General features: G+C 38.6%; 2 protein-coding genes across 3 annotated transcripts; one reads left to right on the forward strand and one right to left on the reverse strand.

Moving 5' to 3' along the window:
• Positions 1–6,757: 6,757 nt before the first annotated feature.
• IL23R (interleukin 23 receptor) lies at positions 6,758–18,804 on the reverse strand. The gene is made up of 4 exons (XM_051996846.1): positions 18,690–18,804; positions 12,637–12,797; positions 9,400–9,545; positions 6,758–6,871 (listed from the first exon to the last, which is right to left on the reverse strand). The coding sequence occupies exons 1-4, from the start codon at positions 18,755–18,757 to the stop codon at positions 6,758–6,760; spliced, it is 489 nt and encodes a 162-aa protein (XP_051852806.1). The 5' UTR covers positions 18,758–18,804.
• Positions 18,805–47,420: 28,616 nt separating this feature from the next.
• Positions 47,421–106,046, forward strand: C4H1orf141 (chromosome 4 C1orf141 homolog). 2 transcript variants are annotated; one of them, XM_051999471.1, is made up of 9 exons: positions 47,421–47,620; positions 79,629–79,724; positions 80,055–80,230; positions 85,178–85,299; positions 90,760–90,845; positions 92,235–92,364; positions 97,225–97,306; positions 102,875–103,067; positions 104,605–104,960. In XM_051999471.1, the coding sequence occupies exons 2-9, from the start codon at positions 79,650–79,652 to the stop codon at positions 104,701–104,703; spliced, it is 963 nt and encodes a 320-aa protein (XP_051855431.1). In that variant the 5' UTR covers positions 47,421–47,620; positions 79,629–79,649; the 3' UTR covers positions 104,704–104,960. The 2 variants fall into 2 exon arrangements, with proteins under 2 accessions (XP_051855431.1, XP_051855430.1); XM_051999470.1 differs by lacking the exon at positions 104,605–104,960 and adding an exon at positions 104,974–106,046 and having other exon boundaries at positions 47,423–47,620.
• Positions 106,047–121,896: the final 15,850 nt, after the last annotated feature.

A 121,896-nucleotide genomic window follows, 5' to 3' on the forward strand; every position in this document is an offset into this window, starting at 1 on the left:
CCCTTCCCTGGAATGGATTCCTTCCTTTTGCTGCCTCCCAGAATCCTTATCTGTTTTCAAAGCTTAGTTCTCCATGACTAAAAAGCTACTTTCTCCATTGTGAAGTTACCTTGTATGTATTTATAAACTTAGAGCCATATATTGTTTTTTGACCTTCATTCTCAAAGAGGACCAGGACATCATGGAGGTGATATCATGACTCGCAGGTGAATGGGATTGAAGTGAGAAGGGCTGGGCACTTTCTCCTCCAGAGCCATCTGGATCCCATGGCAAGACATAGGACATTGGATATCATCTCCTTCCTCTGACCCAGCGGGTATTTGCAGAAGCAGCCCAGAGTGGGAAGCGATTTGCCTGTGAGGAAAGGTGCCCTTTCCCCTGTGCCATGGGGGTCTTATATCATTCTTCAGTGGGACAAATGCCAGTTCTTTGAATCAGGGACTATTGTGAGTTTTTCTTTGTATGTCCAGCATCGAGACTCACAAGTAGGTGATGCTTAATAAAGGGAGTTTGCTAGTTTAGTTTAGTTTGTTTTAAATTCCAAATCTAGTGTGCTCTATCCATTAAGCAACACTGTCTCAATAAGGAAGAAGAATGATAGTCAGAAAGGTGGGCTGGAGTTACATTGTGGGCGACTTTAAATGCCAGGCTGAGAAGTTTGTGCTTCATCCTGGAGGCAATGGGGAGCCACTGAAGAATAGGGGAGTGCAGCGTTCAGATCGTGGAATTGTAAGTTCTTAAGAGTCGTGTTTGATAGAAGATGGGGAAATATACTGTGTAATAGGGATTCCTAAACTGGGGGCCATAAATTTTTTAAAAAATTGTTTTTGATAACAGTTTCAGGATAATTGGCTAATAATCCTCTCTTTTATTTATCTGTTTAAAGATATTATTCTGACATTCACTGAATTGCCAAAGAGTTGGGTGCATGATCCTCCAAAGACACATGACCCCCTGGAAAAAGACACATTACCTGAATGGGGAGATACGGTGTTAGAGTGTTCTTGAGGGACAAGAAGGGATTTAGAAAGGAAGCTCTTGTGAAGAGATCCTTATAATATTGCCCAGTGCCAGATATGGGTGTCTACACCCGATGAAAAATGAAATTGAACCTGCCCAGGAATAAGAACTAAGTTTGTCTCGAAGCCCAGCTGGAAAAACATGTTTCTCTCTCTTCAGGGGATCTGGATGTGCAGAATGTTGCCTACACTGTCAAGTGTATTGATTGAATTTACTCAACTCTGTGTGTATTTTCATTTTAAATCCTTATTAAAAGGGAAGTCTTTCTGGGTGTGTAAGGAAAATATTTGGAATTGAATGTCATAAAAAGGCATCGACCATAAAAGAAAAAAATATTCCTAAACAAGAGATCCTCAATTTAATTGTTCTGGGGAAGACTTCCCTATTTCCTTGCCAGAGTTTCTTTATAAATGAGCTAGCTCTTGGTAGACTTCACTAGCTCTTTGTCTAAAATTGTGAGATGTTGCACAGAGTGGCTTTGGGTGCAGTGGGAGGCCATGGATAGGCTGTGTGGTACGGCTGAGCCACCAGCTTGCCCAGTGCAAGGGACAGTGCAGGGAGTGCTCCCCACTGGTGCTGTTCGCCAGCCTACTGCTGTTCTCCTGTGCTTTCAGGAACAGCTCCTTCTTCTTTGGCTCCCAGCTCTCTCTTTCCTTCAGGACCAACTTAAATCCCTCCATTTCTCACCTTATTTCCCTCCCTGCACTTCCAGGTCCAGCCATACTAGTTTGCTCACTCAGGAGTTAGCCTGTTACCTGCACAGGGAGCTGAGTCTGGAGTCAGCCCCAGCTCCTTGTTCCCAGGATGACTGACCGAGAAAGCTTCTTCATTTTCTTAGACTAGCTGACCTCAGAGGTCCTTCCCGGCTCTAAACATAGGGAGCTGGGATCATACAGAAATATAGCTAAAATTGCTGAACATCAAAAGGGAAATAAAGACCCAGGGAATCAGAACCATGGAAAGGACCAGAACCATGGACTGATTTATACTGAAAACATTGGCTTCAGCTACAATCAGAGGCGATTGTGTTATGGGATATAGACACACAGAGAAAACCATCAAGGCTGTGAGAGTCAGTGACTTATGAAATATGACTTAGATATTATACTGGACATTCTTCAATATTAAAAGTATCTAAAATGTGTGTGTGTGTGAGAGAGAGAGACACACAGAGAGAAGGATATAGAGACATAGACCAAGTGAGAGAAACAGAGACAGAGGGACATAGAGAGAGACAAATAGAGACAGAAAGACACACAGAGACAACAGAAAGAGAGACAGAGAGAGGGAAATATTAAGAGAGAGAGAGAGAGAGAAATTCTCCTAAATAACTAGTTAAACTGATCAAGTCGAGCCAAACCAACACAGATGTGCCTATGAGCTAGGTGCTCTGCACACTGTAATCGAATGAATAGAATGATCATTATCTATTATTGTGCTATATATAGTATTATATTATTTTATTATCTATTTGAATCTTTTCACATCCAGACTATTCCCCAGAATATACGCATGAGATTTTTTTTCAAAAATAATATATATTCTATTCTATCGTGCCATTTTGCACCATTAATCAATAAAAAACTTAAAATACTGATGATCTTTATATCCCCTTTTAAATGTTTGTTTTTTGTAGCTTTTATAATAGGCATAAAGAAATCACGTAAAGATAATAGAACCCATATAATTTGTAGGGAAACATACATATATTTATTGAAGGTGCAAGCAGAATTTTAAAAATTAGGTTAAAAAAGGTGTGATTGTCACTGGCCTAAACCATGGCCATTCCAAGACAGCATTTTCATTCTTGAGGTTTGGGAGAATGGCTCTGAATGGGATAAACTGACTGAAGACCTCTCTTAAGAATGTGACCTTGATCTATGCCCTGAGACTGCAATAACTAGTTGAGTTATAGGTCAAAGCTGCAGATGTCTGATGATCTTAGATAAACAAGCATTTCCCTCCTGTCCCTCTTTTCATTAGCATTTAAGTACCTAATAGGTAAAGTGTATTCTGGGGTCAATATTTAGTTTCTGGGTAAATTAGACCAGCCAAAGGGAGAAAAGGTCAGAAGGGGGTGGGGGCTTCTGGTTAGGAGGTACATAATCTTGTATTTTGCATTTTGCACTTTGCACTCCTCCACTGACACCTTGTCTGTTAGGAGTTGCCCTTTCATAAGAGAGTAATAAATCCCTTTTTGCTTTTTTACCTTGAGAGTCTCTGACTTTAGGGGCAGCTAGGTGGTACAGTGGGTAGAGCACCAGCCCTGAAGTCAGAAGGACCTGAGTTCAAATGTGCCCTCAAACACTTAACACCTAGCTGTGTGACCCTGGGCAAGTCACTTAACAGAGAGAGAGAGAGAGAGAGAGAGAGAGAGAGAGAGAGAGAGAGAGAGAGAGAGAGAGAGAGAGAGAGAGTGAAAGAGAGAGAGAGAGAGAAAGAGAGAGAGAGAGAGAGAGAGAGAGAGAGAGAGAGAGAGAGAGAGAGAGAGAGAGAGAAAGAGAGAGTGTCAAAGAGTCTCTGAAAACTGTTCATTAAGCACCTTATACAAATCACTGTGCAGGTCTCTGTAGACACAAAGACCAAAGCAAAACAGTCTGCCCTCAAAGGCTTTACCTTCCACTGGGTGTGGAACATAAACCGAGGCAAGAAAATACAAAAGAAAAAATGTGAAAGAATTTTCAGGGGAGCGAATACTAATAGCTGAGGGGAACAGGAAAGGACTCAAGTGGGAGCTACCTTTGGGCTGTGCTTTAATGGGGTCTCAGAGACGGAAGTGCAGAGGGAACGCCTTCCAAGCATGGAGGAGGACACCGGGAGGTGGGAAATGTTGTCTTGGATGCTGCAGGGCTAGCAGGCCGGCCTGATTGGACCAGAATGGGGCTGACAGTTATAGGAAAAAAGATTGAAAGGTGAGATGATAATTTCATGCTAGAAAAAACATCCTGCCATTACATTTTGTCTCCAAGACTGCTTTCCTACAATGTGGACGGCAGAGGTCGCTCAAGACATTTCAAGTAGTCCTAGTTTTTTTTTCCAAAAACATTGAGATTCCTTAGAGCTGAGAGGGAACCTTAGAGATCATCCTGTCCACTTCCTCATCTTACAAAAAAAGAAACTGAGCCTCAGAGAGGCAACTATGGTAATATCCATGCAGTTGAATACGAGGCAATCCACCTGCTCAGGAGGGGCAGGGATCCAGGCATCCATAAATGAACCCATCATCGTGATCTATTTCTTGCTCCCCAACTGGGCAGAATGACCCGATGTCATAAATAACTAAACATATCTATTGTGGTTGGCGTGGATAAAACTTTTGGACAGGGGGGTTATTGTTTGTTTGTTTGTTTTTTCAAATCTATGGCAATGCTCTTGTGATCGGTAAAACACAAATTCATCTAAAGCATTACAGTTTTCATAGGCGCTTTTGGCCATCATGTATTGCCTTGCTCAACAAAAGATCTGGTCTTGGAAGGTGAGGGATCTGAGTTCCAATTCCATTCTTTCACTTAATATCTGTGTGAAAATCCCTTGATCTCTCTTAACCTTAGTTTTCTTCACTATAAAAAGAGAGGAATTAAACTAATTCATGTTGTCTAAGGGCCCTTTGCTCTAACACATGATTCGACTATTTTACTAATAGTCATGTGAAAGAGCAATTTTTTTTTTAATTTTCAAGAGGAATCCTTATACATTAATAACAGATAGAATGGGGACATAGTGCTGTAGAGTCAGATGCTGTGGATTCAAAACCTGCCTTTAATGTTATTATCTCTGGAACCTTGGGCAATCCACCCAGTTTCCTTGGCTTCAGCTTTCTCATCTGTAAAAAAAGGAGCTAGATTGTCCAGCTATTAAGGACATATCTACGTCCAGGTCCTGATATTTATATAGTGAGTTTATAAAATGTATGTAATTTAATTTGGTCCTCCCTACAACTTTGTAAAATTCATCTCCATTTTGCCAATGAGGAAACTGAGGCTGAAAGGGACTTATCTAGGGTGAATCTAGGTATCTAGGTTAATATCTGAGGTAAAGTTCTAAGCCCTCGGCTACCTGGATCCAAGCCCGGCACTCCATCTCCCACGGAATTCTGGGAATCTGAAGTATTTTAGGCAAAGATTATTAATCTGAAAAGTGAAAAGTCGAAAACTCACCCTGTGACTAAAGAAAACAAGGGGGACATAAGGAGACTGGAAAGAGAAGGAGCTGAATGAAATCTCCCAAGGGCTCACCTGCTTCTGGGATCCTGTGGACAAAGGGCTGGCTCCATTCCTGCCCGTACTTGCTCCCGGTCCGTCGGCATCTGGCTTGAAACACGTACTCGGTGCCGGGCTGCAGGTGGTACTCTACGCGCCCCATCCGGGCCAAACCGGCTTCCAGCTCTGTAACCTGAAATCGGACCGGGATGGCTGAGCTTTGGGGAGAGCTTCCCAGAAAAGAGCGGCCCGAGCTAGAGTGGGGGTGTCCCTCCGCGCGGCTCTGGGGACCATTTGCCTGGGGTGTGATAGAAGGGGTCCTTGCTCGGGCCTAGAAAACTCCGAGGGCCCTTTTAGCCTTGAAATTCATTAATTTTTAAAACCCATACCAAGCATCAATCAATAAGCCCTTATTATTATTATAACCTTGAGGGGAGGCTCGAGCTATAAGGGAGGCCAGAAAGGTCTCCAGCAGGAAGAGGGATGTGGGCAGAGCCCTTTAGGGAACCATGAAGAGCAGGAGGCAGCAAGGAGGAAGAACATTCCAAGCATTGGAGACAAGAGGAAAAAAGTTACTAAAAACCCCCAGGAGCGCAGCTAGGGGGCGCAGTGGAGAGAGCACCAGCCCTGAAGTCATCAGGACCCGAGTTCAAATCTGTCCTCAGACACTTAACACTTGGAGCTGTGTGATCCAGGGTAAATCACTTAACCCCAATTGCCTCAGCGAAAAGCAAAACCAAAAAACTTCCAGGGATGGGAAAGCGCAAAGTATACTCCACATGATTGTGCTTCAAGCTTTCAAGTGGTGAAAAAACAAAATATTTTATACCCTGAGCTTTGAAATAACAATAATAATAGCTAGTGAATAATAATGATAATAATTGCTAGCATAGAGAGAGAGAGAGCTTTAAGGTTTGCGATGAGCTTTTCCAGATATCTCATTTAATCCTCACAACAACTTGGGAGGTATTGTGCTCATTTGACAGATGAAGAAACTGAGGTAGGCAGAGACGAAATGATCTGCCCAGGCTCACACAGCTGGGAAATGTCTGAGGTGGGATTCGAACTCAGGGCTTCCTGATTTTAAGTCCAGTACTCTACCTACCTAGTCTCCACAAAGCCACTCTACTAGAGATAGGACTTGAACCCAAATTTTGCTGAGGATGACTTTCTATCTACTATGCTAAACTGCCTTGCATATACCAGGAACTTAATTAATGTTTATTGATTGAACTAATGAGTCATCCCTCCTAAGGTCACTTTATGAACAGAATAAACAAAAAACAACCCTCCTTTTTTGACAGAGGATAATATTAATTTCAACCAATAGGCAAGGACCAAACTTCAGCATTTGATGTTTATTAAAGCTTTTTTATAAAAGTGTGCACAGAATAGGAACAGGGAAACGTCAGTCATAGCCCTAACATCATTATAACTCCCTGTGTGATCTGAGCTCAGTCACGGCATTGATTGGAACTTGGGTTTTTTCTTTTATAAAAGAAGGTGGAAGATGGGTGACCTCCAGGTCCCTTGGAGCACTATCCATCCAGAGTGAGCAGTTTTCTAAGCTTCTCATAGAAGCGCAGGCTACAGAAAGGTTTGCAGACCACTAGGTGGAGATAATGCACAAGAACCACTTCACATTCTCCTCCCTGGAAGGATTGGTAGAAGAAAGCTTTTTATTCTAATTCAATCTCGAGAATTCAAATGACTGGAACCTCCCCACATGTCCTACTTTGTAGCTCTATAAACCAGAGGTCCCTGCTAAAGAACAGACAAGATACCTGGGAATCTTGATAAAAGCTAGTTCCCAGTTTCTATGGTGACCCTTTTGAGGGTGAATAAAAAATGTTGTGTGCCCTCAAATCCTAAGATTCTAAGATTTAGATCTGGAAGGGACTTTAGAGGTCCAGGGATTCACATGAGTTTTCCAAGGTCATAGTTAGTAAGAGGTAGGAGAAGGGTTGAACCTATGTTGCCCGTCTACAGATCTCCACTCCAGTATCTTTGCCAAGGGAACCCCAAAAATGGGGTCAGGAAGAGTCGGGTGTGACAACCTGACAACAAAGCGGAGAGGACTTGGGATTAACGAGAAGCAGCGGGCAGATGGATGCATCTCTCCCTCACCCTCCACTGAGCTCTGGCCCTGGGCTCCTGGACACAGCCACAAACATTCATGTCTTAGCAGATGCTTACACCCCAGGGGTACCTTTTCCCCTCCATAAAAGGCTGCCTGCCCTCCCAAACCGAGAGCTCATTTCATACAACCATCTTGGGGTAGTCTGAGATGGTTGCCCAGGGTGCAAAAAAAAGGCACCGTAATGTGAGGGGACTCCACTTGTACTTTGCTAGTTATTATTTTCTCATCTGTAAAATGGGATTAATAAGTGCCTTCAGTATCTCCCTCAAAGGGTATCTGATATAATGGGCAAAAGGCATTGTGAACACGAGGGCGATATTTAAATGCCATCCGTTCTTAGTCGAAAACTGCCATGAACGTGGCTAGGATAATCCTGATTTCAAGAAAAGAAATCACACCTTTGAGAAGGTTTTGCTAAAGAAATCGACCCTTTCCATCACATCTCCTTGGTCTCGCTGTTTCAGTGTTTCGCTCTGCTCACCTGCACTTGCAGTCACTTGACAAAGGCTTCAGGGAGAAGGAAACCATAGACTCTGGGAGAAAAGATGGAAGGAACCTCTGAGTCCACCGTCCAGACCTCTCATTTTATAGATAAAGAAACTGGACAGTTTGTGATTCCCTGAAGGCCACAAGGACCCTGCCAAAGGCTGATCAGGACACAGACTCTCAGGTTTGCCTCCTAGTACACACCCCCTGATAAAACTTTACTAAGAACGAGGTACCCCAGACATAAACTGAAATGAACTTTACATTCTGAGATCAGCGATTCAATTAGAGAGAACAGGGTCCAGAAACAAGGGCCTTTTCAGAACACAAATGCAGTTTTTCTGGCAGTGGACATATTTAAATACATTCAGAGGGGACATCAGAGGGGATGGGGGACCTGAGGCTCAGAGTCAGGAAGACCCGGGTCCAGCTCTAACCCCTTTATTCTTTCTCACTGTGAGGTACTTGTCACTGAAAGCCCTGGGCCTCCTCTTCCTCACCTATAAACTAGTGATAATAAAGGACTTCCTTTATGGAATTGTGAAGCTCAAATGTACATCATAGAAGCAAAGTGCTTCATAACATTTAAAGTGAAGAGGGGACCATAAACTTATTTTTTTTAATAATTGCATTTCAACATAATTGTCTTTCTTTGTAATCTTGTGTATTATATATGATACATTTTAAAACATTATTCTGGGAAGAGGTCCATAGGATTCACCAGGACAAAAAGATGGAGTAGGATGGGAAAGGGGAGCATGATCAAAAAATAGTTAAAGTAGTTTTAAAAAATCTATCGTTGTTATTATTACTATCACAGTTGTAGAGTCTACCATCTTGGGCCTTCCCTTACACAGGGAGACATTTAAGTCAGTAGAGGGAGCACAGGAACAAATTCAAAACCTAATTTTGTCAACACCTATGTGACCATTGCCCTAGACACTCAAAAAACCTTAGTTTCCTCATCTGAAAAGAGAAAGGGTTGGACCAAAATGGCCTTTTCCAGTTCTAAATTTGTGAGTCTGCCATCAATAAATTGAGGGGGCTTGGACTAACTGAACTTCAAGGTCCCTTCATGCTTTCACTCTACACAACTGTCTTCTTCTACTGAGGAGTTACTGCTCTTATACTGCATTGACTCTGAATTAAAAAGTGTCATCCCTGGTTATCATGGCAAGAGAATGTCGGTGAATTCTTCTGGTGCTCATCTGATAGATATTCATGGACCAGAATCCAGCACCAACGTTCTTCTCCTTCGGGCCCCTTTGGCACCCGGGGGAAGCCCACCGGCCTCTTGTTGGAATAAGATTTTTAGACACATGTAATAAAATGTGTAGGATTATAAAGGAAGCCAATCAAACTGAAATAAATGTTATTTTTTTTTATCCACATTCCTAGTCTCTTGAAATCTATACAAGATCCCACCCTTTGGGAATCTGTGGGCCTGGGGTGAAGAACCCCTGATTGAAATGACTATACTGCTAGTATTTCTTTCAGCCAATCTGTTTTCTTTAAATTGATCACATAGTGAAAGAAAACCAAAGTTTGGCTCACATTCCAAGATGTCCTTGTGGTTGCTTTGTGTCTCATCTCACAGAAAACTCCATCCATCGATGTTTGGATTCTCCAGTGGATAACTGTTGTGGGCACGGATGTATTTCTATCCTCAGCTCCTGTAATGACTGGGAGGGCGGGAATCACTGGAAAATAAGACAAAATAGGCAAAGATTAGACTCAGCCAGAAAAGGAGTGTATGTGAATGAATGGGGGAAAACGTTTACTAAGTATTATTAGGATATAAAGAAAGACAAAAACACAGTCTCTGCTTCAAAAACCGACATTCTGGAAAACATGTTCAAAGGAGAGGTGGTCCAAAGGCCTGTTCAAGCTTGGAACATCCTCCATGACCGGAGTTAGAGGGGAGTAGGTTGATGCACCTTTTCCAGAAGTAATGGTGTGACTGATTCAATTATAATTTCAGAATTAGAAAAAGGAGTGAGTAGTAAGTGTCAGAGGATGAAAGCTTGAATCTCTGCTGGTCCTCTCTCCCTCAGTCATGGTGGAGGATCTCATGAGAAATGTATGCACTTAGCTCATCTTAAACTCTTATCTGACAATAATCATGCCAACAGCAATAACTAACATTGATATAGTACTTGAAGGTTTGCAAAGCGCTTTAGTACATATATCTATAGTCTATTTATATGTCATCTATAGTTTTTATTTTAGAATTCGTTTTAGAATTTGGTAGGTTTTAGTTCTGGCTTTCATATAATTCTTTTTCTAAATGAAATCAGAGAACAAAAGGTAGTGTCTCAGTTAATTGGATGTATAGTTTCTAACATCTCTTTGAGAAGGCTAAATAAAGGAGTTGTTGGAGTAGATTTTATGACATGTCCAATAGAAAAAAGCAACACAATTTCATGAGATATTTGATCATCCCACACTTCAATACTCATGATAAATGTTTGCCAAAAGGCCACCATGAAAATAAAACCAGTTTATATGCCAACATCTCTTTCAGAGGAGGGATAGAAAAAGACTTGGAAGAATTCCATAAGAACCTCCAAATGGAATTGACATATATCCAGAAACTTTAATGTGAAGATGGATATAGATGTGGAAAACCAAGAAATAGGTTGGAAAACATAGCTTAAAAGTATGATCCAGGGAGTAGGAGAAAGCTTCCAAAAATAAAGCTCAACAGAAATTTAATGCTTCTACATATTAATACATTCTTCAAAAAAAAAAAAACTATCTGAAGATACTGGACAAGGGGAACTCTAAATAACATTATGAAAATGAAATTGATTTTGTTTTAATAGATAGAAAATAACTGATGAATGGTATAGGAGACATTCCTGGATCAGCTAAATGTGTATAGACAAGTCACCAACTTGTTAGAAGATGGAAATGAATAAAAAAGAATAGAAATGAGAAAAGATACCATATGTAATTAAAAAAAACTGAAGCTAACTCAAACAAGCAACTGAAGCACACACAAATATAGAAAATGGAAGAAGGAAAGGGACAATGATATTCATCACAATAATTTCATAACACAATTTAACCAAATATCAATCAATTGCTATAACAAGGATGCTAAGAGAACTTAAAAAAAACACCTTAATCATTAACATGATTGGTCAAATAAAGAAATATAGTGGCCCTGGGTAAAGTCAATTTAAAATTTAAATGGCTTTGTGTAATATTCTTCTCTAAAATGTAATATTCTCTTGTTGGGGTTTCCTTGGGGTCTCTGGAGGCAGCCTTCATTTAAGTTCTGTGTAATAATCACCCCAAATGCAGCCAGGAGTTAAAGTCCAAATCCTTTATTGTCTCCTTCCAAGTTTTGTCTCCTTCCCTGCAGCCTGGTTAGCTTTCTTAGAGACCTTCTGTAGTCTTGGTTCCAAGAGCTTGAGCTCTGGCTTCTGAATCTCCCCGACTGAATATTGATTGAGGCTCCTGAAGCTTATATATGCTCTCTTAAGAGTGTGAATCTTGTGGAACTATAATAAGTACTAAGTACATGGACTGAACTAGAGAATTGTTAAGCACTGTGCTAAATTAGATCAATTCCACTGATTTAGCACCATGTTTCAAGTTCTGGCCCATAACACCTTTGTATATTCTTATGTAGAAATAGGGTGCAAGATTGAGCAGTATCACTTCATAGAACACAAACAGTGGAAGGAACAAGTCAAAGAAAGCTTATGAAGAGACCCAATTAAATTATTATCATAGTGACATTTAAGGATGAAACTGGAGAGAGCAAAAAAACAGATGAAGAATGGAAAAGATGTGCAGATTTTTAAAAACTAATTCTTTTTACCATCAAGAACAGCAGAGTCAAGACATTGGATTCTAATCTGGAGGAAGTGGAAAAGTTCTGATGAAAAGAAAAATGGGAAAAACAACTGGACTAGTCCAAGTGGCTAAAGGGAAAAGGCACAGATATGGAATCATAAGAACTGGAATATCTCTGTCTTTCTGTCTCTGTCTCTCCCTGTTTCTATCACTTTCTGTCTATGTGTCTCTCTCCCTTCCTCCCTCCCTCTTTCTCTTTGTGTTTGTGTGTCTTTATCTTTGTTTTTCTCTCTGTCTTTGTCTTTTATCTCTGTGTTTCTATCTTTGTGTCTGTCTTTGCCTCTCTGTCTTTCTGTCTTTCTCTATGTATGTGTCTGTCTGTCTCTATCTCTCAATTTACTTCCTTGAGCCTCAGTTTCCTCATCTGTATAGTGAAGAGGTTTGACTCAATAACCTCTAATGTCTCTTTTTAGCATCCCATAACACTCTAAAAGGGCAATCACTTTTAACAACCACTATTAAGACATTGAGAAGAAAAGGTGGGAAAATGCAGTGACCAGAGAGTTCTGCAGAACAATTCAATAAAGACATTCTAACTCTGTCTTCCTCCTTGAGTGTCTCTACCTTTAACAGAAATGAAAGCAAACCCTAAAAGGTTTTTATGTAGGCTGGAGTGAGTTAACTTAGACTTATGCTTCCATGTTGTGCTTGTATTGCTACAAGTGAGTGCTAAGAAGCTTCACTGACTTTTTTGGTGAGCCTTCTTCCAAACACACATGTTATTCAACACTCAGCCTTCAACTCAGCCAGTCTATCTCAGGTGATACTTGCACAGGTTGGCTCAGAGGCTCCTTCAAGGCTGCTCTGTACTTGTCTTTGTATTTCCAGTGTCTTGCACCAGCAACCAGCACATCCTAAGTGTGTAATAAATATTTGTTGAGTTGTGTTTTTACCAATGCCGTGATCAAAATTTGAATTCTTTACCTATGTCATCCAGGTTAAGTTGCAGGTGCTCTGACTCTTGCACCCCTAGAGCATTTGCTGCTTGCACCCAAACAGAATACGTTTTGCCACCACGTAGTGTGTTGGTCGAAATGCTGATATGCCTTGAAGTGAGATAGAGCTGTTCTTGTCCTGTCTGCAAACTGAAACGACACAATGAACTCAATAAATAGAATTAGAATTGTGACTTTTGGTTGCTTCTGACTCCTAGTCCTTATTGGGTTCTTCCAGCTCTATAACCATTATATGGCCAGTGGGGCTCAGTTCCAAAGTCTCAGCATGGGTGGGAGATGCACAGAGGATCTAAAAAAAATAGCATCCCTGTGAAGAGAAAGAGGGCTGAATCTGGAGGCAGAGGTCCTGCCAAATGTCACTTACCACTAGTGTGACCTTGGTCAAATTATTTAACCCATTTGGGTTTCAATTTCCTCATCCTAAATGAGGAAGCTTGACTAGCTGCCTTCAAAGAAGCGCTTCCTTCTCTAATCTATGACCCTCTGATCTCTCAATTCTGGTCATCCTGCAGTCACCCCTCCTTTATCCCAGACTCTTCGTCTCCCATCTGTCTGTCCCAATACTTCTCATTTCCATTTCCCCATTCTCTGCCCAGATTGGATTTGGTACCAGCAGTTTTCAGCAGTGATAATATGATAGATGCCTTTTTTCCTCTCGGAAACATTATATGGCATATTTTCTTAAAATTAAAATTAATTTTGCATTGAGAGTGTTTTGATTATTTTTAGAATCCTCCTACACTATTCAAGAAAATTAGAAACATTCTCAGTCATCTCAAATCTAGTCTGATTATTGTTAATTATATGTATGTGTGCCCAAAGAGTTGCTGTTCCTGTCTTGAGTATTATTTTAAAATTCTGTACTGTACAAGTTGGCCCAGCTTCTTACTAGAGGGAAGAGATAGGGTTACCTGACCCTGTTAGGGTAAGATAGCTTTGCCAATTTTGTATCTTTCTAAAAATGATTAAATTTAAAATTATTAGGACATGTGACATTTGTTGACACTTAGAGTTGTTGGGATTAAGAAGAAAACTTGAATTTAAAAAAAATTCTTAAATATGAAAAGAATATGGGGCAGCTGGGTGGTGCAGTGGGTAGAGCACCAGTTCTGAAGTCAGAAGGACCTGAGTTCAAATCTGTCCTCAGACACTTAACACTTCCTAGCTGTGTGAGCCAAGGCAAGCCACTTAACCCAATTGCCTCAGAAAAAAAGAGAAAGAAAGAAAGAAAGAAAGAAAGAAAGAAAGAAAAGAAAAGAAAAAGAAAAGAAAAGAAAGAAAAGAAAAGAAAAGAAAAGAAAAGAAAGAAAGAAAGAAAGAAAGAAAGAAAGAAAGAAAGAAAGAAAAGAAAAAAAAGAAAGAAAAGAAGGAAGAAAAGAACCTGAAAAGAACCGTGTGCCCTTATTTATAAGATCAATCAGATCTGTTATGGGAAAAGATCTCTTTGAATTTCCCTAAAAGTTTACCCTTTCCTTGACCCTATTACCACTACATTTCATAATTCAACTTTTGAATGAAAACTTATCCTCACCACCCCCTTTTCTTACCACCCACTATTCCCCGAAACCCTTGAGAGCTTTCCATTTTACACAATCATTCAAAAGTTGCCAAAAACTTTCTCTCACCTAAAATCAGGGAGGGGCCTTAGGTCCCATCTCTTTCCTGAGTTGTGCCCATTTCTCAGTTGTGTTTTGCACAGTTGGCCATGCCCCTCTTGGAATTTTCCCTTCTGCTGTCTGAATTCTAAGACTATATCATTCTTATTCTGGTAATACCAGCTGCCCACAGCTTCTCCCTTCCTCTTACCTGACCTTTCTTAACCTGGCTAGCTGAAAAAGAGCTTCCCCACTTCTACTCTTCCTCTTCTCTCTCCTGTGCCCTTCCCCACCAACATCCATGAGAGGTCTGTTCTGATTCAGGTCAATCCTGAATCAGAACTACTTGTTATTGACCAAGCATCTACTATGCGCTGTGCACTGTATTAGGAACTTGGCAATGCAATAGCCCAAAATAAACTATCCCTACCCTCAAAAAGCTTGTATTCTACTTGGGGTAGGGATAAAAGGTATAATATGTATGTAAATTCATGCAAAATGCATATGAATAAAGACAAACTAATTTCTATGATCAGGGGAACACTAACTACTGAGGGACACAGAGAAGGCTTCTTGAACTAAGGATCAAAGGGAACAAGGTTTTCTAAGAATTAGATTCCCACTAGCTGTTAATCCTTACTCCTTCTTTAATATTACTTTGTAGATGCTTTTAAAAAATCTATCTCTGTATATGTTGTGTCTCCCTCCCCTGTCCCTGGAAGTCCCTTGAGGGTCGGCAGAGATTGCTTTTCATTTGTCTTTGTAACCCCAGTTTTTAGCACAGTGCCTTCCAACCATCTGGTACTTAATAAGTGCATGCCTATTGATCAATTTTGATAACAGGCAGCATTGCTGTTTTGGGTAGCTCTATTCTTTCACATGGAATTTATTTTTAATCATATTCACTTTAAAGCCCAAAGGTTGCCTTTCTAATCTAATAGACTTTGACTCTTTGTTGCGAACTCTTTGAGGCTCGGTGAAATTTCTTACATGAGGAACATGGCGGACCACGTGGTGAGCAAAGTAGGGCACCTTTGAACATTTCCCCTGTTCACACAAAGTAGAGCAAAGGCATGTCCTGAATTGGTTTGTGGCTTGTACTTCTTTGACCACATATACTGAGACCACAAGACAGAACTGAAACGGGCTTCTAGCACGGTTGTGTTAACCATAACCACCAATTAAAGAGTTCTGTTTCTTAAAAAAGCCACCCTTCCCCTCTATTAGCACCTCAGCCACATCTAATAATGGACCATGTACATGAGCAGCAAGTGATTAGAAAACAAGACTTATCCTCACTTTTCCACCCCAGAATTAAATGTTCAAGGCTCTCTCTCTCTCTCTCTCTCTCTCTCTCTCTCTCTCTCTCTCTCTCTCTCATAGAAGAGAAATGACACTGCAGAAAGCAGGGCATGAGGCCCAAGGAAGTAAGAATATCCCAAGTGCATTTCAATATGAAACTGGAAGAAGAAAAAACAAACAGATGAAAAATGAATCCGCTATCTCAGCATTTCTATAATGAGCTGTTCTTACCATCAATGATGATGGAATGAACGTATTTGGACACAATAATCTGCTCCCAGATATGCTAAAGAGGAAGAGGAAACAGTGCTGAAGAAGATGAAGAGGGGGAAACGGTGCTGAAGAAGATGAAGAGGGGGAAACGGTGCTGAAGAAGATGAAGAGGGGGAAACGGTGCTGAAGAAGATGAAGAGGGGAAAAACAAAGCACAGGGACTGAAAGTGGCCTACTCTTGCAGACACTGAACAACTGGTTCTCACAACACTGGAAAAATGGGGAAAATATTGAACTAATAGGACCAGTAGGTAGTACAATTGATGGAGCCTGGGCCTGGAATCAGAAAGACCTGAGTTCAAATGCAGCTTCAGATATTCACTAGCTGTACAATGTTGAATGAGTCACTTAAGTCTTGCCTGCCTCAGTTTTCTCAACTATAAATAGCAGCTACCTTCTAGGATCATTGTAAGAATCAAGTGAGATAAATATTATGTTGACAATATTTATTTAAAATATTTAGCACTCAGTAGGTACTTAATAGCAGATACTTGTTTCCTATTATATTACCTACAGTAGAAGATAGTATGATGATGATATATCTTAAGTGGAAACAAAAATAGACCAAGTTTCTTTTAATTGTTGTGGGGATCAAGGGAAATGACATGAAAAGTGCCTTCAAATACAGGCTTTTGTATCGAATGGACTCATCACCACTCATCGTCACATGATAGAGCCCTGAATTCAGTACATTTTGACAGAAAGAGAACAGTGGTAGTTCACAATTGGGCAGGGTCAACTCTGAATTAATGGGGACAATGAGAAGTCAGCCAGATCTTAAGGAGGGACAAGGGGAAGAAGAATTCCAAAAATGACCACGAATTCATTTTGTAGGTATCAGCCAAGTAGAGGAGGGCCAGCCTGGAAACCAGGAAGAGCTGACCTCGAATCCTTACTCTGACACATACCTGGCTGTGTGACCCTGACAATTCAAGGTTCCTCACTACCCTTCTAAGTCACCGTCAGAATCAGAGGCATTTAGGGTTAGGGTTAGAAAGTTGTCAAGAAGGTGCTGACATGCATGGGGTGGGGGGACTTTCTCTACCCAGTTAGTTATACCATATTGATATATTATATACATTATATTAATGAAATTTCAGGTTCAGTCCCTACCTCTATCTCCCTGTATGGAGATATTCATGATATATGTGTTTTTTCCTCTATTAGAATGTAAGCATCTTCCCATTCTCCAGACAATGCAGTAACAAAGACATTTTCATCCCATTCACAGTTTCAGCAGAGAGCTTGCTCTGAGCTAGCCCAGGAGGACACACACAGCAGGTATAGACAGAACCCTGCTTTTCTGTGTCACCAGTGAAACCTTGGGCGTGAGCTAATGGCAGAAGGCAACCGAAAGGCACGCATGAGGGCTTTTACTGGAAACCTGAACCACAGAAATGAAACCCACTTCACTCATGCCAGCTCGAATCTGAACCAGCCCCAGGAAGGGAGAAAGCTGGAGAAGTCCAAGGTTCTGAAATCATGATCTAAGCCACTCCTGCAAAACCTACTGGCTCCCAGTGATAGAGGCTCCTGAGCGCAATCCCTTTGCTGTGTTCCTGAGGAAAATGGAAGGGCCCTAGGCATAGAAAAATCACTTGTTCAAGGACATGACCCTCACCTAAATTAGACCCAGGGCCCATGCCTAAAATCCACTGTTTCCGCACAGTCCCCCAGTGTTTCCATGTGTAATGTTCCAGGATCTGTGAATTCATTAGTGAGGGTTTCTTTCCACCAGTGCTGGTCACAACTCCCTCTCTGTCTTAGCAGACAGTTTTTGAGGGGCCTGAGGAAGAAAAGTCACCATAGATGAATGCTGGTAAATTTGACTAAGGTTCTTCTTGAATAACAGAAAGCCAAGGGGCTCCACCTTTCAATTTGGTGACTCCTGCCTTGGGCCACCTCGAAACTGCCAGAAGGCCTTGGAAGGATCTGAGCAGGTAATCAGTCTAGGACACATAAAAAGTGGGAAAGTAGAAATCCAGATCCAAGATTTCTTCAATGTGGGGAACTCTTGGTACAGAGATTCTTGCCACAGATCTGGCACAGCGGATATAATTATAATATAGTATAACAATGTAATGTTATATGTATATGCATGTAATCATGTAACATAATGTCATGTGAACATATAGGTTTAATGTACATGTTATAGTTATATTTCTATAATAAATACATGCACATGTAATTATACATATAAACCATGTATATATTATAATGTTATATGCCTCTACATATACATATAATTATGTATGTCATATATATATTATGATAACATAATGCATATGAGTGTTATAATGTAATTAGAATTTCAGAGAATTGCCTAGAAGTATCAAACATGGACCCCCTACTACCTTCAGTAAGTGTGATCAAATTAGATTAAAATGAAATTGGGAGATATTTAACAAAATAAATAAAAATACAATACAACATAAATAATGTTAGAAGATGGCTTCCTAAGTTCCTATGTGACTCCCATGGTTTGGTAGTCATGTCTCTATTTGAGTTTGACACTCAGGACAAGTCCAGTCCCAGGTGCATATGAAGGCCCGGCAAAAACTTGAAGACAGCTTTCACATCCAACTGGAGTTTTCTCTTTTCCTGGCTAAACTTCCCCAGTTTCTTCAAAAGGTTATCATCTCTCATGAACCCCAGATCCTATCCTGTCCTGCTTGCCTTTCATTGGACATCACCAGCTCATTAGTTTCCTTCCTAAACAATGGTGCACAAAACTGAACTCAACATGCTGAGGGCCTTCGTGGCCAGGTTCAGGATAGCAGCTCGCATCTGCTAAGTGTTCATTGACTGAATGAGGGAGTGACTCAGGAAGTGATATGGAGGTAGGACTGACCTCTTCACATGCACGGTGTATTTGGTGTCCAGATAGGTGGGTGATCCTGTATCCCAAGTACACGTCATGTTACCGGAATGTTCATAGATGAGGCATGTTAAATTAGCAGGAACACTTGGAGGATCTGCAATAGGACACATGCGTGGGACATTTCAGGGTCAGAATCAAGAACCTAATAGGCAGCTATTGGAAAATATGAAAATGTAATTTTTTTTCAGTCTTGTCAAAGTCAACTAATATTTGCAGTCCCATTGCATATACCCCAAACTCCAGTTTACTTCTAAGCGTGAGGTATGGAGGCAAGGACCTTGATATGGATATTGGGGAAATCTAGGTAGTGAGATGAGCCTTGCTCTGCACAAACCAGCTAATCATTCACTCCAGTCTCAGTCTCCTCATCTGTAGAATAAAAGAGTTTGACTGATTCCTGACTGAATTCAGAGGAATGGCAGCTCTCAGTGCCCTGGCCCCCTCGGCACAGATCGAACATCTCCACTATGGCTTCGGTGGGAAAGGGGGCTCTCCAGTATAGAAGGTCCCTTTTGCAATCAGAAGTTTGGTTCTTTACCTTCATATAAATTTATGTTCATCTCTAGCTGGCTTCGGGTCAAGGGACTGGGAATATTAGGGCAAAGAAACAAGGAAAACGCATCCTTGCTCCTGGTAAGGAACCCTGATGCAGGAAGAGGAAGGAGGAGGAATCCACAGGTAGGTTCAGAGTGCCTTCTACCTGCCAGCTCTTCTGAGATGCTGACCAGAGCACAGGGCCGTTCTGGACATCTCCTTTCTCAACTATGGCTTGGTCCTAGTTTAGGTTTCTCCATTTGCCTGTTGCCCCCAGTGCTGATGAGCTTCTCTCTGTCTGTCTGTCTCTGCCCCCCTTCTGTTTCATCTCCCTCTCTTTCTCTCTCTCTCCTCTTCCCTCCTCCTGTTAGGAAATAGAATTTACTGTAAGGGCAGGATTACATATCATTTGTTTGTGAAACAGTAGGGAGGAGAAAGTAAAGAAGTCCTGGGTTGCTTAACACCCTAGAATATAAATCTGCTGAGTAGCGACCTCATGTACAAAATGAAGAAAAGTACTGAGAACTCTAAGCCAATGTAAAGTACCTGACTCTGTCCTGGTGGGTCAGGTGCATGCTGAAGTTCCCTCCCCTCCAGCCCTTGCCGAGGGGCAGGGAAGCACATTGGGCAAAGGACTGGCCTCCGAGGCAGGAAAACTTACAAACTTCTTTGGACATTAGATGTGGGATTCTGGGGAAGTCACAAACCGGTCTGAGTCTAGCTTCCTCAATTGTAAAATTGGCTCATGGGATCATAGATCTGGAAAGGACTTCGGTGGCCATTGAATCCAAACTCCCTACTTATAGATGAGCAAATTGAGGCTCAGGGATATCAGGTGACTTGCTCAAGATCATGTAGACATTAAGTAGCAGAGCCAAGATTTGAATCCAGGTCTTTAGACTTTAAATTCAGCATTCTTCCCATTATGCCACAGGGTCTTCTCCTGTGACTGAAACAATCTACGACAACACATCCATTCTTATTTCCAACAAATTCAGGCCAGTGTTTCATGTTGTGACCAAAAAAATGAAAAATGTGAAAACATAATCTAAAAATACATAATAATTTATATATTAAAATAAACCCCAGTCTCTTTATAATTATATCCTCAACCAATCATCAATCAATATTCATTAAGGACTTAGTGTACGTCAAGTCTGCTATTAGTTATTGGGAGGCAAAAGTGACTTTGCATTCAAGGATTTTACATTCTACCAGACCCTAGAAGTAAGAGGATACAACATGTTCACAGATGGAATTTGTACAAAATAAATGCATGGTGAATTGAGAAGGGGAGTATTAACAACTGGGGGAATTAAATGATTTTAATAATGACAATGACTGATTCAATTTCCCCTTCTCATCCTTATTAAACACACACACACACACACACACATTTTACTATAATAATATTCTGTTCAGATACTTCCTAATCACATGAACAACAAGATGGGAGACTAGATACTTTCTCTAATCCTCATGATCTCATAAATCTCTCCAAAATAGGAATTATGCACAAGAGATAAAGTAATTTCAACTGTCTTCATGGGATAAGATACTAAGAATCCTAATGAAGTAGCAATCTGATAAACTAAAAGCACAGAAGGCTAATTCTTAAACCTTAACATAACTCAGGACTCCTTTCCCCACTAGTCACTAGTAGAATTCAACTCCCTCTCGCATCTTTATCATGCTAAGGAAAACTAAAAGGTAGAAATTTACTTGGACTGCGATAGTAGGTAGACAGAAAACTGAGAGCAAAAAAGGATACTGGGGCAAGATAGTAGAGTCTAAATTTGTCCATTAGACCTGAGGAAAAGAGAATGGTGGCCAACTGGGGCCAGTTTTGTTTCCTCAAGAAGTCATTAAGAGAAGAGATGGAGGCTGGTGAAATAGAAATTTCCCAGGATGGGAGGAAGCTGAGACAGTTTTGAGGTTTCAGTCCACTGGGAAACAATATTTAATGGGGAAAGTCAGACAATGAGCACTAAAGACTTACGAGCAAAAGATCAAAATTACCAAAGCTATCAGGAGGAAGAAAACTTGATTAAAAACCTTGTGCATAAGTAGATAAATCAACATGGAAGATATTAATAACAGAAGGGAACATTGCTTCTACATCACCTAAATGTGTCCAGACATCTATGAATAAATATAGCAAGACAAAAAATAATGAATCAACATTTAGCGAACAAAAGATCATGTAGATTCCCAAGAGAAATTGGAACTATAGCAAGATGGTCCTTATTGCTTTAAATAGAAATAAGAATTGTGAATAAATTTTCAAAATGGTGTTATCAGGTTGGCATGGCAATGAATATCTGGTCATATAACCAGCATAGTATATAGAAAAGCCTTGGAATTTCCAGGAATATACTTAAAAATTATTCTTCCTTGAACTACTAAAAGTATTGCTTATTTATTAAGTCCAGATCTATGAATTACAGTGTGAAAACTTATAGAAACTTGCAGATTTTATAACTTAACAATTAGCTAACTGAGGCTCAAGGTCACCAGCCCTGTACTAGAGCTCTGGCCAGAGGTATGCTCATGGTCATATTGCCCAAACCCAAACTACGATCAGAAACTTATAAAGGTCAGTCTAAGAGGGCAACGATTATACAATACCCAAATCAGGTGCAACAGTAAGACAACACACCCCAAATTTTAAGATGCAGATAAAAAAGTTCTTAGAAAAATTTGATATCTCTAAATACTTTTCTCGGGAACCGAAAGAGCAAATAAATGACACCTACAACAAACTGAAAAACCAATAAAGAAACATGAAAATAGACATTCTGGGGTAGCTAGGTGCCTCACTGGATGGAGCTGTCAGCCTGGAGTCAGAACACTTGAGTTCAAATCTGGATTAACTATCTTTGTGAAAATAGGCAACTTACTTAATCAGTATCTACCCCAGTTTCTTCTACTGTAAAATTGGAACAATTATATTTACCTCTCAGAGCTGTTGTGAGGATCAAATAAGATAATATTTGTAAAAAGTGGCTTAGCATTGTACCTGGCACATACTAAGTACTATGTAAATGCCAGCTATTGTTATTATTAATCATTATTAGTATTATTAAAATGAAATATTAGATTAACAACATTGAAAGAACATTGAATTGAAGTTAAATTGTGAAGTAGTTTTGGAAAAAATATAAAACAGATTAAATATTTAGCTAATTCAACTTTTAAAAAAGGGAAAGCAAATTAGCAAAAACAAAAATGAAAAAAATTTTCAAGAAATGGAGTTAAAAAAGGAAATTATTAGAAACTATTTTACTTAATTCTATGCTAGTAAAACCCCAACTTAAGTTAAATAAATAAATACTTACAAAAATGTAAAATTTCTAGACTGATACGAAACAAAGAATATAAATGGCTCGACATTAGGGGAAAATATTGAATGTCATGAAAGAGTTCACAACTTAAAACAAGATAGATTTGCAAGAAAATTCTAGCATTCGAAGAACAATTAATTTCGATAATATAAATTTTTCCTTAAGTTTCCCTTAACTACCTTAAGGTACTGTTGCATCTGATTTAGGTATTGTATAATCATTGCCCTCTTAGATATCATCCAAACCCCTAATTTTATAGAAGAGGACACTGAGACCCAGAGAGATTATGTGCAGGGCCCAGATTCTAATAGTGACATTTGAACCCAAGTCTTCATAATTCCAAATCTAGCACTATCGAATGGGGAACAAAAACACTTCTTTTGCCACATATTCAGTTCTGTCCTAATTTAAAAAATAAATTCAGGTTTGTTTTATGCCTCAATAGAATCATCTTGATCTTTTCAAAGGAAAATGGACCCAATCTTTTCTCTACAAGACAAATAGTGGATACTATTTATTTTTTTCATTTTTACAGAGGCCTATGTAATCTTATGCTTCCTGAGGATGTGGAAAAGCTAAATGATTTTGCACAGACCTCAGTCATCCACCTGCTTTGTGATACCTCTCTGTGGTTTCCATTTTTAAAATTCAGAGCAATTCTAGAATATTCATACTTAGCAGATTTGTTCAAATCATATGTGAGAACCTGCTTTGCTCCTCTTGATATTGCTAATTAAATGAGAAAGTTGGTCAAAGGGAACAGGTATCATCTTCACCTTTTGCACCTAAAACTTAGGGCCTTCTTCTCCTTCCCACACTTTTCAAGGTACATACACAAGGGCCAAGTTAGGTGGAGGCAGAGAATAGAGCCTCAGTTTCCTTGTTAGTAAAATGCTAATCTGAGAACAGATGATCTGGTACTATAAAACTTGATATAACCCTGACACTTATCCAGGCCAGTTTTCTCATTCTATAGAGCAGGAAACCGGTAGCCAGAGATGTTCAGTGATTTCCTCAGTGTCACAAAAATAGGATAGAGCCAGGGTTGTCCCTTCTCAACAGGAAGAGCAGCAGGTTGTCAAAGTTGTTCCTCTAGGGCACCATGGCTGGATCTTGGAAATGAGCACTGATCACTCTGGTGATCCATGGATGCCAGTAGGGTGTGTATGATGTGTGTAAGAGTGTGTGTGTGTGTGTGTGAGAGAGAGAGAGAGAGAGAGAGTGTGTGTGTGTGTGTGAGAGAGAGAGAGAGAGAGAGAGAGAGAGAGAGAGAGAGAGAGAGAGAAAGAGAGAGAGAGAGAGAGAGAGAGAGAGAGAGAGAGAGAGAGAGAGAGAAAGTGTATGGGTGGGTTGAGATCAGCACAGGAGGAGGAGCTACCTCCACCTGAGAGGTCTCAGATCCACGAGAGTAGAATTTTTAGAACTCACAGAAGCTGTTAAGTAAACTCCAATGAGCCTTGCATGCTCCTATCTAGAGTTTTCAAGAATGATAAAGGCAATGAAGGGATGTAGTGGACAGAGTGGACTTGGTGCCAGGAAGATCTGATTTCAAATTCTTACCCAGACACTAGCTGTGAGGTCCTGGGCAAGTGACTTAATGTCACTCAGACTCATTTTCCTTTTCTAAATAGAACTAATTGTAATAACCTTTCCTGCTATATCATTATTTATATATATATATATATATTGAATATACATATATGTGTATATGTATATTCATATATATATATAATTTCCCCCAATATCAGGGAGACTTCAAAGAGATGGTCTTTATAAGATGCTTTGCCAACCTTCAAAGCCTTTACAAATGCTAGCTCTTATTATTATTATTTTGTCCCTTCTCTCTATTTCCGACCACGACGGTTCTCCCGATGCCTCTGGGCGCCGGCTAACCTCCGGTACTTACAGCCAGAAGCGATGTCTGTCCCACAGATCAGCCTGTCCCCGCTGTGCCGGAGGCAGTCCGCCCTGCAGATGATGTGCGCTCGCGGCTCACGGAAGGCGCTCAGCTGGAGCCGAGCCACGGTCTGGTTGATTTTCGCCATCCGGAGCTTGTCCTGGCCACCTTGGCTGTATTTGTAGAGATAGAACTTCCTTGGCTGGCAGTTGCGGAGAGTCGACTGGCAAATGATGGAGATGTTCAGTCCCATCTCGAAGACCGGAGCCGGCTCCACCCGGACCCGGCCCGAGCAGGTGATGGTTGTGATTCCTGAGAAGAGACAAAGAGCGGGCGCTGAGAGGGGAGAGCCTGGGAGTGCGGCTGAGCCGCCGACTCCTGCTATGGAATTGTGAAAGTCGTATTGGGAGTCTAAAATGGTAGCAGACGCGTTAACTACCTCCCTGTGGCTCGATAATAATTCTTTGCCGTGTTTCCATCATGCTTTAGGACAATATTTCAGGAGATATTACGTTGCAGGTAATTTCTATTTGTGTACAGAAAATAGAATGGATAGCAAGGTGGTGATTTTAGGAGAACTGAGTTCAAATCTGGCATCAGACTCTTACTAGCTGTGTGATGGTGGTCAAGTCACTCAACCCTATCTGCTTCAGTTTCCTTATCTGTGAAATGAACTGGAAAAGGAAAGAAGGAGCTAGAAGGGATCCCAGAGAACATCTAATCCATCCATCCCATTTTACAGATGAGGAAACTGAGTTCCCAGGTGGAATGAAGTGATTTTCTTCAGGTTATACAGATAGTAAATATCAAAAGCAGGATTTGATCCCAAGTCCTCTAGGTCCAGAGCCAGTAGTTTTGCCATTGGACCACACTGTCTGAAAGCCGTTAGGCAAAGACTAGAAATCCATTTTTCAGCATTGCAGCAGGGATTCCTAGCTTTGACAGTGGGCAGGGTAGATGATTGGCTTTAACTTTTGGGTTCCAAACTGCTCCTTTCACCCCTTAATAAAGACCGAAAGCTGAAGCACCATACCTCCAGAACTCCAATGGAAGAGGGTGCAAAGTGCCATCAAGACTTCCCATTGGCCGAGGGCTTTTCTCATGTCGGAAAGTGGGAAGACGCCATGAATTGTCCCCTGAAAAAGAGATGGAAGCTTTTATATTCTCCAAAGCATAATAATTTAATCAATCATTCTGAGTCAGAGCATTTATTAAGTATCTGCTGTATTCCAGACACACTGAAGACCCAAAGAAAGGCTTCAGACAGACCTAATCCTCAGGGGCTCCCTGTCAAATAAAAATCACCAATGAAAAGATGCTGAAAGCAGGTGGAGGAGTGGACAGCAAGGGAAGCCTATGCAAGAGTGGGATGGGATCCTACAGCTCTTTCTTCAGCTCCATCAGTAAATCAGTGAGCAAGCTTTAAATGCCTGTTGTATACCATATAGCACATCTTCACTGATGGAGATACAAAGGCAAAACCAAAATCGGTCCTGCCCTCAAGGAGTTTACATTCTATCGACACAATAAAATCTATATAAGTTCAGCTCAGGTGCTCTGTCCTAGATGAGGCATTTTTGGTCCCCTCCATGTTCTGGAGTTCCTCTCTCCACAATTGCTTTTTTATTTAATAAGAATAGCTGGCATGCAGAGAGAGTTTTACAATTTGTCAAGTGCCTTGAACATCTTGTCTCATTTGATCATCACAGAAGCCTTGAGTGGTGGGTGCTAGTATTAGCCCCATTGGTCAGAGGAGGAAACTGAGATTAGAGGATATTATTAAATGACTCCCCCAAAGTCACCAGTTAGTAAATGCCATGAGGCAGGATTTGTTCTAGGTAGAGTGAATCCCAGATCAAGCACTCTCTCTTCTGCACCACTCAGCTCATCCTTTTTGAATTTTGCATTTGCTCACAGGCTTCCCCACCATAGAACGTAAGCTCCTGAGAACAGAGACCGTCTCCACCTTGCCTCTATGGCTCCAGTGCCAAGGATCCCACTTGATATCTATATGTTAATTATGGAGGTTAGTAAATTCCCATCTATCCGTTAGTTAGATAAGAAAGAGGAAAAGTGGAGAAGGACCCAAGCAGAGTGACCCAAATTAGGAGGAAGTCCAGAAACCCAGAGCTGGAAGGGCCATCTGTCCAAGCCTGCCTGAGCAGGTCTCTCCAGCACATGGCGCAGTCACTGGGGCAGCTCGAGGCTCTGAAGTTGTGAGGGGATCCCCAAAAGAGGAGCCATCTTTTGGGAGCTGGGGCAAAATTCTTATTCAAACTGGATGACTTTGGGGCGGCAGTTTGAGGTTAACAAATCACTTCCCACACCCATGATCTCAGTGGATTCTGGCAACAGCCTTTTGAAGAGGGTGCACGAGCATCGTTCTTTCCATTTTACAGCTTAAAAAACGAATCTTTTGAAGAGGGTGCGCCAGTATCATTCTTCCCATTTTACAGATGAAAAAACTGAAACTCAGAGAGCTGAAGTAATTTCCAAAGTTAACACAGCTAATAAATCTAAGAGTAACAACAATGATAAAAATACCCAGCAACGCTATAGCTTTTCTTTTCTTTTCTTTTTGGCTGAGGCAATTGGAGTTAAGTGACTTGCCCAGGGTCACACAGCCAGGAAGTGTTAAGTGACTGAGGTCAGATTTGAACTCAGGTCCTCCTGACTTTGGGGCTGGTGTCTATCCAGTGCACCTAGCTGTCCCAGGCTGTTGTGAGATTCACATGTGAAAACATTTGTAAAACGCTTCTCAGGCACTATATAAATGCTAGCATCTTTAAAAATAATTATTCCTTTAAGGAACTCCCATTAGGAAAACCCTTCTCCCAATGAAAATCTGTGCTATTTTGCAGTTTATAGCATTAGCTGTGGTCCTGGCCCCTAAGGCTGCACATTTAGCCAGAGTCATACAGCCAGTCTACATCCAAGGCAGACTTCACCCCCGGTCTCCCTGCTCACAGGCTGGCTCCTTCCCCTGCTGCTCTCTCTCTTCATATCAACAGAAAAAAAACAGATTCTTGGAGAAGACACAAAATAAAGTTTAAAACCTTCTTGCCATCATTGTAGCCCAAGGTCGGTGAGCTCTTTGGCCATGGATTGGCCAGGACATTGAAGCTCCAGCCTGTCTGTCCTGCTTGTGGAGGGGGGGGCTGAGAAAGGGGGCTATGGTGTCTCACCTCTGCAGTAAGCAAAAGTCTGGCACAGGCAGAGAAAGTGAAGTTTCCAGGGTCCTGTGGCTACCAAACCCCCAGCAAGAAATGAGTAAGAAATTTATTGAAGTTCTCTCAATTATCATCATTTCTGTTATTATTATTATTCTGCTTATAGCACTTCAGGAGCCACCGCATCCAATGCATAATTGTGTGAGGAACTAACTCCTGGGGGAGGGGGTGTCGGTGACTTGTCCAGGACTACACAGCTTAGCAGTGTCATGAGTGGGAGGTGAGCCTTTTGACCTCTGGCTTTTTCCCTAGTGGGCTTCCTACAGCAGTTGTTAATCCTGTCCTTTCTTTTCTGCACAGATTTCCTAGAGGCTAATAGAAAATAAAAGAAAGGAGGATAACGAAGGAAGAAGATAAGAAATAAGAGAAAGGCAGGGGACAGAAAAGCAAGGCAAGGAGAAAGTCAAGGAAAAGAGAATAGGGGAGGGAGAAGAGAAGGAATGAGAGGAGAAGAGAAAAGGGAGGAGAGGAAATGGGATGGAGGAGAGGAGAGAAAGAGAGGGGAGAAGAGAAAAAGAAAACATAGGGGAAGGGAGAAGAGGGGAAGAGAGAAAGGGGAGAAAAAAGAAGAAAAAAGATGGGAAGGGAGGAGAGGGGAAGAGAGAAAAAGGAGAAAAGAGAGGAGAAAAGAAGGGAGAGGAGAAGAGAAGGAAAGGGAAAGAGGAGAGAAGGGAGGAGAAGAGAGGAGAGAAAGAAAGAGTGAAGAAGAGAAAAGAGAAGAAGAAAGGAGATCGGAAGGGAGGAAAGAGGAAGAGAAAGAAATGGGAGAAGATGGGAGAGAAGAGGAGAAGAGAAGGAGGGCAGGAGAGAAGAAGAGAGTCTTAAAGAGGAGAAGAGGAGAGGAGGAGAAGGGAGGGAATTAGAGGGAGAGGGAAGAAGAAGAGTAAGAAGAAGAGAAGAGAAGAGAAGGAAGGGAAGGAGAAGGGAGGAGGGGAGGCAAAGAAATTGTTTTTCCCAGGCTGCCAAGGGACTTTCATCGCCTTCACTTTCATGAGGCCCAGATGAATGATGAAGACCCCGGAGGGAAAGACGGGGTGACCGTGAGACCCAGGCCTCCCTTGCGACCCTCCCCAGCTCCTCCCTTACCTTCTCCTGCTGCTCCCCTCAGCCAGAGCCCTGAGGCAAATGGAGAAGCAGAGGGCTGACCTAGATCAGGCTTCTGCAGGAGGAACTCGCACACTGTCCGGCTTGAGATGACTGGCTCAGACGGTGTCATGATCTGGGAAAGCCCAGATCTCTTCAAGCGACGTTTGCTTCGTCAGGAGCTTTCATGTGGTTCCAGGCTGATGGGCCCCTCCAAGAGCTAGGCCATGGGTTGAGTTTTATTTCCCCCTCCCCCAAACACTTGAGGTAGGGGTCAGAAAGAGCATATTTTAAGTCAATTTGCAACTGGGGCAAATTTTTGTAGCTTCCTATGGAAAGCTGACCCTGGAGGGGGGAGGTCTGTGGGGGAATCCTTACTCTGACACAGCAAAGATACTTTCTTTCTGGGACTCGGCTTATTCATCTGCAAAATGGGAATAAGAAGGTCTATCCTGCCTCACTAGGTTAGGAGGAGCATGGTATTGGTGGATGTTCAACAACTAGAACCAGTTCTAAGCTTTAATCTTCATTATGAATACTTTCTCAGGTGTCCCATTCCCTTCGTTTTTAAATCTTTATCTGTGTTTTCTTTCCTTTTATTTTGTTAACTATTTCCCGGTTGCTTTTTGGTCTGGTTCTGGTCAGATCCGGGAGGACTGTGGGCCACGGGATGCCTCCCTGGCCCGTTGGCTGCTCTACGGGATGTGTATTTGCCAACCTCCAAGGTCCGCCTGCTCACGCTGAAAATCCAGTAGTCGGCTGTCAGGGGTCTGTAGGAGCGGGTTCCAGCCTCAGGACGATCACTTTGCGGCTGAACGGAGGACAGATAGATGGAGTGGGGAGAGATGGGGCGGGCAGCTGCCCCCCACCAGCAGCTATTACAATAGTTGGGGCATGAAGTGAGGAGGGTCTGCACAGGTGGGAAGGAACTAAGGAGGGAAGGGGCATATGGGAGGGATGCTCCTGAGTGAAATCCCAGTCCTTGGCACCATATTGGATTGGTGAGGGATAGTGAAGAGCCCGTAGTGGTGGTGGTGGGGGGGGGAAAGGGGGGTGTTCCTTAGCTCTTGAGCCTGGGGGACTGGGAGGAGGCGGTGGCCTTTGGGAGTGATAAGGAAGTTTGGAAGGGGGAAGAGCTGGAGGGGAGAGAGAATAAGCTCCTCTGTGGATATGTTGAGTCTCAGGTTTTCCTGCACATCCAGTTTGAGGGTTCCCGAAGTTCAGCAGAGGAGAAGAGGCAGGAAAGGAAGATCCGGGAATCTTCTGCACAGAGATGGTTGTTAGATCCACAAAGCTAAAGAGATCTAGGGGGAGAAGGAAAAGAGAGTCCAAGTCGAAGCCCTGGGGGATACCCATGGTTACAGAGCGTAATTTGGAGGAGGATCCAGCAAAGGAATCTGAGAAGGAGCAGTTAGAAATTCAGGAGGAGAACCTAGGAAGGGGGGAGAAAGAGAGAGAGAGGTAGAGAAACAGAGACAGAGAGAGAGACAGAGACATACACACACAGAGGCAGAGAGAGAGACACACAGAGAGATATGAAGGGACAAAGAGAGAAAGAGGGAGAGGCAGAGAGAGAGAGAGAGGAAAGGACAAAGAGAAAGAGGGAGAGACAGAGAGAGAGAGAGAGAGAGAGAGAGAGAGAGAGAGAGAGAGAGAGGAGAGAGAGAGAGAGAGAGAGAGAGGCAGAGATAGAGAGACAGAGAAGGAGGGGAGTAATAACATACTCTCCCTTCCAGAGTTGCTGTGAAGCTCATTGAGATGACAGGACTGAGCACAGTGCTGCCATTCAGTAGATCCTTAATAAAAGCTTGTTCCTTTCTCTTTCCCCACACTCCATTTCCATTTCCATTCCCCAACACCTAACATAGATCAGGGCACATAGTAGAGTTCAAAGCATAATGGACAAAGTTAAAGACTCAGGCTGAAATCCCGTCTTTGACATCTCACCTCTGTGTCTTCAGACCAGACACTTTCTAAAGTCCCTTTCCTGTCTGCCTCTAACCCTTATGACCTTGCGGAGTCTCAGTTTCCTCATCTGTAGAGAGACTGGACCAGCTGGCTCTCTACTTATTCTCTGCTTAAATCAATCTCACTCCCAATCAAACCTAAATCCTCTGAGTCAGGTGCCAGGCTGGGCAGGGAGGATTCAAAGGCAAAATGAACCGGGCAGCACTCCACACCGGACCCCGCAAAATCCTCACCAACCTAGAGAAAGACACAAGAGCTGGCTTTTGGAGACTGGGGAAACGCTGACAGACAGGAATCCACGGGAGAAGAGAGCAGGGATGGGTTTCCAAGGAAACAAGCGCAGAGACAACGGCAGATGTTCACTGGGGGGTCTGAGGGGCCTCTGTGTGTGTGAGGGCAGGGAAGTGGGTAAGATGCCCGAGAAAGATTTCAATCTAGAACGGTTAACACAAAACAGAATGGATGGATGAGGGGCAGGGGACTAGCGGGGAGCTAAGGCGGTCACCTGGAAAACCTGTTTGTCTAGAAGGCTCCTTTACCTAACACACCGGATAAAGGAGTGTGTGTGTGTGTGTGAGTGTGTGTGTGTGTGTGTGTGTGTGTGTGTGTGAGAGAGAGAGAGAGAGAGAGTGAGGGTGTGTGTGTGAGTGTGTGAGTGTGAGTGTGTGTGAGTGTGAGAGAGTGTGTGTGAGTGTGTGTTTGTGTGTGTGAGAGTGTGTGTGTGTGAGAGTGTGTGTGTGAGTGTGTGTGAGAGAGTGTATGTGAGTGTGTGTGTGAGAGAGTGTATGTGAGTGTGTGTGTGTGAATGTATGTGTGTGAGTGTGTGTGTGAGAGAGAGTGTGTGTGTGAGAGAGTGTGTGTGAGTGTGTGTGTGAGACTGTGTGTGAGTGTGTGTGAATGTATGTGTGTGAGTGTGTGTGAGAGAGAGTGTGTGTGTGTGAGTGTGTGTGTGAGAAAGTGTATGTGAGTGTGTGTGTGAGAGAGAGTGTATGTGAGTGTGTGTGTGAGAGAGTGTGTGTGAGAGAGTGTGTGAGTGTGTGTGAGTGTGAGTGTGAGTGTGTGAGAGTGTGTGTGTGTGCACACGTGCACATGAACACTTTTCTTTCTAAAGTTGCTTAATTTCTCAGTACATCTCAAGAGTAACACGGCAGCGGTGCTGAGGAAAGCTGAGGTAGCAGCTCTTTTTGTCCCACCCGGAGGAGAGCCCGCTTCTCAGTCCCGAGCTCCTTCCTATCCATTAAGGGGCTGCCACCAGATCTGATAGAAGGAGTTGCTCACTGAGTCATCTCAGCCACTTCCGGTTCCTCCCAGTGGTTTGCAGAAGAATATGTAAAAATCATTTTCCTTCTAAAAAGAGCTTGCTAGAAATTCAGTACGGTCAGCATTTAGTCAAGAGGGTTTGTGGTCTGGAGGGACAAGAGACCTCAAAGATATTCAGTCCAACTCCTCATTTTACAAAGAAGTAAACTGAGGACCACTCAGGGGCATCTTGTACCATTTTCACCATTGCTTCTCTATCACTGGTTTAAACCCAGGAAGCACGGACCTGTCGGCCCTGAGAAGGCTTTTTCTGAGTCCCTGAAGGTCTCCAGCCCCTGTCTTCTCCCTGCTGCAGGAGACTGAGCTATGTGCCTCCCCCCCAGTCTCTCCCACCAGCCACGGTGGGCAGGAAGCTTAGGTTTTATCTGTGGGGTGTTGAACAAACCACATGAAGACTCCAGGGCAGGAGCAAGAGATTGCCTGTCGGGGATTACAGGAAGGAGCATTGTGACCCGAGTGTTTACCCCAGAGTTTCAGATTATAAAAAGGAAACAAAACCCGGGGTGGAATCCAGAATTTCTTCACTTCCAGGCTCTCTCTTGTCAGTGCCACCGGACTTGGTCTTGACCAACTTTCTTGCCATCCAAACCCCATAAGGAAGACTTTTGTTAGAATCACAGATACTCCTTTTCAGCCACAGCTTCTCTGTCTGGAGACAAAATATGACCAACAAATGAGATCTGTTGTCAGACAAAGAGATGGATAAGTAGGAAATCGATTCTCTACCACTGAAAGTAGAGCCCTGGTTCTCTTGGGGAAAACTACTAAATTAAAAGAAAATGAAGAGAATATGGTTAGAAAATGGTAGTTTCGGTGAAGCTCTAGGTCAACTTTCTGTCCACTCCAGATAGGGAACCAGACGATTGAGCCAATCGGCTCCACTAAATATAAGAAAATAATAAATGATAAAGATAATAATAAATGATAATTATCACTGATATTTATGATGAAGATTATGATATTAATGATAAAGATACCTAGAATTTCCATAGTGCCTTCAGGTTTGCAAAGCATTAAACAAACACTATTATTCATCTATCCAAAAAGCAATCCTGGGGGGGTAGATGTTATTATTATTATTTTCTGAGGCAGTTGGGGTTAAGTGATTCACTCAGAGTCACACAGCTAATAAATGTCAAGTATCTGAGGTAAGATTTGAACTCAGGTCTTTCTGACTCCAGGGCCAATGTTCTATCCACGGGCCACTTTGGGTAAATGTTATTATTATTCCTATTTTACAGATGGGGGAAATGAGACAGCTAGAAGTTTAGTGATACCCCAGGTTACACAGTTAGTAGGCAAGATTTGAACTCAGATCTTTCCAACTGTTTTTGTTACTGCATCCCCTGATTACCCAAAGTCTTCTTCAATGTCCCAGCCAGGATCCTGGCACTCAAGTTGCTTTGATGAGCAGGGAATAGTGATTAATTCCATTCTTGTTGGTAAAATGAGAAAAATTTGCCCTTGCTATCTGCTGGGAGACCTTAGGGATGGACTTGGTCCTTCAACCAAACTCTCCTTTATAGAGCATCCCCTTCTATTAGAACCCGGGACAGCTAGGTGCTGTGGTTTTTGGGCTTGTGATCAGGACATCCCAGTTCAAATCCAGTCTCAAACACTTACTGATTGGGTGACACTGAGCAAGCCATTTTAATAATCTGTCTTACTCCATTTTTTCGTCTACAAAAAAATCAAGATAATAACGGCACGTACCTCCCAGCATTTTTTGAGAATCAACCCAATAAGATAATATTTACAAAATACTTAGCACATTGCCTAGAACATAGTAGGTGGTATATAAATGCTAATTATTATTATTATAATTAAGTCCAGACAACCAACAGAACAATGAATCAAGCCCTAATTTGTAGTGTTTGTGGATTTCTGGGTTGAAAATGTTCCCACTGACAATTTAACAATTAACTTTTGAGAGATGATTCAGAGATTGAAGTGCATCCTTTCCCCATTGGTGTTTTAAATCCTGAAGGACTACATCAGCCGTTCTCTAGCCATAATTGGAAAGCATCGTTATGAAATTTCAACCCCAAAGAGTCCTAAGCCGACCAGGAGGCAACGATCTAGATTTATCTTGCGCTATTTGGGCTCCAGCTCAAACATTCTATTATTCTATGATTAGTCTATAATTAGGCTTCATTTTGCCCCATTTCTACCCAGGGGATTAAAAGATTAAATAAACAGGATTATTTTTTTTAAAAAGCCTTTCATAACCTCAGTCAGATTGTTGATTGTCTGCCTTCCCTTCTTTGCCAGAGCAAACCCAAACTGGTGGATTTCTTCTGGATGTCTTTGTTTACAGCCCCTGGGTTTATGCTCTCAGGTGAAATGCAGCCTTTGCATTGCTCTAGTTGGGTGAAAGGGCTTTAACCCTTCCTATGCCATGGGCCCCTTTGGCAATCCAGTGAAGCCTTCTTAAGAATGCTGTTTTATTGTAGTGGGAAGGTACTGGAAACCGAGTGGATGCCCAAGAGTTGGGGAATGGCTGTACAAGTTATGGTACATGAATGAAATGGAATATTATTCTATAAGAAACCATCAGCAGGAGGATTTCAGAGAGGCCTGGAGAGACTTACAGGGGCTGATGCTGAGGGAAGTGAGCAGAACCAGGAGATCATGGTACAAGGCAACAACAACATTATGTGATGATCAGTTCTGATGGACGTGGCTCTTCTCAACCATGAGGTGATTCAAGACAGTTCCAATAGATTTGTGCTGGAGAGAGTCATCTGCACCCAGAGAGAGGACTTTGGGGACTGAATGTGGATCACAACTAGTATTTTCACCTTATTGTTGTTTGCTTGCTTGTTTTTTCCTTCTCGTTTTTTCCTCCTTTTGATCTGACTTTTCTTGTACTACATGATAAATGTGGAAATATGTTTAGAAGAAGTGCATATGTTTAACCTATGTTATATTACTTGCTGGGAGGGATATAGAAGACCCTTACCCAAAATGACTACTCAGAGATCACTCAGTAGAAAGCAGAAAAGTTGTTTATTAAAAACATCCAGAGGATGAGCCGTCCCATCGAGAGATAAGAAAGAGAAAGCTCTCGGTAGGAGGGCTAAAGAAGTAGTAAAGCTACATAGTTTTTATACAAGAGATTACATCACAAGTGAGAGAGCATTGAGAAGGGAAGGAGAAGGCATCTAATTGGTTGTTGCTATTTGGAGAGATTGGAATGGAAGGTTTCTGTTTCCCTGAAATCTCCTGATTTCTAGGAAACAGAAAATCAGGCCTTCAGGCTTAATCAAGCAATGAGTGTCAAAAAAATGTCATCAGCTCAGGTTAAGTAAATATATTTCTAGCTGGCCAAGGCTCAAGTAGATATGAGCTTGCACATATTATACAGGTCATAGGAGAAACCCAGAAATAATGAAAATAAAATACAGAAAAAGAATTCATAAATTCCTGTAAGTTCTTCACCTTATCTCTCTATTCCCCACACTTGCTGTCTAGGGAAGAAAGGTGGGGAAGAGGGAGAAAAATTTGAAATACAAGGTTTTGCAAGGGTGAATGTTGAAAACTATCTGCATGTATTTTCAAAAATATAAAAAAAATGCACAACTATGAGCTAATTAAAAAGGATAATGTTTTAAAATAACTGAAAGAATTTATGAATTTCTATTAGAACTCAATTAAGTTTTTCCCCAGCCAAGTTTACAGCTCCCTCGTATCTGTTCACAGACCCTGGGGCCCAGGGACTCCAGATTAAGAATACCAATATAAGCAATAGAGTTCTTGACTAAAATCTGAGGTCCCTTAACCTTAAGCCTCATTTGCCTCATCTCTAAAATGGAGGTACTGATTCTTTCTTGATGTTCTACCACACATAGCTAGTGTGGTAGAGAGAGATTTTTATAAGGGGCTGTTTGAGAGTGTTATGGGAATCATAATTTAAAATTTTAAGCTTCCCTTTCGTTCCCCAGAGTATGGGACATTTTTATGGAAAACATGAAAACTATTTAGTAGTTGTAGGATTGCTATTGATGTAGCTCAACTAATGCCCAGAGGATCAGATTGAAAGGAATGATGGGAACTAAATAAGCTAGAGTTCTGGGAGGTCTTACCCAGGTTACATTAATCCTAAAAATGAAGGTTCACCTGGCCTCATCGGGGGAAGCAATGGCAAATGGGTCTTAAGTAGAAACAGATCCAGATTCATAATATTTTAATGTCAGAGATTTAAAGCTGGCAGGTACCACTGAGATCTTCATTTTACAGATGGGAAAACTGAAACCCACAGGGGTCAAATTGTTTGACAAAAGTTTTAGAGACAGTAAATCTCTAAGAGCCAGAATCCGGGTCTTCTGAGAATATTTTCTATTTACAAAGCAAATGCACGTTTGCTTATTGTCTTCTCCATTAAAATGTGAGCTCCTTGAGGGCAGGAAATGTGTTTTTCCTTTTCTTTCTATTCCTCCTGTTTAACACAGTACCTAGAAAATAGTATGTACTTAATACTTTTCCCACTAAAAATCCAATGCTGTTTCAACTCTGCCTGATTTCCTGTTGCCTCCTTTCACAGAGGCTAACATTTATGAATGTTTTCTTGTTCAGTTGTGACCTACTCAAAGTTACTACAGTGGTTTGTTATTACTGAAGTAAATGGGGTTAAGTGACTGGCCAAGAATATCTGAGTCCAGCACTCCATCTATTGCCCTACCTAGCTGCCTAAAAGTCACAAAAATGGACTGATAAACCATAAAAAGAAATATTATGGAGAATATAAGTGAACCAAAAAGACTAGTCTAATTTAGAGGTTACTCAGAATCAATTTTTGTCATTCAGGGAACACTTATTAAGCACCTACATTCTTAAAGACAGGCACTGTACCCAGCTCTAGAGTTATAAAGAAAGGGAAAACACAACCTCTGAGTTCAAGGAGCCCATGGTCTGATTCTAACCCTAATCTTTCTAACTATTTTCTCCATTACTTAACACTAAAAAATGAGGTTTCCTTTCCTTGAATCATTTATCATAGTGTTAACCTCATTAGATCACTGCAACAAGTGATAGTTACCAGTACATCAGTCTGTGCACCTTGCAGTGCATCTCATTTCAAAATGCACGTCTTTCCGGACAAAAGCAGCTACACCCAAAGAAAGAACACTGGGAAACGAATGTGAACTATCTGCATTTTTGTTTTTCTTCCCGGATTATTTATACCTTCTGAATCCAATTCTCCCTACGCAACAAGAGAACTGTTCGGTTCTGCAAACATATATTGTATCTAGGATATACTGCAACATATCCAACATATAAAGGACTGCTTGCCATCTAGGGGAGGGGGTGGAGGGAGGGAGGGGGAAAAAAATCGGAACAGAAACGAGTGTCAATATAATGTAATTATTAAATAAAAAATTAAAAAAAAAACAAAAAAAAAACCAAAATGCACGTCTTTCAAAATATCAAATCTCTATTTTTGCATTTCTTTCCAAATCCAAATCCAAATCGGCACCAAATGATAGCCTTCAACTAATTTTCTTTTTCTTTTTATACTAATAGCTTTTTATTTTTCAAAATACATACAAAAATAGTTTTCAACATTCATCCTTGCAAAACCTTGTGTTTCAATTTTTTTCTCCCTCCCTCCTCATCTCCCCCTCCTCTAGACAAAAAGTAATCTAATATAGGTTAACCATGTACCATTCCTCTATATGTATCTCCACATTTATCATGCTGCACAAGAAAAATCAGATCAAGAGGGAAAAAATAAGAAAGAAAAAAAACCAAATATGTAAATAACAAAAAAGGTGAAAATACTATGTCGCTACTCACATTCTGTCCCCATAGTCCAGACAGTCTGGATGCAGATGGTTCTCTCCATCCAAGTCATCGGACTTCAATTAATTTTCAATTAAAGTAAGAGGAGATTTTTAAAAGTTCAAATTGTTTCCAAATGATCTAGCCAATGACATAACTTCATTTGTATAATTAATTATTAAATAGTGATGCAGATGCAAATTTCCTCACCACAGTTTCTTGGAATCCTTTGTTTACTTTCAAGAACAATTCTATATGGAAGAAATAATTACCACCCAGTAACAAGTTATTTCCTGTTTATGAGGATATAAACAATTTCAATTTTTTATAGCTTTTTGTTTACAAGATATATGCACGGGTAATTTGACAGCATTGACAATTGCAAAATCTTTTATTCCAATTTTTCCCCTCCTTCCTCCCTGCCCCCCACCATGGCAGGCAGACCAATACATGTTAAATATGTTAAAGTATATGTTAAATACAATATATGTATACATATCCATTTAGTTATTTTGCTGCACAAGAAGAATCAGACTTTGAAATAATGTACAATTAAGCTGTGAAGGAAATAAAAAATGCAAGCAGACGTAAACAGAGGGATTGGAAATGCTACGTAGTGGTTCACACTCATTTCCTAGAGTTCTTTCGCTGGACATAACTGGTTCAGTTCATTACTGCTCCATTGGAACTGATTTGGTTCATCTCATTGCTGAGAATGGCCAGGTCCAACAGAATTGATCATCATGTAGTATTGTTGTTTAAGTATATAATGATCTTCTGGTCCTGCTCATTTCACTCAGCATCAGTTCCTGTCAGTCTCTCCAGGCCACTCTGAAATCATCCTGCTGGTCATTTCTTACAGAACAATAATATTCCATAACATTCATATACCACAATTTATTCAGCCATTCTCCAATTGCTGGGCATCCACTCAGTTTCCAGTTTCTGGCCACTACAAAGAGGGCTGCCACAAACATTTTTGCACAGACAGGTCCCCAATAATTTCAATTTTGATCACTTTATTCAAAGATTGTCCTGGCCACAGACTTCTAATTCTTTTGTCACAGAATTTACTTGATCTATAAGCATGAGAAGCTTGTGCAGTCCACATGACTTTTGCCTTTCTCCTTCTTTCTCTTAACCTTTATTTTCCAAAATGTCTTCACTGTCCTTACTTATTTTCACCTTCACATTGAAGTCACTGAACATGAAAGGATACATTAATTTGAAGGATCTGAGTTGGTTTGCTTTTTCAAAGAATTTTGCTACTCTTTCATCCTGTTTTTAAATGCATATATGTCTCAAAATATCAAGTCTCTACTTTTGTACTTCTTTCCAAATAAAAATCAGAATTGTCACCAAATGATAGCCTTCAATTAATTTTCTTTTTCTTTTTTTCTTTTTGTACTAATAGTTTTTTATTTTTTTAAAAATGCATGCAAAGATAGTTTTCAACATTCATCCTAGCAAGACCTTGTGTTCAAATACTGTTGGAAGCTGTTTCAATTATTTTCACCATTGGTTTTCTTAAAAAAAATTCATATTGAGTTTTGCAATATGAAAATACCAAACTTATTGCATGAAATGATGGGATTTTTGCTACCTTTGGGTATATGATAAAAACAATTCTTCTAATTTTTTCCCCAAGAAGAATTTGTGAACTATTCCTCCCATCTCATTACATTTTCTTTTTATCTTCTATTTTTGAGAATGTAAAAATGAAGGTATTTTAATGTTATTTCTACTTTTTGATCATTAGATGAAGATTTTCTTTTTTATTATAGCTTTTTATTTACATGATTTATGCATAGGTAATTTTTCAGCATTGACAATTGCAAATCCTTTTGTTCCAATTTTTTCCCTCCTTCCCCACCTCCCCCAGATGGCAGGTTGACCAATATATGTTAAATATGTTAAAGTATAAGTTAAATACAATATAAATTATATGTCCAAACAATTATTTTACTGAACAAAAAGACTCAGACTTTGAAATAGTGTACAATTAGCCTGTGAAGGAAATAAAAAATGCAGGCAGACAAAAATAGAGGGGTTGGGAATTCTATGCAATGGTTCATAGTCATCTCCCAGAGTTCTTTCTCTGGGTGTAGCTGGTTCAGTTCATTACTGCTCTATTGGAATTGATTTGGTTCATCTCATTGTTGAAGAGGGCCACGTCCATCAGAATTGATCATCATATAGTAAAGATCTCATTTTTAGAGCATCTAAAGAGAATCTTTATAAAAACTGTATGATTCTTAACACTTTTGTGCCTCCTTTTCCATTATTTTGTCACTATCTCTGCAGAAACAAAAGAGGACCTTAGGACTGGGGGACATTTTTATTTGTCTTCACCAAGTGGCCAGTCTACCCAAAAGGATCCTCTCCTTATGTAGACAGGCTAATGAGGTCCCTTTCAGCCTAGATTTATGAACTAATAAATTGTGTTCATTCTTCATTTCAAGAGGACCAGTGACATGGGGTGATGACTTGACCATGAATTGGATTCAAAGAAGGCAGAATTGCTTGAAGACATTAGCCTTACTCCCTTTTCCAGGTCCAGTGTTGAAACAAAAGTCAGGACAACTGGCAATGGCCTGAAGCATGACTAACCTTGGCTCCTTTGATATGTGACCAAGCTCTAAGTATCCCACAGTATTTGCTTCAGCCAACTTCATAGGTGTTGGAACAAATTGTCCTCACCTGCCTTTTGCACCAGGAGAAGTCTTCACATTCTTGGAGCAGATACAACTCAACTCACCAACAGGTCTGAGGCCAGAGGCTACCCCCAACCAGGTTTAACCCATCTGCTGAAATTATTTAAATGTTTTTAATAAAACTTTTTATTTTCAGAACACATGCACAGATAATTTGACATTGACCCTTGCATAGCCTTGTGTTATAGATTTTCTGCTCCTTCTCCCCATCCCCTCTCCTAGATGCAAGCAATTCAATATGTTAAACATGTTACAATATATATTAAATCCAACATATATAAGCATATTTATGCAATTTCTTGTTACACAAGAGAAATCAGATTTTAAAAAAGTAAATGAGTAAGAAAACATAATGCAAGCGAACAATAACGAAAAGAGTGAGAATGCTGTGTTGCGATCCACACTCAGTTCCCACAGTTCTCTCTCTGAGTGCAGATGGCTCTCTTCATCACGAGATCATTGAAATTGCCATCAGTCATCTCATTGTTGGAAAGAGTCACGTCCATCAGATTTGATCGTCGTATAATATTGATGTTGTGTACAATGATCTCCTGCTTCTGCTGAAATTATTTACCAGATTGTGGCTGGGCATGCTATAGCTTTTGGGAGCCACAGGTGAGAGTTGGATGAATCAGGTGGCCCCCAAAGATGGATGAACAGCCCTATAAAACAGGAGCTCACACCAGAGGGTTCGGTCTTCCCTGAAGGCTCCAAGAAAGCTCAGGGTAGCTAGGTGGCTCTATGGCAGATAGAGCACTGGGCCTGGGTTCAGGAAGATAGGAGTCCAGATCCAGACTCAGATACTTTTACTAGCTATGGGAACCTAGGGAAGTCATTTCACCCTGTCTGCCTCAGTTTCCTCATCCATAAAATGAGCTGGAGAAGGAAATGGCAACACCCCCTCTTAGTATTTTTTCTGGGAAAACCCAAATGGGGTCATGATGAATTGTACGTGATTCAACAACAAAAAATGAGTTTATAAAATACATACACACACACTCACACATACATTCACTCTCTCTCTCTCTCTCTCTCTCACACACACACACACACACACACACACACACACACACACACACACACACACGATGGGGCTGATGTAGACACCAGATGATGGAAGGCACCAAAAGCTGGGCTTCGGTCATGAGAAGAATTTGCAATGGCCATTCTCTCTGGCAAAAGTTAGATTTATTTAGGGAGAGAGGTTACAGACAAAATGAAGGGACACAACAGACACCAGGAATGGCAAATATAAATGGAATTGAGAGAGCATAGCAAAGAGGTTTAATGGTTAATGATGAAAAGGGCAAGTTCCCTAAAGGAACTTGGCACTCACCAAGAGAAAGGTAACTCTTCACGAGGCTGGGACAGGCCTTTAGCTGGCAGGCTACATTCTAAAAGGGACTCAGCAGCCTAAAAAAGGGAGTTAGCTGTAAGGAGGTGAACTGAGGCTGAGAAGCACAGGGGAATTAGGAGAGACACCATGTGGCATGGAGGAGGGGGTAAGGAGAAAGACATCGAGGGCCGACTGACTCAAAGGAAGCAGCTGCCATCTGGTGGGCCATAAGTAAATTTATAGGGAGAATTTAGCTTCAGAGACATGACTGGGACTTCTTATTTGTAGTTTTTTCCCCTCTGAGGCAATTGGGTTAAGTGACTTGCCTAGGATCACACAGCTAGGAAATGGTGTCTGAGGCTGAATTTGAACTCAGGTCATCTTGAATGCAGCACTGGTGCTCTGTCCACTGCACCATTTAACCAGCCCTGAAATGTCCAATAGGGCATGGCCAGGTGAGGCTGCCCAAGACCCCCACAGAGGGTGGGCATCAGGGGTTTGACATAACTTGGATTTCTGACTAAACGACCTCCCCAGAGGGTGGAACTGCAGAGCTAGACTGATCTCTACCAGTGCCTCCTCTCTGCCTCTTTCAGTAATTTTTGTCACTTTTTCAGTTTCTCTGCTAACTGTACCCAACATTGAAGACCTCATCCTATATATATATGTGTGTGTGTGTGTGTGCGTGTGTGTGTATGCATGTATACACACACATACAGTCACAATCTGTTTTCAGAAGTCTTTCTTGCTTGTAGAAAAATTTTCAAGATGCTCTACTCACCTTCAGTATAATAAGGCCTTGGAGAAAGACTTTGTAAATTCAATACTTATGAAAGCAAGTCAAGAAGGACTAAAGAAAAGGATGAGGGAAATAGTGGTGACTCCATGTTAAAATTGACACACAATTTTTGGGCCAGAGTTAAAATGAGCAAATAACAGAGGCTATAGGTACACAAGCTCTTGGTGTTTTTCTTTGTTTCTACTTGCATCTGTGTTTTTGTTTCAGTTGCTTTTGCTCTTAGCCATTTATTTAAATATCTCTATACTTGTCAGTGCAAGTAAAAACAAAATTAGTCTTGGCAAAAGAGAACAGACATGTTCACCTAAGATGTTTACTAGTCTCAAAGATTTCCTGAACATAGTCCAAAAAAATGTTCTATTTAATGTCAAAGTCTCCAAATATTACTATTCTCAGATGTCATTATACATTGGCATTTCATCAAGACTTGGAGCATACAAAAAATCAAGGAAATCCAGAGACATTCAAATGAAGCTCACATAAGTATTAAAAGCAAAGTGGATTAAAAAAAATATTTCCTAATGTAATATCTTATTTTAAAAATATATATATATAATTTGTTTTATTGATATGTTGTCGCTACATTACATTTAATGCTTACTCCTCCCATTTCATGAAAAATCTTTTCTAACAATTGTGTGGAATAGAGAGATAAGGTGAAGAACTTACAGGAATGTATGAATTCTTTTTCTGTATTTTATTTTCATTATTTCTGTTTTCCCTATGACCTGTATAATATGTGTAGACCCATATTTACTTGAGCCTTGGCCAGCTAGAAACATTTGCTTAACCTAAACTGATATTTATCAGTATTTGACATTTATTGATATTTAGTCTATTAGCTTGACCACTATCTGCTTGATTAAGCCTGAAGGCCTGATTTTCTGTTTCCTAGAAATCAGATTTTGGAGAAACAGAAACCTTCCATTCCAATCTCTCCAGATAGCAATAACCAATTAGATGCCTCCCTCTCCCCTTCTCAATGCTCTCTTTCTTATGTTGTAATCTCTTGTATAAAAGCTGTGTATCTTTACTACTTCTTTAGCCTCCTACCATGAGCTTTCTCTTTCTTATCTTGTGATGGGACGGCTCATACTCCGGAGGTTTTAATACACCACTTTTCTGCTTTCTACTGAGTGATCTCTGAGTCGTCATTTTGGGTAAGGGTCTTCCTCATCCCTCACACAAAGTATAATTAATAACACAGTTACCTCATTTGAAAAGACATGCAACATTCTTCATCTGTGGCACTTACCCTCTATTAATTTTTTAATTTTCTTTCTCCTATTTCCCACTCCAATGGAAAAGAAAAAGCAAATTTCTTGTGACAAATTTGGATAAGTTAAGAAAAAAAATAAATTTCTTTAATGGTTGTATACAAAAATGTCCATGTTTCATTCCACACCCTAAATCTATCTCATCTCTGGATGGGATGTTTCATCATTGGTCCTTTGGAATCATGAGAGTTCATTGTAATCATCAAAGATCTTATAGCTTTTTAAGTTATATGTTCTTATATTGTCATTATTTAATTTGGCCTAGATCTGTTCATTTTGTTCTTCAGTTTTTAAAAATCCCCTCCAGATTTTCATTTTCATTTTCATTTATTATAATATTTCTGTTCCAGTTTAAATTGTTTTCTTGGTTCTACTCACTCCATTCTGCATTAGTTTGTATAAGTCATCTGTTTACTCATTTCTTACATTGCAATAGTTTTCTAGCTCATTCATATACCACAACTTATTTAACCATTTCTCAATTGTGGGGCATAATGGTTTCCAGGGGTTTTTGCTATCACAAAAAGTTGCTATAAATAATTTTGTACATAAAGGATTGTTCCTTTTTTCTTTGATCTCTTTTGAATATAGGCATAACAATGGTATAATTGGGTCAAAAGGCACACACTGCTTAGTAACTTTTGTGTATAATTCCAAATTGTTTTCTGAAATGGTTGTAACCATCCACAGGTCCACCAACAGTACATCAATGTGCTTTTCCTCCCAACTCTGTTAACATTTATCACTTTCCTTTTTTATCATCTTTGCCAATTTTAGAGCTTTACTTTAATAAAATAATTTAATAAAATAAAAATAATTATTTTAATTTACATTTCTCCCATTAGTAGTGATGAGGAAGGCATTTTTTCTTAATAGTCTGTTATCATTAACTAATTTTAAGTCAAGGCAATATAATAGCTCTTAAGGTCCATCCATGTGGTTCCTTCCTCTTTAACATTAGGACGTTTATTTTAGTTTAAAAATTATTAATTCAATTACAATTGCTCTGAGCCTCCAGTAGGAAAATCTCTAACATTTTGACAGAAACTGGGCTCTGTGACTAACTTTACATTACACACACACACAAACATATATGTATATTGTTAATCTTTGGTTCCTTTGAGATTGAGACAAAATTCAATTTAGTGAAAACCATTTGGATAATGAAATAGTAGATTATTGTGTAACATCTGTGGATACATAGGCTTCAGAAGAGGAAGTGGAGTAAAGAGCCAGCTTTTTTCATAGGACTTCCCTCAGACTAGATCTTCTGCTCCAAAATACCCATAGAGCTGATGGTCCTGCCATTATCTCTCTTCTCTGCCACAGTCACACTTTTGCTTTAAAGAGTATTAGTATCTATTTTGAGGTCCCCCTAGCCTGAGGACAGACTGTGAGCTAGACACTGAGTTCATTCAGAAGGGGAATATCCTAATGGTTGATAGGCAACAGCTGCCAAAAATTAAACTAATATTGAGTGAATCTTTAAAAAGAAGAAATTACTGAGTGATGGAAGCAGAGAGAGAGGCTAGAAAGATAATGAGCATTCCAATTCCTCTACTCCAGCTGTTGATTGGGGAGTATGACTGAAAGTACACACAGTCCTGGAAAATGTAGCCAAAGAGACTGTTTCATCAGGAGGGAGTCAGGTCTCCATGAGAACTAGTAGGTAAAATAGTGGCAAAAATTATATAGAGTTAAATCGAGTTAATTAGAGAGTATGCATTCTGGAGAGCACAATGGAGGAAATGAAGAACTTTAGACATGGGACAGGCTGTGTGGTTGAGGGGGATGTGAAGAAGTGAGTAGTGAGGGATGGAGAATGGGATTTGTTTGAAGACAGTTTGGAATTTGAGATCAATGGGGTGAGTAGTATATGACTGAGAAGAAGTTAATAATTTGAATGAATTCAGGAAGCTTATTAGCATCCCGAGGCATTCAGTCTCAAGATGAGTTGTGAAACAATTCAGAGGAGGGTACCAGTGTGAGGTAGGTAACAACTGGAATATTTTTTTTCTCTTAGCCCTGAAGGGAGATCAGGCCAGGAGACAGGTGAAAGAAGTGGGAAGGAATGGCTTTTTTGTGGTCAGGAGGGGACCTCTGCAAGTAATGAAAAGGAGTCAGGGATGTCTATATATGTTGAAATCCTGACAGCTGAGGTTAGGGTGGAAAAGCTGTGAGCAGACATTGAAATCATTGAGAAATGATTACAATTAATTACCTACAATTAAGTAGGTAAATTTAACTTTTGCATTAGATGGTAAATCTGGATCCTGGGAACCTCAAAAGAACAGAGATGTATCACATGGGAATCATTTGAAGGGCCTGGGAATCTTTAGGCTAGAAACAAGAAGATTTAGAAGACCCATAATCCTTATTTTCAAGTATTTGGAGAACCTTTATAGAAGAAAGATTAGTTTGATTCTGCTTCTCCTGGGAGACCAGGACCAGGAATAAAGAGGCTACGTTGACGAGACAAATTGAAACTTGAAACCTAGAAAAGCTTCCTAACTAAAGTCCCCATTGGGAAGGAGGAGAATGGCAGTATCGGTCTGTCCTGGAGCTCTCTCACCAGCAGACAGGTCAGTATATTGTAGGCAGGAGTATAATCCCCAAGGTATCTTTGGAAGGATCGGAACACTTGGGGGGTGGGGGGGAAGGGGGGAGGTCCAGCACAGAGCCTGTCACCTAGAAGCTGCTTAACTACTGCTTCAGTATTGATTGTACAGAGTTCTAGAAGGGTCATATGGGTCCAAGGGAAAAAGGCTCCATTCCAAACTCTCTAATTAGTCTGTTTCCTTAAGACTTTAGGGCTTTGGACTGTTTCTAAGACTAGGCTCCGGCAGTTGTGTGTGTCTTGGGATCCTTTGGAGGCTTCAGAACCAAACCTGAGTGAAGGAGTTGTTTGGGAGAGGGGTGAGGTGGTGGGGGAAACCAGTAGGGCTCGCCCCTTGGAATCATGGCTGTAAATAATTGAAGAAAATGCTAAATTTCACCTCCAGATTAGTGCAAAGAAAACTATCATCTATTTTCCATCCAAATTCACTCCTAAATTCTAACCGTGGAAGAGGTCCATGGGTCCCCAGGAAAGAATCCCTGGTTTAAAAGTATGGATGGGGGGAGGGAGACCCCTTTCCAGAGCTGAAGGGGGGGGCGGAGGAGGCGGCTGGCTGCGACAGATGTAAGCACTCCCTGACCTTCCACCATAACCTAGAGTGGGGAGCGACGCCGGCACGTTTCTATGGGACTGGCAGCCGGCTCTCCCATTGTTAGTTGAGTATTCCAACTCCTCTGTCCCAGCCATCGAATGGGGGGTACGACAGCGCCCCTGCCTTTGTTGTTCCAGGGTGTGTGTGTTGAGGGGGGTAGAGGGATGAGGGGGGAGTGAAGAGGAGAGGGTGGGGGGCGGGATGGGGGAGGGAATTAGGGACTCGAGGTCAGTGGGGAAGAACGTAGGCTACTTACCATGTCCACTTCCCCTGAGCCCCAGGTGGTGCGGTCCCAGAGCTGGGACATTGCAGGACCGGGTCGGAGGATGAGAGCGAACACACTTGGAGGGAATCCAGCTTGTGTGCTGCAGCTGCTTGTCGTGGCTGCTGTTCGCAGCTTCACCAGCAGGTAACCGGCGGAAGGGGAGTCCTGGGGAGTGCCTGCGCCAGGTCGTTTAAAGGTAGTCGGGACTCGGCGTTGTGCAGGGTGCTTTATGGTACTTTCTGAACAGAGATTTCTTGCAGCTCTAGTTACAGGTCTGCCCAGGATCATCTCAGAAAGAAGAAGAATGAGTATGGGAGGGCTGACATTCGCTTGCCATCCTAGAAAGGTCTCATTCATTTATTTCCTTTCCATTTCTTCTCTCCCCTTTTTCCTTTTCTCTCCTCCTCTTCCTTTCCCTCTCTCACCTATCTCTTCTTCTTCCTAACTTCCCTTACTTTTACCTCAACCTTTATTCTCCCCCTCTTCCCTTTCTCTCTTCTTTCCTCCACCTCTTCTTCCTCCCTTTTCTCCTCTCTCCCCCCTTTCCCCTCCTTTTTAAATCTTTCTCCTCTTCCTTCCTTCCTCCTCTCACCCTTCTTTCCCCTCCTTTTTTTGTCCTTCTCTTTTCTTCCTCTATCCTCCTCATCTTTCTCTTATTTCTTGATCCTACTCGATAGGACCAGAAGCTATGGGTGCGAGATGCCAGGAGGCAAATTTAGACAAGCTATCAGGGAACTCGGAGCCTTTGGAGCTGTCCAAAAATAGAATGGCTGCTCGGGGAACATGGAGAACGACGGGTCACTGGAGGTCTTAAGCAAAAGTGCGAAGGCTGCTTCAGTTGTTTATTGTCTTGGGGATTCTATTTCCAGCACCTGGCCTTGGAGATCCCTTAGACCTCGTGGGATTCTGCAATGATCCCCTCCCTTTCCCCATCCTATGCTTTCAGCCTTTCAGCGCGCAATGGGCTTTAGCGATGTTCTCCCTCTCCCTCTTAGCTCTTGCCCCTTTCTTTCTGCGGGACAGAAGAGACTGGGTGAGACTGGATTCAGGGGCGAAGGGGAGAAGCGCGAGACTCCGGCTCAAGTGGGAAGATAGGTTTCTGGGGAGAGAGGGAGCAGAGGATGCCATTCCCTTGAAAGAAGAAGAGGAAAAATGCGGGGGAGGAAGTACCCAGTACCCAGAACTTCTATTTGCTTGCAACGATCTAACTCCATTGAGATGTATTTTATTATGAATTAAAACAAAACAGTCACCAGAGTGGAAAGAACATTAGATTCGGAGTCACAGAACCTGAGTTCAAATCCAGCTAGGGAGAATGCAAACTGAGGCTAGAGGGGTGGAGGGGGAGGGCACTTCCAGGTCGTAGTGGGGGAGGGAGGAGGGAGAAAGAGGCAGGATGAGATTGAAGACTAGCTTTTTCTTCCAATTTATCTCACAGATGGAATTTGTGAAGAGAAGCAATGAACTAAGAGTGTAAAAATAGGTTGGAGCCAGATGTCCAGATAATTGTATTTTATGCTATTAATCAACCAATCAATAAGCATTGTCCCAGTTGCTTACTACTAAATGCCAGGCATTGCCTTAAGCCTGAGGATAAAAAGCGCCAGAGGGAGATGGTACCTGGTGCCAGCAGCAATGGCAGGCCATTGGGTGTGTCCAGCCATGAGTTGGGAAGGAACCTCAGTGACTATCCAACGCAACCTGTCTTTGAAAAGGAATATCCTTTACACCCTTCCCAACAAGTGATCACTCGGTCTTTGCTAGTAAGTGTCTGAGGTCAGATTGCAGGTCAGACCTGTACTATAAAAGAAGGGGTTGAACATGTTTTGACTCAGGATGATTAGGAGAAAGTATGGTAGTGTCATTGAGTGAAAATGGGTAAATTGGGAGGACCGGAAGATATGTGGGGAAGGGTAAATTTAGCTCAGAAAGTTTTTGATTTGAAATATTGGCAGGGCCTTTAGGTGTAGTTGGAAATGGAGTATCCTGGGAGCTTCAAGGTTGGAGATTTACATTTGAGAGGAAAAAAAATAGAACTGAGGGTAGAGAACTGAGGAACACTCATCCTTAGAGAGAAAGAAGTAAAATAAATAGAAATGAATCCCTGCAGACCACAAATTGATTTAGAAAATCACAAATTAACATTGTGTTTTATCATTTTTTTAATGTATTTTGTTTCCCAGTTACATTTTCATCTACTTGGGGCTGAACTGGGGAGTCTGAATTTTCAAGTCATGAGTTAGCTACCTGGTATAGTGGGTAAAGAATGGACTTTGGAGGGAGGAAGATAAGAGATCCAATTCTTCAGCCTCTCACATACTGGCTATCTTACTTGAACTCTCAATGATCTAGATCAGATCAGGGCTGCATAAACTTTTTGTATTCACAACTCTTTTCACCCAAGAAATTTTTACACATCGTTGGGTATATAGGTTAAAAATTAAGTATACAAATTAAACGTTGATAATAAATCATAATTTCAGGATTCCTACATTCAGTTAAGAAACCACATTTGGGATTGTGACCCATATTTTTCTTTCTTTCTTTTTTAAAATTTTAATAGCCTTTTATTTGCAGATTATATGTACGGGTAACTTTACAGCATTGACAATTGCCAAATCTCTTGTTCCAATTTTTCCCCTCCTTACCCCCATCCCCTCCCCCAGATAGCAGGATGACCAGTAGATGTTAAATATATTAGAGTATAAATTAGATACACAATAAGTATAAATGACCAAACAGTTATTTTGCTGTACAAAAAGATTTGGATTCTGAAATATTGTACAATTAGCCTGTGAAGGAAATCCAAAATGCAGGCGGGCAAAAATAGAGGGATTGGGAATTCAATGTAATGATTCTTAGTCATCTCCCAGAGTTCTTTCTCTGGGTGTAGCTGGTTCAGTTCATTACTGCTCCATTGGAATTGACTTGGTTCATCTCATTGCTGGAGATGGCCAGGTCCATCAGAATTGATCATCATATAAATATTGTTGTTGAAGTATATAATGATCTCCTGGCCCTGCTCGTTTCACTCAGCATCAGTTCGTGTAAGTCTGTCCAGGCCTTTCTGAAATCCTCCTGTTAGTCATTTCTTACCGAACAATAATATTCCATAATATTCATATACCACAATTTATTCAGCCATTCTCCAATTGATGGGCATTCACTCGGTTTCCAGTTTCTGGCCACTACAAAGAGGGCTGCCACAAACATTCTTGCACATAAAGTATAAGTTCAATACAGGGTTCCTTTCCCTTCTTTAAGTTCTCTTTGGGATATAAGCCCAGTAGTAACACTGCTGGATCAAAGGTTATGCAGTTTGATCACTTTTTGAGCATAGTTTCAAATTGCTCTCCAGAATGGTTGGATGTATTCACAATTCCACCAACAATGTATTAGTGTGTGACCCACATTTAAAAAGCTTTGATCTAGGCATTACTCTAAGCTGATAAGTTAAAGCATGTACTAGCTTGTAATTAGAAGGAGGAGTTTCCTCATTGAGCTTTTCCTGTGCCAGTGAGTCCCTATCTTCCATTCTATCACATTTCACAATGATTCCCCCTAAACAGTCTCCCAGGTTTGAAATCAACATGTCATCTCTTACCTTCATGATTTTGCACAAGCTGTCTCCCATGCCTAAAATGCATTTCTCTCCTCCCAGCTTTCTCTTAAAATTCCTAGTTTCTCAGTTGATTGATGACTTCCACTTAAAATTACTTTGAATATACTTTGACCTGAAGTATTCATATAATTGAGACAAATTTTATTTTTAATCTGAATTTTGCCGTAGTTTAATTTCTTGGGGTAATGTCAAAGACATTCATTCTCTGTCAGCTTCTCATGCTCAGAGCCCACTCTATGAATGATGACTTCATAGAAGTAGACCCATAGAAGTGGGTATTAAAAAAAAAAACCTCACAGGTGGTACAATTTTCCAATGAAGCCACAGAATGGGCACTGGAATAGTTGCATTTGCTTTGATCATTTTGGTATTGATTTAACCTTTACTACCTCGAGGACTGTAAAATTGAAGATCTGAAATTACAATTATTCAATATCATGGTACTCTCCTGGATGGCAGAGATGAAATGTGAGTTTTTGTGAGTATAGGGAGGCAGTATATAGTACAGTGAGTAGGGAGCTGACCTTGGTATAAGGAAGATTTGAGTTAAGGTCTCACCTGTGATACATATTGTCTATATGATACTGGATAGTCATTTCATACTTTGAGGACTTCAGGCAACTCTTGGGATTCTTACATTTCAGTGAAGAGTTATCAGATCTACATTGGTAGAGTTAGTTTCTTCATGGGGGAGCTCCCTTTATGTATGAAATCATTGGTTCAGACCATAACTCATATTTAGGATAGATGATTTTCTTTTTGAACAGTTAGAGAATTCTTTTTTTGTGTGTGTTCTATTTCTGTTATCTTTAAGAAGTAAGGGGTTCTGGTGATTGAGAATACAATTCTAGTTTCCTTTGAATATTATTCTTAATGAAATTATAGCTGTTTAGTTATTGTCCAGTCATTCAGTTGTGTCTTATTCTTTGTGATCCTATAATCCATAGCACACCAGGCCCTTCCATCTTTCACTCAAAGTGTGTCCAAATTCATGTTCATCCCCATGATGCTGTCTATTCATCTCAACTCATCATCAGAGATGGTTTTTGTTAGTCACATTTAATTAGAAAAGAATGAGAAAGTTGATGATGACTAGAAATTCTTTTAGGTACTTTCAATAGCTATAAAGACTGATGGTATTAATTTTTAATTTTATTTTTTAATTTTAATTTTAAAAAGTCACATAAGACTTAGAAGTGCTCAAAATATGAATGCAGGTGTGCAAAATACTGGCCCATACTTTTGAACAGACATCCTTGAAAGATACTTGGTAGAATAAAGGTATCAGGCCCAAATTCCTTTGGTTTCTCACACATCCTCCAACATCAGCTAAATTCTTGAGGAAGAAGAACTAGATTTTTAGATTCAACATTTCAAGCCAAGTGAACCCTGAACCAAGTTAAGAGATAAAGAACCATGACTTAAACAGTTACAGGACAAAATCAATTACTTGTAAACAGGATAATATCAATCAATTTTAATCTTCTCAATTCCCTTCATTTGATCATGGGAAACAAACATGTTTCTTAATGATCACTTATCGACAGTCTAATCCATAAAATATTTAACATAATCATTATCAACATTAAGATACATAAACAGAAATTTTTCAGATGGAAATTTTGAACAGGTTTTAACACAGTAGTTAATGCAATTTGAAAAAGAGTTACAAGACTGATGAACCATAGCAAAATAATAGGAAAACTATCTAAAACAGTGAACTGAATTCAGAAGGGAGATTAACATGTCTCTAAGATAACTGAGATAGCTCAGCCAACAAGCTTGTGAAAGAGAAAACCTAAGGAATACCCCTAACCTTATTATCAATTCATTATAAAATTATTTTATTCATTATAAAAATACAGCTTAACTTGCCCTGGTTAGAGAGATTTGATATAAGAGGAAGTAGCAGGAATGTGATTATAACAGCATCAATGCTGGTCCTCCAGCCCAAAGTTTAAGGGCACAGAATAACTTAGCACATATAAGACAGTATAAAGCATCCTCGGTTCTACTGAATTTCAGTGAGAATAGTATAAGCAGCCAAGTGTATGGCAGAATACTATAGCTAGGCTCAGAGTTAACTAGGTGGAAAGATTTCTTACATGGGACACTGAATTAAGAGGGTCCTATCTGAGCCTTCCAAAGATCACCCTCTCAATTTATTCCCAGGGTCAGATATCTATTGGCCATCTCAGATGTCACTCCTCTTGATCTGTGGGCATTTCTTTTAAAGCAGTGAAACATTGACTCAAGAGCACATCAAACCTGAAAATGAAATTCAAAAAGGAAATTCAGATTCCAAAAGGTTTTATCTCAGACAGCGAAGTCTTGGTAATCCCAGTAAGGGAGTCATTTCCCACACTCTCAAGTTGTTTCAATAAATTAATTAGCAAATAAAAGTTTATCAAACCTTCCAAAAAAAATCACACAAAAGATTTTACTTAACATCCCCTCTTCTAGCATTTCTCCTTTTTAAACATAGCTTAAAACTCATCCTGAAACAAAAAGTCAATTGGTATATTTAATAAAGTCATCCACATTTCGTAAATTTGCATAGAAAGTGAATACTGCTTACTAACCCCTTTAAAGCAAAAACATTTCTAAGACTGGAGTTTATTAAGACAAAGGTGGTTACATATAAAACTTCAGTACTGATAATTCCAAGTATAACTTACAATTATCACAACCACAAATTATTTTTATACTCTGAACATACTTTAAAAAAAAAAACCTGCCCTCATCAAGAATTGTTTATAATGGGGAAGAATGATCCCATTCCCCAGTCTTTCACAGGATTGAAAATACATCACCTTGTTGAAGCTGGCAAGTTTGCAAATAAGGAGATTTTCAATCAAGGTCTTGTTTCCATTCTCCTTTTCTTTTCCATAAGATGAACAATTTTTCTTCTCTTTTAAAATATATTAAGTGCTTAATAGGTTTTCAACATGACAATAGTCTCCGACAAACTAATAATTCCACAGTATTTAAATTAAAAGGAGTTATAATCTCCAATAATATAAAATTACTATTCCCTTAACAGCATTTTTAATGTAAAATGGTTTCTCAGAATCCACAATATGAGAACATTTAGAAACATGATACATGAATTTAAAACATGAAACAAAACTCCATACTAATCAAATGATATTAATCAGTGAAATACATTTCCAAATTACCTTCACACAAGGAAAGCATTCATATTACAATGTACTTTAATTCCACAATCTTCAAAGTCTAGAAAGGTATTAGCACAAAACACAATTCATCAAAAACCCAATTAGCAAAAAGTAATACATTACATAAATCAAATGAAATTACATTAGACAAAAAGATTACTAGTTTAAATTCAGGGTTAGATTAGCTCAAAATATGCTAGACTAAATAGGCTAAACCACTATTGTTTAAAAAATCTAATTTCATAAATTCTTAGGAGTTTGCATTTTAAATCCTAAAGAAATGTTTGCTATTTAAAAATCACAGTAAAAACAGCATCATTTATTACATTTCCAAATGAATAGTTTCATGTTATTTTATTTTTTTATTAAAGCTTTTTATTTTCAAAACATATGCATGGATAGTTCTTCAACATTAACCCTTGAAAAACTTTGTATTCCAATTCCTTCCTTTTCCCCACCCCTTCCCCTAGATGGCACATAATTCAATATATCTTAAACATGGTAGAAATATCACATCATTTAAAAACAATTTAATCTATAACCCAAAAGAATCCAGAGATTGCCATTTTAACAGTAAGTCTATTAAAATAAATGACCAAATTTATGTTAGACACTTTCTTTATTAATGTTACAAATTGGTAAACTGAGATGAATTATTTGATATATCAAATGAACAAATTTCTAGATGCATGTATTTTCCCAATGTTTCTTAAATGACAAATAGTAGAATAAATTCTGATATCGTAAGTGTCTTATCAAGACAGGCACATTTCACTTAAAAGGATATCAGAATAAATCCAATTATACCTGAATTTTCCAAATGATATTGCGCAGAATCTTAATTTACAATTTCAATTGTTTAGCATTATCTTTCAAAGGGGCCATTCATTCCTAGAATTTGATATTTGAGATCTACTATTTCTAGTAAATTCACCATCAAAGATTTTAAAACTGGCTGTCTGATAATAGGTTTTAATCTACCTCAATCATCACATTTAAGAGAATATTGTAAATTTGTTCAAATCTGAGTCTTACAATTTCAAAAAAAAAAAATCGCTTATCAATATACTCCCAAACCTCTATTTACTTTCAAATCAAGATGCAATTGTTTATTATTATGGTTCCCTATAAAGTAAAAGTGTAAAGTTTGACACTAACTTTCTACTTAAACAAAGTCAAAATTTCCCTCAAAACCTTTCTTTCAGAATACTGAATCCTTTTTTTTCCCTTGGTATACATCTTCCTCTGGTCTGAACACCCACATCTTTATTTATTACTTCCAAATTTTCCCTTTGTTCTTATTCCAATAGTTTCACTCTTTCATTAATCTTGACTTCACTGAGTTTCTCCTATAAGAGTTAAGCATACATAGTTGTTAAACAAAACTGATGCCTTATCAAAGACTTATTTTCAAAGTGCAATCTTAACTATTAATATGCTTGTAACAGTATTGAATTGTCGGCAATTCTGTTATTCACCAACAGGTGGAAGCACCAAAATTCTTTAAAGATGCTTTTGCATAATATGTTTGACATCACACACACACACACACACACACACACACAAACCCCAACAACAACAACAACAATCCTTGGTCTATTCCAATATGGAAATATGTTTAAATGGATTATACGTATTTAACCTATACCAGATTGTTTGTTGTTTCGAGGAGGGAGAAGGTAAGAGAGGGAAAGAAAAAGATTTGGAACATCAAGTCTTACAAAAATGAATTGAAAACTATCTTTGCATGTATTTGGAAAAATAAAATACTTTATGAAGGAAGAAAAAACTTGGCTTATTAAAATAACAGTAAAATTCTAGTATAATATTCACAAGAAATGCAATTTATTTTATTTTTTACTTCACTGTTTTTCTTTCCCAGTTTTTCTCTAATCATAAAAATGACCTTCCTTTTTTCACTCTAAAAAATAAGTCTGTCACTGGGGGAAGGTTGTAATTATTTCTCTTAAAACAAATCCTAAAAGACATGAAATACAAAACTCACTATAATATTTCAACATTTATTAAATCTTTTAAAACAAAATCTGGAGATGCACAGTATTGATCTTATATTTCAGTTATACATTTAGATTCTAATTAGTTTAAAACACCATAAAACATAGGCTCTCTCTTATTTAGATTTCTCTAGTCTTGTCCCTAGACTGTGGTTTAAATCTGAGAGAGGGAGAGGGAAGAAGAAGAGACAGATAGACATAAAGACAAAAAGATAAGTCAGGGAGACACAGACATAGAGACAGAGACAATAAATGGGTCCATGGCTTGCTTCCATTAGTGCCAAAGATCCTGAGCAGGAGGACAGTTCCCCTTATATACATTTGGGGAATATAGAATAAAGAACAGAGCAAGGTAGATGACATCTTGGAATTAAGGGCAACACGAATGGTTGGCAGTTTAGTAATAGAAGCCTGCAGTGACCAACCCCCTCTCCCCTCACTTTTCTCTTATGAGACAAAGAAGTGCTCTATGTCTGAGAACAAGTGCTCAAGATAGTGGCTCAGACTTTTGGACAGCCAACCAGACTTCCTTGATGGATAGTTGGTGCAATAAAGATACCAGGCCCAGACTCCATCCATTTCTCACACCTTTTCCATGGTGAGTTAAATTCCTTAAGGCAGGAGAACTGGATTTTTAGAACTTAACCTATCATAGTACATTAATTAAGTTCAGAAACAAAGAACTGTGACTTAAGCAATTAAAGGACAAAATCAATTACTCCTAAATAGGATCAATCAGAAAATAATACAGGATCAATGTTAATCTTTCCAGTTAAATTCTCTCAATGGCAGAGTTATAATATAGTGGTAGTACTAATAACTTACAATTATGTATCATTTTGAGATTTGCAAATTGGTAGTAGCCTTATTATCCCCATTTTACAAATAAGGAAACTGAGTTTCTGAGAGGTGAGTGATTTGTCCAAAATCATACAAACAAGTGTCAGAGGCAGGATGCAAAGCCTGGTCTCTTCTGAGTCCAAATCCAGTGTTCTCCCTAATCCATCCAAAAGGTATTTGTAAAGCAACAACTATATGTCTGATCATTCATATACTATGTTATTTTAGTACTCTCCTACCACTCCTAGAAAACACCCTTCCTAAAATATAATTAAAAGAAAGATATATTTTTATTATACCCCTAATTTCAATAACTTTTCTATTTTTGGATTTTTAACTACTTTTGGGTGATATTTTCCACTTACATGATTGTACTTATGCTGAACCTGGAGTCAGGAATTCTCATTTTTCCAAGTTCAAATCTGGCCTCAGACATCACAAGTTCAATACCCCATGTTAATGGGGTAAAATGAGCTGGAGTAGGAAATGACAAACCATTCCGGTATCTTTACCAAGAAAACCCAAATAGAGTCACTAAGAGTCAATCATAATTGAGCAACATTAGTTTCGAATTCTGTTAATTTTTCTCAGAATCAATACATAAAAATCTTCCTACTCTTCTCTTTCCTTCCGTCATATTATTCCTTTTGGAATTTTAAAAGTGAGCTTGCATCACAGCTGCAATTAATTGTCACAGAATGTTCATCTATCTTGCTCAATCAATCAAAAATAAACAAGATAGGAATAAATCCTTTCCTGAAAGACTCATAGGAGCTTTGAGCCTTTAGATGAATGTATCTGATGCCATCCAGAAAACATCTTGTGCTTGTTTACAGAGAATCCATCATGCTTTGTGGGACTTTGAATAAAACAGCAAGCCACTCTGGAACTTTTGACCACTTGAGCAAATTTAACTTGGGGAGGGAGGGTTGAGTTTCTTTCCTACCTACCTACACACACACACACACACAGACATACATCTGACACACTGACAAGGTGATAATTTTGTGAGCTTCAAAAGTTCCAAATACCTGGCATTTATTTCCATAGGTGTTTGTTGCAGCAACACAGAATCAGTAGCTGAGTTTGTTGAATATCAATGGCAGATGGCAGAGTCTCCATCGGGAGCTGAGATAATAAAGTAGATACACTGAGGAAAGACAAATTCAAGATTCTACAAAGCCTTGAAGAAGGCAACACCTAAGGAGAACTTGATGAGCATTTCACAAAGATTTGAAAGGACTTACACTTTACTATTTGACCACATGTGTCCTCTAAGTTTTAATCTGGTCTTCTTAAGGACCTTGGGACTCCAGAGGGGTATTTGTTCTCTACTTTGGAGAGATTTTTCTGTAACAACTCTGCTTGCTCTAACTAATTAGTAAACATGCTTTCAAAATATTAATGAGGTCAGGCTGATAATCAGTGGGAGCACACTAGTGGGGGATCAGGAAAGACTGCTAAAACACTAGTGAGTCTCAGGGTTTTCCATAGAACCATGAGAAGCATTCTGCTCTATAGGATCTAGATTAAGAGTTAGAGGGAACCTTAGAGAGATAGAGTTAATGTTATCATTTTATAGACTAGAAAATGGGACACACACACACATAGAAAAGAGAGAGAGAGAGAGAGAGAGAGAGAGAGAACATTGAGTACTCTAGATAAGGGTTTTTAATTTGTGTGTGTGTGTGTGTGTGTGTGTGCGCGCGCGCGCGCTCATGTGCGTGCATGAGTGTGTGCCCTAGATGTCTTTTAACAGTGATATCTGTGGACTCCTCAGAATAATACCTTTAAATGCATAAAATATAATATATTTTGTTGTTTAGTTATTTTTCAGTTGTGTTCAACTCTTCTGTAACCCCATTTGGGGTTTTCTTGGTAAAGATAGTGGAGTAGTTTTGCCATTTCCTTCTCCAGCACATTTTACAGTTGAGAAAACTGAGGCAAACAAGGTTAAATGATTTGCCCATATATGGAGTGTTTACAATATACATATGCAGGTGTATGTATGGATGTGTATACAACACATACACATGTATGTGTATATGTACACATGTGTGTAATATATAAGATTTTTTAAAATTATGCTAAATGCCGTCACCAAATCATTTTTAAAACAAGTTAATGTATCCTCCATGAAGAACCCTTATTTTAGATAGATTTTGAAGTAAACATTAATATATTATTCCTAATAAGAAATTTCAATAAATAAATTTTTGTTAAAAACCTGGGTTACCAGAATTGGAATCAGAATACTGAGTTTAGATCTTATTTCAGAAATTTACTAGCTAAGTGATGATAGGCCACATCCTTTTACTTTTTTGAGTCTCAGTTTTCTCAAGTATAAAATAGGGATAATAATACTCTCACTATCTAGCCCAGAAGGGAGGGTTAAATTAAACCATTTTGCCAATCTTAAAGAATTATGTAATTGTATAACTATTGCTAATGTTATTTTTATTATTTTTTTCAGGATATATATAAGAATGGGAAAGGAAATGCAGGTGTTGGATTTGTCCTTGAACTATTTATTACTTTTCTCTTTTTAAAATTACATTTCTGTTCAATAAACAAAGTTTTCTCTCTCTACCATTGATAGTTTGCCCTTCCACATTAAAAAAACAAAAAACAAAAAAAAATCTTGTAAGAAATATACATTAGGCAAACAAAACTTATTCCCACACTGGCCATGTCTACAAAATAATATTTCTTGGTCTGCATCTTGATCTTTATCAAATCTCTGACAAGAGACAGGCAGCATGTTTTATCACTGGTCATATGGAGTTCTGGTTAACCATTGTGGTGATAAGAGTGCTTAAATCTTTCAAAGTTCTTTACCTTTATAATGTTGTAGGTCGTATATAAGTTGTTCTCTTGGTTCTCCTCATTTCATTGTGAATCCATTCCCATAAATATTCTTATTTCTCTGAAACCATTCCCTTCATAATTTATTATGGTACAATAGTATTCATAATTCTTCAGAACTATTCTCTTCACAATTTCTTGTGATATGATAGTATTCTACATCCATATACCATAATTTGCTCTTCCATTCTTCAATTGATGAATGTCCCTTAGTTTCTAGTTTTTTGCCACCATAAAAAGAGCTGCTATAAATATTTTTGTATCTACCTTTTCCTCTTTCCTTGGGGAAAGACTTCTTTTTAGTATAGATCCAGTAATGGTACCACTTAAAGAATACACACAGTTTAGTAATTTGGGGGGTCACAGTTCTAAATTTCTTCCAGAAAGTAGTTCACAGCTCCACCAACAGCGCATTAATGGATCTGTTTTCCCATAGCTTTTTCCGCACTTTTCATTTTCATTTTCTTTTTTTTTTTTTTGGTCAACTTCACCAATCCAGTAGGTGTGAAGTTTAATTTTAATTTGAATCTCCCTAATTATTGGTGATTTTGAACTTCTTCCCACATAATTATTGATAGCTTGGATTTTTTCCTCTAAAAACTGCCTGCTCATATATCGTTTTTGACCATTTATCAGTTAGGGAATGAATCTTGTTCAGATAAACTTGAATCAGTTTCTTAAAAGAAGCTATTAGTTTCCCCCCCTTTCCCAACCACCTGGTTCTTTTCTAATTTTAGCTGCCTTGGTTTTCTTTGTATAAAACTTTTTAATTTTATCAAATCCAGGTTATTTATTTTACTTCTGTCATCCTCTTTCCCTTTTGTTTGATTGTGAACTTTTCCATAATTTCTTTATGATGTCACCCTTTATGTCTAAGTCAGGTATACAGTTGCAAATCATCTTGCTAAATGGGATGAAATGTATGTGTATTCCTACTTTCTGCCCAACTGCCTTCTGTTTTCATGAAGTTTTTGTCGGATAGTAAGTTCTTGTCTCAGTAGCTGGAATCTTTGAGTTTATCAGACAAGATGCTACTATGCTCACTTGTTTCTCTACAATTTTTACCTAATTATCCTATTTCATAATCAGTACCAAATGACTGATAATTACTGCTTTGTAAAATGGTTTGAGATCTGGGACTGCTAAATTCCCTTCCTTTCCACTTTTCCCCCCTCATTTCCTTTATGACTCTTGACCTTTTCTTCCTTCAGATAAATTTCATTATTATTTTTTTTCTGCCTCTATAGACTAACCTTTTGGCAGTTTAGTTATTATACTACTAAATAAGTGAATTAATTTAAGCAATATTGTCATTTAAATTATATTGGTTCATCCTCCCAAAGTAACTGATATTTTTCTAATTATTAAGGTTTGTCTTTATCTGTGTAAAGAATATTATATATTTGTATCCACATACTTCCTTTATGTGTGTTGGCTATATAAATTCCCTTCTGTAAAGGAATTTAAAAATATTTAAATTTATTTTTAAATTAGCTTTTTAAATGGGCATTCTCTTTCTACATATTCTTTCTGGATTTTATTAATAATATGTAGAAAGGCTAATAATTTAGAAAGATTTCTTTTCATACTGGAGAATTAGGAAGCTCAAATTGATTCTTCTTTGTTATGATTTTATTCTGTATCATTGCCACCATTTTTATAACTATCCAGATCATATTTCATTTGTCTCAGGGTTAAGTTTGAAAATTCAGCTTTCTTGTAAATCACTCATTGTCTCTGAAGTTCATTTTTATCACTCTTCTACTATTGTCTGATGGAAACTGTTATCCTTGAAAGATGCAGATGGATATCAAGGGACCTGGTCTGGTCCACAATATCTAAATAGTCCTTGCAGCTTAATTCAACCAATGGATATTTCTTAGCCATAGGATAAAAAGAGGGATTATTACTAATCCCTAATTCCCATTTTTTAGCCAATCATGTTGTTCCTCATGCTTAGTATGCTCCAAGTTTGTAAACATTTATACTGTTTTTTTCCCCATCTATGATGCTACCTTTTATTCTGGATGTTCTTCCTTTTGTCTATAAACAGCTGTCTCCCAATTTCTGTTTTTCACTTTTCTGAAGGGATTGAGACCCCATTTATTGGAAATTTACCACTTTGTCCAAAAATTTATAGTGCTCGGAACTTTATTTTGATCACAACAGCTAGAATCTTATTAACAGCTAGAAGTTATTGTTCCAATTTATTTTTAGTTCTCCAGGATTCTCTAAGTACATCATAATATTATCTGTAAACATGGTAATTTTGTTTCCTCTTTTCCGGTGCTTCTTATTACCTTAATTTATTTTTCTTTTGCTTCACCTTAGCAGTCTATCAAGTAATAGCTGTTATAATGGACATTCTTGTTTTTCCCTGATCTTATTGAAAAGGTCTCTATTTTATCCCAAATGCATATAACGCTGTCTCTTGCTTTTAGAAAGATACTATTTATCATATTGAGAAAATATCCATTTATTCCCATGCTATCTAGTCTTATCTTAAAAGGAATCGATATTGTATCTCATCTTGAGTCTAGATAATTTAATTTGTTGCCAAAATAGAGACATAAGAAGAAACAGTTTGAAAAATTCTGATGGATGGAGAATTTAGAAAGAAAGAAAACAAGTTTTCAAGGACAACAAGGAATATACAATGTCACAGAACTTCACTTGCAGCTTGCCCTGGTTTTCTCACAAGATAACTTTTGCTAGATAGATTTTGGGCATTGTTTGGCTGGGCAGAATTTGAGCTAGTGACCCCCAAATGAGTCTAGTTTGCTAATCCTAAATAATTTAATCCTCATATTCAATTCAACATTTATTGTCTGCCAAATGAGAAACCCTGGGCTGGATTCTGGGAATTTGGAGACAAAACCAAATCCCTGCTCTCCTGACACTTGCAAGTTGTTGAGGAGACAGAATATGTTTGCAATCAAGTTAATAATAAATTATATATAAAATAATGCAACATAATTTCAAGAAGGAGAGATTATATAATAACTATGGAGATCAGGAAACGTCTTGTTTTGAGAGTGATTCCTGAGTTGTCTTAAAGGAAGTTAGATTCTCTGAAACAGAGATGAGTTGGGAGCTCTCTCCAAAGGCAAGAGGTGATTTGTGTGGGATGAAGGATTTATGAGATGCAATGTGATGTGTGGAGAACAGGTTAACAAGTCAGCTTAACAAGAATCAGTCTTAAACCAAAGGCACATAATAGGAAATCATATTGGGAAGGCAGGGAAGGGACAGATTAGGTATGGTTTTAATTGCCTAATAAAGAATATTTATTTTATTCTTGAAACCATAGAGACCCATCCAAGAGAGGTGACATGATCAGATTTAGTTTTAAGAATATCAGTTTGCTGTAGAGAAGACAGATTAAAGAGAGAATAGACTGGAAACGGGAAAAACATTTAGGTAACTATTGTAGAAGTTTAATAGAGAGATGATAGGGTCATGGTAGTAGAGTCTGAGCGACTGAGAAAAAAGAAATTTAAAAAATACAGTGTATGCGTATAGAAATCAAATCTCTAGATTTTTAGGAGAAGGCTTAAAACTCATAAGAAATAAGTCTAATTCTAAATATTTATGAAATGCCTACTATGTGCAAAGTGAAGGCATCTAGGTGATAGAGTGGCTAGAGCGTCAGACCCAGACTCAGCAAGACTCATCTTCCTGAGTTCAAATCTTCCTCAGACACTTAAAAACTGTGGGCATGTCATTAGACCTCTTTGCCTCAGTTTCCTCATGTATAAAATGAGCTTGAGGAAGATGTGGCAAACCACTCCAGTGCCTTTGCCAAGAAAATCCCAAATGGGGTCACAAAAAGTCAGACTGAAAATGACTGAACAATAACAACAAAATACACAAATATATTTTTAAAAATGCATACAACTCCTGGCAAGGATATCTTCCATTTTATTTTGAGCTTATAGAATTTGCAGTAGGTCATTGACTCATTTTAGAAAAGTAGAAAAATTCAGTGATACCTTCTCTCTGTCTCTCTGTCTCTCTTTCTCTCTGTCTCTCTCTGTCTCTCTCTCTCTCTCTCTCTCTCTGCTCTCTGTTTTTGTCTCTATCTTTGTTTCTGTCTCTCTGTAACTCTCTCTGTCCCTCTCTCTCTGAAACTCTGTCTGTCTATTCCTCTCTCTGTAACTATCTCTCTCTCTCTCTCTCTCTCTCTCTCTCTCTCTCTCTCTCTCTCTTTTAGAAGGAGGAAATTTTGTGTTAGTTAGGGCACCATCTCCTGACAAATTATGATATAGCCATACCCTTTTATTGGACATTGTAAAACCCCAGTGACAAGAATTTCAAAACATGTGGGATCCCAGGATCTTTCGAATTGGAAAGGTTAATAAGCACTGGGAACTGGCTAAAACTGAAGGCAGGAAAGGATGGCAAAGACCCCATGGATCAGATAATATAACGTTAAGCATGACTATGGAATCCCTCTTATTTGGCACATGTTTTTAATTCCTTTTATTATAAGGACTCATCATAGACAAAAGTCTCCGACTGCTAGGAAAGTGGGGAGAACCCTGTGGAAATTCTAAGTCTAAATGCTTTTTTTGTATTCTTCTATCCATGGATACTAGTATTTTTTCTCCTGATAAAGATCATAACCTCTATAAACTTAATTATCTCGCATGACATTTTCCCATATTTTTCCATAAATACTCCTAAAACCTCTAAGACCTCAAACGCTTCCCTTTTTTCCTTCTATTATACTTTTAAAAAATCTTTGTTCTCCTAGATTCTTTTTCATTCCTTCCCTTTCTTCTCCTCTCCTTTCTTTTTCTTTTTCTTTCCTTTCCTAAAATTTATCTGTGACTTATTCCCTTAGAGGGTTACTGGGACCCTGAGGAGTGTTTCAGAGGCAGGTCTTGAACTCAAGTCTACCTATTTCCAAGATGGCCTCCCCTATTTACTACACTCTGGGACCTCTCTTTTACTATTTCAGGGATGATGGTATAATGTTTAGACTGTGTCTGGTCGTTCATTCTCACTGCATTTTCAGGCCACCTGTGATGTCTCTCCCACTCAGTTGTTAGTCTCCTGGAATGTGATTGATCCCAGCCTAATGAATGAACTCTCCCTGAGTGTGATGAAGTGCTCTCTCACCATCTCTCCTCTCCTTTGGAGTGTCAGCTTTCTGTTTGCCACTTTTGTTTGGTCCTTCCTGGCTTGAAGAGAAAAGAGGTCTTTGCCATCTCATTGTCATTCATCCTTGTCACCCTTGTGGACCTGGCCCTTTCTTGATCTACTTCTTGCCTCAAGCATAGCTGAAATTGAATTTTTGTTGGCCACAGCCTTAGCTCATTCATAATATTTGTACAGCATCCCATTACTTTTTTTTTTCATTTTCTATTAATCTGTCCTTCCATCTATCTTCCCAATATTGGATTGTGTGTGTCTGTGTTTAATCAGAAATGGTTGACGATTTCCCACATGGCACTGGATTTTTACGCAATTCCTCCTTTTCTTAGAATTGTTTGTGTTTATGTGTTCAAAATATCATTTTTCAGAACTCATGCCTTTGGGGCCAATTTTCTCTGTAAAATTTTAAGTCACTTAGGCAGTTAATAAGCATTAAGTGCTTATATGTATTAGGCACTGTGCATATGTAACAGATAAAAAGAAAAGGCAAAAGCTAGTACCTGCTCTCAAGGACCTTGCAGTCTAATTGGGGATACAACATGCAAACAATTAAATAAAAACAAACTCTTGTCAGAATAAATTAATCTCAAATGGAAGGTATTGACATCAAGGGAGAGCCAAAAAAGGTTTCTTGTCAAAAGGGAAGTTTTAGTGGATACTTGAGGGAGGGAACAATTTTCAGTATGGAGGTCAGCCAGTGAAAATGCATGGGGTCTACAAAAGGAGAACACCCTTCTTGCAGAAGCACATAAGTATTCAAGGGCTATAGATTCTGCAGCTAGGAATAAGATGTAAGAAGACTAGGAAAATGGTGGTGGAGAGAGTAGATTATAAAAGCCTTTGAATGACAAACAGCATTTGGTATTTGCTCCCTGAAACAACAGAAGTCCCTGGAGTTTATTGCCTAAAGTGATATGGGCTTTCGGAAAACCACTTTAATGGCTGAATGAAGGATGGAGTGAGTGGGGAGAGACTGAGGCAGACAGACCTATCAATCAGCAGTTGTTCCAGTAGTCTAGACATGAGGTGATGAGGGATTCTACGCCAGGGTTGGGGCAATGCCAGAAGAGAGAAGGGGACTTATTTAAGAGATGTTTTAGGGATAAAATCAACAGATTTTGACACCATATTGATATAGGATAGTGTGTGTGTGGTGAGAAATAATGAGGAATGCAGGATGATGCCTATGTTTTCAATCTAAGCCACTGAGAAATAGTCTTGCTTTCTATAATAATAGGAAGCTATTATCTCTGAACTCTATAATTTGCTCTCCCATCATCCATAGTGCTTTTTAAAAAAATTCCTCCCTTTCCCTTTCTCTATCAAGAACTTTTGGAATGATCATTTCTTCTCAAAGTTCCCATCATTTCTCTTTCAGTACTTCTTTGTGGGTTGGAATAAGGTCCAGAATAGTAGTTTTCCTTTATTTTTTTTCATCTCTTTTTTTTGGAGAAATTGTCGTTAAGGCAAGCCAAAAACACACAGTTTTTATGCTTTTGACAGAGACAGGGAGCTCTAACAGATGCCCAAATAATCGAAGTCCCCCATAACTGCTCTATCATACCTGCATATGATGAGTTATGATCTGTTTCCTGAACTATTTTTTGTTTCTTCCTTCTGTCCAGGTGGTCTGTAGAATCTCCATGCTGGACAACATGCTTCTATACTATGTTAATCCCCACCTGGTTACTTTATCCGATGTTTACTCAATTATATTTCTTGGCGTACATCTTCACAATATGCAATACTCCCTGATTCCTCCTTTTATTTATATAGTGTGGTGATTTTTTTCTTTTAAATATAATAGTTCTCTCTGCAAGAGAAGGTTTCTCGAGGAGATTTTCTGGAGGCAGCCTTAGTATCAGTTCAGATCAATAATCACCCCAAATGCAGCCAGCTGATAAAAATACAAATGCTTATTTCTCCTTCCAAATCTTGTCTCTTTCCTTGGGCCCAGAAAGTTCGATTCTTAGAGGCCTATCTCTCTGCTTGGTTCCAAGAGCTCCCTCCGAATGTCTCCAAATCCAAAGGTTTGTCCTTCAGCCTCTGCCTCTGCCTTCTTCAGCCTCCAGCCAGCACAAAGATGAATCTGTCTCTCTTGCCTTCCGAAGTAATTCTCTCCTGGCTCTAGCTCAACTCCGACTCGTGGCTTCTTCTGACTTGATGCTCTCCTCTCCATGTAATTTGGCTGAATTCTGTCTGAGAGCCTCAGTCTGTTTCTTATATATGAGAGAGAGGAATTGTGGGATGTGGGAGAGAGGGATTATGGGTTTCTTCCCAGAGTGCTCTCTGGCCCTAACAGCTTTAAGGGAGGTGTGAATTCACAAAGTTACACAGTTAACTTTGTGACTCTCCCATACTTGTGAACTCCAATGAGTAAAGGTGTAAACACAAGCATTGTTTTAATTAGTTCTACTTAGTACCTTGTTTCAGGTTCTGGCCCAAAACATTTTGTAAGATCAGATCAATAATCTATCAACTCTAATGAATTAGCAGTTTGTAAAGATTCCAACAATATAGTATATTCTTCTCAATCTCATTCCCCTCATTAGACTTGCCCTACCAAGTTTCAATGACATTGAATTTTCATCCTTTCATTAAGAGCTCTAATTCTAATTTTAAAAAATACCTGTTCTTTATTTATTTATACTAGCGTCCATAGGTTTATTGTTGTCTGTCTTCTTGAATTTTGTCTCTTAAAAATTATTGAATGTTTTCCCTAATGCTTGCCTTCCTATGTTTGTGTGCTAGTCCCTGGAATATTAAGTTTTCTTTGATATATTGACATTTTTCTCTTTTTTCCTCCAGTTTCAACTTGAAAGTTCTCTTGGTAAGATTTTCAATGCCCTAAACATTTTAATTGGCCCTTGTTAGGTTCATATTATCCCTAATCAAGAACTGATCATTCCTGTGTTTTTTTTTTTCTCATGGTCAATAAATGAATCAAGAAGCATTTATTAAGCATTTTTTAAATGGCAAACACCATGGCAAGCTTTAGGAATACAAAGACAAAAATAATAGTACTTGTCCTTAAAGAAACTGCATTATAATGGAAAAGCAATATGCATGTTTAAGGTGCTTTTTCTTTATGTGAACGTACAAAAGCAGAAAAAGAATGTTTACATAAAGAAAACTGGTAAAAATCAATTTGGAAAGAAACACAAATTATTAGATAAACCATTGAGAGACAGGACTTTTCACAGGATCTGTGAAACAAATGCCCTTCAGCTGCATATTCTGAGAGGACAGAGCAACCAGTGACTAAGAAATGATGGCTGCCCTGTATTGTGAGCCATAGCTCATTTATGTGTAAGTACTTTTAGATATTACGTGTTTATTTCTAAGAAATTGGAAAAAATGACTGTTTTAGAAATGTAGGAGGCAACAAAATGACTGTGGGGTTCATATGTGATAGAAGGGTGGATTTCTTGATTTTTACAACAAAAGATAAAGATGAGTCACTAAGAGAAGGTTGTGATTGGAGACACTGGAAGATAAAGCAGCAAGATGATGATATAGCAAGAGAAGGGAATGAACCATGGGGAGAGATAACCCAGATTAGAAATAGAAGGCTGAATGTAGGATGAGTCACAAAAAACCAGGGACAGAAGATATAGCAAGCTTCCAGCTGGGAAACTGACTTCAGATCAACAGGCTCCACAGCTGCTTTGCTGAGAGACTGTGGATTTAAAGAGAGTGATGGCTGTTTAGCTGGAGAAAGGCAGGACCCCCCAACAGGGCTCTTTTGCTGCTGTACCTATAGGGGAAGAACTGGAAACAACAATCTGAGCTTACCGTTCTCCAATGCTGGCTACAAGCTGAGTGAAGAGGAACCTCTGAGGATGTCTCTTTACTCTCTACTTCTCTTTGTGGTTTGAGAGAGAATCAAATGGGAAATACAGCTTTTGCATCTATTTTGCTGTGAGCAGCTTATTGGAAAAGAGGCTTGGATTTGCTAGAAGCTGGAGAAAGCAGAACCTTGTTGAGAAAAGAGCTGGTAGGGCTTGTCTGTATTACTTAGAGACCCAACCTGAGCACCTTCAGGTTTCCTGGCTTAAGGAACTGTTTTTCACTAAGTAGATGCAGTGTTGATATCTTCTGCTAAAAGAGCATAACTTTTCTTATCATCCTGTTGTGTGGTTTTAAGGTTAAAAAAATCCCTTCATCATCTTAAAAGTAAAAGAAGAGATGCTTCATCCAAGGGGAGAATGATAAGAACCAAAAGGAGGTAGCCAGAAGAGGAGTGAGTTTATGTGGGATATATGGTTCCTGAGGGATCCGAGGATATCATCAGAGATTGAAAATCCAGACTGAGAGGTGCCTGACTCGTGGGTTCCTGGATAGGTTTCTGTGTTGTGGGCACATTATTCCTCATGGATACTGTGTGCATTGATGGAAGGATGTGACCTAAGTTTTTTTGTTTTTGTTTTTGTTTTTTTGGTTTTTTTTGGTGGTGGGGGACTGTGATGTTTTATATCTTTTTTCTTTTACTTTCTAATGAATAAGTGTAACAACTATTCTTGCTCTTTTCCTAATGTGTTATTAAAAAGTCAATAGTGTTATTATGATTGATTTTGGGAAACTGGTAAGGATGGCAACGGTGGCTTAGGAATAAGAAGGCAAATAATAAGTATGTACATACAAACATATCATCAAGATTATCTTTAGAATCCTAAAAAAGTATCTGAGTTAAAGCCATATGGTTATGACCATAGCTAGCCATCATACTGGGGAAACATCTTAGATATGCAAGCATCAGGTTAGGTTGGGGAGTAAATCAGCTTAGAGAGAACGAATGTTGTTACAAATTTAACATTGGGCAGCCTACCTATAGGTTGCATTGTCTGAGGCAATAGGTCTGTGGCCATTTGGAGCAGAAATGCATATAAGTACAAAATACATACTAAGTAAATACATACTAATATTTGGTGGGGGTGGGAGAGAGCATGAACAACTGAGTTGACGGAAAAAAGGTATATACAGATTTGTCAAGAAAGGCAAATTATATGCCATCTTCTTAACCATCTGTCCAGTTTCCAACTTTTCCTTTCTCTTCTGAAGCCCTACTCTTCTTGAAGAAGCCTTTAGAAAAACATCAGTTCTCTCTCTTAGCACTTCAGCTTCTTTCCCATAGCCTCAGAATCCTAAGAAGTATTCTCTTAGTTCTTTTTACAAACTCCCAGAAATGAAGAATGATGCTCATTTGACAGGCTTCAGGAGACTCACCATCATATCTTGGATATAAACCCAGGCATATCAGATTTCTTTATCAGATTTATATATGACTTCCCCAGATCTCTGATTCATCAGCCCCCAACTCACTTCTTTTGTTACTCTGACCTAGTTTCCTAGACTTCTCTGGAGGCACATCAATCTTTTTGTTGTCGCCATTTTGTTTTTCTAATTCAATTTTTCTTTTTAGTTCCAAATTCCACCTCACTTCCTACTCCCACCCACTGAGAAGGAAAGAAAAATAAAATCCCTTATAACTATGTATAGGCATACAAACCAAATCCCTACATGAGTTATTGTATTTTTTTTCCTCAATAGTATTTTATTTTCCCAAATATATGCAAAGATAGTTTTCAATATTCATCTTTGTAAAATCTTGCGTTCCAAATGTTTATTCCTCCCTCCCTTATCTTCCTCCTCCCCAAGACAGCAAGCAATCTAATGTGATTAAATATGTGTAATCCTTTTAAACATATTTTCACATTTGTCATGTTGTGAAAAAAAAAAAAAATCAGATCCAGAGAGAGAAAAAGCAAGCAAGCAAGCAAAAAAAGTGAAAATACTATGCTTTGATCCACATTAGTCTCCAGAGGTCTCTCTCTGGATGCAGATGGCATTTTCCATCTCAAATCTACTGGATTTGTCTTGAATCACCACATTCCTGGGAAAAGCCAAGTCTATTACAGTTGATTATCACATAATCTTACTATTATTGTGTACAACATTGTCTTGGTTCTGCTCACTTCCCTCAGCATCAGTTCCACATAAGTTATTTTCCAAAAAAGAAAGGAAAAGAAATAAAATGAAGAAATTATGTTTCTGAGTCCACCAGTTCTCTAACTAGATATGAATCAAAGTTTCATCACAAATCTTTTGGAACTGTGGTGGATCATTGTGTTGATCAGTTACTAAGTCTTTTCAAGTGATATATTGCCATTATTTTATAAATTATTCTTCTGATTTTGTTCACTTCATTTTGCATCAGTTCATACAAGTCTTCCCAGGTTTTTCTGAAACCAATCTTCTTCATCATTTCTGAAAGCACAGTATTCCATTACATTTATATATTATAACCTGTTCAGCCATTTCCCAATTAATGAGCGCTCACTTTCCAATTCATTGCTACCACAAAATATCGCTATAAATATTTTTGTGCATGTGTATTCTTTTTGTCTTTCTTTGATTTCTTTGAGGCATAGAGCCCAATAATAGTATTATTGAGTCAATTTAATAGCGTTGGGGCAGAGTTCCAAATTACTTCCAAAACCAATTCATTAGAATGTCTATTTGCTCACATTCCCTCAAGTGTTTTTCATTTTTCTTTTCTGTCATGTTAACTACTTTGATGGGTGTGAAGTGGTACCTCAGAGCTGTTTTAACTTGTATTTCCTTATCAGTGATTAGAGTATTTTATTTTCGTATGCTATCGATACTTTTATTTCTTTTCCTGAAAACTTCCTATTCATATCTTTTGACCATTTATCAGTTAGGGGATGGTTTTTATTCTTGTAAATTTAACTCAATTCCCATATATTTTAATTTTGATCCCTTTATCAGAGAAATTACAACTCCCCTCCCTCAATTTTTTGTTTTTCTTCTAATTTTGACCTGCATTGATTTTATTTGTTTAAAAATTTTAATTTTATGTAATCAAAATGATCCATTTTACCTTCTGTGAATGTGTACTCTTGATTGGTCATAAATTCTTCCCCATACAATGGTTTGACAGGTAATTTCGGCCATGTCCCACTAATTTGCTTATTACATCACCCTTTATGTCTAAATTGTGTACCCATTTTGAGCATATTTTGGTATATAGTGGGATATGTAGGTCTATGCCTTGTTTCTGCCAGACTATATTTCAGTTTCCTCTGCAGTTTTTGTTGGATAGTGTGTTCTTATCTAAATACCTGAGGTCTTTGGATTTGTCAAACACTATGCTATTGTGTTCATTTGTTTCTGTACATTTTTTTAACCTAATCTGTCCCTGTGATCCACCCCTATTTCTCTTACTGAATACTCAATTATTTTGATGACTACAACTTTGCATTGTGGTCTGATTACAGTGGTAGCAGCATTTACTACTAAATCTCTTTCCATCCAATTTTCTCCCATTTTATTCCCTTCATATTCTTGATCTTTTGATCATTCAGATAAATCTTGTTTAATTTTTTTCTAATTCTATAAAGTAATTATTTGATAATTTTAGTGATGTGGCAATGAATAAGTAAATTAATTTAGTAATGTCATTTTTATTATACTGGTTCTGCCAACCCATGAGCAATGAACATTTCTCCATTTATTTAGATTTAACTATAGCTGTATGAAAAATATATTGTAATTATATATGTATGAGTCTGGTGTATAATTTAGCAAGTAGACTTCTAAGAATTTTATTCTGTCTCTCTATATATACATATATATACACACACACACATACACACACACACACACACACATATATCTGTACGTATTTTTTTTTTTTACACTTGATTTCTTGGGGCAGCTAAATGGTACAATGAGTAGAGCACAGGCCTTGAATACAGAAGGACCTGATTTCAAAACTGGCTCAAGACACTTAACATTTCCTAGCTGTATGACCCTAGACAAGTCACTTAATCCCAATTGCCTCAAAACCAGATAAATAAACATTAATTTCTCCTTCCATCTCTTCCTTCTGGGTTTCCACTTAGCTTTTAGTCGATTCTCTAAGAGTCTAAGTAAATGAAGATATATGCACAAAGTAATATTTTTATTTCCTCAATCCCTGTAGTCATTCTTTCAATATCTTTTTCTTGGCCTATTGTGATAGCTAGCATATCTAGTACGATATTCTATCATAATAATAATAATAATTGACATCCTTGTTTAATCTTTGATCTTACTGGGAAGGTTTCTGGTTTAGCCTTATTACAGGTAATCATTGCTCTTGGTTTTAGATAGATTTTGCTTGTCGTTTTAAGAAAAGCTCTATTTATTCCTGTGTTTTCCAGTGCTTTTAAAAGGAATGAATGTTGTTTTTAACAACTTTTTCTTAATCTATTGAAACAATTATATGTTTTTGTTGCTACTATTAATACAGCCAATTATACTCCTAGTTTTCCGAATATTGAACCAGTCCTGCATTCCTGGTATAAATCCAACTTATCCACAGTCTATAACATATATATATATATATATATAATTTGAATATATTGCTATAATCACCTTGCCTAGTGCTTTATCTAAAATTTTTGCTTTAATTTCATTACAAAATAATGGTATATAGTTTTCTTTTTATGTTTTGACTATCTAACATAGATATTCAAATCATGTTTGTGTCAAAGAAGGAATTTGGTAGGATTTCTTCTTTGCCTATTTTTAAAAACAGATTATATAGTTTTTGAATGAATAGTTCTTCAGATATTTTGTAGAATTTACTTGTAAATATATCTGATCCTCTCTCTCCTCCCCCCATTTTCCCACCTTAGGAAAACGGTGTTAGCCATGTATGGCTTATTGAATTTTTTTCTAAGATAGTCATTCACCTTATTATTTTAATCTGAGCAACTAAATTTTTGTAAATTATTAATCTGTTTCATTAAGATTGGCAGTTTTATTGACATAATTTAGCAAAAAAGATTCTAAGAATTACTTTCATTTCATTTTCATTTAATTTAGCAATAAAAGTTTCTAATAATTGCTTTCATTTCATTTTTATTTATTTCACTTTTCCATTTTTTTCATACTGATAATTTTTTTTTCTTGTCTTTTTTCTTAGCCAAAAATTTATCTATTTTACTGTGTTCCTCTCCCCGCTCCCCCCCCCCCCCGGGAGAATAAAAACAATTCTGCTTTCATTTATAATTTGTTCAATAATTTATTTTCTTTCAATTTTGTTTCTTTCTCTTTTGCTTTTTAGGATTTTTATTTATTTTTAAACTTGTTATTTTAAAAATTCTTTTGGTTACATGCCCAATTGATTGTTCTGTTTTTTTACTCTTTTATTGATATAAGCATTTAGAAATATAAAGTTTATCTTAGATGCTTCTTTGTCTGTATCCCATAAATTTTAATACATTGGTCCATTATTGTCATTATCTTTAATGAATTATTTATTGTTTCTATGGTTTGCTCTTTGGCCTACATATTCTTTAGGATTAAATTATTTACCTTTTGATTAATTTTATTTTTCAAAGACCCTTTAATGAATATAATTTTTATTTCATTATGGTCAGAAAAAAAGACACATTAATACTTCAGCTTTTCTACATAGGTTTGTAAGATTTTTATATTCTTAATGCATAGCCAATTTTTGTGAAGATGGCATGTACAGCTGAAAATAAATATATTCTTTTTTATTTCCATGTTATCTAGAGGTCAATCATATCTTAACTTTTCTAGGATTCTATTCCTTTCTTTAACTTATTTCTTGTTTGTTTTATGGTTAGACTTTTCTAGTTTTGGGAAGGGTAATTTGAGATCCCCATCTATTAATTTTGCTATTTTCTATTGTAACTTATTCATCTTTTCTTGGTGAATTTTTGTTTAGTGTTGATATTAATTCATTGTATATGATACTTTTTAGTAAAACATAATTTCCTTGTTTATGTGTTTTAATTGATTCTGGTTTTGCCTTTACTTTGCGAATATGATTGCCCTCCCTACTTTTAAACTTCAGTTTAAAGTATAATAGATTCTGTTCCAGCTCCTTATTTAGATTTAATGCATATATTTCTGTTTCAAATATGTTTCTTATAAACAACACGTTGTCAGATTCTGTTTTTTAATACATTCTGATATTCTCCTCAGTTTTATGAGTTCATCACATTCCTATTCCCAATTATGATTGTTTTCAGTGTATTTCCCTCCATCTTATTCTCTTATACATATCCTTCTCTCTTTCCCCTGATCTTCTCTTTAAGAATTTATTTTGCTTCTGACCACTATCCCTTCAACAACCCTCTCTTCTATCTCTGCCCCTTTTCCTCACTGAAATCTTTCTCTTATCCACTTCTATTTTTCTGTTGTACTGTGTGTTTTCATAATTCTCTTAGAGTCTGTACCTAACTCTATATGTTAATTGTTTTCATAACTTCCTAGGATAATTCTTATTTATTTTTCCAATTTTTTCCTTTAACACTCTTACTTGGTTTTAAAAATCTTAAAAAATTTTTTTTTGATTTTTTTTTTTGCTCTTTTTTTTTTTTTTTAAAGTTTTTCTAGGAACTCTTGTTGGGTTTATATCCAATCTGTATTTTTCTTTAAGGTTTTTCTTGGAAATGTTTTCATGTCATTGCCTTCTTTGTTTATAGCTTTAGTTTTCCTGTCATTACAATAGTATTTTATGGCCAGTTTCTTTTTTATTGTTTGCTCATTCTTCTAGCCTGTTTCTTGACTCTGGGCTTTATGTTAATATTAGACTTTTCTTACTTTGGGGGGGATGTCTGGTCTGAGCTTTTGCCTTTTATGTTCTGCAGTTTTCACAGATCATCTGAGGGGAGGCCTGCATTTTTGGTGCTTCCATAGTGTTGTGATTTGAGGAGAGTGCTATTCACTATCTTCCTGGGTCTTAATTCAGTAAGTTCTTGATCCAGATTTGTATCTGTTAGTTTATGTATAGTTGAGTTTTGTTAGATTGCTGTTAGACTCAATTACTGATAACTCAATGAGAGGTTCTATAGTTCTGACTCTCTTTGATTTTGGTCTCCTGACTTAGGTTTTCCACTGTAGACCTATGTGCTCTGCTTAAGGTTACAAACTGGGTAATGAGTGATGGATCTGCCAGATGTTGACTCCTCCTGCTCCCAGTGATAATTCAGGGGCTCCCTGGGACCTCTTCATGCCAGGTGCTCTCTTGGTTCATTTCCCCACTCTGGGTGTTAGAATGGTCATAACCCAGTCTCACAGCTACTTTCATTGCTACCTTACTATGTTAGTAGTCAGCTCCCACTCCAGTAACTTGAGACTACCTTCTGTCTTCCTAAGCTTACCTGAGCTGGGAGCATGACTCACTGTGATCTTTTTGCTAGTATTCCTAATCAGAATTTTGTCTGGCTATTATGAAGAAGTGCTGGAGGTAGAGTTAGGCAAACATATTTTTTCTTTTTCCACCATCTTTACTTTGCTTCCACATCATTCTTTATAGCATAAGAAGCTGCTTTTACTTTAGAGAATCCCCTCTAAGGGAAGAAAAATCACAAATGTTGTCATTTGCTTCCGGATGTTTACTGGCCTTTCTTCTTCCCTCTCTTTTTGGTGTCATTTTTTAATCAAATGAAAGAGCCCTGGAATTGTTCATGGCTTAAGATCCTTGGCATTGGAATCAAGACCCCCTGGTACTGACTCTTTCTTACCCCTGACCCTTAATTAGCTGTGCCTGAATGTAAGCTCATCTAAGTCTCAGTTTCTTTTTATGTTAAATGGGGATAATGATCTCTTGTGGAAGAGGCAGCTGAACTAATGGATCGTAGGACTTAGAATCCCAAAGACCTGAGTTCAAATCCCTCCTTTAGCCCACACTGACTGTGAAAACTTGAACAAGTCAGCTAGGTTTGCCGGAAAATGGGGGATAATAATAGTACCTCCCTCCCAGGGCTTCTGTGAGAATCAAAGGAGAGCAGAATGTAAAGTGTTTAACAAACCTGAAATCATTGTGTAAATGCTAAGTACTGTTGTGAATCTCCAGTCATGTTCTTCGGCTTCAGAATAGAAATTCAATTCCTGGTGCCAATGTATGGACCCAAAATAGAAATCCCAGGAGAGTTAGGAAAGGAGGTGGCCAGCTGGGATCACATGGAAGCCATAACAGATGGCCCTGTTTGCTCGAATCAATTCTGGTTGCTTTTCTAAAGTCTAAATTTGTACATACATATCTTCCAGTGAAAGAAGATATTTTGATGTAAATAAGAAAATTATTTTGTCAGGGATATATGAAGAGAAGTGGGGACCAGAGCAGCAGCAATGGCAGATGTCTATGAAGTACCTACTATGTGCCAGGCACTGGGGATACTCTTACTGTTCAGTCATTTTTCAGTTGTGTCTGACTCTTCACGACCCATTTGGGGTTTTCTTGACACAGATATTGGAGTGGTTTGCCATTTCCTTCTGCAGCTCACTTTGCAGGGTGGCAGACAAATAGGGTTAAGTGACTTGTCCAGGGTCATGCAGCTAGGAAGGGTCTAAGGAGGGATTTGAACTCACAAAGATGAATCTTTCTGACTCCAGGTCTAGAGCCCCCTGGCGGCTCATGCTGAGAATATAAGGAAAGGCAAAAACATGAAGCTCACCTTCAGATGGGGGAGGCCACATACAGATGGAATTGGGGAGAGAAGAATTTGGGGGAGGGCCAATTATGTGCTTTAGGGGGAGCACTATGGAAGGAGATGGGGATGCAAAGATGAAGAAGAAATACTCTCTGCCTTCCAGTTACCAAAGTGTACAGAAATTAGGGAATGGAAGATACATAGCAGATAGTTTTAAAAAGGCAAGAGCTTTACCACCAGGAGCTGGGGCTTGGAGGAAGCTGAGGAGGGAAGGATGAGACCTTCCATCACCTGTGCCATGGAGGAGGAAGATGGAGAATCCATAGGTGTGGTCAACAGAGAGTCTGGGAAATGGCCACTGAAGTAGATGGGAGGTGTGTCCACTCTGTGGTGGGTGGGAGATTGTGGTTTTTATCTTATGGGAAAAGGGAGACACTGAAGATTTTTGAGCTGGGGGAGAAGGGAGCATGACCAAACCTGCCCCTTAGGAACATGAATTTGGTATTGCTTGAGACTGCCAATATCCCAATGGGTTCTATCCATGGATCTAGAAGCAGGAAGGGCTGTGTTCAGATCTTGGTCTTCCTTTTTTCCAGCTTTGGTGTCCTCATCTTCAGACTGCCGATCATGATAACATCTTCCCCTCTCAGGGGGGGGTGGTTGGGAGGAAGAAATGAGATCCTACTATGAAGCTCTCGTTGCCAATCTTAAAGAGCTTTATAAATGTTAGCTGTTATTGAATGGGAGAGAGCAGGTACTAGAGGCCAGTTATAGAAGGCCGGTGAAGGTTCTGGCCAGAGATGGCAAAGACCAGAACCAGGACAGAGGAAGGATGTTTAAGCTTACGAATGTTGAGCAGGTCATGATTGGCCCAGTCTGGCAGTAGTTTGTTATGGTGCGAATGAGGGAGACTGAACTGGCCAAGAGTGATCATGAAGTCCCAAACCTGAGAACCGGAAAGATCCTGATGCTTTTAACCAAAATCAGCAAGTCTAAAAGGGACTTGAACTTCTAGGGGGAGGGAGGAAATAGTGAGTACTGTGTGGGACATGTTGAGTGTGAGATCTGAGCCATCCAAGTGTCCTGCAGTGGCAGTGATGTGGGATTCAATGTTCAGGAGATTTTAGACTGATTTATCAAGATTGCAGACTCATCTCTATGCAGATATATATATATAAAATAATGGTATCTGGTGTTTACATAATGATTTATATTGGCACACTGGTAGAGTATCAGGATCCTGTCTCAAGCAATTCCTAGCCGTCTAACCCTAGACAAATCATTGACCTTTCTGAGTCTCACTTCCCACAAGAGGAGGATGGGTTTGATGACCTCCCAGCCAAGATGGATAATTTCCTTATCTTTCCAGCTGATGAGATCACCAAGGGAATGAATGGAGAGATAGAGGGCATAGAACAAAGTCTTGCCTCCAGTTAGTGGGTGGGAAGTGGATAATAATGCCACAGAGGGGGCTGAGAAGCAGCAGTTAGTCACACAGGAGATAAGAACACAATGCTAATCAGTCCACACATCATATGTAAGTTCCAGTACAAGCTTACAAAGCCAAGTGCTATGGGGGGTCCAATGGACAAGGTCACTGCCAGACTCCTACTGGGGACTCTCATGCAACAGCAGAGAATGGAAATGGGGTGGACATAGAATCAGACAGTGATGGAGGGGCCGTGGGGTGTTTTGCTAGATAGAATCTGGGTACGAATTTGAGCCCTACTATTTCTAGAGAGCTTATCCATGACTGCATGGCTTTGAACAGATACCTCCACCCCTCTGAATGTGACTTTCCTCAGCTGTAAAATGAGTCATATGTAGCCTCTAAGCTTCTTCTAATTCTAAATCTTCTCATCCCGTGATGAGGAATTGTTTTTGCCTTGAGCAAAGTGTTGGGATATTGGGAAGGGATGGGGAGTGATGGGCAAAATTCACAACGTGACAATGTTTTTGCTATTTTTTTTGAATGTTTCTATGTTTTTCTTTCAGTTGAGAAATTATTGAACAAAAATGACTGAAAGAATTTTAGAGAAGCTAATAGCCTTGGATGAATATTCAGAGAAGATGATGGAAATGCGGGCACTGGTTAGTACAAGGTCAAGGGTAAAATAATTTTAACATAAATAAAAATGAACATCGATTAGAGGAAACTTTCCTCACTTTTATTTATTAATGGGGCTTTTGCATTGCTGGACCTAAAATCATTTTAATTTGTAAGAACGCATTGCTTTGGGTCCTAGCTGGCCAGCCACAGGTAAAAGTCCTTACTCTGAAGTCAGAAGACCTGGTTTCAGATATTGGCTTGTCGTAGGTACTTAATACATGTGACTTATACTGATTTATATTTTCTAGTAACAAGAGATGGCCTCTCTTACAACTCTCCTAAAGCCAGTTTTTGTCATCCCTTTATCACAGAAATGTCGGATGCGAAATATCAGTGTGAAGAAGAGTCTGGCCCTTCCCCTGACCTTTGAGTTCTACACTGGCTTTGAAAGGCCCTGTCCTAAAATTATTGCTTCAAAACTCAAAGAATCCTTGCAAAAAAAGCAGCCTTTGGTAAATGGTCAAAAGATGGACAGCAAAGTAGCCAGGTAGGTGGTAATGAGAATGCCCCTGACCTGACCTGCAGCCCAGGTCTCTGACATACCTCCAGAGACTTATGATGGAATCATTGATTTAAAGTGCTGACCCCCCAGAATCAGAATCCCAAGTTCAGATGTGACCTTTTATGACCCATAACAAGTCATTTAACCCTATTTACCTCGGTTTCTTAATCTGTAAAATGAGTTCTCAGCAGGAAAGGGCAAAATCACTCCAGTATCTTTGCCCCCCAAAACCCAAATGGGGATGAAAAGAATTGGACACGACTGAACAACAACAAAAAGGTTTACAAAGTGCTTTACACATATTGTCTCATTTGATTATTATCTCCATTTTAGAGACTGAGAAAATGAAGGCTGCTATTATCTAAATGACTTGTCCAAGGTCACACAGCTAGTAAATATTAGAGGCAGAATTCAAATTCAAGTTTTCTTGACTTCAAGCCCAGCACTCTTTTTAAAAAAACTGCTTCTTTGAAGGAAAAAAAGACAATAAATTCCAGTAGCAAGATTGTGGAAAAGGGGTTCTACTTCTCCCTGGTTGATTGTGGTCTCTTAGATTAGATATCAATAAATAGTATCATAAAATGAAGGTGCAGATGTTCCATTGCAATATTTAAGGATGGAGGATTAGAGTTTTTCCTCCACCATTGCCATCCTCCTCATTATCATCATATATCACCATCATACATCACCATCTTCATCATCACCATCATCACCTGTAGAGGGCTGAAACTATTGAATTCAATGCAGTGAGGTCAGGACTGCAGAGCGCTTGAGGCTAAATACTGATTGGATGATACTCTATGGGCATATGTTTGGAAAATGTTCCTTTCCACTATCCGTACTGGCTCAATGATTGTTGTATAGAGGATTGTAGGAGGGACTAGAAGGTGGAGTAAAGCGAGCCAAGAACACACATGCTTGGCGGTAGACAAGGAGGAGGTGGTTGTGGAGATTCTGCTTCCATCCTGTTCAATCTTGAGTTTGAGGACCAAGAATAAAGATTGAGGACTTTTGCTTATCCTGACTCCTCCTGATTCTGGGGTATCCTGGGTGCTAGTGCGGTCATTATAATCACCATCACCATCATCATCATCATCATCATCATCATCACCATCATCATCATTACCATCATCACCATCACCATCATCATCATCACCATCACCATCATTAGCACCACCATCATCATCATTACCATCCACCACCATCATCACCATCACCATCACCATCATCACCATCATCATCATCACCAGCATCCTCTTCATTTGGTTTTTACAAAAGGTTATTTATTTGAAGATTTGAAATAATAAAAGTACAAACATTTCCCCCAGCACCTTGGGGCACAACCTTTCCTTTTCCCCATCTTGGTCCCCAGGGAGAATGGGATCACTGTTGGCTTTTTTCCTCCAAGTCCAGATGTGACATGACTTCTGGAGGAGTTCTCATCCTCGGGGCCACTGGGGTTGGATCCTGAAGTCACTCTGAAAGATCACTCTTACTCTTTATGAGCCCATTGTAAACCCTGGGCTCTGTGATGCTGGAGTATTGAGACACAGAAATTTGAATCCCTGATCCACAAGCTTGGAGCCTCTTTTCCTTTCACTCACTTGGAACAAATGAATAGGAGGCAGAGAAAAGTCAGTTTTCTGTAGAGAAACCCCAGAGACCTCAGAGGGGAGACAGCCCTCTCCTTTGTCCCCCCATCACTGACTCTCCTGGACACTATCAGGGAAGGGGTCAGGCCATGAGAGAGCAGTTGAGAGATGCTGCCTTTATCTTCCTGACTCTCCTCTGTGGACCTGTCAGAATTCTAGTAAGACTTTGTGAAAAGGCGTTATTTTCCATGTGACAGAACAGTGCTCATTTCCAAGTTGGGGGACATGGCCTTGAGAGGACAAAGCCACAGAGCGGAGGCCAGGGTCCAGAGAGTCTAGCTACACCAGAGAGGTAGAGTACAAGGCCGAGGTCAGTGACCAGAGGCTTAAGTTGAGTCAGACAAAGAAGAGCAGAGTCCAGATGCACACATGGAGATCAGGGATCAAGCTAAACACAAGGAATTAAGGAGGGAACAGTTTGTGCCTAAATCTAGAAAGAGCTGTGCATGGATCTAACCACTTGCGCCTGCCCCTGATGGCCCCTGGTCCCCTTCCTGCCTTGGCCTGTGGACCACTGTGCCCATTCTATGGATGTCCCATATGTTCTGGCCTAGGCACCCATCTTCCCATGCTAACTGTGCTTCCAGCCAGAGTCTGACCAAAGTCTAGAAGAACTACAAGAATTATTTCCGTGCCGACTACCTTCCAGAGCTGCCCAAGTGCTTGTCAGCTCAGCCCAGCCGGCCCAGCATGTCATCCAGAGCCTCAGCTTCTGCAGCTCTTGACCATCCTTCCTCCCGCTAGATCAACAAGAAAACTCACCAGATTCTAGACCAGAAGCCCAAAAGCAGTTTGCCAATTGTCAAACGTCAAGTGACAATCTCCTGGCACCTCGGAGGACAGATGTCTCACTCAAGCAGCTGAAGTAATAGTCCTGGACCCTACGATCAAGACATCCAGAAGTCAGAAACTGAGGGGCTTACTGGATGTCAGGGTCACAGGCTCCCCTGAAAAGAGAATTGGAGATTGTCCAGTTCAGCTCATACCTTTGGGAATCCCCTCAAAAACAAGGGCAATAAAGGGTGACCATCCAATCTGACTGGATGAATACAGCTACAGCCTCCAGACATCATATGCACTCTACTATACCTGAGAATGGATTAGTGCTAGAGCCAGGAACCTGAGTCCCGAGACACTGCCTCGCTGTGTGTGACCCTGGTCAAGCCACTTCACTTCTGCCTGTCTCAGTTTCCTCAGCTGTGAAATGGGAGTCATAATAGCATCGTCCTCACAGAGTTGTTATGGATCAGCTCTCAGCACAGTGCCTCACCTCTAGCTGATTAATTATTGTCCTTCGTGTTCAAAAAGGACCAAGATGACATTGGGTTAGAGACTGTTAACAAGAGGCATTGGAGCCTGGTGTGGAAGGGTCCCTGGTCAGAGTAAAGCAGGATTATTGTTCTCTACTCTTGGAAGTATCAGGAGATTTCCTTCAGATTCAGGGAGATAAGCTGAGAACATTGTATGAAGGGGTTGAGAAAAAGAAAGTCTGCTAGAGCAAAGGGGTGCAAGGGGGGGCGGTGCAGCCTGCAGAAGCGAAGACAGGGGGAGCTGCTAGGGATCATCCTCTGCAGAAGGGATGAGGGGCATTCTGCCCAGGCCTAAAGCTTCAGTTCTTCCGGCCCAGGGCTCCCCTGGGCAGTGCTGGTGAAGTCTCTGAGCCCTTTCTCAGGATCATGTTCTTAAAAGCACAAAATAAAATCTGTAAAATTGAAAAAGGGATCGATTCCATAAATTCAGGGTTGATACCATTATTTTAAGCTCACAGATTTCCAGGCTAAGAACTGTGACCCAAGAGGATAAAATGAGAAGCAGCAGAGAGAATGGAGAAGGTTGTTTTTATGGAGAATGGAAGCAAAGGAAAAAGCCAGAAAGACTAGGAGATCTGCTGGGGTGGCTGGGACAGTGGCAACTCTCATTAGAGCAAAGAGAGGGTTACTCAAGTCTTACTTTGGATTCTCTGAGCAAGGAGAGCAGCATCAGAACTGGAGAGAAATCACTAATAAGATGTCAACACTCAGTATCCCTAAGGAAGAGAAGAGATCACCAGCCATCTTGGATGAATCCAAATCAACATCTAATGGCTGGCAATTATCCCAGAGAACAGGAAAGACAGAATTACCAAAACTGCAAAGGGCAGATTTTCCTCTCTTTGCAAAAAAAGGGAAAAGAACAGAGTCTGAAAACTAATGTCCAGGGAGCTGCACCGTGATTTCAGAGAAATTCGAGGATATATCATTAAGGAGATGAATAGAATGTCTAGAAAGAAGAAGTAGTGAATGTCCAGAGCCACCTTCATCCAGAACAGGAAGAGCCTGGTACCCTTTTTGGATGGGGATGCTAAGTGAGATGATCTGGAAAATGTAACTGTCAGTTTCCTGGGTTTTTTTTTTTTTCATTTTGTTTTGTTTTGTTTTGTTTTTTTTAGCAAGCTAGAATCCAGTAGATGAAGTGTTAGACTTGGAAACAGGAATTAAAATCCTGCCTCAGCAAAGTTATTTAGTCTTTCTGGGCTTCGGTTATCCCATGTGTAACAGGGATAGTAGCACCTATCTTATAAGATTATTGTATCTAAGATAATATACACCCCAAAATAAACACAATCTTCTTTGTGAACATTAAAGCACTATATATGAATATTAGTGATTGTTATGAAAGGATCATATATTATTCTTGTGAAGAAGATGGATGTTGACTAGTTAGATGGATTTAGAACTGGCTAAATGGTAGAACTCAAAGCTTAGTCAATAATAATTCCATGTTTGTGCTTGATCCTGTGCAATTAACATTTTTATACATGATTTAGATAAAGAAGGCATGCCCCTAAGATTTGCTATTGATACAGATCTTTAAGGGACAGTCTTGTTCGCTGCTTCATAGTCGGGATCCAAAAAAGAGGGCTTAGCTTTTTTCTGCTTGGCCCCCGAGGGCAGAATAAGGACCAGTAGGTGAATGAATTTATGGTGCAGATTTAGCCTTGAAAGTGTCACACATTGGAAGACACTAAAAGCTTCCTAAAGGAGCTGTTCAAAAGTGGAATTGGCTGCCTCACAGATTGTGAGCTTCCCTCATGGGAGATCTTTATTGGAAATGAGATTCTGGATCAGATAAGGGATGCACTAGACAGATTCTGGGGTCTGTACCAACTTTGAGTTTCTGGGGAGTCAAAAATAAAATGTTATTAATTCCTTAAGATTCCCATGGTGCTTAAGAAATTTATCATTAATAAATGCATTTTTAAATAAATTATCTCTAATTTATTATTTTTCTTAATTTACAGTGGTCTGAATGTATGGAAGCCCAAAGTCCTAACTTCTGGACTTTTGCCCAGAAAGTGTCTCTTTGGGAAGGCAAATATAAGACCCTATTCTGTTCCAGGCAACCTGAAATATCACCCTCTAGGTAATTCCTTATATACTCTACTTAAGGAAGGTTCTGGAAGTCATGTAGTATTTAGTGTCATATATCTCTGAAAAGATCTTGAGAGGTTGGGGGATGGGGTTCTCATCACTGAAGAGCAATAAGAAACAGGGTAACAATACATTGAAATGGGATATTCTCTAACATGGTTAATGTTTTTTATTGAGGATATAAATTATTAACAATAACAATATTGATTGACACTTACAGGTTTCTACTTTGCTCTCTTATTCTAGAACTTTGGAACAATTCTCCTTGATAACTTCTTGTAATATTTGTATCAAGATTCTCTTTTTAATAGTAATTTTTAGGTGGTCTATTATTATATTATTTCTCTTTGATCTGCTCTCTAGATCAGTTGTTTTTCTGATAAGATTTATCACTTTCTCTCTTATTTTTTCATTCTTTTGACTTTCTTTTATAATTTCTTGATATCTCAGAATATTTCCCTTGCTCAATTCTAGTTTTCAAGGAATTATTTTCTTTTTTTTTAATTCTGTCTCCAGATGATTGATTTTTTTCATAATTTTGGGAGTTTTTTATTGCTCTCTGACATTATCTTGTATCACTGTATTGATCAGAGTAGCTAAGTTTTCACAGTTTATCATCCTTAAAATACTGTTGTTACATATGAAGTGATCTCTTGGTTCTGCTTACTTCAGTTTGCACCAGTTTATGTAAGTCTTACCAGGTTTTCTCTAAAATTGTCCTCATCATCATTTCTTATAGGACAATAGTATTCCATCACAATCATATATTACAATTAGTAATTCCTCAATTGATGGCACCCCTGAATTTCCAATCCTAATCCAATTCAATCATAAATCTTTTTTATACATATAGATTTCCCCCCTTTTTCTTTGATGTCTTTGGGATATAGATCTCACAGTGGTGTTGCTAGATCAAAGAATATGTCCAATCTTATAGTCCCTTAGACATAGCTCCAAATTGTTCTCCAGAATACTTAGAACAATTCACAATGCAGGCAGGATATTTTGGAAGATCTAAATATTTCATATTTTCAATATATTTATCTTCAATTGGCTTGAGCCCCAAGTATGGATCATCTGATAAGTTAAAAAGGAGAAAAAAAATAACTGCAACTCAGTTTGCTTCTTGCGAACAAGCCAAGAACATATACATTTAAAAACAATAATTAAAAATAAAATAGCCAAAAATTAAGGAAACCCCGCAATAAAATTCCTGAAGTATTAATTCTGGTTTCTTCTGATCCCCTTTGTGTGAATGTAGATGTGTAGAAATAGTGAATTGGAGGGAATTGATAAATATCATTATTGGGATTTATGTTGAGTTGGAGTGAAGGCCATACACAATGCTTTCCCATCAAAAATTACTTGGAACAGGACTGAGGTTGATGAAATGTGAATTGCCCAGTGCAGGAAGGGGCTGAGGAAACTTTGAAGTTTATCCCTCAGAAAAACTAAAATGAGAGGAAAAGGAGTCAGAAAATAAGCTATTAGGGGTCGATAAAAAAGAAAAAGACTGGAATTACTATGAGATGAAAGAAAATTTAACTTTGAGAATAAATAAATAAACCAACAGAAGAGAATTAATAACAGAAAGGAATATGTCCTCCAAATCAAGTAAAAAAAAAAAAATCCAAACATTGATGAATAAAGCCACAACAGAATGTTATTGAATGGTTTACAGGAGAAACAAAAATTTTGAAACTAGAACTTAAGATCTGCATAGTAGGAATAATAGGTAGATTAGAAAAATTTGAATCACAGGGACAAAGTGTTACCAAAGAAAGAAAAGTGAATAACTGATTGGAAATGCAAACAAATATAGGGAAGAGAAGGAGAAACTGAATAAAAAGTAGCAAAAAAGCAACGATGTTAAAAACAAAACTCCAAACATTGACCTCAAAGATAGGATGCACAGAATTAATTTGAGGATTATGAGTCTCCTCCAGAAGAACATGACAAGAAAATACATGGAGTCAGGAGAGGGAAGGAATAGCTGTCATTCCTATTCTTCTCTAGGTCCCAGCTCTTCTCTTTTCCATGGTAAATATACCAATTTTTTCATTGAAACTTCAAGGACATGAACTCAAGACCTTTTTCCTATTCTGTTTGCCCTCCTGTGGATGCTCTCAATTTTATGTCCTCCTTCAATTATGGTCTCCAGATCTGGGCACAATACTCCAGTGGAGGACTGGTAAAGGCAGAGAAAAGTAGGATGATCACTTCCTTATTCCTGAAAAATGAACCTCTCAATGCAGCTTAAGGTTTGTCTGTCATACATATTTAACATGTATAGGACTGCTTGCCATCTGGGGGAGGGGGTAGAGAAAGGGAGGGAAAAAGTCAGAACAGAAGTTAGTGCAAGGGATAATGTAAAGAATTTTTTTTTCAAAATAAAAAAAAAAAAGTAAAAAAAAAGGTTGTCTGTCATATATCACAAGGCTGACTTACATTGAACCTGAAATCTTCCAGGTCTTTTTAGATAGAAACTGTATATGATTCCTTCTTCTTGTACTTGGGATATCAATTTTTTTTGACCCAAGAATGAAACTTTATATTTATTTCTACTGGATTTCATTCTATTAAGTTCAGTCCAGTGCTGTGGCCTGACATTCTCTTTTTAAAATCCTATTTCTACCATCTCGTGCATTAATGATCCCTACTAATTTTGAATTATGGACCACTTTGATAATCATGCCATCTGTGCCTTTATCCTAGTCATTAATAAAAATGTTTAAAAGCTCCAGGCTGAGCACAGACCCCAAGGGCACTCCAATGGAGAGCGCCTGCCAAAAGGACCATTAATGACTACTCTTTGAATATAATCATTGAACCAGTTCCAAATCCATCTAATTCTATTATTGTTTAATTAACATCACAGGCCAAGCAGTGTAGGATGTGTTCAGGGAAGTCTAGTTTCTCTGAGGTGAGGGCTGCCAAATCCTTTTCAAGGCTGCTTTGCTCCTTTGACGTCCACTTGATCCACCCAACTCTTGAACCTGTGGCTCCAAGAAGCACAGCATGCACACCTCAGGAAGCCATTTCAGCAGATGGCCTAAACCAAGATGAGGGTAACTGAGATGTCTCAAAGACTATGGTGAGTTGAGGGGTGTCTATGCCAAGCACATAAAGAACCATTTGTTCCAGCATCCATGAAGGAAGGTAAAGCAGGTAGTATGGAGCACTTAGAGATTGAATAGACATTGAAGTCACCAAGGTTATCCATTGTATCTTGAGTCACCACCTGCCATCTTGATTCTCTCCTGCCAATGACCAGTGATGACTCTGGAAGAGAAAAGGAGATTGATGGCTTTGTGTAATTGTGCTTCACTTAAATTCAATTTATGCATGAACTAAAAGACATCACAACATTTTACCATTTCTACCTATCTCAAAGTCCTGTGTCAATGGGCAAATGACAAAGCAGCAGATGCAGATGCACTAGGAGCCATGCTATCATCCATCAGTGGCTATATTCCCACCAAGACAAATCATCATGAAGTTAAAGAAAAATTTTATAAAGACCTGGAGCCTTTTATCATCAATGGGCCAAACGAGGACAAGTTTATAATTCTGAGTGACTTAAATGCTAGAGTAGCTTAGACTCTCAGACATGGCAGGGAGTCTTTGGGATGAATGGAATTGGGAACAGCAACAGCAATGGTCATTTACTACTGAAAAATTGTGTATCTTATTTACCTAAACTATTCTATTTACCTAAACGTAGTAGAAGATCATGGATGTACCCTCACAACAAACAGTGGCATTTAATAGACTGTATGATTGTAAGAAGAGACAGATAGGATGTGAGAGTGACTAAGGCAATGTGTAGAACAGAGTGCTGGACTGATCATAGACTTATCCTCTCCAAGTTTACATTGAACAAAAGCAGTGACCCCAAGGCAAAAAAAAAAAAAAAAAGTTAACAGAGAATTAATGTTAACAGATTAGAATGCTTCTAACTTGGAGGGTAAATTGAGCCATTACACAATTTCAACAGTGAAAGCAGAAAAGAGTGCAGAGCTTTCAGAGATTTGGTGTTCATCTGGGTCAGAACACTCACAAAAACCAAGACTGATTTGACGAAAATGATAGGGAAATGCAGAAGCTGCTAAATGAAAACCGAGAATTTCACAGGATGTGCCAGGATAGTTCATCCATGTCTAAGAAGATAGCATTCAATTCCATCAAATCCATCTCTACGAAGATAACATTCAATTCCATTAGAAGGATAAGTATAATCAAAACTTGAGATTCAATATTTTCAGTTAGAAGACAGATGAAATTAAGTTTTATGCTGATAGTAATAATTCAAACCCTTTTAGATTCCCTGAAGATTGGTTATGGGCCAAATACCTATGGTGTCTCATACACTATGAGATACTCAGTGCTAATGGAGCCACATTGATTAGTGATAAGAACCTTATACTAGAGATGGCTTGAACACTTTCCTAATGTTCTCAACAGACCATTATTAATCAATGCTGGAGACGCTGTATACCTCAGGTCGAAATCAAGCCCACACCAGCTAAAGTTCCAATTGAGGAAGAGATTTTGAATGCCATTAGGCTCCTTTTGTGTGGCAAAAACCTGGTTCTGAGTCTGTTCCAGCTGGGATTTACAGAGTAGAAGATGCATTGCTCACGCAAAAGCTGATTAAATTTTCCTGGTTATAGGGCAAGAGGAGGTTATACCCCAGGGGTTCAAGGTTGCCTCCACTGTCCCTCTCTATCAAGGTAAAGGGAACAGATTATCACGCAACAACCACAGGAGAGTCTCTTAGTCATTGCTGGCAAGATTCTTGCCAAAGTCATCCTTAGTAGACTGATCCTTCAATTGGAAGAAGATGGACACAATGTAACTTGACTCTAACACAGTGATGTCATTTTGGTGGTCTTTGAGAATAAAGGACAACAACTGGAGAGGGCCAAGCACAGGTCCTGAAATGCTCTCCTGGAGAGCATTGTAGTGTTCATCTGTTCATGTTCCAAGACTCATTTATTCTTCTTGCATCAGACAGGTTCCATGGCATCAATCACCTTGCCTTACAGGAACTCACTGATAGAAGAAATGGAGTCCTGGGGAACATCTGTCAATGAACAATTGCTCTCTAACCCAAGCATCATGGGAAGTGTAGTCATCCATTTACCACCTCAGCCATGCCATCCATAGTTATCATGAATATTAAATATTTCAAATGCTTTAAAGTAGCATATATATCTCAGCTACTGTTTTGTTATTATTATTAGGGAATCACTTCTGAAAGGCATACAAGCAACACAAATTTGAGAAAACTCTGGTAACAACTTGAAAGTTTAACTTGGTGCCAGTAGCTTTAGAAAATCACAACAGCTAAAATTAATGCAGTGTTTTAAGGTCTCTGAAGCTCTGTAAATGAAGGGATTAAGAAGAAGTAAATGAGATTTAGTCATCACTCTTTTTTTTTCTCCTTTAGTAGAGAAACTACAACCTTCAGAAATACCTGAAAAATGGAAGATGGCAAAGCCTTTTCTTAACCTAAAATACAAGGGTAAAACTGAGGTAGGTTTCATTCCTAGACATAGGTGTAATCTTCTGCTTAGCTTTCTGGAAGGCCTTGGGACCAACCTTGATCTCAGCTGAATAATCTCCATGAGAATAGTCAGGAATAAAGTCTAAAGTCTTAATTGTCCCCTTCACACTCTGTCTCTGTCATAGTCTGACTCAGTCTCCCCTGCCAGCATTCTACTGGTCTGCCAGTCTGATCTTAATGCAGGAAGCAGGAGAACCACCAAGAGGATGATCAAAAATAGAATGTCTGTGGCTGACTTTATCCTCAGTTTAAATATGCTATCACAGTTACATCAGCTGTAGAACTATTATATCATCATGCTAAGTACTAAGTATATGTAAACTAGATAACCATTGTCTCATCAATTCCTTGTTTTCAAATATACTTCTCCAAAGTTATGCCCTCTACACATAGGATTTGACCCAATCAAGAGAATTCCAAATGACAATACAAAATTTCAAGAGGGCTCATGGTGAAGAGGGGAAAATTAAAAAAATGGAAGAACTTAATTTTTTTCAAATTTTTCAAAATTTCAAAATTTTATTTTTTTCAATTACATGTAATTTCAACACTTTTTTTTAAAATTTTGAGTTTCAAATTCCCTCCTCCTCTTCCTTCCATCTCTTATCCTTGAGAAGATAAGATATTTGAAGTAGATTATACATGTATAATCAGGCAAACATATTTCCATATTAGTCATGAGAAAAAGAGAAATGCAGACCAAAAAATAAATAAAACCAAATTCCTTAACAAACATGAAAAATAAAGAAAACTTTAAAAAATAGTATGTTTCAATTTATATTCATACTTTCATCAGTTCTTTCTCTGGAGGTAGATATAATTTTTCAACATAGATCCTTTTGGGGCAGGTAGGTGGTGCAGTGGATAGAGCACCACCCCTGAAGTCAAGAGGACCAGAATTCAAATCTGATCTGAGACACTTAGCACTTCCTAGTTGTGTGACCCCGGGCAAGTCACTTAACCCCAATTATCTCAAAAAAAAAAAAAATAGATCCTTTGTAATTGCCTTACAATACAATGATCACTGTATTGCTGAAAGTAGTTGTCATTCAGTTGATCATCATGTGATAGTGCTGTTACTGTTGTGTATAGTGTTTCCCTAGTTCTACTCACTTCACTTTGCATCAGTTCCCATATGTTTTCCCAGGTTTTTCTGAAAGCATTCTGCTTATCATTTCTTAGAGCATAATCTGTTAAAATCATATACTACAACGTTCTCAACCATTCCCCCAGTGATGGGAATTCCCTCATTGTCCATTTCTTTGCCACCCCATAAAGAACTGCTATAAATATTTCTGTATCTAGAGATCCAGAAAAGGGGAGAACTTAAAAACTCAACATGCTCTTTTTTTGTTTAGACAGGGCACATTATATCATGGGTCGGAACACCTGAACCAACGTTACCATTGAAAGAACCTGACTTCGGCCCTGCAGAATTTTCAACTCCATATTATCAATCCAGTCATAAAGAAAATGAAAAGTTACCAGGTACATAACTTATGTCATCATTGGTCTGGAATAATTAAAACTTTCTGAAATAGATATTAGAAAAAAGGATTGAGGGAAACAGTGTCACAGGCAGCGTGACTAATACAAGTATATATAGGTGGTGGTCTAGTTTGATGGAATCTATGATACATAAAATTTGACTTAAGTGTAATGTTAATGTGTAGCATTTATGTAGTACTTTAAAGATTTCAAAGCACTTTACATATACTATCTCATGAGATACTCACAACAACCCTAGGTGACAGATTTTGGCCCAGTTTTGTGAGAAAACTGAGGCTAAGCGAGGTTAATTCAATCAATAAACAATTTTGTCACTTTTAAAAGATGTATATTCTCTCCTTCCAAACTTTCCCTACTTATTAGGAAAGCAACACCCATTATAGAAGTCTTTCAAAACATTTTCATAATTAAAATAATTATTTCATAATTAAATAATTTTAAAAATAAAAACTAAGCAAGAAAAATAAAATTTAAAAAATGCTTCAATTTGGACTCCAGAGCATAGCATTTTCCATCACAAGTCCTTTGAAATTGTCTTACATCATTGCATTGATCACAATAGCTAAGTTTTCTTACAGCTGATCATCCTTACAAAATTGTTTTTATGGTGTACAATGTTCTCCTAATTCTGCTCGTGTTACTTTATTTCAGTTCATATAAGTCTTCCCATTTTTCTGAAAGCATCCTGTTCATCATTTATTATAGTATAATATTCTCTTAAAATTATATACCACAAGTTGTTTAGTCATTCCCCAAATGATGGACATCCTCTCAATTTCCCATTATTTGCCAATATCAAAGAGAGCTGTTATTTATATTTTTGAAAAATTAGGTATTTTTCAGAATTACTGAAAAAAATGTGATGGAAGATGGCCTAGACATATCAGATCTCAAACCATATTATAAAGCAGTAAACACCCAAACTGTAATGATACTGACTAGGAAATGGAGTGGTGGGTTAGGGGTATAGATTAAGTACAGCATATACAATAGTAAATGACCAAAGTAATATCTAGTGTTCGATAAATCCAAAGATCTCGGCTTCTGAGAACTCACTATTTGATAAAAATTGCTGGGAAAACTAGAAATTCTTATGGTGGAAATTGGATATAGACCAACATCTTAAATCAAATCCTAAGATAAATTCAAAATGGGTATACAATTTAAACATAAAGGATGATACTATAAGCAAATTAGGAAAGCAAGAAGCAATATACTTGTCAGATCTATTGTTAAAGGAAGAATTTAGGACCTACAAGAGATAGGATTACAAAATATAAATGGATAATTTTGATTATGTTAAATTAAGAAGGTTTCATACAAACAAAAACAATGCAACAAAGATTAGAAGGATGATAGAAAACTGAGAAACAATTTTTACAGCAAATATCTCTGATAAAGGCCTCATTTCTCAAAAACATAGAGAACTGAGTCAAATAAAAAAAAATACAAGTCATTCACCACCTGATAAATGGTCAAAGAATATGAACAGTTTTCAGATGAAGAAATCAGAGCTTTCTATAGCTATATTAAAATACTCTAAATCACTATTGATTAGAGAAATACAAATTAAAACAACCTCAAGTTTATCAAATTAGTTAACCTGACAGAAAAGGAAAATGACAAATGTTGGATGGGATATGGGAAAATTGCTGGTGAACCGATTCAACTATTCTGAAAGAATTCTGAAAGAAAATGGGATTTTAGTTAGGATTAAAGGAGAGAGACAAGAGATCATTCATTAGAATGGAAGAGAGAAATCATTTTAGGCCCAGGAAGTATTCAGAGAAAATACTCAGAGATATGAAAGAGCCAAAGGACAGTATTTCTGGATTGAAGAATAAATAGAGATGGTGGTGGGGGAAGTGTGAGAAAACTAGAAAGGTCAGAGGAGGCAGTTTATGAAGGGTTTTTAATGACAAACAGCATTTTGTATTTGATACTGAAGACAATTGAAAGCCACTGAAGTTTATTGAGTAGGAATGAGAAGATGGGGTGTGTGTGTGTGTGTGTGTGTGTGTGTGTGTGTGTGAATGTGTGAGACAGGACTGGACCTGTTCTTTGGGAAAATCATTTTAATGTCTGGAGGAAGAATGGATTGGAGTAAGGAGAAACATGGGGCAGGTAGACCTAGCAGAAGATGTTGCAGTGGTCTAGAGATGAGATGATGAAAGTATGTATCAGAGTAGGGTCAGTGTCAGAGGAGAGGATGGGGATATATTTAAAAAGTGCTTCAGGATGAAATCAAGGAGAGATGTTACAAGAGTGTGATGGATAGACTTGAATATAGAAGTGAAACATAGCGATGTATCCAGGATGACTCCAATTTTAGAATTTGGGGTTCTGGGAGGTTGGCGGTGCCCTCTATAGTAATAGGAAAGAAAGGAGGAGTGGAAAGGTTAGTGGGAAAGCAGTTTTGTTGTGGACGTACTGAATTTGGATGGCTAGGGAACTTCCGGTTCAAGACGTCTGACAGGCAATTGGAGATGTAAGTTTGTAGGTCAGCAGAAAGTTTGGGGCAAAGCTTGGAGATGCAAGATTGTAAATCAGCAGAAAGTCTGAGGCAGAGCATCTTTTGTCAATTTCATCTCTGTAGCATCTCTTGTCGATTTCACCACTGCTGCATCTCTTGCTGATTTCACCTCTGCAGCTTCTCTTGTCGATTTCACCACTGCTGCATCTCTTGCTGATTTCACCTCTGCAGCTTCTCTTGTCGATTTCACCACTGCTGCATCTCCTGTCAATTTCACCACTGCTGCATCTCTTGTCAATTTCACCTCTGCAGCTTCTTTTGTCGATTTCACCTCTGCCTACTTCTCTCCCGTAACATTGCCTCCATCTTGGTGCAGACATCTCACCCCAGCCTGGACCATTGCAGTAACTGCTGGGAAATCTGCCTATCTCATTCTTTCCTACTCACTCCATCCTCCACTTAGCGACTAAAGAGATGTTACTAAAATGCAGGTCCAACCATGTCAACTGTCTATTCAATAAATTCCAGTAGCTCTCTATCACCTCCAGGATTAAATAAAAAATTCTTTTTTTGGCTCATAAATCCCTTCACAATCTTAGCCTTTCCTCCCTTTCCCACCTTCTTACTCTTTTTTCCCCCTCCATGTACTATATCATCCAGTGACACTGGCCTCCTTGCTATTCCTTGAACAATACACTTCCCCTCCTGATTTCATGCCGTTTCATTGACTGTCCTCATTTTGGGAAATGTTCCCTCTTCTTATTGCTATCTCTTGGCTTCCTTCGTTTGCTACAGGTTTCTGCTCAGATCCTATCCTTTACGAGTTGCCTTCCCAGTCCCCCCCTTAAAACTAGTTTCTTCCCTCTGAGATTATCTCCAATTCCATATAACTCTTGCAGGTATATAATAGTTTGTATGTTTTCTTCCCCATTATACTGTGAGTTTCTTCAGAGCAGAAGCTGTTTTTACCTTTATTTGTATCTCTCTCACTTAGCATAGAGCCTGCCACTTAGTTTGTGCTTAAGAAATGTGCTTACTTGACTTGTAAAATCTTGATCTTTAAGCCAGAATGCTGAATTGAGTCATACCTGGAAGTTCTAAAAGGAAAACAGGTAGTCTGTAAAACACAGATTGAGAGGAAGAAAGTGGGACCTCAAGAGATGAGCAACAACAGTATAGGGGACAATCTCCCCAGCCCTACTGTAAACTTAATAATCTGGGATAGAAAGAATGAGCAAGACAGAAGCAATAAATGAATGAGAAAAACTGAGAGACCAAGAGCAGAGCATGAAGGAAGAAAATGAGGAGAGTCGTGGATCCCCTGGAGGCATCTCAGAGCATAAAACCCAAGCTACCAGTTGAACCCACCTTTTAAAAACCAGAGATCTATGAAAGAAGGTTCAGTCATTCCACAATCTCTTCTCATGCCTGCCTAATAACAGCAATACCCTGTATTAGATTTGGTTAAGTTTTCAGGCATTTCGAATTTTGTCTCACATATAAAGAAGCTATAAGTCAGCTAAACACTAACCTAGATTTAAAGTAAAGAAAGAAAGCTCTGCCTGAATGTTAGCATTTTCCTAACTGGGGACTCTGATTGTTAATTGTACTCCTAACTTTTCATCCTATTTAACTTCAAAAAGAAGCAGAGGAAATAAAGTTGTGGACTTGGAGGGTCATTCTATTCTCCCTAAACTAATTGTGATGACAGGGTGTGGCTGATTAAACCTTCACTACACTACAATATTGAAATCCAACATTAATGATAATTGCATAATTGGATAATTCATCCTTTTGATTTCTACTTCTAAGATCTTAAGATCACAGATGTCACAATAATTATGATAATGACAGCTAGCATTTATAAAGCACTTAAGGTTTACAAGATTCTTCACCTGCATTACCTTGGTAATTGTCATTATTAAGATTATTTTACGGAGGAGGAAACTGAGGGTAAGGGTAGTAAGTGATTGGTCCTGTCTTCCAGGCAGAATTTGAACTCAGGTCTTCTAGACATTAACCTCAGCACTCCATTAAAAACTTAAAACTGAGGGACCTCATAGTTAAGTCTACAAGTCAAGTCATTAAGTCTTCTTTTGTCGATTTCTAAACAGTTCCTATGTTCCAAACAGTGCACTAAGTCTGATTGTCATTATGCGTATGAGGAAATAGAGGTGCCAGTCACGTAAGTGACTTTAGGTGAAGTGAGATTTGAACCTAGACCATCTGACTGAGAGCTGGGGCTCATCACTTTGACCCCCAATGCCACCAGAAGTCTTGGACCCTCTGCTCCCTTCCCCTTCTATCAATTGCTTCCTGAGTGACCGAGCTCACAAATCTCCTACAAAAACCTTTTCTCGTTCCAGGTAAAAATAAATTTCCCTGTCAGAAATCTGTAACAATCTCCGACCCAAGTGATATTTTAATGAAGGATGGCATAAAAGTAAGGTAACTGTTTAAACAATGACATTTTGTGATTTATGTTCTCTTGTTCCACTAAAGGGAAAGGTCATGAACAGCCCCCTGCAAATGGCTTAGGAACATTGATGGGAACCTTGGAGGACAATCCCAAATGGGGTTTGTTCTCTTGTATTTGGGCAATTTGGGGACAAGCCCCTCTGACTTCTGATCACTTATGACTGGAAGAAGATGGCAGCATGCTACAAAGGGCAGAGCAGTAGGCTCAGAATTCAGATCCTGCCTTTGATGCTGTCACTACTCATGTGACCAAGGAACAGAGGACAAGGGCTCCAGGGCTGGAAGGGACTTTAGAGAACATCTGGTCCCACTCACCCATTTCAGAAATGAGGAAACTGAGACCCAGAGAGAAGAGACTTGCCAACATCACACAGGTAGTAAGTGAGAGTCAAGGTTCAAACCCTCACCCTCTAGCTACAGATTCAATGCTCTTTCTTCTGCAGAAGAAGTGATGCTCATTAATCTGGAAAGATTTCAGCCCTTCTACTCACTTTCTATCTCAGATCCATGATGGAAGATGTCAAGGTAAAAGAGATTTGAGTCTCACCCTCCGAATTTTGCAGTTAGAGAGTTAGCTGAAGAGGATTTATGTACATAATACATGCATGTGTGTAACATACATGTGGGCAGACACACATGCTTGATGATACCTTGTATAGGTTTTTTCCCCCCGCTATTTCAAATGAAAACATGTGCAGAAATGAAATCCATAAGGCACAGTCATTGGGAAGGGGTGTCCCACACATTGCTACTGGCTTCTAGTTTATAAGACTGAAGTTTTGTGGCCAAGTTCCATTGTTATTTTGTTCTCCAGCCTTTCACTGAATGAGAGCAGAGCAAGGTGAGAAGTATCACATGCAGCTCCCAAGGCATTCTCTCTTACCATCTTTTCAAAAAAAGTATCAGTAAAGTATTTATCTTTTGTGACAACTCTTAATTATTCTACTAAATTATATTTTTCACATATATATGTATATATACATAAATAGAGATAAATACATAGACAGATTGATAATTGTTATAACAAAAGACATAGTCCAAAAACAATGTATGGATTGCCCAAAATGGGGAGGAATATTTAACAAGTAAGTGATAGTTCAAAAGGATCTATAATGTGACAATGTGACAAAATTAATATTACCCTTTTTTCTTATTGTTGTCCTTTTTTTCAGTCATGTCTAACTGTTCCTTGATCCCATTTGGAGTTTCCTTGGCAAAGATAATGGAATATTTTGCCATTTCCTTCTCTAGTTAATTTTATAGATTGGGAAACTGAGGCAAACAGGGTTAAGTGACTTGCCCAGCATCACATGGTTAATAAGTATCTAAGGCTGGATTCGAACTCAGGATGATAAGTCTTCCATGTTTCAAGCCCAGTGCACTATGCACTATGGAGTCTCCTTGCTCTCTAGGGTCTTCATTAACAAAGCCAGAACAAGGAAGTGTGCTTTGCCCCAGTCAGACCTCGATTGGAATATGGAATTCAGTACCATTTCAGGACATTGGTCCAAAGGAGGGCAATCACAAGAGTCAAGGGTCTTGAACTCAAGTAGTTCATTCAGGACCTCCTGAAGGACCTGGGGGACCTCATGAGGCAGGATATGTGTTCAACCTTCAAGAATCTGAAAAGCCATCATGTGGACATGTGGAGAAGATCTCTCCAGAGTCTTGAGATTTTTGAATTGTAAGGAACTTGCAACTCATACTCAAAAGTTAATACCCATTATAAAATTCAATCAAATCATTTGACATTCAGACAAAATCAAGTTCACCGATTTTTAGACTCTATTATCTTGCTTTTTTGGAAAATCAGGATGACTCACCCTATTGTAGATCAAAGGCCTCTCCCATTTGCCATTAAAGCATTGTCTTTAAAATCTATCATTGGCAAGGATGCAGCAATCACATTTGCCATGTCTTTCAGACTGTCAGTATATAGCTTTTCTGGATTATATGTTGTAATTTTATCAAGGGCACCAAAGTACTTCCATTATTTATCTTAGCTATTCTTTCTTTATTTAGCATTTTTGTTAACATGAGACAGAATATTATCATATGATATATAATATATTCTTCTTATCCGTATTTGTTTCCTCACTTCTGTTGCAATCATTCTCCTTGGTAGAGAAAAGAGAAGGCAAAGCAAGCAGCCTTTCTTTCTCCTTTTTGTCTGCCATCATTGTCCCATCCAACTCACACAGTGGTCCTGTCTCTTCTGTGATCTTTCTTTCTTCCTCAATCTAGTTAATTTTAGGGAGTCTTTTTTTTTCTAATTTTTAACATTTTTATTTTGCATTTCAAATTATCTCCCTCCCTTTAGTCTCCTACTCCATGAGAAGACAAGCAAAGCATCATCTTTACATGTGAAGTCATACAAAGCACATCCATGTTAGCTGCAAAAAATAAAAAGAAAAAAGCAAGAAAAATAAAGACTATGGCCAAAACTTTTTAAGCCCCTCTTGTTCATTCTCCTTACCCTCTTTGGTTATTCTCAGCTTCTATATCAATAACAGCAATCTTAGGTAACTTGCCATATTTTTGTATTCACTTTCTGCTGCCATGCTTTGCTTCCTTTTTTCAGTTTATGTATTTTAAAATCTCTGTTGGTTGGTGAATTGTCTATATATCCAGATGTCTCTTCAAATTATCTTGATTTTCCTTCTCCTTGGAATGATTCTTTGTAATCTTCACAGTCTCCTTTTTAAGACTTTCCCATTCCTTCTGTAGAAGTTTAATCTATCTATCCCATCTACCCTTTCTCTGAATTGGCCCTCTGCGTTCATTTCTTTTTCTAGCTTGCCAGAGGACACAATTAATTTAAAGAAAAAGCATTTAATGAAATAGCGTAGCAAGAAAATTGCAATAGAACCCACTCCTATAAATAAGCAGTAAACTCCATAAGTATATATGTCATCAGTGGTAAGGGTGAGAATACATGGGATTGCGCATAAGGGAACTCTCAGAAGAATCAACCTGTGGCATTTCTATGGCGTGTAGAGGCTACAATGGAATGATTCCACAAGTACACTTCCCCTTTTATGAGGGCATTTCAGGAAGATGGGGGAGACATAGGGATCCACTGCCATCCATGTCTTGGAAAAGCCTAAGCAGTATAAACCTAAAAGGCCTCGGTTTATAGCGCTCAGATGTGAAGAATGAGATGATCCTCAGGTTGGCTCAAGAGCATTAGCAAGGATGTCTTTAGGTCTTTTGGTTACTAGGACCTTCCCTATTCAGATTCCCAGAACGAGAAGTGAGCTAAGGAAGTAAAGTTCTTGTTCTCTCTCCCCTATCCCACATTCCAGACATATATATATATATATATGTTTGTATGTATGTATGAGCTGTAAAATTTCTTTATTTTAATGTCCTTCTGTAACCAGAAGAAAAAAACTCATCACCTCCCTACTTTGGTAGTATGCAGCAGAACTGGTATTCAGACTTCATCCCTCAGACTCCAAATCTAATGCCCTGCCTATTATACTATTCTCATTTTGCCTGTTTTATGAATGCATACATGTTATTTGCAACTAAAGCATAAGCTCCTGGTCATACCAGATCTCAAACTATATTACAAAGCTGTGATTATTAAAATCTGCTACTAGCCAAGAAATAAGAGTGATGGATTAGTGGAATAGATTAAGTATACACTACATTGCAATAGGTGATTATAGTAATCTAATATTTGATCAGCCCAAAGACCCAAACTTTTGGAACAAAAACTCATCATTTGACAAAGACAAAGCTGGAAAACTTATGACGGAAGCTAGGTATAGACAACATTTCATTCCATATACCAAGAGAAGACCAAAATAGAATGGGTACGTGATTTAGACATATCAAAAGGAAATTCAGAGAAGAAGGAATAATTTATCAGATAAAGAAAAAAAGAATTTATGAGCAAACAAGTTATAGGATGCATTAAAAATGTAAAATTTTTATTTTTTAAAATTTTTTTAAATTTTCCATTTTTATTTAAAAATTTAGTTTTTGTACAAAAAACCTCTTGAAATCAAATTTAGAAAAAAGTAGAAAACAAATAGAAAAATATTTGCAACATTTATCTCTGATAAAAGCTTCATTTCTCAAATGTTTAGAGAATTGAGTCACATGTATAAGAATACAAGTTATAATCCAATTAATAAAGTCAAAAGATACGAATAGACAGTTTTCAAATAAAAAAAGTAAAAGCTATCCATAGTCGTATGAAAAATGCTCTAAATTACTATTGATTGGATAAATGAAAATTTAACCACTTCTGAGATACTACCTAAAATCTATCAGAATTTGTTAATATGACAAAAAAGGGAAGAAAATGTTGGGGAAGGGATGTGGGAAATGGGGATACTAATACACTGATGGTGGAGTTATGAACCACTCTGGAGGACAATTTGTAGCTTTGGCTAAAGGGTTAAAAGTGATCCAGCAATATCACTATTAGTTCTGTGTCCCAAAGAAGAGAAATAGAACAAGAAAAACAATCTAATTGTATGAAATTCATAGTAGTTCTTTTTATATTAAGAACTGGCAATTGAGGGGATGTCATCAGTTGGGGAATGGCCAAAGAAGTTGTGATGGAATACTACTGGGCTATAAAAATGACAAGCAGGACGATTTTAGAAAAACTTGGAAAGACTTATATGAACTGATGCATAATTAATATGAACAGAACCAGGGGATCATTGTGTTATATGATTGTATAATGAATATTGTATTGTGTGATGGATATTGTATGATAAACTGAATAACTCAGCTATTCTCAGCAATACAATAATCAAAGACAATACCAAAGGGCTCATGATGAAAAATATTATCTGCCTCCAGAAGAAAAACCGATATTATCTGAATACAGACTGAAGTATACTAATTTTTTTTAATCTCCTTTTCTTTCTTTCCTTCCTTCCTTCCTTCCTTCTTTCCTTCCTTCCTTCCTTCCTTCCTTCCTTCTTCCCTCTTTCCTTTCCTCTTTCCTTCCTTCTTTCCCTCCTTCCTTCCTTTTTTTAAAGTCCATCCTTGCTTCCTACATCTTCTTGTACAAAATAACAATATGGAAATGTTTTACATGACCATACAGGTATAATCTATATTAGATTAACTGTCACAAGGAGGAGGTAAGAAAAAATAGAATTTGGAGCTCAAATAAAAAACCCAATGAATATTAAAAAATGTTTTTACATGTAATTGGAGAGAAATTACTAGCTATGTGAATCTGGAAAAATCATTCCTGTCAGTCTCAGTTTCCTCAAATATAAAATGGGAATCATAGTACCTACCTATGAGGATCATCATGAAGATAAAATGAGAGAATGTCCATAAAGTGTTTAGCACAGTTTTAGGCACGTAGTAGGTACTAAAGGCTTATTTTCTTCCTTCTTATCCATCCTTAGTGCGATAGCTGGCCCTTACAAAGGCAAAGTGCTTGTTGGATTGGGTTGGATGGTGGGACTCCATAAATGATAACTGTTGCATCAGTGCATTGGACTGACCCAGTACATTCCCCCAATGCATCCTTTTTGCTAAACCTCTGTTCATTTACAGGAAAAAAACGACTACCCCAAAAGATACTGCTTCTCCGGGAAAAAACAAATGGTTCAGAGACGTCTTTTCCCCTGGACATGATGTAGAGAACGAGACGACACATCTGATACCTTTGAGCTTTGAGGATGAATTGAACAAGCCAAATGCCAAGATCATCAACCTCGATCAAGCAAAGCAAGATGTGCCTTCCCCGGTAAATTCCGGCCATTTGGGGACTGTCCAGGGGATGGCCATCAGAGAGCTGAGTGGGGGCGCGGCTTCTGGCTTAGAAGGAAAGGGGATTGGCGGGCTGCAGTCAGTCAACAAATATTAAGTATTTCCTGCTTGCCAGGTCCTGTCCAAGCTCTGGGGATACTTAGAAAGGCAAAACATAGCCCTGGGGAGCGCCCAGTCTAAAGGAGCCCCCAGAAAAGGAGTATATTTGAGTCTGGGCTGGGCTATGGCCTGGGAGCTGGTGGTCTAGTATTGTGCAGGGAGGATGGTGGTTCATACGCCAGCTTTGTGCTAAGGTCTAAGACTAGGAAAAATAAAATAAAATGGAGGGAAAAGAGAGGAAAGGAAGGGGGAGGGAGTGAGAGAGAGAGAGAGAGAGAGAATAGGGAGGATGGAGAGTTCTATGTAGACATAGACATGTGTATTGTATATGTCTACTACAGATATGTATATATACATACATATGTATGTAGATACATACATGCGCATACATATAGAGTATATGTCTACTACAGATATGTATATATACATACATATATATGTAGATACATACATGCACATACATATAGAATATATACACATACATATATACACATATGTGCATATATACATGCATAGTATATATCCATATATACATACACATAGTATATGTGCATACAGATATATACATATACATATATACCCATATATAAAATGCCTTCCCTATTAAAATATAAACTCTTTGAGAGCAGGGAGAAGAATTCTCCCTCTACATCCCCAGCCCTTAACCCAGAGCCTCACATATAGAAGGTGTCTGTAAGCAGAAAAGGTACGTTTTCTGACTACCTAGTGCTACCCATTATATTTCACTGCCTCCAGTTCAGCTTACTGCTTCTTTGGTTTGATCTATAAGACAGATTCATTTAGTAGAACACTATGGGCTTTGGACACTCACTTTTTAATCAGAGCCTTAACTAGGCTTTTGAACTTGGGCCTTGTAAAGCCCTGGAGCATCCCTAGAGTTGTGACCTCTATAAGAGAGAGGAAGCATACTCTGGATAGCCATGAGTTGTCTGCCTTGCTGGTTATTCCTGCAGTGATGGAGCTTTAGTCAGACCAGAGAGATAGCTGGTCTGGAGGGGAGGCAGGTTTTCCGTAAGGCAAAACTGCTACGGCTGAGGATCCTCTTGTGAGGAACTCCTGGGAAACGCAGCTTCCAGAGGCAGAAGGCATTTGGAGATGGAGTTATTGGTGCCCTGAGGTCAGTGGCCACACCACATCTCTGTCTGTAATTGTGTAGGTTCTCTAGTAATCAGGAAGACCCAAGTTCAAACCTGGCCTCAGCGACTTACTAGCTCTGTGACCCTGAACATGTCACCTAACCCTGTGCACCTCAGTTCCTCCAATGTAAAATGTGGATACTTTGGAGAAGGAAATGGCGAACCACTCCAGTACCTTTGCAGGAAAATCCCATGGACGAGTCCATGGAGTTAAGAAGAGTGAGACCCAACTGAATGACCAAATAAAATGTTTCACAGATGTTCACAGATCACAGCATCAAATTCCCAGCTTCCCATTGCAAAAAGGTGCCTCAGAGACCCCCTAATTCAAGCACTCCCCAAACAGGAATCCCTTAGTGATGATATCACCAGGTTGTCATCCACCCTTCGCATGGAGATGACCTAGAATCTTTTAATCAACATTAGAGGTACGATACAGCTAGAAGAAAACGATTTCATAGCCAGAGCTACTTTTTTTTTTTTTTGTAATTTCATTAAATACTTCTGCCTAGCAATGTCTAATTTGGGAATGTATGACGGTAATTTGTGTATTTGTAGATAAGATGGCCAGCTTATGTCTAGAAGGAAATCTAAATGCACCCCCCCCTTTTTTTTTTTACTCTACAGACGCTAAGTAGCACCAAACCTATAGTTTTTCATGATATGGGATATGTACAAATGTTTTTTTTGACCAGAAACAGGCATTACCTGAAAAATAAAGAAAAACCAATCACTGCAAAAACAAATCTTGTTTTGAAAAAGAACAATGAAATCATAAAATCCTTAATCAGTGATCCATTGAGCGCTGTTTTCAATGCAAAGGGAACACTCTTGGATGAATGGCAAGTAGATGCTGCCACAACGCCTGAAATGGCAGAAAACTGGGTAAAAGAAGACTCATACAGGACAGTTGATTTCTCATCAGACCAAATACCTGGTGAGGACTTTCAGAGATCTCAAGATTCGGCTCCAGATCCTTCCCAGTTTCGATACTCTTCAAATGCCAGACACTCCAAGTACCTTCAGAACTTTCGTGCAGTCCGCAAGTGTGAAAGAATGACTCACCTGGATAACCTTTTGAGCAGAAAGCCTCCTGAAGCATCACGGGCATTTAAAACCATCAATGAAACCCAAAATTTGGGAAATAAACCCCAGACTCCTAGCACATTCAAACAGAATGAGAAGCTTCCAGGTTCGGCTTTTGAGTCAAAAGCCCCAGAGCCAGAGAGAGCGGAATTCAAACAGAATGAGAAGCTTCCAGGTTCGGTTTTTGAGTCAAAAGCCCCAGAGCCAGAGAGAGTGGAACAAGCCATTAAAGAAGATCATGTGGATTTCAAGGGGGGCAAACCCTTATTTTTGACATCTTTGGAAGATGGCAAGAACTGGGTGAGTGAAAAAGCAGCGCCAGGGCGGTCTTCATATCCGTTCAACAATTCCACAAAACAATGAGAATCAGCAATGGGAAAAGACTGGATACTTCCCAGATGCCTAGCTCCTGGAGCCAAAAGGACAGCATTGATCAACCAGCTCATCACCGATCATCAAACAAGACGGAAGATTTCGCACTCTGTCAGTTTACCTAAAGGCTTTTAAATGTGACTTAGATAAAACCAGATTTTGAATATAAAATGACCTTGTTCATTAGACGTCCAAGAGTGTTCAAAGATGCTTTATCAATAATGAAATCATCTTTTCATTTACCTTTGGTGATTTGTGTGAAGCCCTGAGAAACTTTTAAGTATAAAACTAAAATCTTGATAAATTGCTATTGCATTCAAGAAAGGTGACCCAGTGTAATACCACTGGCTTTGGAAGCAGATGAGCAGGCTTTGAATTCCAGTTCTGCTACTTACTCCCCACATAATGTAGGGAATATCCCTTCCTTCTTTGGGCCTCAATGTCTGCATCTGTCAAATGGAGCCCCTTTCACCTCTAGAACCGATATCTGCATAATAACAATCTACAAGTAACTCCCATTAGTTGTGTTCCAAAGGCTTATATGGTACTCAATTGCTTTGGAACTCAAGAAAACACTTTTCCATAAAATATTATAAGTGGTGCTTGAGTTCCCAAACCCATTCCCAGAAATTATTTAAGTCATAATATAAGTAAAATACAATTCATTTTCTTTTTGCTGAGGTGATTGGGGTTAAGTGACTTGTAAAGGATCACACAGCTAGGAAGTGTTGTGTCTGAGACCAAATTTGAACTCAGGTCATCCCGACTTCAGGGCTAGTACTTTATTCACTGTGCCACCTAGCTTTTCTAATACAATTCCTTTTCAGTAAAAAATAGCACAAAATAATTTCATCATCACTTTAAAAATTAAAAAAAGTTTTAAGAAGCAGCTTTGTGGCTCAGTGAATGGAACACTGGAACTATAGACAGGAAGGATCTGAGTTCACATTTAATTACAGAAACTAACTGTATGACCCTGAGCAAGTCACTTAACCCTTTATCCTTCAGTTTCTTTACTTATAAAATGAACTAGAGAAGGAAGGGGCAAACAGCTTCGGTTATTATCTTTGCCAAGGAAACCCTAAATGAGGTCAAAAGAGTCAGACGTGACTGAAGAACAAGAAGTTTTTAAAATTATTTTTAATGCTGATTCTTAAGGAAAGGCATTTGTTAATTGGAGGAAAGTTAGAAAGTAGACCAAAAAATTGCTGTGGAAAATCTCTTTTAAAAAAAAAAATAACTTTTTATTGACAGAACCCATGCCAGGGTAATTTTTTACAGCATTATCCCTTGCATTCACTTCTGTTCCGATTTTTCCCCTCCCTCTCTCCACCCCCTCCCCCAGATGGCAAGCAGTCCTTTACATGTTGAATAGGTTACAGTATATCCTAGATACAATATATGTGTGCAGATGCTGTGGAAAATCTCAAAGGAGACTTTACAATCCTTTCAAAGGCTTTAAAAGTTGAGTTCAACAAACAAATTACATGTTTACTATGTGTAAAGCATTTTGAGTGAAGTTAGGGGATAAAATAGTCTCCTCCCCTCCTGGATATTATGTACTATTGTAGATCTTTTAAAAGATTGGGGTTTTTGTTTTAGTAAAGGAAGTTAGGTGATAAAATAATCTCTTCTCCACCTGGATGTTATGCACTATTGTAGTTTTTTAAAAGGTTAGGGTTTTTGCTTTAGAAAAGGAAAAGTGAATCACGAGATCACCAATTTCAGAGTTGGAAGGGATGTCAGTGACCATCTGGTTCATCCCATAACTGATCAAAATTCCCACTAGCTGATAATTTAGTCCCTGTTAAAAATCTCTCCATGAAGAGTTCTTCAGAATCTGTCCAAGCAGCCCATTTTCCTTTGGAGGACAGAAGTCTGGTGCTTGAGAAATCATTTGATCTCAAGCCTAACATTGCTTCTTTGCTTCTTATATCTGTTGTTCCTGGAGCCAAACAAAACAATTCTACTTCTACACAAGTACTTTTCAGGTAGTCATTATATATCTCTAACCTTCTCTTATCTAGGCAGAATATTCCCATTTCTTTGATTGGCTCTCAGATGGAATGTCCCTGAAGCCTTCACCATACTGATCCCCATCCCACCTCTGGAATTTCTCCTTCCTAAAATGATTTACACAGAACAGAACACAATATTATAGATGGTGTCTATTCCCCCCAAAATCAAGACTAGCCACCTTTATTCCTATAACTTTCTGTCTCCCAAGATCATGTTGGTTATTTTAGCTATTATATCAAATTGTTATAATTATCTGAACTAATGGAGTTTTCTTTTTTTTTTTTTTAAATGATCTTAGTGGATTGCAAGCTCAATGTTACATGATATAGAACAAAACTAAAGCAGATGTGATCTTAGGTTTTTTCAAGAGAGACAAAGTACCCCAGAGCTTAACACAAAAAGAGCAATTAATAAAAACAGTGTCTAATAGAGTCAACACTTAATAAATGAATGTTAATTGATGAATCATTGAAGAGATTGTGCTTATGCTTACCAGAATACATGAACAAGCTACAGCAAGCACATTTTGCCAGAGAAGCAGCATCTCATATTCTCCTCACTCTTCAATGTCAATGCAGGGAAACTGATTATTTCTTTTTTCATTATTTTGTTATTTAATTTTTTTTAATTAAAGCTTTTTATTGTCAAAACAAATGCAAGGATAATTTTTCAACACTGACACTTGCAAAACCTTGTGTTCCAATTTTCCTCCCCTTTACCCCGCTCCTTCCCCTATATGACAAGTAGTCCAATATGTATGTTAAACATGGTAAAAATATATATAAATCCAATATATGCATACATATTTATGCAATTATCTTGCTGCATAAGAAAAATCAGATAAAAAAGGAACAAAAATGAGAAAGAAAATAAAATTTAAGCAAACAACAAAAGAAGTGAAAAATGCTATGTTGTGATCCACACTCATTTCCCACAGTCCCCTCTCTGGGTATAAATGGCTCTCATTATCACCAAATCTTTGGAATTGGCCTGAATCAAATGATTATTCTAAAACAGGGAAACATTCAAAGAGATTCAAAGTCAGAGGCAGTATACTGATCCCCACTCTTCCCATTATACTACTACACCTAACAATGAAATCAGTTCTTAAGTGGAATGTGTTCTCTTGGGTGGTAGTTGGCTCTCCCTGAGTCAGATTCTAGGCATCTCAATAGTATCCCCATAGATAGAGCAGTGGATTTGGAGTCTGGAAGACCTGAATCATTTAGCTTTGGTTTGTCTATTTTCCCAGGTATAAAATGGGGATAATAGTATCTACCTTCCTGTATTATTGTGAGGATCAAATGAAAAGGGTGAATTTTCTACTGATGAAGAGGAAATTAAAGCAATAATTAGGAGCTATTTTGCCTAACTATATGCCAATAAATCTAATAATCTAAGTGAAATGGATGCATACTTACAAAAATATAGATTGTCCAGATTAACAGAGGAGGAAATGAATTGCTTAAATAGTCCCATTTTAGAAAAAGAAATTGAATAAGTATTTTAAAGCTTTTTAATTTTCAAAATATATGCATAGTTTTCAACATTGACTGTTGCAAAACCTTGTGTTCCAAATTTTTTCTTCCTTTCCCCCCACTCCCTTCCCTAGATGGCAAATAATCCAATATATGTTAAACATGTGCAATTCTTCTATACATATTTCCACAATTATCATGCTGCATAAGAAATATCACACCCAAAAGGAAAAAAAAAAATAAGAAAACAATGCAAGCAAACAACAAAAAGAGTGAAAATACTGTATTGTGATCCACATTCAATCCCACAGTCCTCTCTTTGGATGCAGATGGCTCTCTTCATCATTAGACCATTGGAACTGGCCTGAATCCCTCAATGTTGAAAAGAACCATATTCGTCAGAACTGATCATCATATAATCTTGCTGTTTCTATGTATCTATGTTTCTATATTCTCTTGGTTCTATTTACTTCACTCAGCATCAGTTGATGTTAAGTCTCTCAAGGCCTCTCTGAAATCATCCTGCTGATGGTTTCTTATAGAACAATAATATTCTATAACATTGAACAAGCTATTAATCAACTCCCTAAGAAAAAATCAGAGCCAGATGGATTTACAAGTGAATTCTACCAAACTTTTAAAGAACAATTCTAATACTATGCAAACTATTTGGAAAAATAGGGAAAGAAGTCCTAACAAATAACTTATGACACAGATATGGTGCTAATACTTAAACCAGGTAGGGTCAAAGCAGAGAAAGAAAATTTCACCAATGAACATTGATGCAAAAATCTTAAATATTATCAAAGAGATTACAGCAAGTTATTACCAGGATAACACACCATGACTAAGAAAAATTTAAACCAGGAATGTAGAAGTGGTTCAATATTAGAAAAACTATTAGCATAATTGAATATATCAATAACCACACTAAAAGAAATTACATTATCTCAATAGATGCAGAAAAAGCATTTGACAAAATCTAACGCCCAATCCTCTTAAAAACACTAGACAGCATGGGAATAAATGGATTCTTCCTTAAAATGATCAATGGCATCTATTTAAAACCATCAGCAAGCATTGTATGTAATGGTGACAAACTAGAACCATTCCCAATAAGATCAGGAGTGAAAGTTCTAGTCATATGAAAAAAAAAATGATTTAAATCATTGTTGATCAGAGAAATGTAAATTAATACAATTTTGAGGTACCACTACACACCTCTCAGATTGGCTAAGATGACAGGAAGGTATGATAAATGTTGGGGGGGAGGTGGGAAAACTGGGACACTAATACATTGTTGGTGGAATTGTGAATAGATCCAACCATTCTGGAGAGCGATTTGAAACTGTGCCCAAAGGGTTATCAAAATGTGCATCTCCTTTAATCCAGCAGTGTCTCTACTGAGCTTATATTCCAAAGGAATCATAAAAAAGGGAAAAGGACTTACATGTGCAAGGATGCTTGTAACAATCCTTTTTGTAACGGCAAAGAGCTGGAAACTGAGTGGATGTCCAGCAGTTGGCGAATAGCTGAATTTAAGTTATGGTATATGAATGTTATGGAATATTATTGTTCTATAATAATAGAACTAAGAGAATATTATACATGACAACAAGATTATAATATAATGATCAATTCTGATGGACTTGGCTTTTTTCCACAATGAGATGATTCAGACCAATTACAATAGACTTGTGATGGAGAGAGCCATTTGCACCCAGAGAAGGGATTGTGGTAAATTGACTGTGGATCACAACATAGTATTTTCACTTTTTTGTTGTTGTTTGCTGGAAATTTGTTTTCTTTGTCATTTTTTTTCCTTTTTGATCCAATGTTTCTTATATATCATGATAATTATGGAAATATATATAGAAGAATTGCACATGTTTAATATATACTGGATTAGTTGTCATCTGAGGGGTTTGGGAAAGGGAGAAAAAATTTGGAACACAAGGTTTTTCAAAGGTGAATACTGAAAACTATATGTTTTGAAAATTAAAACTAAAAAAAAAAAAAAAAGAAAACAAAAAGCTAAAAAAAGAAAGAAACTTAGCTTGATGCTTAGCCCATCATCTTCTTTTTGGAGCTTGACTTTCAACCAGTTGTTAACCAACCTCCCATTGTTCTGTCATGTGGAAATTTGACAAACCATTTAGCCTTTCTCCAAGCTATTAACAAAATATATTAAATAGCACATGGTTGGGCACCCCAAAGCCAAATTTCCTTTGAGTCCAGTAATTCAATCAGGTCCAAATCAATCTAACACTATCATCTAGACCACATCTCTCCATCTTTCCTCCAAGAATAGTATGAAATAATTTATCAAATACTTCAATAAAATATAAGCAGATTTATTCATGCTGAATCCTTCTAATCAATGAGCTTAAAAACCCTGTCAATAAAGGGAATGAGATTAACCTAAAATAATCACTTCCTTGTGGATTTGTTTTTCTATTTTTAATTATTCATTTTCAAGTGTTCCCAAGAATAAAAGTCAACCTCAAAGCATATGGCTTGCAGATGCTAATCTTTAGTTTGGGTTGTTTATTTTTTTAATTAGGAGAATATTGCCTTTCTCCAGGTTTGAAGCACCCCTTTCACTCTCCAGATTTTTCACCTATCACTTTGCAATCACCACTAATAGTTTTTTTGAAAACTCAAGGAAAAGCTAGTCATGTGGTTTGAATTCATCCACAGGGATTTCTTACTAATTCCTTAACTTCCTTAAGTCTGAATTCAGTGGTGACCTTTTTCAGTAAGTAATGTTCTTTTAATAAAAATATCTTTTGTCCATCCACCCTTGCCTCTTCATTTTCCTCCTTTTCATAACTGAGCTTTAAAAAAAAAAATTAACAAACTCACAACCCTTTTTGTTTTCCTTCACTTCATTAGTAAACCTTAGTTCATCCTGAATCTTAGCCTTTTTGTCACTATTTATACAGATTCATTCATGAAGTAAATTTATAATCTATTCCTTGGCTTTGCTTTCAATGATGTCAAACTCAAATAGAAATTTGTTGGGACATAAATTAACATTATATTGCATTGTAGCGAAGGCAATGGCAAAAGACTTCCTCTTTATTAAGAAAATACCTGATGGACATAAATGAACAACAAAAAATGTTGTATTTTTAGTTATTTTGTTAAACATTTCCCAGTTTTATTTTGGTTCAGGCCCACAGTGAGCTTGTCATGTTATTCTAAACCTATCTTTTGAAAATCTAAGTTTGTGGGTGAGTTCCCTGTGTTGCCACATTGGTCCTTTCAGCCAATCAGAACTAGAACCATTTAATCATCAGACTGAAAAAAATAGCATCAATTTTGGGCAGATGTCTCCAGGAGAATGCCCCAGAAATCTGTGCTATTTAGTATTTTATCCACAAAGGTATAGCTAGTATATCAAATTTGCAGATGACACAATGCAGAGAGATATATAAACTAACACAATGGGAAATAAAAAAGTTCTTGACAGACTGGCTGGCTAGTTGGCTGGTTGGTTGTACTTCGTTGGACACAAATAGTTCCTGTGAACATTGGGGGTAGACTAACTGTGCATCTCATGTTTCTTATAAGATAGCTAACTGTGCATCTTGTGTTTCAAGATAGTTCAATTTTGCTTTGCTCTTAGAGCACAGCACCTACTCTGATGAGGGTACATGGCGCCATGTTAGGTGGTCTAGGTCAGTGTTACTCATGTACACTTGCCAAAAAGACTTCTATTATTTTTATTAAAGCTTTTTCTTTTCAAAACACATGCATAGAAAAATTTCAATATTCACCCTTGAAAAACCTTGTGTTCCAATTTTTTTTTCTCCCTTCCCTCCACCTCTTCCCTTAGACCACAAGTAATCCAATAAATGTTAAACATGTACAATTCTTCTATATATATTTCCACAATTATCTTGCTGCACAAGAAAAATCAGATAAAAAAGGGGGAAAAATTGAGAAAAATGCAAGCAAACAAAAAAAAGTGAAAATACCATGTTGTGATCCACACTTGGTCCCCACAGTCCTCTCTCTGGGTGCAAATGGCTCTATCACAAGACCATTGGTACTGACCTGAATCACCTCACTGTTGAAAAAAGCTTTGTCCATCAGTATTGATCATCTCATGATCTTGCTGTTGTTGTGTACAATGATCTCCTGATTCTACTCACTCCGCTCAGCATCAGCTCATGTAAATCTTTCCAGGCCTCTCTGAAATCATCCTGCTGATCATTGATGAGGAGCTCACACAAAGCAAAGACTTACAAGGTGGTGAGAAAAAGCAAAATAAGGACACTCTCAAGATCTCTCAAGAAATTTTAGAATTCTTGACAGAGTAGAACAGATGGGACAACCAGAGCAGCCTAACCAGATTAAAGTATCGTTGGGAATTGTTAACAAAATGAATAAAATATATAATACAACAATGTTACTTTATGATATTCCAGAAGAGATCAATTTCTATTTTAAATCTGATGCCCTTGGCTAGAGCATTGAGCTAAAATTCACTAAGGGAAAACAGAAGATCCCCATTTGGGTTCAAAGATGCAATTTTAGTTCAGGACTGGACAGGTAAAATGACACCTGTCGTAGTCATGCCTATCTAGAGTACAGTGTCCAATTCTGGTCATTGCACCTTGGAAAGCTCTATTTGTTAGGCAGGTTTAAGTCTAAATTGTCTTCGAGGTAATTCCACTCACTACTCCTGGCCCTGCCCTCTGGGGTCTAAAACAAACTTATCACCCAAAGATCTGTTGAAAGTATTTGGATATTTTAGCTTCCAGAGAACAAAAGGAGAAGGAATATGGTAATTGGATCTGAATATCTGAAGGCTTGTCTTGGAAAGATGGCCTAGCTTCCTTATTTCTACAGAACCAGAATAGCAGGTAAGCTTTACAAGGAGGGAAATTTAGGCTTGAAGACAAGAAAACCTCCCTAATTATCAGTGCTGTCCCACCATTTTGGGCTGTTTGGGGATAAAGTCTCAAAATCCCAGAATTTGAGAGTCAGAAGTGACCTCAGCAGCTATGTTGTCCAACCCCTACATGGAAGAAATCTCCACTTTAGTAGACCCAGTCACTTATCTTCTGCCTGAAAGTCTCCAAGAAAAGGATGTAATATAATGGTACAGGGGTACAATCCTAGCTGATGCTTATGTGTATTGATGAGCAAGTCACAACCTTTTCAAGCTTCAAGTAAAAGGAAGATAATATTGTAGTTAGGAGTGTTTTCACAATATTGTGTTGAGCCTCCTTCCAGGTAAAAGATGTCTGGAAAGTGCTTTGCAAACTGTAAAATACTCTCTATATAAATACCAGTAATTTTTAGCATTATTATGATGCATATTTTCTCCCACTCATTAGGAATGGGGTAGACTACAGGTGCTGAATGTTGCATATATTGTCCCAGATAATAAGTGGGTTCATCATTTGCTTACCTGTCCTTTGCTACAAGAGCAGGATCTATTAGGAAGGGTAAGGGGCACTGGGAAATGATAGTGATATTTTTTAAAAATCAGTGATGCATGTTTTCTCCCAAAAGGAACAAAATTATTATTACACAGCTTTGTGATGTTAAATAGCAGTGTATTTTACCATACAGAGGAACACACTTTTAATTTTCAAGATATCAACAAAAGTCCAAGTCCAAGGTTTCTTTCAGGGAAATGCAAGCTTTCCCAATGATCATCTATGACTCAGCTTAGAACAGCCCCTTTTAGCACTGAAGAAATATAGAATAAGACAATATCCAATAGCAATGAGCATATGGCACTGACTTAGTAGTTCTAAATTTCATTTCACTGATAAATTTGTGTCTTTAGCAGGATTTCACTATGTACATAATGAAAATGCACCCCTCCAGGAGTTTTCTTTACCAAATAGTTCTAAGAAACAAAAATTTCATACACCCAACCTCTATTTCCAAGAAATATTTGATTACATTTCATATAGATATCTAAGTTAAGGAAGAAATCAAAATATTGAGCCTAAAAAAAGGCATCCTTTGGCTTCTAAAAGGCTACAGAAATGAGAGGTTAAGGTAACAAATCATAATATACACATACACAGATACACTGAGGACTGAGCAAGAGTAACATCTGCAGCGTTTTCTGCCAGTTTTGTTTTTTCTGAATTATTTTTCTGCATGTTTAAAAACAAAATTGAAAATTGACCATTTAACATTTCTTTTGCCTCTCATATTTCCTTTAATCAGTTCTTTCTCCCCGTTGTCTGTATACCAGTTCCTTTTTTTTTTTTAAAGCCCCTTTTATATTTAACATTGTGTTTAATAGGAATGTGTTTTATATCCTGTACTTACCCTATAATAAAGAAAGACTATTAAGGATATAGACAATGATTTTTTCCCCCTAACAATGTCTATAATTAGCATTTGCTAGGGATCCCAAAAGCTGCTTAATGCTGAGAAAGTCTGCATTCCCTAATAACATCTTGAGTCTTAAATAGAATTTCTATATCTTAAATTCCTTTTTCTATAATTGATCTTTTAGTTACATTTTTAAAAAATCTCCTTATAAAAAGTACTGTCCTTTCTATTATTAGTCATGGCCAATATATAAATTGGCTGGTTTTGTTAAAGTGAATTTTTTTCTCTTTTTTTAAATCTCCACTACAAGATACAGTTTCTTAATTATAGGAGAAAAGGGATATTGTAAGAAATGAAGATGATACAGAACCAAAAATTATCCTGACAGGGGAGCAAATTGTGACACATGGATGTAATGGAATATTACTGTGCTGTGTAAGAAATCATGACTGGGATGATTATCAAGAACCCTGGACATTTGGACATGGGAAGAACAAGCCCATGTCAAGAAAGTCAAAACTGAGTGCAGCAAATTGATAGATGTAGCAAGACTGATGGAGACCCGAGAGAACCCTCGCCCCAACAATGCAGGAGGTCCACAGGGGTTACGCAGGGCATTGTTTTACAGATTTTCCCCCCTTTTTTGCCTTTAAAAAGTACTATTTGTTGTATGAGATGGTTCTCTGAGAAAAATGTAAACAAAAGACATTATGAAAAATAAATATTCAAAGGTTATCAATAAGAATTATAAAACAGCTATTTTTTCATGTTACTAACAATTCACCAATTATATGACTAAATGAGGTCATGAACATAAGACAATTTGCAAAATGTATAGTGTGACAAAATAAAAAGAAAGCTGAGTTTGGAGTCAAAAGGCCTCACATCAGAGCCTGACCTCATCACCTACTAGGCATCCTCAAACTATGGCCTGCGGGCTAGACGCAGCAGCTGAGTTTATCCCCCTCACCCAGGGCTATGAAGTTTATTTTTAAAGGCCCACAAAACAAAGTTTTTGTTTTTACTATAGTCCGGCCCTCCAACAGTCTGAAAGACAGTGAACTGGCCCCCTATTTAAAGAGTTTGAGGACCCCCGAGTCTTAACCCCTTCTGGTCCTTAGTTTCCTTATCTGTAAAATGTTTCTTGATCTCTCCATGTTCTTGGAGACTGGCTCCTTCCTAATAAAACAGCTTCCCTGGTCCCCATTTCCAGAACTCTTTCTTGCCATTTCACCCATTTCCACTGACTCGTGAATTGATATAGGGGAGTTGAGATACTCCTTCCTACCCTCACCACTTTTAGGCTCTCCTACACCATTGCTCAGGAAACTCTCCTATTATATTTAACATGTAATCAGGAGCCTGATGGCCATTGTCTAAAATACCAAACACTGAGGTCCTTTCTTGAATTCAAGCACCAAGCATTCCAACTCTACTGCAGAGAGAGCAATTCTGTTGGGCCGTATTGTTCAAATGCCCAACGTACGCTTGCCAAAAAGACTGTTTTATGTAGAACCCTCACATGGCAAGTGCTCACAAGAAAAAAGCAATACAAGGACACTCTCAAGGTCTTTCTTAGGAACTTTAGAATTGACTATATGACATGGAAGACATCGGCAAAGGACTGCCCAGCATGGCGTGACCTCATCAGTAAAGGTGCTACACCCTCTGAGCAAAGCAGAATTGAATTAGCCCAGAAGAAATGCGAGATGTGCAAAGTTAGTCCAGATGTTCACAGGACTATTTGTGTCCCACTTGGGGCAGAGCATTCCAAGCTTGTGTTGGTTTGATCCGCCACAGTCGGACAGTTTCTGACTGAACTCTAACATAGCGAAGTCATTCTGGTCCTCTTCAAGAATGGAGGACGGCAATCACACCAGGAAGCAGCTCTAAGACATTCACTTTCCTCCAAACCAAAAACAGTGTCCGGATCACAGCTTTTTATTCTCTCACCAACTCCCGCCCTCATATTAGGAGACTGGAACAAAGACATTGATATTCCCTCAAATATCCTCACCTCCCAACTCTTCAGATCCCCTATGATTTCACAGAGGCCTGGGGAGACTGACATGAACTGATGCTGAGTGAAATAAGCAGAACCAGGAGATCATTGTACAACAACAAGACTATACGATGATCAATTCTGATGGAACTGATCTTTCCAACAATGAGATGATTCAAACCAATTCCAAACTGTTCAGTGATGAAGAGAGCCATCTACACCCAGAGAGAGGATCATGGGGGCTGAGTATGGATCACAACATGGCAGTTTCACTCTTTCTGTTGATGTTTGATTGAATTTTGTTTCCTTTCTCAGGTTTTTTTTTTTCCTCCTTGATCTGATTTTTCTTGTGCAGCAAGATAACTGTAATAATATGTATACATATATTGGATTTAACATATACTTTAATGTATTTAGCATGTATTAGACTACCTGCCATCTAGGGGAGGGGAGAGGAGGAAGGAAGAAAATTTTTGGAACAAAGTTTTGCAAGAATCAATGTTAAACTTTCTTCCCAATTTTCTTACTATTGTCAAGAGCACTACCTTCCTCCAAATCAGCCAGGCTATCCCCAACTCTATGTCCTTTTGTGCTTCATAACCTATTCATAATCCGGTTTTCAAGCCCTATCCTTTCCATCTACCTTTTACACCTGTTGTGTAAAGTCTCTGTCTCCTCTCCCCATACTGCACTCAGCTGTCAAAATACTCTTCCTTAAGTACAGATCTGACCATGTCACCACCTATTTATTAAACTCCAGAGGTTTCCTATTATCTCCAGGAGCAAATATAAACTCTCCAGATTTTTAAAGTCTTTAATAATCTGAACTATTCCTACTTTCTAGACTTCTCCTACCTCACCACCACCCCTCCACCACCTCCAATACTCTTCCCCCACCACCACTGACTTCCTCGTTATTCCCTATTGCTCCCATCTCTGGGGATTTGCACAGACTGTACCTCCTACCTGGAATTCTCTTCCTCCTCATCTCTGCCTCCTGCATTCCCTGGCTTTCCTCAAAGGTCAGCCAAAATCCTAAATTTTTGCAAGGATCCTTCCCCATTGCACTTCTCTCTGAGATTATCACTAGTTTATCTTATCTATATCGTGCTTGGTTACCTAGTTATTTACTTGTTTTCTCTTCCATTAGACTATAAGATCCTTGAAAGCAGGGACTACTTTTCTTTTTCTTTGTATCTGCACCACTTATCAACAGTGCCTGTATATCATAGGCATTTAATAAATACTTATTGACCAATTGACTGCCTCCATACTTGGAATGCTCACTGCCCTTACCTCTATATCTTGAAATTCTTGATTTCCTTTCAAAATTTAGCCCAAATACTCACTTCTGCAGGGGACCATCTGTCCTCCTCTTCCAGTGAATTTCTCCCCAAGGTCCCTTGTATCAACTTTGCCCTCTTTTGTATTTTCCTATATAGATGGGTGATGTTTACTGTTAGAGTGCAAGTTCCCTGAGGATAGGGCCTATTTAGCTTTCATTTTCTAGTGCCTTACTCTACACATAATAAATGTTGATTGAATGATTAATTGACTTCAGGAATTTTCTCTGTGATTTCCTCTTCTAAAGGAAATCGGGTAACCCACCAGAGAGTGCATTCCATTTTGGAAGATCTCCAATTGCTGGAAAATTTCCCCCCTTATGTTAATCTGTCATCAGAAAAATATACGGGGAGAGAGAGAGAGAGAGAGAGAGAGAGAGAGAGAGAGAGAGAGAGAGAGAGAGAGAGAGAGAGAGAGAGAGAGCTCACTTGATGAGAGTGAGGAAAAATCAGGGGATAATCTGTGTGTTCCTCTAGCTTCCTTAAAATATCAGGAGAAAGTGAGCTCAGGTCCCTAACCTGGTGGGTGGAACTTCTAGTGAATATGTGGGAATCATGAATGAGCCTCGCCCAGAGTGGGCAGGGATGGGATGGACTGTGATCTGGATCTTTGGAGAAAAGATGCACATCAACAAAATTTTAGCTCCCTTTGCATTTTTGAAAATGTCACCATAATCTCCACCCATTTCTCTTAGTTCCCTGAAACTGGAGACTAAAGACCTGGGCTGTAATCCTACCTCTGCCATTTAATAGCCTCAGGCTAGTAATATTCCAAGTCTTCTCTTTTCTGGACTAAATGCCCCATTCCTTTTCCCTTCTCCTAATCAGAAAAACTGGGAGACTAGTTAATCTCTTATGAAACTGCTTCAGTTGCTCAGTGTCCTTCTTAAACAGAACAAAGCCCTCCAGATGTGGCCTGAACAGGAGAGATTAGAGCTGAAAGATCATGTTTCTAATCCTGGAATATTTGTTGGTTAATGTGATCTGAAGTTCTGGCACTTTAAAGCAATCACTTTAAACTTTCACTTTAAACATCATTAAGATTTGTAATATTTTATATAAAGGTTTTTTGTTTTTGTTTTTGTTTTGTGTTTTTGAGGGTAGGAGGTTGGATATCAAACAGTGACTGAGCTGTGATAATTAGCAACTCATGTACCTGATAGGGGTGATAAGGGAGAGATACCCTTTGAATCCACCACCTGGGGTGCCTCTGATGGAGCTGGACGTGTATCCCATGGATAGATGAAAATGCTGTGGATCAGCTCTGAAGGATGGCCCTTCATTGTGATGGAGATACTCTAATTGGTCCCCATGACTGGAGGGAGAGTAGCGCTACTTTATCAACTCATTTGAGTGCATTACTTAGGCCCCAGCCAGGCTCCCTCTTGGACATCTGTCAAGGAGAGAAAGAGATTTCCCCCTTGCCCCTCTCCCTGCCCCCTATATAGCCATGGTGGTTAATCACATGGAAATGGCAAATATCCCGTGCTTGCCAAAGAGACAGTGATTCAGGATCTCAACGTCCTGGCCACTTTTTATGTTTCCTGTCCCTGCCCTGTGCATAAGTTACCCAATAGTAATTTTGAGACTAAGATGATCTCTTGAGAGATCAGTGTTTCTAACCTCAGCAGCTACTACTTCATGAGCTTGAAAGATCAGGAGTTCCTGAATCAGGGCTCATTGCCCAGATTCCTACAACTATTCTTTTCTCTGGGGAGAAGATGACTCCTGCCAGGAGGATGCTGCAGCTGAAAGTTCTATAAACAAACCCAAGCCAGGTCTGACTGGCCAGCAGATCAGGGATTGAGGGAATTGCTCCGACAGGGAAAGTGAAGAGTCTTGAGCAAGCCTATAGAAATGTCTTTCCCTCCCCTGGAGAAGGGGAGGTTATGTAGAAGGGTTGGGTTATTGCTTCCCATTTAAATATTTGTTGCTTATCCATCCAACATCCACTTACTAGGTTCCCACTAAATTCCTATATCGTGTTAAGCATCAGGGATACCAAAGCACCAAATGAAACAAGTCCTACTAATAAGGAGCTTATGCTGTAATGGAGCAGACAAGCAAATACTTAGATATATACACATGTATTTCAAGGAAATAAATATAAATATGCACCGTATCTGATACAGGGTAGGTTGGGGGAAACAGATGTGGGGGATCAGGAAAGGTTTCAATATTATGTCTGGGGTTTTAAGCACTTCCTTAGTGGTGAAGGGCAATAAACAGCTGTCCTACACCTAATAGCTAGGACTTATACTGAGTCCATTCTAGAAGGAGCTCTGTTGTCCCTTTTTGAGGAGACCTTGGACATGATTTATGTTTTATTCAAGACACTTTCCTTCAGAATTCTGTTTTGGGATGGGAACATGATAAACCAGAAAGAGCCTTCTCTCTTCTTCTTGCAGCCAGGATTCTCCAGGACTAAATCTGGACCTGCTGGAGCCCAGAGACAGATCCTTTTCTATGAAGCCCCTTCCCCTCCCCCATTGCCATCCACCACAGCCAAAAGGGACATTTTTGTAACCCTTAAAGGTTTATAAATCCCTCTCCTTACAACAAATCTGGATCGGGGATTTGGTTACGGGGATCATGTTTTCCCCTACTTTACAGACAGAGGGGCGAAGACCCAATTTCTGCTGGGGAAAATGGTTTTAATTTCTTTTTTTATTTTGGGGCAAAACTTGTCAGTGGAGCCAGGGACAAGCATGGGGAAACATTTAGCTTCCTAAGGCCTTTTCTTCAAGATCGAAAGAAAGGGAAATGAACTCTACCAAAGACCTGTTTCTCACAGCTGCTGAATGAATCCTGCATAGAGAAGCTATATTATTGGTAGTCAGTGCTGTTTTAATGATTGCGCTTTTCTTGAAATAGAAATAAGGTCATGAATTCCTCAGGGAAAGTGTTTCTGAAAACTCTAAGTAGAAAGCTATAATTA

This window comes from Antechinus flavipes, chromosome 4, assembly GCF_016432865.1.
Source record: "Antechinus flavipes isolate AdamAnt ecotype Samford, QLD, Australia chromosome 4, AdamAnt_v2, whole genome shotgun sequence".
Lineage (NCBI taxonomy): Eukaryota > Metazoa > Chordata > Mammalia > Dasyuromorphia > Dasyuridae > Antechinus > Antechinus flavipes.

What these genes read in the sequence shown, in the direction of transcription:
- IL23R (XM_051996846.1), bottom strand. Translation starts at nt 18,757, where the DNA reads ATGACGTGTACTTGGGATACAGGATCACCCACCTATCTGGACACCAAA. An exon ending in TACACCGTGCATGTGAAGAG is followed by an intron (nt 12,798 to 18,689) that starts GTCAGTCCTACC and finishes GTGTCGTTTCAG; the next exon opens with TTTGCAGACAGGACAAGAAC. An exon ending in CCACAAGGACATCTTGGAAT is followed by an intron (nt 6,872 to 9,399) that starts GTGAGCCAAACT and finishes CAATCCTTCCAG; the next exon opens with GGAGGAGAATGTGAAGTGGT.
- C4H1orf141 (XM_051999470.1), top strand. Translation starts at nt 79,650, where the DNA reads ATGACTGAAAGAATTTTAGAGAAGCTAATAGCCTTGGATGAATATTCA. An exon ending in ATGGACAGCAAAGTAGCCAG is followed by an intron (nt 80,231 to 85,177) that starts GTAGGTGGTAAT and finishes CTTAATTTACAG; the next exon opens with TGGTCTGAATGTATGGAAGC. An exon ending in AGAAAATGAAAAGTTACCAG is followed by an intron (nt 92,365 to 97,224) that starts GTACATAACTTA and finishes TTCTCGTTCCAG; the next exon opens with GTAAAAATAAATTTCCCTGT.